Genomic DNA, 144179 nt, shown 5'->3' on the forward strand with positions numbered 1-144179 from the left:
ATCCACACACAGAATGGTAGCTAGCAGGCCAAAGCAAGTCAGAGCACCACTCTCTTCCACTTGGCCATTGCATCATGTCTAAGGGCAATTAATCAGCAGGAAAATTCTGCTCTGGGTGCCTTTATTTCTGCTTTTTACATGTTGATGTCCTAATTCACAAGGGATCAAAAATGACTGTTGAAACTGGAGTAAAAGAGGAGCTCCTATCTTTCTCTGAAACTAGTGTTTCTCCATTTTCCCTGCTTTTCCAGATGCGGGAGAACTGAGGTTTTCTACTATTTTGATGGATCCACTGCTGGTCCCAGATACCAGTCTGGGAATCCTGTGATTCAGTGGTGAGCACCTGACCTCTTCAAAGTGCCATGAGTCATTAAATTATTAACAGCTTCATTTCCTCAAGGCACAGAGAAGTCCCATATCACTACAGGAGGCAAGTTTGGGGACAGAGTGGGTGCACTGCCTTTGGCCCTGATGGGTTTGGAAAAGCGTTGGGAAAACATCAGTGCTGTTCCCTGCTGAGCTCACCTGCTTTGGCAGGCTGGGAAAGCCTCGCTTCTCCCCTGAGGAACCAACACTGCCCTCCAGGAGTTTCTCCAGGCTTTATTGGGAGAACCGGCAGGTTTTTATCACGGGGGAAAAATGTGGAGCAAGGAGTGACTTACTCCTGCCTTCCTGCTGGTCTTTTGCAAAGGGAAGAAGGGAAGACCAATCATCAACTTTTCCCCAACAACATTTCCTAACCACATACATTGGAAGCTTTCGTACCACAGCCACAGGACCCACCTCCCTGTGGGCACTGGGAGACCCTGCTCGGATCTTGCGTGTTGACCTGAAGGCAGTAGGTGTGGAAATGGCCCCATCTATTGGCCATAAAACTGACCTAGAGCATAGGGACCTTCAAACCATGCTGAAAACACCCAAAACTGCTGCCTGCCAGTGGGTAATGGCCATCAGTCTCCTGCTTTTCCCATGATGTCTGTGGGCTTCTCTAAGCATCGGCCGGAATGAGCAGATGTACATCTCCAGTGGCTGCCACTTAGCTGCAAGTGGAGAGATAAATAGCAATTAATTTAAAATAGTCCTTGCCCTTGCCAAGCTGAATACACTTATTTCAGGTGCTTTTTCTCCTTAAGGAAGCAAGTCTTAGAGATGAGGGAGTGAAATAGTACAGGAAGAAAAAAGAGATGGCTTTTTAATATGTTCACAAGCAAGGAATCACCCTCTAAGTTCTGCATTCGTTACGTAGGAAGAGATGTGAATCTCCAGGACCTGGGCTTTGGCCAAGTGGGGATAAAGCTGCTCTTGTATTCCCGCAAATCCAGCAACACGTGAGATCCCTGGGAGACGGTGTCTTGGGGAAGAGCTTTAACCCAAGCTGAGGAGCAGGAGCTGCTGGGACAGGTGGGGATGCACCTGCTCCCACATGCAGCTCCATGGAGAACCAGTGCCATCTTCTGGCAAATGGGACCTTTCCCAACCCGGCACCAGCAGGCAGGCAGCACACGGCCTGGGAATCACTGGCTGGTCAATGCTTAACACCAGATTTTAGGGTCACTTTGGCCAGGGAGGTCTCCAGAAGACACAATGACATTGTTTGTATTACTGTCGCCTCGTATTACAGCTGCATTTTGCTAGGCTGTGTGCAGATGTAGAATAAAAGGATGTCCCTTCCTGGAAGAGCTGGAAATCCACCTCTTGTCCTTGTGATGTGATTATACAATGATGCCCAGTTTTGGACTTCTCAGAGACAGTGTGATGGAGAGCAATAACACAGACTCACTTTGACTTTCACCGTGAATGAGCCAGGGACTAATTGGAATTTCAGTTCCATTTTGCTAATCCACTGAGAGTGAGGCTGAAATTTGGGGTCTGAGATGTGGCTTGGGACTATGCTGAAGTAACTCATCTTATGGGAAGCTGAGGATGAATAGCTGGGAAACAGACCCCTTAAATCACAGTCCTTCCTAGAAGGGGGTGCCTCTTACACTATCAATTAATTTAATGACTTTAACACTCTGCTGAGTGAAACTGTTGGATGCATTTTTGTGGCTCAGCTCTAGCTTGAGCAGAAGGGATGACTATAGCAGCTGAAAAAAGTAACAGGTACATTAAACCCCCACCCCCAAATCACCCTCTCCATGGATAGGACAGCTTTGCTGAGGATATGAGCAGCTAGTTGAAGTCCCCAGAGATGGCAGCTATTAAGGGTATTTCAGTGAAGCGTATTTTCCCTTCCCCCTGCTCAAGAAATATCAAACCAATAGGCAATGAAACACTATCTCCAGGTGTAACCCTAAATTAGCCTCACGTACCTACACAGAGGCTTACAGGTCTTTGACTGAGGCTGACTGGTCATCTCCTTTCCCATGTCCCCTTGCAATTGCCCCTCAGGAAGCCAGAAAAGTTGTTTTCCAGGCGCTGTGAGCTCTTCCATGGGCACTAGATGGCAGTGACTGTTTACATTTGGCAGTTCTTGCTAGGTGAGGGCTAAGGGTGAGAAGAAATCAGTGTCACTTGGAGCAAAGGTTCTCAGCGAGGACATTTGGGTGGGCTATGGGGACAGATGCTGACTGGTAGCCCACCGGGATAAGCTACCTAATGAAACAGAGAAACTCCTTCTTCAGGGTTTAGGAGCAATTTTGGATCAATGCGTCACAGCACATCAGATCTGGGGGCTCTGCGCTCCTTCCCCACCTCTGGTCCTGGGTACCACTAGCAGCAGCGACAGCTACAGACTGCTGCCCACTTAGTGCTGTAGTGGGGATGGACTTAGCTTTGCATCAGCACAAGACACAGGAATCCTGCCAGATGTTTGCATCTGTAGCTCCAGGGGCTCTGACAGCAGACGAAATGGAGCGGTCTGAGCTCGTTCAGCCTCTCTGCAGTACAGGAGACACAAGGCTCAGCCACATCCCTGAAAAATCTTGTTTCCTTGGGACACGTGGGTTCACATCCCCTTCACACAGGTCAGACCTCTTGGCTGGCATCTCCCCGGTGCAGGAATTGCATGCAAAGCCGTGGAGTTCAGCGTGGCTGGTGCTGCCCAAAACCTGTGGGAATCCCCCTATCATTGTCTAACACTAACAGCAAGGGAGGTAGCAGAGTATCTTGCTGGTGACCCCTTTTTCCCTGTGGAAATCCCACATTTGTAGTCACATTCAGGACATGTTTGTGGCTAACGGTTTGGGAACCATTGACTGAAAGGTTGCAGTGCTGTTCCGGACACTACCTGTGAGATGCTCCTATGCTTCTGAAACCTTCTGAAGTAAGGGTAAGTTTTGCCATACATCATTCACCAGTGGAACTCACTGCTGCGAGATATAGAGGTGAGACTACTGCCAGTAATTTATTTCAATAGCAAAAGGGATTACACATTTATCCTCATTACAAAAGCATAGCAGATATAACAGCAAATGGGGAAAAAAAAACCCAGAACACAAAACATTGTGAGAAGGTGAGAAACATTCTCATTCCAGGGCAGAAAGCAACCCATTACTGCTGTGTGTGAGCAGTGTCCTGCAAGATCATTCCCCAGAAGAGCCCTTAACTGGGCACAGTTTGTAGACAGCTATTAAGTGAGGTAGACAACTAATCTGATCAATTATGGTTGGCCCAATGGTTGTATATTTATGTATATTTATCTCCTGAGGTAGAAAAGCCTCAGGTGATGTAAGGGGAACCTTTGAGGATCTGGGCCTCAGGACTTGGAGGAACCTCTCTCTCCTTGGTTAACCACCATCTGACATCTTTGCAGAGCTGGGTCCGAGATGCTGAAGGCACATCCGAACACGATGCTCTGTCTTTCTGTTTGAACACAGAACGTCAGTGGAGCGTGGGCTTGTCCTCTCCTGAGTTTGTCCTTGGCTTGGTGGGCACAGGTCTTTCCAGCTCTGCAAGTGGTGGGGTTCTTCTGTGACCTCGAGTGGGCATCCCAGTGTCTCTGACAGTGCAAGAGACTGGGAGAAGAGAAGTCTGAAGCCAGCTGAAGTCTCCATCTCCTGGGGGATGGAGAGGAGGTGGGGGAAGGAAGGGGTCTGCTCCCCATCTGAGAGCACTGCCCTTTCTTCTGCAAGGGCAGCACAGGAGCACTGCAAGCCCGTGGTGGTGGCCAAAGCCATACAGACAACCCTGGGCAAGGAGAAAAATGTCATAAAAATAGGCTTTTTTTGACAGTTATAGAACATACATCCCATTCTCCAATTTCTCTTGAAAAACCTGAGACTGAGTTTTAAAAAAACATCAGAATCCAAACAGCTATTGTAAAAAAACATCCCTAGTCTGTCCCACAGAGTAAGGCTGTCATGGTGGTCAGGACTGTAAGGGCCTACCCTAATAGCAATGAGAAAATTTGTTTTTTTCACAAGATATGTCTCAAGGTGACTTTTAAGACGGTGGTGGATTTTCCTGTCCAAATCTCACCAAGTAACACAATTCTTAAAAACCAAACAAAAAGGGAATTGGCTGATTTGGTCTTGTTAATTTTCTAACTGAATAAAGGATTGAGATGGCTCGAGGAATTGTTTTAGTGTAATTTTTTTGGGGGGGTGGTGAGTTCCACAAGCTTTTAATAGGAGTTGAGACGGGACCTCACCGGGGGTACATGCTGGATGGGCATAGGACAGTGGGTGCTCATCTGGGATGGAGATTTTTAATTTTGAATGTAATACCCATTAATATTCTACAATTATCCCTTGTAGTCAACGAATGCTCATGTACTGGTATTGTGAGTGTGGGAGGAAGAAAGAGAAATTTATTTGAAAGCTCACCTCCATTTAATCTGTATGTGTGATCAAGTGCCATCACTTTGGGAACCACAAAGCAGCCTCACAGATGCTAGAAGCCAGATCCAGTGCAAGCCAAGGTTGAACATCCTCAAGGGACCTCTAGAGAGGCCCAAAACACAGACTCCAAGCCATGCTGGAGGTGTTATTGCAACACTTCTCCAAAACGTAATCTGGAATTATTTGATTTACCAGAGCATAAAAGTGCTTTTCATTTCATCTGGGATTTTTTTTTTTTTTCATTTTAATCCTGCTAAATGCCTGTGCTGTCTTGTGGCAGTGAGTTCCAGTTTAATCATTAGCTATGTATATAAAAGCGTCTGCTTTTACTGGTTTTAATTTTGTTGCTTTTAATTCCATTGGGCTGGTATCATGAGTCAGAACAAATTATAGCTTCTTGACTGATTTCTATCCTGTTCATTATGTTGTACATCTCTTACTCACCGCCCCTCAGCAATGAAACCCTGATATTTTTAATCTGCTCCTCTTCTCTCCCTGTCTTTCTCTTTTTTTTCTATTTTGACAGAAGGTGACTGGAGCTGAATACAGTTTTCATATTTAGGCAATCTCATGAGGTACTCCTTGCATTATTCCCACTTTCTTCCTAGATAGATTCTGACTCCCTTTCTCTTTTTTTTTTTTTTTGAGCTCATTCCTGGACAGGGAGCTGTCCATCGAGGACAACAGCTTTTTTCGGAGTGGTGGCAATCCATGGAGAAGCCCTGCATGGTAACCACCAATCTAGGTTCTTCAAATGCAGCATCACCTGCTACCTGCACTGGATGCTATCAGCCAGTCTCACTTGCCCAATGCTAATCAAACCCCAATTAGCTTAAACCATCACTAGAATTTTTACCACTTTTTTTAAGCTATTTTTTAAACCAATATGTTTGACTTGGATGGTTCCTTCTTCCTCCACCTTCTTTAACAGAAACTGACATTTTGCCTCCTGTCCACATGCTTTTACCTTTTCTTTTCCCTATTCTTCCCATGTCTTCATCTTTCCATCTTGCTCAGGAGACTTCAGTGTTTTCTTTCTGGTTTTGCTCTTTTTTTCTTCTGGACAGCTGCTGGTTTCTCCGTGAGCTGTGCTCCCTCTGGACCCTGAGAAATCTATCCCATATTTCATAGTCCGTGGTTTTGCCGTAGTCCTCAGTCTGAAGGAAGTGACAGGCCACCGTTTTACATCCAAGATGATGCAGAAAGCTTGAAAATGCTCGAGAAGCCTTTTTTTACCCTTTGTTGGATGTTGCCCATGGTGCCAGGGAGATGTTGTGTTGTATCTGTTTAGGGATGCCATCGGTGATTAACTGCAGGGACTGAGCAATGATCGCCCTGGTTCATCATCTTGTCTGTGATGGTCAACAGCATTGAGAAGGGTTATCAGGTAAACCCTAAAAGGCTGAGTTTAAAGTAGGTTCACATGATGTGCTGTGGTGTTTGATGGTGCAAATCTCATAAGAGTGTATTTCCTTCAATTATCCAAGGTAACGCTACATTTCTCAACCCACACAGGCCCAAGAGACCTCTCATTTTCTGCAAACCCTATACTGGAATAAGAGAAAGGTTTGAACCTTCTCTTGTCACCTACCTCTCCCTTGAAAAGCTGCCGATGCCCTTTCTTCATCTGTAACCTTACACTGAGAAATACCCTCGGCAGCTTTAAACAAGGTCATTGGGGCCTTTGCTTTAGGGCATTTTCCAACTGCTTAACTGAGATGACAACTTCCTTCTGTCGACTCTCCTAAAACTCACTGTCCTTTGTAACCAAGGGAGCTCCAGAGTTTGCCGTGTTCAAAACTGTGCAGCAAGTGTCAGGCAGACTTTGGGCGGGGAGGTGTGGCAAAAAGGCAATTTGGACAACGTGGCTTTTTGTCCTTTCCCACCAGCAGCCCTCCCACACCTTCCCTTAACTGGCCACAACCGAGCTGGTAGGGACTTGTTCCAGTTGCCCCTCACTCCCAGCTCTTCAAAAGAGCTTCAAGGAGATGTTAGAATTGCAAAGAAATTATTGGAGCTGCATGCAAATAGAATTTTCTTCAACAATAAAAATGTTTCCAAAAATTTGTGTTCTTTATGACCAGTCTTGCCTACCCCATCTGAATATACCTGTCACTTTCTCCATTTCATGTACTACTTCCCCAAATGTCTGTATCTCCTAATCAAGTTACCAAATATCTCAATGTTTGATGGGATTTTTTGGTTTTCTTCTCAACACACCAGCTTCTGGAGTCCTGCTATTTTGTGCAAACACACGTCAAGTTTCATAGTGGCAAAATATTTCAGAAAGCATCTTCCCCACCTATTTTAAAAGTTCAGAAACTAGAAAGTAACTCATGGCTCCAAATATACTTGATTCCTCAAAACCTGATGAGTTCTGAGAGAAGAAAACAGAGGCAGAAAGAGCTGACTCCTGATGTCTGGAGTGCCAATGGTTTATTGCTCGATGTCTTCTGAATTTGCAGGTTCAGACTTGTGCAGCTTTAGCTCTGAGGGAGGGAGAAGGGGAGGAGAGGATGAGGAAGCATCTCAAGAGAGGACTCAGCAGCCATGAACTATCTCCAGGGCTTTCCTAGCAGGCGGCTGAGGATCTTACTCCTCTCCAGTACAGGCAGTATTGCCACCATGGCCCAGGGATGGGAGCAGAGCAGTTCCTTTTCTAGCAAATGCAGGGTTGGGAACTGATGGGCCAAATCCTTCCAGGAGAGCCACGACTTTTGAACTGACTCAAATATCCCCAACACTCTGTAGTCCCTAGTTGCCACAGGGCTATGGCCACCAGGTACCTCTCCCCTCCAGTCTGCCGGTCCCTGGGAAGTCCTGCCAATAAGTTGGGGCCGTGAGGAACAGATCGGAGCTCAACAACTGCCTAAAAAGAGAAATAATCTGTGTAGTGTGCCCCACTGCAGGCTCCAAGGTTTAACACTTGCCTTACTAAGTAAAGGCATTTTCCAGACCAGCTCATCCCTGGTGTGATACCAGCAGGGCAATGGCATATGTGTGACCCAGAGCCCTGTGAAGACCTAAGCACTTTTTCTACCTGACATGGTTGCAGAGAAAGCGTATAACCCTTTTTTCTTCGGAAAAGAAAAAAAAAAAAAAATTGCACAGCTGCCAATGGGGCCAAGCCCTGCAGATTTTACTCCCTTCTTACTCCACAGAGCCAACGGGATTTCTGGGTAGGATCGAAGCCAAGTAGGGCTGTTAGGAGGCAAAGTTCTTCAAGCCCTGTGATTTCCTTGCCATTCCCATGAAAAAACCAACTCCAGCAGAGCCCGGCTCTGCTCCCTTGCAGAATCCAGCCAAATACAACCCACATTAAGGGAGTTGCTCTACATTCATATTGAAAAGCGGGTGCTTGCCAACGTTACGTGCCTTAAACTTCTTGTTTTAAACTCCTGAGCACTGGCCTGGGGAAAGGATTGTGTTGAGGAATATGTTCATACAGTGCCTGGCACTGGGGGGTTCTGGCTCATGACTGGGATTTGTAAGCAGCTCCTGCAAGACTTGTAAAGCGCTGTAATGCATTTGAAGTCTGGTTTCCTTGGGAAACTTGGTTTAGCTGATTATGTTGTGTGTCTCTATCCGCTCGTTTCCTCCCCTCCAACTTCTGAACCCCTCGGCCAATCCCAGCCCAATTTGGCAGGAAGATAAAAGTTTCAAGAGAGATTAAGTTGTATGAAAATAAGTGTACAGGTAAGGAAGAAAGATCTTATTACTGCATTTCCCTCCTTTCCCCCTGGGAGAAAAGGGCTGCAATGTGAGCTCAACCTGCATTAAGCACCAGAGAGCCCACGTAGGAAGGGGGAAGGTACAGAGGACCCTGAGCATCATTGACACTGTTTCCCACTAAACTGCTTGCCGCTTAAGCCACTTTGCTTCACGCCCAGGACTTGGAAACAAGCTTTTAAAGCAGTGTGAAGAATGGGAGGATCTGGGCTTAATTTTGATGCTGCAAACCCGAGTTTGAGAGCAAACCAGAGTGATGCAGCCCCTGCTTTTGCTCCCATACATCACCATGCTCCAAATCCTCTGGCAGAAATCCCTCCCTAGGGTGGCTCTTGGGTCTGTACAGCACCCAACATACATCAATCACCCTGTCTGGGAGCACAGCCCTTCCTCAAATCATCCCGTGGACTTTGCAGACCCACGCACGGATCTTCACCATTGCTTACGCCGGAGCAAAATGGGCGCAAAGAACCTAACGCGTGGCATTTTGCCCCAATTTGACATGTAGACTTGCATGCTGGGCAAGAAACCATCTGCAGGTGTCACTCCTGCACATGAAGTAAATGCACCAGAAGAAAGTCCGGGACAGGTGGCCACCCGGCAACTACATTAAGACATCATAACTTTGACTAATTTGTAAACAGGCTGAAAGAACATCCACCCTCCCTGGAAGGGGGAGAAGTGTCTCTTTAAACCCTGGGGATATGACCTCTTGTCCTCTCTGTTTATAAGAGGGAGGGGAAGGGGGAAAAAAAGAAAGAAAAAAAGAAAGGAAAAAAAAAAAGGAGGGAGAAAGGGAGAGAAAGTCAAACTTGTTGCCGTGTTAAAACCTCCCCCCCACCATCAGCTTTTGTGATGAAAATGGTAAGGGACACTCTCCAGAGCCTGTTTTTTTCTCTTTGTCATTCAGGCTTTGCAAGGGAGAGCTCCTTTCTGTTTATTTATCAACTTGAATCCCTTGTCAACACCTCACTTGACTGAGGTTTTAGCACCTTGGTGGGGTTTGGGGGGGGCGGGCGTGTGCTTTTTTTTTAACTCTCTCAGGCAAATCTGCCTGTTCTTTTTCCTCCCCTGAGTGCAGGCAGATCTTTTCTTCCCATTACTTTTGCAAGAACGCATCTTCTCTCAGCATGAGAGTCTCCTACAGCAAAACGCCAGACAATCCCCCATCCAGTCTCATCTAGCCCTTGACAGCGAGAGTGATTTTTTGTGCATGTGAGAGATATGGTTGCTTATTTCATTATTTATTTCCCACCGTATGGCAAAGCTCTTGCCCAGCTCATCAGCCCCCCCATATTCCCCTATCACATACTGAGGAGGGCTGGTACCCAGTGCAACGCATCATGACAACTTTCCCATCGTGATAATTCATATTAAGCTGTTTTAAAATAAACCCAATGCCAAACGACCAAATAATCTAAAAAATCTTGACGTTCTGCACTTTTAAAACACATTAAAAAAGCTTTTGGAGACCCTGACCAGGGCACTATTGCAATACTAGACAGTAACAGGAGTGCCAGTCTAGCAGATGCTCCTATGCTTTCAAATTGTACCCTAAGTTCCTAGTTACTAGTTTTAAAGTATCTTAATTAGCTTGCTCTGTGGCTGAAGAGAAGACACTCCAGTCTAGGTAGTTTTTCAGTCCAGTGCTTGTCAGCAGCATAGAGTAATCCCTGTTTAAAATGCATATTGATTTGCAAGCACAAGACTGAATCCCAACATTCATCTCGAGCGATAGTATCACTTGGGTTTCAAAGAAGGGTGTTATGAGTGAATTCACAAAGGGATAAAATTCTAGTTTCAGTTTTAATTTTTTTCTTTTGTTTGCACCTGCAGCAGGAGTGTGGCTAGCCCTTTGAAAAGGGGTTATTTGAATTGTATGTTAGAATGGGATTAGAAAATTTCAATATCAGTGCATAACTGTTTCTGTTATTAAACTTTCTGTCTCACAAACATTTGGTTTTCCTCTCTTTTTTTTCTTAATCCAATGTAAATCCCCAAAAAACTCACATCTATAAAGAAAGATTGGATGGAGCAGAGTAAAAAAATTACAATTTTAAAGCCAGTCCTTATTCTGAGTGTGAATTTGGAGGGAATCTTCCCCAAAAGCCTTGTTCTGCTCCTGTGGTTCCCTTCTGAGAGCAGCAATATTTCATTTGCTGTACTGACTATTAATGCTGAGAACCACCTTGTTTGACTTTAGCTTTCTTGATTTGGGCATGTAGGTGAAGATAGCTGTCTAGGCAGTAGTTAATGAAGGGGGGGGCAGAAAACAAGGACCCCCAAAGGACATTTCATTCCATGCATCGAAGGCACTTCACTTCCAAGGAGATGGGCTCCCTTTGGATGTGGACCGTTCACAAGTTGTCATCCCCCTTTTAGATGCTGAGACTTGGCAAGATGGATGTCTCCAGAAAAGGATGCAGGGTTTGCCCCCAGGAACCAAAATACCAGCCCCTAAAATGTTTCTCTCAAAGAAAGCAGGTGATTATTATTACTCTCGTGGAAAGATTTCATTGTGCTCAGTTATTAGCATCTAAGCCTGCATCGTCCTATGAATGGTTATTTGTATACATAATAGCAGGTTTGGGCCCCTAGAGATTATCAGCTTCCACTGCTGATTAATAGGTTTTTAATCTGAATCTCGCCTAGAGAAATTCCACATAAGCAAACACACATTACACACGCAGGGCTCAGGTTATGTATACATTTATTGAATTAGAGTCCTTAGGGGAAAACTTACACTGATCAGATTCTCCAGTTCCTGTTTTGGGTTATTTCCTCTGTGTATCTGGAGTTCTCAACGTGCCAGAAAAGCAGGACTGCTCCTTACGTACTCAGGGAGTTAAGTTTGCCTTCAAATGGTCAGTCTGCCTTCAAAATAAATTGGGTTTCCCTACATTTCATCCCGTAAGGAAGATCCCAACTCATCCTTCACAGCACTCATTCCTCAGAGGACAGTCTCCACAGAGTGACTCTGCAACGACCAGGCAACGGCTGGTGGAGACCACCTGGAAAAGTCTTCCTCGGCGTCAGCAAATGGACCTACCGAGCAGAGCACCGATGCCTCTTGCCACAACCCCGAGGGGCTGGGGGAGGCTCTGTAGAAGATGGTTGAAGGTGACCAACTCAGTGGGTTTAGGAGGAAGGGACAAGGAAAGGAAATGTTTATCTGAACACAGACACGGCACTGACTTCTCGGCTGCTACTGCTGTCTGATAAAACTAGATACGCGTGCTCGGTTCCCTTCTGTCGTCGTTTATTAGGGGAGATTTGGGTGAAGCCCATGTTATTTCTAATTGCCAGCATCACTCTCAGAAGATATTTTGCCTGCCTGTGTACCTGCTCTTCAGCAGAGCAGAAGGCCGGGGGAGCTGGTGTGCCCACCTACCCTGTGCTGTTGAGTGTGCAGGGGACAAGGAAATATCTGCACGGTGGAACCATCCCAGAGCACCGATCCCTTCTCAGCACACATGGAGGAGGCAAGGGAAGAGGTAGCACCCACAGTTCATGCCTCCACCTTCCAAGGCAAGACCTTACCACCCTTCTCTGATGTCCCTATGTCCCCACCAGGGACAGAGAGACAAACCCTTTCCCCATCTTGGGTTCTGCCAACTCTTCTGCCGTGGGGAAAGGAAACCGGAGCCCTGGTGCTACAGATCCTTGTGCACTGGTCTCATTTTTGGTTGGTGGTTTTTTCTCTCCAGGTTTGTTCTCCTGCTGTACCACTAGGTGGGCCAAAGCTACACCGGTGAGAGTCCTACCTCTCCTGCAGAAGACAGGCGGCTGCCTGATCCCTGCTGGCCAGGGGACAGCCAGCTGAGGGACAGGAGATGGAGGGAAGGAACAAGGAGAGGTGTCAGAGAGCCCCAAGTATCACCTTGAGTCTTGCTGTCATTCAAGCCCTAGCAGGAGAGGTGTCCTGTCCTAAAGACGTGACCATCGCAGGGAGAGCAACCCAGCTGGGACACGGCATATGCCGGTGAAGTCACTTGCCAAAAGTCACATCACGGACTGGTGGTAAAGGCAAGAGCAGGGCCCCCATCGCCAGTTCAAGGCCTGGCCTTACCACCTACCGCCTTTCTAAAGCAGCTCACTGATGGCCAGGACACGCTCTTTGGAGCCTGGTATGGAAGAAACAGAGTCAGCACCAGTGTCTGCAGGTAATAACTGGAGGCACACGCAATGTGAGAGAGGAACCCTCCTCAAAATAACATTTTTTTCACCCAAGGTGAGGTCCCAGAAGATCCTGTGTATACAAGTGCAAAAGAAAGGATCATCACCCGTGGCAGATCTGCTCTACTCTGTAAAAGCTCTGGCACATTGCAGTGCAGCTCTTTGGGTGCTCTGCCTCTATTAAACCGAAAGCCATGCCACGTACCTGATCCCTCCTGCCCTCCTGGGGACATATCAGTACTGGATCTTATGCTTTCAGCCATCCTCCATTTCTCTTACGAGCACTGTGATCAGAGGATAACAATTTATATAGAAATATTTTGATGGGAATCCAGGAGCAGCCAAAATCCCAGTCTGCCATCGGTATAGAATGACCGGGGCAGATTGCAGCCATAGCCAAAGGTGGTTTAGGCAGTATCAAATACACGCTGTTCCCTTGCAGTTGAGGACATCTCCTTCCAGCCTAAAGAGCTGAGAACCCGCCCTGAATGTGCTCCTGGTTTGTTCATTGCTGTCAGTGCCTCTTCACAGCCCAGCGAAGAGGCAATGGCCTGTAGGCATCTCACCTAACTTCAACCATCTGAAGATTAGGCACCAAGTCTAAACTAGATCCCAAACAGAGAGAAATGCAACTCCAGAAGCAATTCACCCCACCTACCATAGAGTAGTATCTACAGTGGGCTGAGCTGCTCAAGTCTCCACTGTACCATAGACCACGGATGCGGCCAACATTATGTTAGTAGAATTTGCACAGCTGTAGTCAGGCAAGGCGAAACCCATGTTACTAGTATACTTGGCACATTTCTAAAAGCCCTCTCCCCCTCCAACATTGGACCAACCTCCAGTTCTGGACAGCAGTGTCCTTTCTATGGTAAAACCAGCTGATCACAGAGAGACCTGTCTTGAAGAGGGGACACGAATTCAGCGGCAAGATCCGTCTTTTCACCAGTTCTGCCACTGAATCACATCACGAGCCAGCCATTACTCATCTTCTTCCTTCTTCTCCACATCTGACCAGATCAATATTAACCTACCTTGTTGCTATTTGTACTGCTATGACTCCTGGTGAAGATGTACAGATGACATGGATGACACAGATCTAATTCTTCATCAACCTTAAAAGGCACAGAAGTAAAATGAAAGAGGGAAGCAGAATGACATGCCACTGGCCGACAGGCCCATGGCAAAGCCAGGACTCACTCCAGCAACCCAGCGCCAAGGCATCTAGGACCCCAGCAATTATATGATATTTTCCAAACATTAGTGGAGGTTTAGCACTCACAGCATGTTTTGATATCTGGGTCTCCAGATACCTGTAGCAACTCCTACATGCTATTGGGGTTCCTCACCAGGGCTGGCTTTAGGGAAGGTGGGTTACAAAGCTGCTTGGTAGGGATTTACTGGTGCTCCCAGTATCACAATGTGCCACAGTATGGGCTTCTTGGCATAGAAGGCAAAACAGGCTGTGGTTTTCTCACGCTGCCATGGTGGCTGTACCCAACCATGGAGACCCCTGTTCAGGGAGTGATGTGTGGGGCGGACAGTGAGAAAATTGCAAATGGGGAAGATTAACCATCTTCCAGCAAGAACTAGTTCAAGTTTCAATCTGCAAAAGCAGATAATGAATCAGATTTTACTGGTGGGAATTCCAGTATTAAAGAGGGAAGGGGCAGAATGCACTTCTGTCCTCCACCAAAAATAAGCAAACCCTTCTGCCCCGCGAGGACCCTTCCCTGGCTCCGTGTTTGCTCTCACTGAGGACGATCTTCCCATCCTGCAGCAATAATGAATCTTCTCCGTGTAGGGCAGAGGGGGTAGGAGAGCAAGAGAAGTGACCCACAAAGTATTTGAGAAGTGTGACGGGCTGCACTGCCCCAGTCTGCCCGCCTTCCTGTCCGTCTGGATCCCTCCAAACCTCCTCCCCTTGCCCCTGATCTCTTTACATCGACTTCTCTGGGGTGGAAGCACCCTGGCCGTGCCTTTTTTTGAACATGGGCGAGAGCAGCTGTTCCCTCTTGTGACTAACTGCACCGTGAGGCAGTCGCGTTTCTAAATCCAGCTCTATTTACACACTCAAGTGGGCCCTGAAGATGCCAGCTGGGCCATCCCCATGAGTAAGCAGGATAGGACCAGCCTGCAATGCCTTCATCGGGCATTCCAAACCCATGATGATGTGGCCTGCTCCACGTCCTCCCCATCCCCTTTTCCCTATGCCAGCTTGATAACTGAAGTTGCCCCCCTCCTGTCGCAGCAGCCTTATGGGGACCAAGGAATCGGCCCCATAGCTGCCAGCACCGTCAAGACTTTATTCTCCCTTCTGACAGTCAGGGTGATGGACCTTCACCTCCTGGGGTGGATGGACCTTCACCCAAAACTGGTCTCTACTTTGCTGGTGTAAGGATGGGCATGGTGGAAAATCTGTGCAAGGGAGGTTGCAGCTCCGCCAGGACCGAGACTTGGTGTCTACCCCTGAGGATTCACAACCCTGCAACGTGGACTTCCCTCACAACTTCTCCCTGGGCACTGATGAGCGATGCCAAGAGTAAAGAAGCCAAAGCCGTGCTGCTGTCACCCCACCGAGGGCCAGATCCTGCCCATTGCAAAGCGGGTATCTGAATCCACCTCCGAATATTTGGAAGAGGGCTGGAAACCGTCGGAGCAGCACGGATGAGCTTAGCCAGGTTTTGACATCAGGCCCAAAAACCAGCTGTTGGGAGAAACCACTGCAGATTTGGGCAGGCAAATGCCAGCAGTCCCGCATCCGTAAAGCCCATGGCAGCCTTTTTACTGACTCTAATGGACTGCAAAATCTGGCCCTTAAAAGGCTCCGGTTCAAAGGTAATGTTGATAATAGATAACTAATCTACAGTAGTGTTCCTAGGGATGGGAACAGCTATTATACACCCGACTACCTTTTTATCAGTGTAATTAAAAGCAGTCGGCGTCAGAGTAAGTAGCGATGCTGCCTGCTGAAGAAATCAATACGATCCTGCTTGTGTGTGCGTGTGTGTGTGTGTGTGTGTGCGCCTATGACAAAGTGGATTATCTCCATCCTCCCCAAATAGCAGCTGCAAAGCAAAGAGGAAAAGGGAGAGTGGCTGAATTTGTACCTTCAGGTAAAGTTGCCTGGTGTTTCCTGGTAGGAGGGGCAGAGGCTTTGGGGGATGTTTAAATCTCTCCCCAGGAACAAAAGGAGGGGAGATTAGCTCGACCCCTGGAAGGGATGTGTGTCCTGCCCTTTCCTCCCCCTCCATCCCCAGTTTGCCGGGACCCCCACGCCCGGGCGGGCGCTGGTGTCTGAGGGTCTGTGTGTGTGTGTGTGTGTGTGTGTTCCAGTCTGCAGTGTGAGCAATTTCACTTGAAAAGACAGAGAAATCCCCTCCTTTGAAAGTCTCAGTGTTTGGTTCTTTCCAGTAATGCTATAATTGGATGGGATTTTCTCTAATACAGAGGGAAAGTCCTTAAGATGATTTTTCACACACCACCACCCTCCTCCTTTTCCTCATCCTACCTTATGCAATAAAACTCCCTTCTCCCTCTCCAGCCTCTTTGGCTCCTCTGGGGTGGGGGAACTGCTGAAGGGGGGTGGTTGGATTTAATACACTCGATATAATTGCAGCATCAACACCGTGGGGATTTGCTGGGAGAGCCGGAGAGAGCATCCGTTCCTCCTCTGGAAGCGAGCGAGAAGCCGCTCAGCTCAACCCGAGCTTGGCTACACGGGGCGATTAGATCTCGGAGCACTTGCCAGAGCTCACATTTGCAATCACTTGTCATCCAACCCTAAAGAAAATAATCAGGGCCCGACCCCTGCCAAATTCCCAATGATTTAAATATCCCCGAATGAACTGCATTTCTAGTATAATTTCACTAGAATGAATATATCTCTCCATCTAGCTAAACACAAACATATCTTTATATATATGCATATAAAGCTCTGTGTGTGTAAATAGAAATATTCCCTACTAAGGGAAAATATATATGCAGTTCTTAATGAGAAAGAAAAAGCATTTTGATTTGAGCTAATGCAAAGTTGCAAGCCTTCCTCCAACAAAGTCATTAAAAATTGTCCCTCTCTTTGTTCCGTGTGAGCCACAGAGATTTTCTGATTCACAGATAAAATTTAAAAAAGGCAAATAAATAAATAAAATCTCATCCAGTGTTCTCTCTTTCCTAAAAAAAAAAAGGGGGGGGGGGCAAAAAACAGCAAAAAACCCAACAGGCAGCAGCCACAACAACCAAAAAAAAAAAAAAAACACCACATAAAAGAGAATCATCGTTGTTATTCCAGGGAGAAAACATCTCCTAGCTCATCCAGTGCCTCCATCCCCTCGTTTTCGCCTCTCCAGCCCCCTTTCAAATGACCCAGGGTAAGGGGAAAGCCTGTCAGCTGGGTGACACTTGCTCACAGATACAGCAAGCTTTAAACAATATGTTCCAGAGGAGCAGCAAATCTAACCGCGTACCCAGTCCCGAGGAGCTACATCTTTATAATAATACTCATCATGATTTTTTTTTTTTTTTCTTCCTCATTTCCACCCCACCGAAAACCTGCAGATTTTTGGAACCACACGATCCACCCCAACTCACCCCCCACCACCGCCACTGAAAGGAGAGAAATTGTTACAATATGTAGAGAGAGAAATTAAAAAAGAGATCAATTACTAGTGCCCTGTGGGGTGGATCTGGTGGATGAAGTCGTTTGCAGCAGCGCCTTCGCAAAGTCCGGGGCTGGGACTCCTGCGAATTGTGAGATGATCTGGATGAGCCTTATTGAGATTTGCATGGAAGAAGTTGATTTCTTAGCAGATGTCTTCAGTGGAGCTCTTGGGTAGCTGGCTGGTTGGACTGGTGGGGAAGGGGTGTGCGTGGCTGTGGGGGTGTGTGTGGCTGTGTGTGTGCGTGCATGTCTGGGTGTAAATCCTCTTTTTTTTTTAATGAAAAAAGGAGGAAAAAAAAAAAAAAAAAAAAAAAGAACCAACTGAAAGTTTCTAGAAAGTTAGTTCAAATGTGTCCCGACCGTCACTGTGAGGAAACGGGGATTTGAGAAGAAGACAGAATGGCAAGAAGGAGCAAATGAAGAAAATAATAATTTAAAAAAAAAAAAAACTTCACACTTTTTTTCCTTTTTTTTTTTTTTTTTTTTTTTTTTTGCATTTTAGTAGCTTCGACCCAGGGAGTGAAATCCGGGCAGGTTGTTATAGCTACCCAAATCCACAGGGGTCCCCCCTGTCTATTTAAACCCCCTAAATCTTCCTTCCCCTTTTTAAAACTACATTTTATCCCTTGGCTTGTGGGCCAACGTGCCCCCTAATGAGTATTAAAACACTATCTCCTTGCAATTAGCTCATTCCTGACTTCGCGCTCCTGATTGACAGAACAAGCCAAAGCATCAGAATTCTCCCTTTGGCAATAAGTGCTGATTGGGTCCTTTTTAAGAGAGCTACTTCAAACTTCTTTTTTTTTTTTTTTTTTTTAATATTTGCCTTCAGTGTCTTGGCTGAGAGAAGAGTTTTTTACCTCTCTGAGATTTTTTTTTTCCTTGAGAGTAGTAGAGGAAGCAAGAGAGGATTTACCTGGTCGGGTTGAGTTCACTTCATTTGACTTTTTTTTTTTAAATTATTGTTATTATTATTATTAAAATAATCATCCTGCCTCAGAAGAAAGGAAGGTTTTTGGCAACTCTGGTTAAAAAAAAAAAAAAAAAGAAAGACAACTTTTCATCAATGGCCTCTTTTGGATATTTCCTGTTTCTTTGTGGGTTGAGTCAGGCTCTGTCAAGTTACCCAATCTGGTGGTAAGTTTTATTCTTCTTCTTTTTTTTTTTCTCTCATTTTCATTTATTTTTCCCCTCCTCTGTTTTCTCTGCAACCCCTACGCTTAAGATGACTTGAAATTCTCCTTTCGTTGCCACTCAGCTAAAGAGGTGGGATTGTTCCAGCGCCAGCAAGTTCTTAGAACCTGCATTTCACCTCTTTTATTTATGCATTCACTTTGTTTATTTTGACTGGGTTATACCTGATCTCTCCTTCTCCTACTGTAAAAGAGAGAGAGCGAGCGAGAGCGATCGGAAAGTTATTTTTTTTTTTTTAAGTGCTTTGATCCTCTCCTGTGAAGAACAAAAGGCGCTGCCTGAATTAAAGAGATAATGATACAAGTTGACATGAGCATTTCAAGGTGATTTCGAGCTAGTCAGGTGGAAGGAAGGGGGGGAAAGGATGAAAACTTTTTTTTTTTTTTCCCCCCGCTTCGCTTTAAGGAATATTTAGGGGGAAAGGAAAAAAAAAAAAGGAGGTGAGAGGAGGCAGAACAACCTGGGCTGGTTCTGGAAAGGCAGAGCAGGGAGCAGAGACGGGGCAGGGGGAGATGTGCCCGGCGCTGCCGCGGAGCTGCCCCGCGCAAGATCGGCGGGGACCTGCGCACCCCCCTTTCCCCGGGATAACGCACTTTTTTCCTTTTTTTTTTTTTTTTTTTTTGGTCCGCGCTGCAGCTCCTACGGTTGGTTGGTTTGTTTGTTTGTTTTTTCTTTTTTTATTTTTTTTTTCCGCGCTTTGCACCCTACGCCTTTAAGAGGCTTTTCTCTCTCTCCCCCACAAAAAAAAAAAAAAAAAAAAAAAAAGCAAATGGTGCTGGGTAAGGCATGTAACTGCAAGATCTGCTCTAATTACCCCCGCGGAGGTAATTGGGCTCAGGGAAGCCCTAACGCAAGGAAGGCTCCTGCTCTGCAGGCGGGCGAGCGCGTAAGAAGCGCGGAGCAGAACCCGCGGAGGCGCAGAGCAAACCCGGCGGAGCTCCGCGCTTTGCCTCCGGTTGCGCGGGTGCGGACCCCGACACCCCCCTCCCCAACCCCCCCCAAAACCCTCGGGTAAAAAGCTGCCAGCTCCGCACCCGCGGAGGTAAAAGCCGGGTTGCGCGGACCGTAAATAACTCGGAATCGTCAAAAAAAAAAAAAAAAAAAAAAAAAAGGCAAGCGAATGGGCGAATGGTAATTAATTACTTTTTTTTTTTTAAGTGCGTTTAATCTCTGCTCCCCCCCCCCCCCCAACCTGCGGAGGGTGTTAGCAGGGTTCCGCGGGTGCGGTACCTCCCGCCCGCGGCCGCGGTGCAGAGGTGAGGGTGTTGAAGGCAGCTTCTCCAACTATTTCAGGTATGTCTGAAAGCAGGGAATTCGTTGGGATGGGAGAAAAAAAAAGCAATAAAATGCAAATGGGTTCTTGGGAAGACAGGCAGAAAGAGCACCTGGACGGGAGTCATTAAAAAGCAATCTTTTATTCCCAGCCACCATCTAACTTATAATTAGAAACTCGGCTTGCATTCCTGATTGGAGAAGGAAACGCATTCCTCTAATACCAACAGAAATATTCCCTTGTCACCCACCGAGGGGAGAGGAGGGCAGGCCGGGTGTCCCCCCCCGGTCCCCGCAGCCCCGGAGAAGCGGCTGTCGGGGTGGGGGGGGGGCTGGTAAAAAAAATCCAGGGAAAGAGGAACTGGAGGTCTTTTTCCAAACTGGGGCTTCAGGTGTGTGCAGGGGGAGCGTAGGGGTGACTTTTGGGGGGTTGGGGTTTTTTTTCTTGCCCCCCCCCTCCATCCTTTCCCTTAGCCGCCCAGCGGTTTGAGACGTTTCTTTCGGGAAAAAAAAAAAAAAAAAAAAGAGCAAATCCCCCTCAGGGCATGGAAATGCAAAGGAGGGTTTGATTGGGGTGGGGGGCTCGGAGGAGAGGCCGAGTGCTGTGACATTGGCTGCCGAAATTCCCCCTCACCTCCTCTCCACCCTTTCCCTCTTTATTTATCTCCAAGCGAATTACAAACCCCACGGCCGGAGTTGGGGGACAGCCCTGGAGAAGGTGACTGGGGGGCTGGAGGGGTCCCTCGGTGCACATCCCAGTATGGGCAGGGCAGTTTCTTTTCTCCCAGTCTGCTTCCAAACCAGCTGATTTAGCAAATGGATCATGCTGCTTTATTCTAATTTCATTTTCTTCTTTTCTTTCTTTTTGGGCGGTTTTGGTCGGTTTTGATTTTTGAAGGGACTACAGAGAGGGCCAGGAATTTTTTAGTCTGGTAGTTCAAGTAACAAACATCTTATCTCAACCATCTCTCTTTAAAGCCTCCCCTATATTACCTCATAGCGACTTGATGGCTTGCAGCAGAAAATCTGTAATTTACCATCCCCAAATTGTGCCCCCTACAAATAATAGTTTCTAATTAAAGCGTAAGCTCATCCTAAAGCACACAGAGCTATGGATACTTACCCTGCGTTCAGCTTCAAGGCAATTTGAGCAAAAGCAGGGGCTGAGAAACGATATTCTCCTGTAGGTTTCGGTTAATTATCCTCCCAAAGGAAAGAAATTAGGGGAAACATCAAGTGTGTATTTGTCAGGGGGAGCAAGTGGCATGTGTCTCTTACTGTAATTTCGGTCTAATTCTAAAGAAACCTCCTTACTTGGCTGAGCTGTTTAAATTGCTGTTCCCACCATGGTATAGGGGCACCTGTTTAAAATCAGGCCACGCAGTGCTGGGTGGGCTCTGCGCAGACCCAGATGTGCGGTACCTTCGGAAAAAGTTCAGTGGAGCAAAAGGGAAAAGATCCCCCGGAGCAGCGATGCTCCCGCGCTCCGTCCATGTCCTTTCAGCAACGATGGGGGGGGAAAAGCTATGGGGGCTTCTTAAAAACAGACAACTCCCAAATAACATATTTACAGGGAGGGGTGAAATAGGCTTTAAAAATAATGGTTTAAAAATAATAGAAGAAGAGGGCACCGGTTCCCATTGGGACTGATGCGGCAAGTTTTTAAGGATGCGCTTGGCGTGATTTATTGTGGTACAGTAACCCCGTGGGACCTTCTCCAACGCAGCGCAGCATTGCGCCGCTCAACCTAAAGAAGCTACTGGTAGCAGCAACAGGCTCTTCCACACCCAGGGGGCCAGATTAAAAGCAAAAATGTGGGCTTTTTTTTTTTTCAAATGTTGGTGCTGTTCATTTTTTGGATTGTTTTTAAAAAAATAAAGAAGAGACAGGAGTGAGTGAAGGAAGAGTTAGGAAATTCAGAAGCAGAATTCATGGGTGGGGGAGGTTTAAATGTAACCTGTGCCCTGTCCTGTGGGGTCTGGGGTCCATGTGGAGCCACAGTAGCAGCACGACCAAAATTAAAACTTTTTCCAGCTAACTTGCACTACCTTGGCTGACTGCAGGTGGAACGGGAAAAGCATTTTATTTTATTTTTTGATTAGTGGCATGAGGCCTGACTTGGTCTGAGGACAGCCAGAGTGCAGAAATGATTCAGAAGAGAGAAGGGTTTGGTTCAGCAAGAAAAAAAACAGCAATAAAAATTAGCACAGAGCTTCAGTGCTGGGGATCTTAACCTCCTGTAGCCCAGGAAGGTGGTATAGGGAGACGGTCACGGGAGGGGATGGCTGGGCTGCATTAGAAGTACAGGCAGACCTCTTCACCGTGGGAGAAACCTGCCGGCTGGCATCTCAAACGTTGTTCTTCCCGAGGTGCGAGGCAGCTTGGTGCATGTTGAGGGACGCATAGAGTTGAAGCACGTGCCTGGAGAGGGGCTGGAGGAGGAGGAGGACATCTCTTGGGAGGAGATAGGCACCGGCTGGGACCTCACGTGGTGGCATCCCTTTGGGCAGCGGTGTGTGTCCCTTCCTCTGTCCCGTGGGTCGTGGGGGAGCTCCTGTCTCCTCTGCTGCTCCCTGTCACACCTGTAGCACATCCTAAGTGGGATGGGATGAGATCAGCCCCATAACGAACCGGGCAAGGAGATGAGCCATAACCAGGAGTGGCAGAGTGAATGCAGTGTTACTGGAGATGCCAGGCTGGTGTTTGGAAAGTGGACGTGAAGGATGTGTGTTAGGAATATTTTCCCGGCTGTGACCTGTGGTTGCTCTTGGCTTCTTATTGCTTATTCCCCAAGACTGGTCACAGAAGCTCTATCGGTTGAAGCATCCACGTAGGATGAAGGTGGCCAAAGCCCATGATATCCTACAGTAGCCACTTCACAGCCCATGAGGGCTGGAGAAAGCGATCTAAAAGATCTTTCCATCTCTATTTTTTGCGATTCAGGTAATGTAAGTGCGTGGGAGCAGGGCGGGAGGCAGCCTTGCCAACAGAAAGACAAGCAACCCGGTGGCATTACTCCTGCAGCACGCAGGTGCAACACTTGAACGTGTCCCTGTCAGAGTTTGATGGCATCACCGCAATAAGAGCAGCACACGGATAAATTCCCGGCTTATGCTCTGGTTCAGGTCTCTCCTGGGATCTGTCCCCCTCGGGGCTGGTGGAACAGCCCCTGATTTACACCGGGGTGGGTGAAAGCCAGGCCAGGTTCTGGATCCCATGAGAAACCCGCTTCTCCTTTTGTTACAAATCCTGGAGAACCAAGCTGAGTCTTGGCAGGCGCCGCAGTTGAGAAAGCAAACCTTAGGTTTGGCAGAGAGCAACCGTGTTAAGTGAGAGATGATCATCCCTCGTTAGCCAGGAGGGAGGCAGAGCCGTGGAAGGTCACCCAAGGGACAGCGTGAGCCATGCGCCTTGGCACCAGAGCTCCTAAAACAATCTCTAGAGCTCGGAAATATGAATTGCATCTACCCACTTCTCCTCTGCTCGAGTAGCTGGAGTGGAGGATTTTGACATTTCCGAGGCGATGGCATTCATCCTCATTGCCTCCGCTGCTGCGGCGGGTTGCGGTGCGATATTCAAGAGCTGTTGTGCTCCTCTGCAGAGGTGGCTGCATTTCAGCCGTACCCGGTGCAATCCCTGTACATGCAGCCCTCTCCCACCCTTGCCCCAAGGCTTGGGAATTGTCTTTATATACATGTATCTATGTTACAACAGCATCTTTCGTGGCCCTGTTTTGCCAGGCAGCGTGTAATCAAGGAATGATGTTTTAGCCTATTCTCAGATAACAACTCGCCCACCAGGTTGGATTTTCTGGAGCACAGAGTGGGTGATTTGCACCCAAGCAGCAATGGGGATAGAGGACAACTGGGTCGAGGGGATCTTGCTGGGTAGGTGTAAGTGGTAAGAAACAGCCCTTGCCTGGTCCATGCATAAGGTACAGTGTGCAAAAGGTAAGGGAAGTATTCTCCCAGCTCCTTTTTTTTGTGGTAGGACTGGAGAAACAGATTCTAATGGTATTTATGTTGCTTCTGGCATAGTCCAGGCATGGAGGAGCTGTGTTGGTGGGATTAAATGACTGGACCGAGATTACACAAGAAGCCTTTCTCATGGCAGGAACTGAAAATTTTGCAAAGTCTTAGCAAGAAGCCCCTGTTTCAAGCACGGGGAGGGGGGGACTCTCCCAGAGAGCACAGTGTGTGCTAAAGAACAGCCCTCATCTGCTCGGATTTTAGACTCATTTTATTAAATTGTGTGGTTCTGCTACATATTTATTGCTTTTTTCCTTTCAATTTTAAGAGGACTTTATTATTTAAGTTAACCTGAAAACCAGCAACTTGATATTCAAAGCATTGAATGAAGGCATTGCTTCAAAGAAGCAAGCCTTTCCTAACTAAGATAAGGAAAAGTGAATCATTTTGCTCCCCAGCCCTTTCAGGCAGCCCCAGAGGCAAAATAAGTCCTTTACAGACATCTGAACACCTCTAAGACTTCTCACCTGAAAACCCTTGAGCACCTACTAACATGGCTTAAGCTCTGATTATGTGCCCAGGAAGGGAGAGGATGTTTTTTATTCCTATTTTGCAGTTGGGTAAGCAGAGGTAGAAGAATTTAAAGGCCCTGCCCTGGACCTTGCAATAAACCTGCAGCAGGGCTGGGTGTAGCATCGAGACACTCGGTTGTCCGGTTCACCGAGGGAAGTCAAGTCTTTCCTTCTTTCTAAAGACCTTTCTGCACAGGCCCCATGTCCTCGGGTGCTATTGCAGTGCACAGCACCAGGGCAGGGTAAAGAAGTGTTTCAGGGGCAGCAGACATTAATGAAATTAATGAAAAAAGTGAGTCCTGTTCTCCTTTCTGAGCTCTTGTGCCACCTAGATGAGCCATTTCACTTGTGCACATGGCATTTCTTTTTCCAGACTCAGCTTTACAGCTAGGCCTGCTGTAGGTAGAGTAGTTGGAACAGGGGGATGGCCATAGCCCTGCTTTCTGTTGGCCAAAAAAGACTTTTTTTGATTGTTCCCTCTAAAGGGTCATGCTGGAGGAGCCTTGACTTTTGCTGTGAGTCTGTGGTCTCTCCTAGGAAAGAAAACTCAGGGATTACTGATTGTGCCAGGGGAAACGAGGCTGATTCACTGGAATGTCCATCCCAAATCTATGGGATCCCTTTCCTGCTTGCATCCCGCTTCCTGCAACTGGGATGAGCCAACTCAACTCCAGCCCTGCAGCAATGCTGCTGCTTTTCCAGACAGGGACTGCCAGTCTCTGCACCTCTTCCCTCATCGCTAGTGCTTAGCACGGGTGCAAAGCAGGAGGGAAAGGAGGCTGTTCTGTGCCAGGGCTCCCGAGGAACGCATGTTTTTGCTTTGCGTGTATGGGAGCGCAAGAAAAGCCCAACGGGACAACCGTGACTCGATGCGCCCCGCTTCCCCCTTGCTCAGCATTCGCGCTTGCGTTCCTCCCGCGCATAATTCAAATAGCCCGGCCGCATTTCAAAGGGTTTTATTGGGCGTAATGACAGCACTTCACAAGCATTGCACAAGCGTGTCGCAGGGGAAATCCTCCGGGCTCTGAGTCACAGATGCTCCGTTTGGGCAGCTGAGCTGTACGCGGTGCGATGAACGCAGTTGGCTGTGTGATGAGCCGGCAGCCTCATCCCCAGGGCCTCCTGCGAGCAGGGGTGGACCCGTCCTACTCCCACCAACATCCGTGTTGAAATTTCCTTCCCGGAGCAGGACTGGACTCATGATCTTACTCTGGATACCAAAGGAAACCCTGTGGGGCCAAAGAATGCAGCTGGGAAGAGGGGAGGTGGAGTGTGCAGGGGGTCTGGAGACCATTGGTGCAAAGAAGGGGTTTCTGGGCTCAAAATAGGCACCCGCCGTCTTCTGGTGATGTGGAGCTCGGTGCTTTCTGCCCAGTCAGGTGGTGGCTTATGCTGGGGTGATGGTGCCAGTTAAAACCATTGAAATATAGTGGAAAGGAAGGGGAAGTAGTGTGTGTGGGGGGAAGTATTGGCCAGAGCACGTATGTCTTGTCCACATGTTCAGCTAAGGCTGGATGGGGCACAGCCCCAAGGCTGCAGTAAGAGCTGTTCCCATCCTGTCTCACTAAACCCGACTCTGCTTTGCTGACACCACTGAGAGCCAAATGAAGGCCCAGGGTCCGTAAGAGCCAAGATAGGTCAGTGGGGCTTAATACTGAAAGGAGAGGAATACTCAGGAAAGTCTCTAAGGGCAGGAGCCCTCCTATGATATAACCACCAGGACTTTGCTGGATCAGGCCCAGGGTTGGTGTTGCAGAAGAGCCACTCCTGAAACTGTCTATGCCAACTGTTTCCATCTAGCCTGGGCCATTCATAATGCTTGTCTCCCCTTCTGTCCCTTTAAAAGTGGCAAGGTTTGCTTTGAGTCCTGTTATCATCTTAGCACAACATGTAAAAATTCATCAGTTCATCAGTTCACTCCAAATTCTACCGGTACTCGCGAAAAACAAGGGGAGGGAAGAAGAACTGATACATTAACTCCCTTGTTCTGAACTCCTAACATAGGGCACTGCTTTTAAAAACAGCCTGCAAACCAGGGGAGAGCGTTATGCATCACAAAGATGTTGTTTGCCTCTTTTCCTTGTTTGTCACCTGCATATTCACAGTCCCCTTCCCACTTGGATGTTGCTGATACCCAGAGATGTTTTGCATTTGTAGAGCCTGGGCCATCAAAGGAGTTCAAGGTGTCCTTGGTCTTCTCATCACAGTTTCTGTTCTGGTATAAATAATAGTCAGTTATGCTTTGTAGAGACTCACTGGTGGAGTGACAATTCTTAGCAGGGATGCTGTTACTCTTTTCCAACATGGATATTCCTCCACATTCTATTGGTGTGAAATGCTTTTCTCTTTTCCTTTCTCACATCACAGGCCTCTCAAGGCATCCCAGGTGTCCTGGATGGTCATTTCTCCTCTTCCACAGGAGCTCTGTAGGCTCAAAGTGTATTGGAGTAGGTTTGTCTAGAAGCCTTGGAGGGTGCCTCAGGGGTTCCTAGAGCTTAGATCATGGCAGACCCTCACATTTCTGGCCTGGCCTCATGTCTATCACAGGTTTGGAAACTCTCCTGGTTGCCATGCATCAGCCCTAGTGTTCAGTTAAGCCTGTCTTCCAGGAAAGACCGCTAGTCCAAAAAGGAAGCTGCCCAGGCTCCCATCAGTAGCCCGTGCATAGGTTCTACTTCCAGTTAAGATGCTTGATGGCATCCTGGTTGTCCTCAGAGGCCGGGCAGGGATTGTATACAGTCCACTGATGACATTTCTCAGCAGCAGATGGAGGCCGGTCAAGAAAACCCTAGAGCATCTCAGTGGCACTTGATGCCTATCTGCAGGCAACTGAGCAAAGCCTTGGGGTGGAATTCATTTTACCCATTACGTGTCTGCAGTTTAGAAGTCTCCATCCAAGCCAGGTGGTCTTGGATCCTCTCATTGTTGGCGAGAAATAGGCACTTTCTTATGGTGCAATTCATGTCTCGGTCCTTCGACTGAGCTTGACTGGTTAAATCCTCTGAGACTACGGAGGAGTTAAGGCAACCAGCTCAGAGACATCTCCAGCGCTGTCATCCAGGTTTAGTCAGATCATACCCAAGACAGGGAATCCCCTTTGAGAATCTGCTCATTTACCTATTTCCTAGCTGTTAAAATATGAGCCCTAATTCCTATTACCTGCTGTAATTTCACATGGCTAAAATCAAGTCATGGACTTTTTCTCCATCACCTTCCTGTATTTTAACAAGCTCCGTAGTGCGCAGTGCTCATTGGTGTATTGGGTTGGGTGCAGCCATGGTATGCTATTGCAGGAATGTGCACTCCATCCAGGCAAGTCCTGAAAACCTCTAGGCCACCCCACTCCTCAGCAAATTCACACCAACTTATAGTTTGTCATGTCTCAGCGTAGCTGCTGAAAGCCTACGCAGTTTGACTGTTTTGCAGCTTTCTCTGTAACATATCTAATCCTGCCTCTAATCCAGCACGCTCCAGAGCACAAATACATCCTCCCAGTGCTCCTTATCCTCAAACACATCCAGAGTCTCCCACCATCCTCCAACCACGTCCACAAGTCACTGAGTCAAGCTTGTAATAGAACTTCACCTCAAAACTTTTTAAAAAGAGATATAAAATGGCTTTCTTGCTTCCCTTTCATGACAATTATCTGAGCAGAGGACACAGTCACTCTTTTTGATGCAAGAGTTGTATTTGCATTTCGGAGAATTCCTCTGCCTTTGTTTTACTTTCAGTTCTCTGAAATCAAACCCTTTTCTCTTTTCCCAGCCTATAGCTCTTGATATCACTTTCCAGGTTTTTATTTCCTCTACATTTCTGTTGGAATATGCAGGTTCATGGCAGAGGTTATGCTCATTCAGGTTTCCAAGGAAGTCGCTGTTATTCAACAGAGCGTACGTTGTGGGACGGAGCAGCGAGAAAAGGCAGAGCCCATCTCTGCTACAGCCAAGCCTGTGAAATGAAGCCAAACAGCACTGAGCGGAGCAGGAGTTTCTTCTGATTCCAAAAGGGTGCACCTTGTCTAATAGAGATATTTACTAAGGGGTGGGAAGGCAGGAATGAAACTCCTTGAACAGTTGCCAAGCCTACCATTCAGTTTGTCCCTCTGCCCCCAGAAGAACAACAATAGAGCCTGTTGCTAGACAGTGTTATGTGGCATGACAGAAAGCAACTCTAAATCCTTTGCAGGCTGAGGGACACACTTAAGGGAGCCTTTCCATTTTTTTACGAGCCTACAGTAGCCAGGAAGAAATGGGACAGTCTAAGCTCTTGCTGGACAGATTTGTAGATTTTACTGGGAGACCCACAGGTCCTTTAGAGGCATAAAAATCTGCGTAATGCTGGTTTTGGGGAGACCCAGGTTTGATTCCTATCCCATCTGGAGGGAGAATCATCTTGCAACTTTAGCAGTCTCTAGCCAAGTTTCCTTCAGAGTTATTGGCGAGAAATAAGATGCAACTCATCTGACGTATGTTAGACATTTACTTTCGGATGAGATGAATCACTTCCCAGCTGTGCCAGTTTTCTCACCATTGCCTGCAAGAGGATCCTGGATGACTAGGTCAGACTAAGATATCTCCTTTTAGACAGATGAATCCAGCTTCTTTTTTTTTCTTCTTTTTTCTTTGAATACACTCCTAAAGACTAGGAGCATCTAGGCATTTTATGATCTACCTAGACATGTAGAATACTGAAAGAGGATACTCCCATTGGAAGACCCTTTTGAAAATCCTGGTGGGTGTTGCTTTACATCTTTAGTGACTGAATTACCTTTAAAAAAACATCACTTGAAGTCCTGGTGTTGCATTCCACATATGGATAGAATAGCTGAGCAAAAATCCCATATCTCAGAAGGGTGTTTTAAGGGAATTCTTTTGAAGTATCAATTTCTTGCACATTCTTCCATATGAAGAGCAGCCTGGATGCATTTGTCATGAAATAATTCGCCTTACCGATCCAGACCAGGAGAGCTGGGTACCTCATTTGATCCTGCACACCACAGAAGTGCTGCCTTTCCTTGTGGATTAGCTTTGTAAAGGTGGTAGAGAGCTGTCCTAAAGGCTCTGAGAACAGTACCCTTCTGAAGATGTGAAGATGGTCTAAAGGTGTTTTGAGGTGTGTGTTGATATTGTCTATTATTTTCTGGCAGTGAGGGATCCAGGGACTGGGAAGCTCAGTCTAGCCTAGCTCATTCACCAGCTGGCTTGAACAAAGCCTGCTGATTTTTTTCAAGGCCTGGATATGCTCCCATTTACAAATAGTGTAAATCTACAGAGAAAGAAAGTGGCAGCCTGATCTCCAGGGCTTGAAAGCTGTTTTGCTGCAGCATTAGCAGAGGTGTGGTTTGGTCACCATCTGGAAAGATTTGCTGGTGGAAGTGCTCAGACAAAACAACAAGAGGCTAAGTGGAAAAGGACAGAAGTGAACCATAGAACCATAGAATGGTTTGTGTTGGAAGGGACCTTAAAGATCGTGTAGTTCCAACCCCCCTGCCGTGGGCAGGGACACCTTCCACTAGACCAGGTTGCTCCAAGCCCCATCCAACCTGGCCTTGAACACTGCCAGGGATGGGGCATCCACAGCCTCTCTGGGCAACCTGTGCCAGTGCCTCACCACCCTCACAGTGAAGACCTTCTTCCTTACATCTGATCTAAATCTACCCTCTTTCAGTTTAAAGCCATTATCCTTTGTCCCATCACTACATGTCCTTGTGAAGAGTCCCTCTCCATCTTTCCTGTAGTCCCTTTTTAGGTACTGGAAGGCTGCTCTAAGGTCTCCCCGGAGCCTTCTCTTCTCCAGGCTGAACAACCCCAACCCTCTCAGCCTGTCTTCTTGAGAGCCCTCTCTTATGGGCTCATAGGATCAGCCCTCTGATCATCTTTGTGGCCCTCCTCTGGACTCACTCCAACAGGTCCATGTCCTTCTAATGTTGGGGACCCCCGAGCTGGATGCAGTACTGCAGGTGGGGTCTCATGAGAGCGGAGTAGAGGGGGAGAATCCCCTCCCTCGATCTACTGCTCACACTTCTTTTGATGTGACCCAGGATACAGTTGGCTGTCTGGGCTGCAAGCGTACATTGCCAGGTCATGTTGAGCTTCTCGTCAACCAACACCCCCAAGTCCTTCTTCAGAAGTGCAAGACTATTTAGACACATAATTCTTGCTTTATACCTTAGACTTATTGACTGCAATTGCTACAACCTGATCAATTAACTAATTTTATTGAGCTGTCCCTTGTCAGCGGATTGCAGTGACTGGTCCAGGAATACCCTTAGCTCATGCTGAATGTGAGGAAAAGTGGATTAGCTCTGTTGCTTTTATTGAAGTGCTTATTTCTCCTCACATGCTGTAGAGAGAAGAGAAGTTAAGCAGCACAGATTTAGCTGTCTAACTATTAGACACCTTAGGTTAGTTGAGATGCATCCCACTGTAGGTTTGCAATAATAGGTATAACGGCTTCTACCATCCATCATTAAATCATTCCATCCAGAAACCATCTTATGCATCCTCATGTGCCCCAGGCTGGTTTAAATACACCTAAATCAGAATTGTGAAGAAGTAATGGATATAAGAGGTAGTTAGCACTGAGTCATTACTAACAAGAATATCATCTGGATAAGGAAGGAACTTACTGGATCGCAGCCTTTTTCTAACAGGATGGGTCATGGATATTAGTGGATTGATTACAAAACCTAAAAGTCACTTACAACAGAAGACTAAGGGCACTGGTGGGAACAAGTTTTTGCCTGAAAGAGTATACCATCCAGACAGATGGGGCAAACAACTGAGTTGAAAGAGAATAGATAAGACACATTAGCAGAAGATTGGGAATCAGACAGGGAAATGCTAATTCAGCGGCCACTGAAATCCTTGATGCAACTTGCCCACAGGCATAAGGGAAGTCTGTGATAGAAACGAGCATTGAGTCCATCTGTCCTGCTGACGCAATGTGTCGTCTCAGTCTCCTGGTGAATGAAAGGTTCAAGCTCAGTTGTAATAGAGTGTCTTGTCAGTACAGCCTTCTAACAGCTCCACTAAAATTACAATTAAACTGTCGTGTTTACCAAAACTGTCTCTAAACTGTAGTGCAGAAACTAATTCAAGGGTTATACAGTCTAGCACATATTTACAGCCACAGATATAGTGGTGGTGTCTTGCCACCAACAGTGATTCTAGGGTTGGCTCCTGTTGCCTCTGACACTGGTACTCAGAATAAATTGAGAAATTCTGTCCCGCATATAAAGTCCAGAAATAGGGCAATGCAGGCTCTTGTTTGGATTCTTGCATACAAGAGCCTGGTTTTGTCCATCTCTAGTACAAGAAGGGTAGGGCAATATGCAAGACCTTGGCTGTCTAATGATTGCAGCCTCTGTGATAAACCAGGGGAAAAAGGTAACTCAGGGGCTAAAGCCCATGCTTAGGACATGGGACCTCTCGTCATATCCCTTCTCTGCCCTCCACAAGCCTAAACAAATAGCTTGGTGACCTGGATGGATGAGAACCAGAAAACTGGAAAACAAGACAGTTTCCCACAGTCTCTGGCAGAGGCAGGCCACACACATCCCATTTCAATGAACAGTTTGGGGTCATTGAGCAGAGCCTGAGGTACAGGAGGAAAAGCTGTGCTGGAGTTACCTTTGACTCACTGTTTCAAAAAAAACCCAACACTGGGGTGAAGATAACAGCCAGGGCAGCTGGACATACATGAGTCAGTACGACAGAGACCACGAGTGAAGAGTTTAGGTTTGTTCACGTTATCGTAGAGATGTACATAATGCTTACGCATTGCAGTCATGCTGAGCAGGATTCGTCATACTCCATCTCAGAGCTGGACATCTCATCTGAGGTAATCATCTAAGCTCCCTTTCTGGTCAATGAATGAAGGCTGACACTTCCTCACTATGATTCATCAGACCTATCTTTGATGTCAATCTTTGGATGCAATGACTCTCTCTGTAGCAGCCGGTCTCTCTATGTTGGTGATCAAGAGAACCAAGATGACTAGTTGGGTGCCTGACTTCTGGATGAACAGGGTTAGGTCAAATGCTCTAACTCCAGCATGCCCAAATCCTTATGTTCATCCTGCCCACAGCTGTGGGACCCCATAGACAAGGAATCTGTATTTCCGCAAAAGTCTATCCTATTTGGTTTTCTGTGGTGCTAGCCTACAAAGTAAAGGCTGGTTCAAGAAAAGTGCCCTTGCAGAAACATAATTTGTGAAAGAAATACTCATTTGGACTGATCTTTGTAACCAGCAATGAGCTGCCAAGCAGAGGTACCGTGACAGAGACCACCCTCATGGCCAATCACGATTCTGAAATCGCTGCAGCGAAAGTCACCAACTCATATTGTCTTCTCCTGAGCTTGAGATTTTTATGGTTCTGCTGACCTTGCTGATAAGATCTGTGCAAATTTATTCACACACTTGTGCTGTCTAGTCCTCAAATTCCCAGACTGTTTCTGTTACTGTGAATGAGGAAGAGTTTAGCTTATCTCAAATTTCATTGATCTTAAAGATGTCAGGAAAGATGCCTGGGATTTTCTTTGATGCCAGAAGGGTATGGTGGCATCAGTATAATGGAAGAGTGAGAGAAGTGGTGTGAACATCCCCCTAAGCTGCCTAAACTTCAGGTCTCTACATAGGTTTTGCTATTAAAACTGTCTGGGTGCTAAGTTAGGCATGAACTTAGCCTTAGGCACTACTATGCTAAGTTAGACTTCATTATTAATATTAGGAGAGAATAGATGGAGGCACCTCAGCTGTAATTTATGTGATTTTCAGCCAGTGTTGGCCCCCTTCTCTGTGAAATTCAGGCCCTTCCAAAGTGTGTTTAAAATGCAGACCTGTAGTTGTAAAGGGAGAACTTGTGCAAAGGGACTGATGTCCCTCAGGGCATGTGCTTCTTGGCAGGCTGGGGGCAGCGAGGGGCTCATGGAAGGGCTCTCGGGTACATTGCTCCTCTACTCCATCTCTTACAGCTCGTTTCTGCATGAACCAAGGCTTGAGCAATCCTGCTGCCTGTCTGTTTGTCCCCCTATTGACATTTGAACCTACCATCAGCTCGATAAGCATCATTTGGCAGAGGTTCTCTAAGGTATTTGACACTCACAAGTCTCACAAAAATGGGCAGTTAAGTAGAGGAGAGCCTGCAGTGTATGTGCATACGTGTGTGCGCACGTGTGCATGTGAGTAAGCCTGCACATGTGTGTGCATGCATACTTGTGTGTGTACAATGTTCCCTGGACATCAGAAATCCAGACAGGAGGACGGAGAAATCAGTGCTCATGAGTTTTAGTGCCCACAGAATAATTCCTTGCTCTCTTTTTTTTTTTTTTATCCATCCATTCATCTTGTGTTTCTTCCCCCTTCCTTCCCATTTTGACTATGAGATTCGTGGGAGGAAGGAGAACACGGAGGGTGTGGGCCACGCCATGAATCTCTTGACAGACGTATTGCGTTGTATGACTGAGGAAGAGATGAAGTGAGGGAACCTTCTCGTTAGGGTCAAGGAGGGTGGAGGGCTGCAGTTCTTGGAAGGTCCAAGCCACAGCTTGTCTCCCATACGAGGACAACACATACCACGTGTCGCTCAGCTGGGAGGCACCTGACAGCATCGCTGTGCATTGCAGGCATTTTGGTAGAGAGTCACAAGATAAAGTGAATGAGAGTGATGACGTGTTTGTGAGAATGGCCAGTTTGTGTTTTGTGAGCACAGGAGCAAGACAGCTGCAGAAATACACCCACTTCCCTGGTGGAATGGTGTTAGCAGCTCCCAGTGATATCTCCCAGAAAAGTCCAGTTAATGACTACTTTGAGGATTCTTTGGAGAAAAGAAGTACCTATTATGAAAGAAGGTAGTTATATACATATATAACACATATGCCTATGTATATGTACGAATATGAATAGACAGGTGCATGCATATATCCCTCTCCTTAGCTTTAGCTTCTACTCCAAAGACAGGTCGAACTCAAGGGAAATCTTCCCTTGACTTCAGCAGACTTCATCCAATCTCTTTGTCTCGTGTCTTAGACTCTGAGCTCCTGTAGGTCTTGATGCTGCAAGTTGCTTCATACTTTGATTCTGGGCCAGGAAAGTGCTGCTTAGCCTTGTGTTTATCCTTAAATATCTGGGCAGTTCTGTTCATTTTCTATGCACAGGCACCAAGCTGGGTCACACAGGTTGAGATCAAGCCCGAGAGCAGGGAGAGTCTTTCCTGTGTTGGGCTGATACATAGCACATTATTATACATGCTATCAGGGACATACAGTAATAATGTATGTAAATTACAGGCATATCTCTCAGTCCCATCTCCTATCCCATTGCAGGAGAGAGAAGGAACCCAGTTAAGGCTTGTATATATCTGACAACATGCAGCAAAACTTGGCTAGGTGCTGGATGGGGTTTTGGGGCATGCAAAGGCAGAATTGCAGAACTTTTGTGTGTATCCTAATGGGCTTCAGCATTTGCAAAATCCATTCATATACTACCTATCCTGATCTGCACCCAGGTCTCAGATACTATGGGTGTTGAGAGCTTCTGCTCTGAGCTCCAGAGGTTTCTGGCTGAATCCCCTGTGTTGGCCAAGACTCAATCAATGTGAATAATTGATTTGGTAGTTCTGTGGAACAGTATAATCTGTTGGCTAGGGTGTGCTACTGAGATTTGAGAAACTTGGGTTCAAAACCCTGTTTCAAATCAAGCAGAGGAAACTTATGAAGCTCATTTTCCCATACCATGGGTAAGTGCCCTAACCACTAAATTGCTGACTATGAGTATAAAGGGGACATTGCGTCCTCTAACTTCATTTTGAGAATGGCACCTTAGGGGATGGGCACATGAACAAATTACCACGAGGTAAGTTAGGGTGTGAACTAATAAGATGCCAGTTTTTCTGTGGTAACTGCCCGTGTGAATGCTCTTAAATGCTCTGCAATAAATAGAAGATGGTTCATATATACCAGAGGGTAAGAACATTCACATGGATGTTCATATGGCTCACACCCTGGTTTGACTCCCAGTAACTTGGGTCTATGCCTCGAATCTCAGTAGCCTTGAGAATCCATCCTGAAAAAAAAAAAAAAAATCAAACTCTTCTGTTTTACAAAACGCCCAAATCTGCCTTTTCTACATTTCCAATTATAATTATTTTAGTGCATTTTTGGTTTGCCAGAAATTATTTGCTGAGCTTGACTCCTCTGCACTGGTTTGGCAAAGAACAGTTCCACCTGAGAACCTTGCGGCCAGCTTTAGCCAACATGGGCAGATAGTCTACTGATGCCTCACAAGCTTTACCTGCCTCCTAGTCAGAGGCCTTCTGGGCACTGACATAATATTAATATCCCCGTTTCTCACAGCCAGCCCCTGAGCCCTGAAGAGGTTTAAACATGTGGAGTTATGAAGTTAGGCACATAAAACGCTATTGAGCCATGTGGAGAAAAGGTGGTGTGGTTGTGAGATGAGCACAGGGCTTGCAGGTTGCCTTGAGGTCACTGCGTGCTCGACGCTTTTACACGCACATCCCACAGGCCTGGGAAATGGCCACAGAGGAAGGCAGCAGCTCTGAAGAGAAGACCTTGATTTCATTTCTTAGCATACTGGTCTGGGAGCCTTCCAGGGTTGCAGAGATAGACAACTTTGCCTAGGAGCAGGTTGAGCGTAACTGTGCATGAGCCTAAGTAACTGAACAAGGGAAAATGCCTTTAAAATGTTCCAGGAACTGGACCCAATGTTTCAGTCAAAAAAAAAAAACCCACTTGCTTATGGGGTGGGACCCTGTCTCGTGATGATCCCATAGGCTGGCTGACTCAAGCTATCCTGAGGCATCTCCTTTCAAGTCAGATTGGGAAGATTCAATTCATCTTTGAGAAAGTGTTCCCCCAACTGGGGACAAGTCTTGTTTCGAAAACAGGGCTTTCTCCGAAAGTTTGAGGGCACCTTCTGTTTCCAGCATACAAGGAGTTGTATCTGTACTCTGTTTGGTGACAGCACTCTCCCCTAACAGACCTCTGAATGGGATTCACTCACTTAATTTTAGCCATGTAATGCTTAAGTATCCAAGCTAATCATCTTACCTCCCTCTAGAAAGATGGGCATCTTCTGAAGGAGATTCATCCTTCCTGAGATAGGTATCTTTTTAGTGGATGTGATGAATCACTGTCTGGAGTTGCCTATCTCTCCATCCACTCTAGAAACAGCCTAAACACCTACCTTTTAGACAGCTAAAGTTGGGAGGTATGACTGAGTGCCTGAAAACCCAACAAATGTCATTGATGTGATGCCAGTTGGTGTCTGGAAGGTTTTTATCCCTATTTTAAGAGTGGCTGATGAGAAGCCTGAAGTGTTTGTCAGGTCCTTGACCTTCCTTGGTGATTTTGCCTGCAGATAAGAGGTAAAAGGCCCAAATCCTCTCTGGTGCAAACAGCACAACTCTTCCAATTTAAGTGCATAAAACCCCTGAAGTTGATACTGCTTTGCAGAGTTACTTCAGGAGAAAGAAAAAGCTTGCCGTTAAAAAGTGAAAACTGAATGGGAAGGCAGGTCTACTCCAAATACCAAAAAGGCCTCAGAAAGAAATGTGAATGACCTCCCTTCCCCTGGAAAGTGAGTTTTATATTCTGTCCTGAGATAGAAGCAGAACCTGCCAGTTTTTAGCTTTGGGGTGAAAAACGGGATGTTAATCAGGCCGCAAACTTAACAAGGTTCAAGAGGATTTTTCAATAGGATTTTTTAAGGCAATATTTACAGAGATATTCCAAATATTCAGGATTGTCATAGTTAATGACAACAAGTATTTGGGGGCTTTTATTTCTGAGCTTAAGGTGACATTTGGCTATTGAAGACCAGAATAAGATTCATGTAAGGAAACCGTGTTCCACAAATGTCCTGTGCAGGGTACCTACATTTCTTTCTGGAGCCACTGGTTCTGGCCACTCTAGGAAAGGGTTACTGGCCTCAGGGCTGCTACTTCACATTATTCTATAGGACTGGAGCATTGTTACCAGCCTGGTGTGCAAAGTGCTAATCCATTTATGGCTGCAATGGGGACACCAAGATCTCTGCAGAGAAAATAGAAGCAATTTTTCATCACTGCACCCTTCAGAGGGTAGCTGATGGTTTATGACTGGCCAATGGTTCAGTATAACTTTGACAATGTTTTGGAGAAATACTAAGCTGAGTTGCCAGCACTGTGTGCTAACCATGCTGAAAGGTGATTTAAATCACCTCTCCCTCTGAACTCACTGTTGAATTTTTTGTCTCTGTGTGTGTGGCTCACGAGAAGGGTAGGACTCATCTTAGTAAGCTTCTGGCATCCAAAAATTAAACATCTAGTTTATGGCTTTCAGGTAGGCTCCTTTTGTAGGGACTAACTCCCCCAGAGGCAATTCAGCCCACCTATCCTAGACACATACGTTAGGACAGAGCACTTGCTCTTCTGAGGCCTTGATCCCTCTGTTAGGAGGACAGAGGGGACCTAGGTGATATCATTAACTGGATTCCTAACTTTTAGGTGTCTACAGAGAGATGAGAGGAACTCTGTTCCAGGTTACCAGCTTTGGCGTGAGCATTGGTTTCCACCATGAGCATGTGTGAGATTTCAGTCCCGGTGAATCGAGAGGGGTTTTGCAAATCTGTTGAAGTCCTGCAGCCTGGAGAACCTGTTTAAAGCTGAAGTGGTGTGAACTGGCACGGCTCTATAGCCTAGAGGATGGGGACCGCAGCTGACAAATATCACACCAACGGTATTACAGTGCAGGGATGAAATATGAGGTCATTGTGGCTAGGAAGCTACGGAAGCTGCCTGCACAGTGTTATGGCTTGAGAAGTTTACTAGTACCTACACGTCTTTTCAGAGTCTAATTGTGCTAACACTATAGCAACCCTGACTCCAGGGAAGTTTTTAACCAAGCTATGAATCTCTGGAAGCTTCCTTCTTGCTTTGCTTCAAACCTCTATAGTGAGAAAATCTCTGTCTCCAGACTGATTTCATAAGCATAAACCTCGGCATTTCATTAGGCTTTTGTGGATGTGTATTCAGATGAGGCAACCTGGAAACGGGGAGATTTCCTCATAACATCCTGAGCAAATGAGAGATGTCATTGCAAATAATGTGGCTTTGCAGAATACAGGTCTGGTCTCTGCTGACCTTCAAAGTCCCATGGCTTTTTTTTTTTCTTAATGCTGATTATCCCATTCTTACCGTTATGGCAAAAGTGGTAACAATTGAATTACTATGTAAATGCAAAGTTTCAGCTTTGCAAAATTTAAACAAAATTGACCTAATTTTTCACTAGTTGAAATATTCACCTACTTTCCTGCAACTCCACGATCTCTGAACACCCTTCCCTTCACTTTCCTGCTCTTTGCATCGTGTTTCACCTAGGTTTTGAGAAACTCTTTCATTTGTTGGTACAGTGCGAGCATGCATATGCATTATTTAGGAAGTCCAAGGGAATGGTGGGAGTAGCAAGCTCAGCTCTTTAGCATAACACTGGTCTGTGTTTCCAGGGCGTTCTTATAAATACTGAGAGCTTGGTCCCAGTGGTGTCAGGGGACCTCTGCAGTCCTGGATAAATAGGGTTTAATTGCAAAATACTCTGTGTGCAGTGGATTCAGTAAAGCCAGAATTAGCCCTATTGGACATTTTTGTGTGCAGATGTCTATGTGTATATGTCTCAGTCTGTGAACTGAGTCCCAACCTGAGAACCTCCAGCATGAGGTGGTTGATAGTTTGACCCATTTGAAAGTTGGTCTGGGATGTAAGGCTCTATGGGCTCATTTCTTAAGATGACAATGAGGATTTCACCACATTTTCCCCTACTCATCCAAACAACTTGTATTGGACTGAAATGCATTTTGGGGAAGATCTTTCAGTTGTGATCTTGAAGCTGTCAAGAGGAAGTATCCATCCTTTCTCTTAATGGAGACTCATTAACTTCACTGTACTTCAGGTCTACATCTGAGATGAATTTGGCTGGCTTCAGTGAACCATCACTGGTTCCCATTTCACTGCTAGACTGAAAAAAAAACTTTATGTAACCCAAGTATCTGGTTGGGAGTTTTTCCCCTGCTAAGTCATTTCAAGAGTGCCGTAGGTACCACTGGAGGTCCTGGAAACAAGGTTTTCTGTGTTCTGCCCTGGGCTTGGTGAGGTGAGCAGATCTTCTCTTACGTTGAGATTGCTGCTGAACATGTCTAGCTTCTACCTGGGCAGCAGACAATGTAGCTGGGATGGGAAGGGGGGAATGGTCAGTGTCTCTCTTGAAAGATGTCTCTTCCAGCAGCAAAGAAGTTGTGTTTCTGACTTAGAGCTAGCTGGACTGTCATGGTACGTCTGACTAAGGACCTTCGGTGACATTTGTTGTTTCCTGGCTCAGGAGCAAGAGTTATTTATAACTTAATTTATTTTTAAGAAATAAATGCATTTTATTGTTTTTTAGTAGGCACAGCTCAGTTACAAGGGATGCTGGCTGCCTCTAGTGAAATAGATTTGTTGCTATTTGATATGAGTAGCTCTTAATGTTTTAACTTGTAAAAGATTCAGAAATTTAGAGGGTTTTTTATTGTTATCACTGTTCGATACTTCTTTTGTGCAAAAATGGAAGGTTTTGGAGGAATACAGACTGACCCCCACCATGTCATAGCACCTCCCAGCAGAGAAGGGTATTGGTGTGACTGCTCCCTCTTCTTAATACAAGTTTTAGTCAATTTTGTACTGCCTGAGGCTTTAGCAGAAATTAGAATCCAGGTCTAAGGGTTTGCCTGTGTGTGGAAGTTATAGCAAATTAAACTCATGATCGAGTTTCTGCGGTGCAACAAGTTACCACACATCAGCTGACCCTTGGTAACTGTCTGCGCGCTCACTGCTAGCCTGCAGCAAGTGAGGTAATTAGACTTTGCTTACCCACAATAAAAAAGCGTTAATTTAAATCACATTCGCTAGCATTTGCTGTAGGCTAGGAATCCACATATGTAGGATTGCTGTGGGTCAACTAGCACATAGTAATTTGAGCTTCACTTGCTTGACCATGAGATTGAGCCCTAAGCGGAGATCTGAATTTATCGTGCAATGGTGTCTGTGTACTGGTTCCTTCAGGAGGCACTCTAGGACATCCACATTCAGATCCACATCTTTTTCTGTCTCCTCTATAGTCAATAAAGAGGAGAAATGGATGATTATAGTAAGACATTTTTCTCACCCTAAAGATGTTAAAAAAAAATAATTGAAAGAAAACACATTGAACTGGACCCTAAAATGATGTATTTCTCCTAACTGCTGAAAAGAAAATCTGGATGACTTGCTCAGATGTAGACCTCTACATTGCAGATGTCATCAGCTGGACAAATGTATCCCACCTCCCGGTGCACACCGAGGGATCAATTCTGTTTCAGGCCATACGGGTCTAGTGCCATCCAAGGGGCCTCCACCTCCAAAAAGGCTCAGGTCTCCCAAAGGTCCTGCTGTGTCATATCTGCCAATCCCACAAGCACATATTGCAGAAACTACGTGCTAAAAGTGAAGTGACATGCCCCCTTTCAGCAAAGGAGTTACTTTTGAGACATTCCAATGTAGATTATTCAAATGCATGTACTGTTGACTGTTTGTATATCATGGTTCGTGAGAAATAGGTAGCACTTAATGTATTTACAATCTAGGTTGCTATGCGATGGTGTCTTATGTAGGTAAATCATTAGTGATTTCTAGACATGTTCTATAGGTGTATATGATGACTCAGAGAACTGGAGATTCTCTGCAGCAAACAACTCCTGTCTTAATTCAAGCCAAAATAATAGGAGAATTGGTCAAATTCCAAGGTAGCTGGGTACCTGAGCCCACAAGAGATGAACAGAGAGGCTAGGAGTTGAAAAAATAGTGAACCAACCAAGCAATTTTATTTTTTTTTTAAATCAGTATCTTTCAATAACCTTTACAATGCTGCAAGTTTCCTTCCCCAAACACAGATAGCCCTTTCTGTAATCTCACTTTTGTGATTCCTGATTTCTGGTACAATCTGAGCAAAGAAAAAAAGGAGGACTTTAGTCATATAGTGCACATAGTGATTTTTTCAAACTGAACAGTAATAGTCCTCACTGAGAGCTTGATACATTTGGCTAAACACAAACGTCAAAAGCCATTTGAGATGTCCCTGGAGTCGGTGTGCTGCTCCGGAAGGGTATAGGTCTCCCATAGGTCCCATGTCATATCTGCAAGCCTCGTGTAGGTACCTCGTATAGGGTCATTCATGTGGAAATATTTAGGTAATTGAATTGATTCCTGAGCTTCAGATTCAGATATTTTCATTTGGGTTCCTACAATATAGACATCAATGCCTAGCTAGTTATCTGAGTCCCATACAGTCAGTGGAGTTGTAAGGTTCCATGTAGTTGCATATGCAGAAGTGTGTAGTGGTATTCGGGATGCTTTCTGTCATCTGAGGTATCCACATGCTTTAGAAAGGCAGGCTGGAGCCAGGTGGATACTGTAAAGCACCTCAACTGGTACTCAACACACCTATCTTTGAGCAATTGAATTCCACCCTGAGAATTCAACAGGTGATAAACTAAGGAAAAAAAAAATCAAGATAATTTCAAGCAGGCATATACAATTTCTCCCAAAAGGCAGTTGTTAGCAAGCTTGCTTCAGAATGTCTGTTTCCCAGCTAAAAGTGGTATTATGTAAATTATGAACTTTTAGCCTGCTAATAGGAATGATAGTTGAGAGGCCTGCTAGCCTGGCCATGGAGCTCTTGACTATAACAGGACATGCTGGGAATCATTGATCATGGAGTCAGTGGGATGTAACGTGAACAAAAAAAAGTAACTGTCCTGTGGTTTTGTTCAGTTAATTTGGATCAAGTTTAGCCTATGTTCGGGGAAGTGGAAGTTCACTTTACCAGTGGATGTATGAAGATGAAGGAAGACCATGGTTTCCAGAAACTAGTAGTCTAGCACCAGTCACCAATTTTAAAATAACTTTACATACTTTTCACTTTCAAAAGTAATCCAGTATTACTGATTTAGATCTGTGTCTGATTACTGTTGAAGAAAATTAAGATGTTAGTCTCACTAAAAGGATAAGTTGTGGTGTTGCATAGGATAATCTTGACTTTACTACCACAGCAGCTGCACTAAAGTTCAAGACAGGTGGGTTATCAAAGCATTTAACTTCCTTTGGGATAAAAAAAAATGCATCATCTTCAGATGACTGATTGCAATATAATTGCTGTGGCTCAACAAGTTACCAGCCATCAACAGCACCACAACACCTATACGTGACCTCAACTTAATCTAATGTCAAGGCGAAAGGAAGAGACTTAAGCCTGTATGTCTCCCCGTTGGCGTAGGCTAAGAGCACTCACATGGACAGTTGCAGCAGCTCTGCTGGCAGGCAAGAACTTGTCAATTATTTGATCTCATTCACTGTGTGCCAATACCTTGCTTCTCGTCACCTTGGTGAGTAAACAGAGGGAGGTAGAGCCCCTACCTCCACATTTATGAAAAGCGTTGCCATGTCAACGTGCACAACTTCACACAGATAGACGTGAGCGGATCAGCTATGCACAGGCATGCATCCTTCAGCCTAAGTGTGAAATGCAAGGTGACGGGAAAGAAGAACCCACATGATCCGCTGCACTGAGCCCTTGAATTGAGTTGATATGATGATATGGCTCCAGAGTGAGTGCACCTGGACTACTGTATTTCATCCCATGCTCATGCCAGGAAGGTGTTGACAAACTGGAGGGTATTCAAAGAGCCAGAGGGCTGAAAGGACTGATGCTGATGAGCAAAGATTAGCAAGTACTAATCTGGGCCAAATAATGATATGATAATAGCCCTCAAACGTTAGTCAGGTGTATATAGTAAAGGAAAGCAAGGAGGAATCGTTCCATGGGGTACTAGCGGGCATAACTAGAAGGAAAGAAAAAGGGATACCAGTTAGATATCAGGGAAAGCAACCTGTCTGATATTCTAGAATGTCAGAGTGTAGAAGAGTGTTTTTTAAATGGTGGAAGTATCACCATTTGACTTACTCAACAGAATCCCAGGCAAGTCCATGGAGAATTTGTGATGGAGGTTTCTATTTTACAAAAAGGCTGGGTGGAACCAAGGTAAACCAGTACTTTTTTTATGGAATTCAGTGAAGGCTTATCTTCAGCTGGTGTGAATCACTATAGAGCCCATGACTTTGGTGGAGCTGTTGCAGATATCCAAAGACACAGAAGAGGCTACTGAAGAGCCGGAATACAGGATATGACTGTATGGACTCCCTAGGCAGTAATCTGTGTACTCAGCCTGAGGACTTGGACAATCACTTATTTAGATGTAAAACGATAAAATTGCCAATTTGTGGCTTTGTGTACCAGGTATAACGAAGTGTGTAAACTCATCATTTCCTATTGACTCCAACAATTTGCTGTGGCCAAGTTTGTGTGCCTTCCAAGTGTTAATCATGAAACATATCTTCTAGCCCAACAAGTAACTCTATTCCACAAATAGGATTCTTCTCACTTACATTATGATAACTCAGGTGTGGTAGGTGGAATTGCCTCCTGAAAGTGCCTTTTTTCCCATCAGATTTAGTTGGAACTGGATGAGTAGGTGAGACTAGACATCTACATTTTACATGGTTAATGTTAGGTGAGATGGGTCCTACCTGAGCTGCAAATGAGCATTTGAGAAGCTCCAGAGTGTATGAGAACAGATAATAATTTGTCAGAGTCTCTAAGCTAAGGTCAATGCTTTACTTTAGATTTTCATAAGTGAAGATGAAGTGAAGGAGTGATCTCCTGCTGCGTGCTAGCGTAGGACCTAGATATTCCCCTCCTTTGGACACACTCTCAGTGTGAGACGGTCATTTTCTCATCTTCCCAGTCTTACAGAGTGTGTAAGGGCTGCACCTATAGCAGATGTAAAAAGACTCACAGGATCAAAACTATTTAAGCACTGTGCTACTTCTCTGTTTAGCACCCTGCTGAAAAGTTGGGCAACCAGCATGCTCATGCAGTCAAAGAGTTGGTGTTAAAGAAGAGGCTCCTCACAGGACATGTAAAATGGCCAAAGGAATGCATCTATATGGGGCAAAGAGAGTTTAATGACTGACTTGACAAGATACAGCTAGAAGAAGGGAATATGTAACTTGCAAACTCATCTGTGCTGAAGTTCCTGTATCCTATTAGTTGCCATCGATGCTTAGATCACTGTGTAAATGTCCAGGTATGCAGCTGGTAGGAAGGAGGAAGGGTTTTGTCATCACAGTCAAAGCGGGGTGAGTATCTTTAGAGACAGACTGGCTGCTAAATGCCTTTAAGGACCTGCGTCCTAGTTTTCTGAGGGTCCAGGAGTGCTGCTGTTCGACACCACCCGAGGATCTGTCTTCCCTCAGAGGTGATAGCGATCACTGGATTTCGGCAGAGTTGTCATGTTACATTATGTGCTGCTCCAAAATGCCTTGGGATGAGATTTATACAGAAAGCTGCAGAGGACAGAGTCTGGATGAATTATGTCTGCAGTGAGTTCCTTCCAGCTGAGACAAGCTCGGGAGCAGAATCTCGCACTTCCCATCCAGCTGGCGGCCAAATACACGAACGGATCCTCCCCACCCCTTCTCCCAGCATTGGCTGGACTTCATGGCTCATGTGCACATTGCACAGAGACCCTCATGGTCCTTAGGCAGTAACTCTATTAGGTGAGTCAAAAAGGGAGCCTCCACCCCGTTGGCCGAGCTGTGCTGAACTTGTCTCAGCTGGAAGTCACTGTTTGCATATTTTACCATAGCTACTGAAATATGATTGATTCCAGGCTGAGGCATGACATGCAGCTTCCTAGCTCATATAAGCAAATTTGCCTAGTGAATTTGGATTGCCTCCCAGTTGCTGAATTATCCAAGAGAGAGATATTTTTTTCTTCACCTTCGTGATGTTGTATTCCAGGATCTGGGGTGCACCAGGAGCCAAGATCTCAGACACCCCACATTTAGGTCTGAAGTAATCCTTTTGCTCAGTATTGGCCTATCAATCCAATCTAACTGACCTAATGCCTCCTCTCACAGCCCGAGGTAGAGATTGTGTTAGGCACATGGCAGGAATTCTGCCATGCAACAGCATTCCCCAGATTCCTGGGTCATTAAACTGCTCCTAGAAGCTCCAAGGTTATTATCAATTATGCTAGTATCTAGATTAGTGCCTGCTCTGTCACCTTATCAGTAACAGAGTCGTAAAATTGGCCTTTGTGACTCTTATCTCCTTACTTTGATCAAATCCCTGAATCTTGATTGTGTGCTAAGTTGATCTTGTCTGCACCATGTGGGTACCCAAGAGCAGTTAGCTGGCAGAAGCTATGCATGGGACTTAGGGTGTAAAAAGATGACCAAGATCCTGCTCTATTTTATCCAAAGCCCTGGTAAAGCTTTGAAGCCAACTCTTGCCAGGAAATACTGCTTTCACTCAAACCAGATTAAAGTGATGTGCATACAATGAAGGGAACGTCCAAAATGCCTTTCATTTACCATTTGTCAGGAGCTGAGCGCCTGGGTCGGGTGAGGACAGTCTGTTCTGGACTTGTTTCTCCTGGGACAGTGTATGTGCCAGTTCTGGCTGCTTGAATCCAGGCTTTTTCCCAAGGGGCAGCTTGACCACATGATTCCTTACCTGTCTCTGTGAAAAAAGAGAAGAAATAGCAGAAAAAGCAACCTGAAGGTTGACATTCTCAAAAATTAGGGTGCTTGACTTGACTGCCCCAATGCTCTCTCCTCATGTAACCTTTAAAATAAATAGAAACAGAAGCTCCCAACTGGTTTTGAAGGGGACCTGATACAAGAAGACACTAGAAGTATGCAGGCCACACATAAGAGTGATGGAAGAGAGTTGAAGTATGAGAGCTCAGGACTCTTATCTGCATTGTATTTGTGTGATTGTCCTGAAGGTCAATGTCTGGTCAGGACTTTTGCCTTCAGCTCTGTGAGTACCAGATCTTAGACAACCGTGGGCTGCTTCTTCTGTGGGTTCATCTGAGCTTCCTCTCGACTTGTGCTTTGCAGGCTGAAGTTGGCCTCTTGGCCATCATTCAAGCAGAATCTGTAATAGAAAGAAAACGGTCCACCTTGGTACTCTCATTTCCTAACTCAGGCTACTGTATCATGCTTCTGTTTGGGCTCCCCTTTAAGCCAGCTTCAACCAGCTGCAGAGGCAGAGGTTTCCTAAAGGTCTCTATTGGAGATGTCTACTCAGCAGTAGTCTTTGGACTACGTGGATCGGGCTATGGATCAAATCTTCCATCTAATGTAAGTGTGTGATGTGCCCACTTTTGTCTATGACTTCTAAAGTATCCCCATAGATCTTTGCTGACTTAGTAACTGATATGAAGAAATAGTACCCTCACTAAACAAATTTTGAATTAAATCCATAAATGGATGATTATGGTCGGCAAAGTAGAGCTGAACATAGATTTATTGGAAGTTTTACCTGAAAGGGTTTTTTTGCAATTTGTTGGTTTTGGGGTGGGTTTTTTAAAACGTTTGAAGATTTTCATGCTTTTAAATTCTGAAAGTATTAATTTAAAACACAACATTAATTTCTTCAGGGTAGGGTCCGATGTAACAGCATCTGACACAGGAAAACCTGGGTCATGCATGGGATTACTCACTTTCATTGCATTAAATCTAATCCTTATGAAAACTTTGGTTCAGCCAAACACTTAACCACATGTTTAAGCACCTGGGACATCCTGTCCTTACATACTTGCTTATGTCTCATTGATCCATAGCTCGGCTGGGGCATTGGGTAAATTCAAAACAAATGTAATTGACCTAGGAGTGAGAGGAGGAAATGTCTGGCTTCCCACCATCTGCCCTATCTAATAAAGTGGGTTGAAAAGTTGAAAACAATAATCCACCAGTGATCAGACAAGGCTTTACTGGAACCGCAGAAAACAACTGCGTTCGTTTGGCGTTGGTCCAAAGACTGGAGAAAACATTACAGTTGAGGTGGGGCCATTCCTACATAGAAGTGAAGCCTCCCCCACCCAAAGTCGTGTTCATAGGTGCTACAGTGACTTGGAAGTCAGGTTTGCATACTCTGTCATACTTACTGTTAAACAGTTGGTTATAGGCAGAGACATGATGTCCATCTTTGCAGCCCTTCTAGAAAAAAATACATTCAGTGATCCATCAGTGACCTTCTGTTCCTGTGGCTGGCATGAGACTCAGTTTACCACTGCAATATGGCTCATTTATTAATAATCCATCATCTAAATGTTAATGTCCTTTGTCTTTAATTCCTTAAATACATGGCTGTTTTCATGAATGTGTATGGTAATATTATTCCCACTTCACAGATGGGAAATTGAGGCAAACCAAAATGCCTGATTTGCCTCAAGTCCACAGGGGATCTTTTGTGCAATGAGGTATTGAATCCACAGTCCTCTACCCATGCCTTAATAACTACGCCATCTTCTCTCCTAATTAAAGTTAGTCACTGATATAATTGATCCATGTGCATGCTGAAAGGTTTATTATCTCAAATCTAATGTCAGCTCCATTAAGGACAGGTTCATAAATCACCTAATCTTTTGTTGTTGAAGGTTCTCCATCTCAAACAAGGGGGCTGTGAGGTTTCATTAGTCAGTTCTTGTGAAGTTGCTATCTGTGCTTAATCCAGAGTTGTGAGTCTGAAATTATCATTCTTAAGGTAAAACAAAAAAAACTGGGGAAAATCTGCTGCAGTTCTGATTGGCAGTGTTTGATGATTAAAAACATGATTCATCCAAAAACAACCCACGCCTTTCAGTCTGTTCCCAGAGCTCTGGCGCCAACCAAATTCTGGGTACCGAAGACACATTTCTGTCCTGTCACAGCAAGCAGCATAGAAATTGCAGCAAGGCAATTCCTTTTCTTCTGCTAGCACAGGGTGTCTTTCACAATGATGATCCAAACCGAGCAGAGTATCACTTACAGGGAGAGTCTGGGGTGCAAAAGCCTTTCTTGAGCAGGATGCTGCAGGACAATGGAACGCAAGGGCCACAGCTGAGATGTTTCCAAACAGCGTTTTTAGTTTAAGACCTTTGCTGATAAGTGATTAGATGCTCTAAACAAAAAGGTGGTGCTAAAAGGATCAACAAGGAAAGTCAGTGCTGAGTGGGAGCAATTTGCTGGTAAGAATCAACATCCTTATTCCTGTAAGGCTGAAGAAAGCTGGTAATTTCAAGGCATAAATCCCTTTGAGGCTTGCCACATCCTGGTTTCAGCCAACGCTGGGATGGGTTAAAAGCAGGAGGGGCAGCATTGTAAAGCCATGATCTTATCCAACTCTCATCCAACTAGCTATTTATATGGTCGTAGATATATTACATCCCATTGTCTAAGGCAGATCTTGGTACTCAGCCCTTTGAGGGCTTGTGGTGAATGCTCCTCTGATCAGAGAATTTTATAGCACTTGGTGATAGGGGACTTTATGGCCTGAAGCCATGGACCATCTTGGGCCTGATCATGTCAGATTCCTTACCTAAAACAATAAGGAGGTTGAGTCACTACTTGGGTGGGAAGCCTTCAAGGAAATCTTAGTATGATTCTGTCTCTTCAGGACCATTATGACCATGACGTCTGAGAGCTACACCTGGTCACTCCTTTGTCAGGTCTCATAACTTGTGTTGGAGCTAGAGCATTTAGAAAGCTCTTCAAGGTGGCATTTCCTCAAATTCCTGTAGTTCTCATTCCGACCACTACTCTTAGACCTTAGAGAAACTTATTGGTACACACTACGGCATCGGAGATCCAGAAAGTAATGAATAACTCAGGTCAAAACTCTAGCTCTCTCTGAGTCACCAGAAAGAAGCTTCGGAAATACTCAAAGCATCTCCTGTATGCGGCTGGCTTCAATCCTGTGTCTGCTTTCTTCCTTGTCTGTAAAGGGAGGAATGATGTAGCAGCTAAGGACTGCAGATGGTATGAATCAGTCGTTCCTCTCAAACATAGTTGTCTTTCTGTTTCTCCGGGCCTTCTCCAGCTTTTCAGTAGATCTGGATGTGGTATTTTGGTAGTGTCCTCACCAGTGCTGTGTACAGAAGTTATACCCTCCTCCTCAGTCCTCAATCTCCTAACCAGCCCTGTTGTGCTCAGCGTTCACATCATGGGGGTCGGTCCCCAAATCCCTGCATCCTCTCGGAGCCTCGACACGGCTTGTGTCACTCCTGCAAGCCTGCCTTGGCGTCTGGGGCATGAAGATAGCTTTAGGCGGACGCATCCTGATCCCTCGCTTTGTGCTGCTGCCCTGTCCGTACCCTTCCCTTTCACTCCCCTGGTGATTCACTATCCTACAGACTTTTTCAGTAATGATGTGATGGAGGTTTTTTTAGACCGTTGGTAAGAAAGTTAAATAGCACTGAGATGATCTCAGAGAGTTTCAGTTAGAAACAGCCCCATCTGATGACGATTGCCTAGCAGAATGATACTGGAGAATTGTCAGCTGTGCATCTATTTATCATGTACTATATTGATCCTATATATTACCACTTTGAATTCTTTATTCACTTTTTTTTCTTTATATTCTGACAAGAATGCTATACCAACAGAATTACTTTTATCACCTATGTTTAACAATCTCATTTAAAAATTGCATGAAATTAATTTTCCGTATAACTGTGGTTACTACCACTAATTATATTACAACTCTTTCATTCTTTATGGGTTCAGTCTTGTATCATCCATTTCCCTTTTGGGCCAGATAACAGATTTACAGTTATCCATTTGCTCTTTAACAACACAGTAGATTCCTAACCTATTTGGCATTCTCTTGTTTTCTATCATCACTTCAAGATTTATTACAAATGTTAACAGCAGTTATCCAGAAATATCCTAGATTCCCTTCATTCTTTATCTCCTTGTTTATCTACATATGGTTAATATATTATTAGGCACTATAAATGTATGTTTGTGCGTGTGAATATCTCTGTATATTCTCTAACAACACATTAAACAATTATTTATTGGTCATTCTCATGTTCTTAGCACTACTAGTCATGGATTATTCACTGATGGCTTGAGCTTCCCTTATCACTTATCTGCCTTACTTAGTCCTAATTTATGTTTGCTATGTTCACAATTTCTCACCCTTCTCACGTTGTTTTTGGGTACACGTAGAAACGGAGTGAGTCTGAGATCCATGGGCAGTGCTATGAGCCGATGGATGATTTTTAACCTTTCCCATGGGATTTCACCTACATTGTCATTTTTTTTGGTAAGAGCAAAGGTGTTCACTTAGGGATTTACATTCACTTTACCTAAACTTCTCATGCCACTCCACCTGGACAGACTTTTCTTTTACCCTCCCTGGCCTGGACTGTAGTTCATTGCTTATGTGTCACAGCCCAGGTAGAGGCATTAATTTCTCTTTCCTGCGTACAGCCAGGAAATGTGTGCATTCTTTTGCCATTTACCAAACCAAAAAGCTTTCAAAAAAAATTTCAGAACTCTCCCAGCCCCTCTCAGTCTGTTGTCATTTCACATCTCACCTTTCAAGATCTTTCCAATTATTTATTAATTGCAATACATTAGCAGTTGCCAGTTCCAAGGAAGTCGAAAGGCTCCTTGTCCTAAGCACCGTATGCGCATATAGCAAGAGACAGTCCCTGCCCTGAAGCGCTTCAAATCTAATCTAAAGAGACAGAAAAAAAGGTGGGTGAAATGAAGAATTATTAGTATGGCACGATGTTAGCAACTCCTTACCCCAGATCCCTGGCAGTTTTCCAGCCCCCAAAAGGGACATGACTGCAGATACCTCTTCTCAAGGTAAGAGTAATGTAGGGGCTTTGGTGGAAAGCTCTCCACCCCGATTTTGCCACAGAGGAAGCTTTTTTCTGCACATTTGACATACTCGGAGCAGAGCTCTATCAGCGAAGAGGCAATGGCAGCGATCAGACCTGTGTGCAGCTGCTAAAGGCTCTCCCACCGCTATGTCAAAAAAAGCCACATTTCTGCAGCTGGGAAATTCAAGGGAGCATTCCCCTTCTCCCTGCTGAGATTTGACATGTGTGGACACAGACAAGGAGCGGGGTTTGCTTAGGCAAGGCACCAGTGCTGACTCCTGCTATTCTGCTAACTGCTCTTCATTTTCTACTTACTGCTGCCTCTCATCCTACCTCATTCCTGGCCCCTTGTCTCTGTTTTGTTCACCCCTTCATGTCCTGCCTGAATGCAGACAATGAGCTTTCTACAGCAGGAATCGTCTTCTTGACATTTCTCCATCAAGCTCTTAACACAATGGGAGACCTAATCTTAGACTCAAGTTCAAGGCATAATAGTAATAATTATTGTTATTATCATTATAATAACAATGATGGAAAGATTTAGAGAAAGCAGGAAAAAAAATGTTGCTAACAGCAAGGGAAGATTATCCTGATCCTGGAAAGAGGTGTGTATCAGCAACTTTTATTCACCAGATAGTCTTCCTCTTCCAGTGTGGGGTGATACTAGAGTCTGGGAGCTCTGGTTGTGCTCCGTGACGGAGCATGTGCTGGAAGCGGGATGAATAGGTCGATGAAGTTACAAAGAGGTACAAGAAGCCAATTTCCTAAATGCAGGTGCACAGAAAGATGGGGAAGGGACTGCAGGCATCCACCCAGGTTCATCAGCAGACAGCGGCCCAGACCTCATGCAGAGAGAGGTCAACGTTTGGCCACTTATGGGGTATGTAGTACGGGGTTAACAGCCAACATGGGCATGTAGGGCTTTCTCCCTCTCTCTTATTTCTTCTGAGCACACCAGATAAATAGCTCGAGGTGAAGGCCTGCACATTCTTTATGAAGCAAAACGTGCTGTCGGTGTAAGAAGGCGAATCTGTGGCCCGGGGCACCATGTGCAATGTAATGTGTCTCGAGTCCCTTGCACGGGCTTGTTTGAAATATGTGTCAATAACACCAGCAGCAGCAGCAGCTTGCTGCTCGGAAAGTAAAAGGAGGTTAGCGTGGTGGGGAGCTGAGGGGAAAGCAGCATGGGGTGGAGGGGAGGTAGGACCCCGTCCTCCTCCATGAGCCTCCTTAAACAGTGCAAACCTTCCCCTCCTCCCCACCACCAACTCCCTCTTCAGTTGGTGAGATCACCCTCATTAAAGCGAATACCCAGCAGAAGCACTTCCAGGAGAGATCCAACATATATGCTTACAAACTCATTTTTCAGCAGAAGGAATAATTGATCTCTTGGAGGGAGCGGGTGAAGCCTCTAATTATTATCTTTAAGGAAGTAAACCAAAACCAGATTAAAAATTATGGGGGACTGGCTGTCTTCCCCTTCTTGCTTCCTATTCTAGACAGGATTCAGGTCTCACTGATTTCAGCGGAGTCAAAATTAGCACCTGCAAGGCCCACATCTGGAAAGCCATATTCCTTTTGCACAAGTCTCTGCACCGTGGTCTGTGATTGCCACCGCTGCCACAAGTGATGGGCTTCAGCAGCACTAGCAGCTCTTACCAGCCAAGGTGGTTAGCACATCCCCAGGGGAACTGGTAGATTCCCCATTTCTGGATATCTTTGGATTGAGACTGGGCACCTTTCTGAAAGAGGTGATTCAGCAATGGCCAGTGGTATAGAAAAGACGAGCTAATGGGTAGCCTATCTTGGAAAGTATATACACTGATGAATCAATGAGATTACGATGCTGTTGAAGAGAAACTAGACAGAATTCCTAGACTTTTGTGATTGCCCCTCACCAGTTCCCCTGCCCCAGTTGAGGAAAGCTATCTCACAGGGAGGCAAGTGGAGGGAATGGTGCTGAATCTTCTGTTCAGAATTTTGTGTCCCAGTGAGACTCCCCCTATCCTGGCTTGGGCTACAGTGGAAATCACTGGATTTGGGTCTCTGTTGTGGAAATCGCTGGATTTGGGTCTCTGTTGCTGTATTTGTTATATTTCCCATGGAGGGGGTTCCTACCCCACTGCAACCCCCCTTCTCCTTCCAGCAAGTCTCTCTGGAGCTCCTCCAGAACCAGGTTTTTGTTTGGCCAGAGGGTTTGGTACATGTGAATACAAACCTCCTGCTTATCACCTGACCACATGATCCTGAGTTCAAGGTGGAATTCATCTCACTAAACACCTACAGCGTCAGTAATTCACACCTGAGGTATAACTCTTTTATAGGCAGTGGAGTCCAGTACATGACTTAACTTCATATTGAAACAGGTATCTAAACTAGGCCAGATTACTTGTGTCCTTTTCTTTCCTTTCCTTAATTGTGCCCCTTTCTTTCCATTGGACACATGGGATACGCAGGATGGCTAGCTCAGGTCTGTGCTGTAGCCTTCTACAGGGTATTGGGCTGAATCCCACCCAGCTGAGTGGGCCACATCAAGGCACCCAGAATCTTCTGCCGTAGATTCCCGGTGGTACCCAAGACACTCAAATAAGGCTGGCAGCTACCACATAGGTCCTACAGAAGAAGACCTGTGTGGCAGCTGAGAGCCAGGTAAGATCCCTAAGCATAGCTGGAAGGCTGTGAGATGCCAGTGTGCAGTCAACCAAACTGACCCTCCCATGTCTTGAAATACCTCCCCAGTTTTTGGAAATTTGACCCACCTAGTTCTGAGCTTCTGATTTCCAAATATTATTAGTCATTATTAGTAAAAAAAAAAAAAAAAAGATGTAAGAAAAAGTTCCTTGAGGGCACTCGAAGTCTCTGGTCGATGGTTTGGTGCACTAGAGCAAAGAAATTTTAAATTGTGCCTCCACAGACAGAGATGTGTCAATAGGTGTGTCTCTGTGTGGGTACACACAGGAAGGGAAGGGAACAGAAGGCAGAAAACATCTGATGGTGGCATCAAGGGGAAACATTTTCTTGTGTTCATGGTTTTGCTTCTGTTGCGATTTTCAGCCTTGCAGTTAAGGAATAGACTGTGTCTTCCAACGAAAGCTTCCTCTTTGCCCTCCTAGTTGGTTATAAATGGGCTAATGTCCTGTAGACAAAGTGCTTAGAAACATTTAAAACCCTGGTATCTTTATGCTGTCAAATCTCCAGGTGTTCCTGCTTTGTGTAAAACAGATGATCCCTTCTTATTTCTAAGCTCTGAACCTCAATGATAATTTGTGAAATTGAGTTCCATTAATTAATTAGTTGAGCATTGTAGTAAAACCCAGAGTTGTGCAGGACCTTCTAAGACAGAGGTTGTAACACCTGTGTACCACTTAATATGTTGTTCTTGCAAAAATCCTTGAAAACTGAACTGTCTCTTTTCCAGGCAATATGGACAGTGGGAAATTTCTTTATTTCTTAATCAAAAAAAGTTACCAAAATTCTGAATTATTTGTTCAGTTAAATATTTCTGGCCAGTCAAAATATCTCCATCAGATTTCTACTTTTCAATAATCTAACGCATGCAGGACTATAGTAAAAAATTGTAATGCTAAAAGTTGTTTCAATGTGGAAAAGAAGCTACTTGTGCTGCAACAAAACATGTAATTTTTTTACAGTAAAAAATAAAACCTTAGCAGGTTAAACCCAACAATGGCGCAGCTTTAGTGTTCTGTATACTACCTGTGCATCAGGGAAGAAAATTGCAAAAACAGACAAAAAGCTTTTGGGGGGCTTAGGCTGTTGAGGATTTCAGCACTATAGCATCCAGAGCTTAAGGTTTTGATTAAGGGAATAATCCTGCAGACCTTCTGTCTCTGACCCTGCTACAAAAGGCATCGTTAGATATTTAGGATCTACGAGCATGGGAAAGCTGAAAACGGAGAGTGAGCAGTCTGGCTGATTGGTCCTGCAGCTCTTTGGTGAGACAGAGCCGATTCTCTTGCATGAATGAGAGCAGCTTTCTGGCAAGCAGCGAGCTCCTGCTGCTGCAGAGAGCTGCCCCGTCCCCGTGGCTACTCGGGCTCCTCAGACCCCAGCAAAGTCCACAGGTTCCCCGTGAGATCTACGGGTTCACTGGATTTTCTCTGGTGGAGCTTCCTTCCCACAGCCTCCCATTGTCACCCATCAGATCTCCTGTGAAACCTAATTATTAACATTGCATAATCCCCCAGATACATCAGTGCATCAGTTCTGCAGGTAAACGAGGAGAAATCCAAGCTGGAAGGAATCCATCTGCTAAGCCGAGTGACCCTGCAGCTTTATTATTATTATGAAGAGGAGGGCTCGTCTCTGGTTTCTAAAGTAAACACAGGCGGTATCTTGGCAGAGGAACATGCAGCAGAAAGCTGGGATTGCTTTCCCAAATTCTTGGCCGCTTCCCTCGCTGCATGTTAAAGCTGGTATCTTTGCCTAATAGTGATCACCCCTCTGCGAGCTGATCACTATCTGGCAGCCTGTCTGCATTTCCCCAGCCACTTTCAGAAAGAAATCATTAAGGCTCTGGTGCTGCTCAGAGAGGTCTGCAGGTGCGGCTCCCGGCTGCTGCCACCCCGTCAGAGTCCTTCTGCGGGAGACTCCTCGCCCCAAACACCGACGGGTCATTTACCCTCACCAACCAGGGCAAACGAGCCCATCGCTGCGGTGGTTTGCTCTTCACCCAGCATCTGATTTCATCCTCCAAGTCAGAGATTTGGGTTAGTTTCTCCTGCTCCAAGGACAACTCCCTGCCCACTTTCTTCCCTCCAAATCCTACTCCTCCTACACGCTTCCTCTCTCTCACCCCAATTTCTTCCCCGTCCATCAGCCTGACCACCGCCAGCCTTTTTTCAGCCAGGCACTGAGTCACCAATCGCACCGAGAAGTTACTGGGCTGGAGAACAGTTACGTTTTTCTGAGGAACATCAAGGCCCTGCATCTGCTGAGTCACTTGGAGAAGAAGCCCTTCGAGCCACGGCTCCCGGTGTGTGAACACCCAACTCCGGCAAGTTTAGGGAGAGGAGCCTGCAGGAGAAAGCTTGGTCCTTCTCTGCGTTGTTTGGTGACGCGCACACCGTGCCGTAATTCTCCAGTCGTGTTGCAGGAAATCAGCGCACATCTGTTGCTTGATCGCTCAAAAGACTGGCAGAGCTTTTCACCCAAATCACCTTTTTTTGACCAAGAGATCTGAGACCCTTGGAGGGGGTGGCCTGTTACTTAAGAGTCCACAGAAGATGGCTAAGAAAAGCAAGCTGGTTGTGATTATTCACATTACATATATATAGGGCTTCCTAGCTCAAAACCAGATTATTAAACCTGGGCTTAACGTTAGGTCATTGCCATAGATGTAGGAAGCGAGGGGTTTTGCTTAGCAGCCCAAGAAAATTAAGCTGCCTTATGGCTGAAACATCCCTGCCTGTTCCATTCACACCAGAATAAATTTTGGGCTGAAGTAGACCCAATGCATCCATTTCAGTAGACAGGAGGTATCCGCAAACAATGGTAAAAGTCAGTGCTGTAAATCAAATTAAATCTTTCTCTTCTTTCTCTGCATCAGGTTTTATTGCTGTTGTTATTCTTTCTGTTGTGAGAGATGATCTTTGAGAGAGAATTTTTCTCTCTCTCAGAGTGTATACAAATGCCAGGACGTACACTGGCATTTTTCCTGTACCTTTGAGCGACTCATCAGTCTGTACCTCCTTAATTTTACTGAGATCTAGCTGAAACATGTCAAGGAGCCATGAGGATTTTTTCCCATGCAAAGTAGTTTCTTTGCAAAAAAAAAAAAAAAAAAGAAAAAAAATCCAGTTGTTCCGTTGCAGCAGAAATTGCCGTTTCATTTTTAAAAATAGTTTTATAAGCAGCAAAAAAAGTCTGAGCTTTTGTCTCATGGCAGCCTTGCAAGACTTCAGCTCTAAATAAGAGATGACTTCCCTTTTAGTTGGGCTGTTCCCCATGGCCTTCCTCCCTGTGGATTCTCTGTTGTCTAATAACAGGTCATCTTTTGCTGCAGCCCTTCCAAAACAGAGGGAAAGAGAAGTTAAGGAGGTCTCTGCCCTCTGCTGCTTTCCATTTTTTTTCTAAAAAGAAAAATATAGACCTGAAAAGCTTTAGTGTATTTTTGGAGTAAAGTTCTTCTTCCCTGACCACCTCTCATTTTCCTTTCCCATAGAAATATTCTCCTTAGTCCTAAGTCCATCCTGTGTACAGAAATGGTCCTCAACGACAGTATAAAATGTATTCATATCTATGTATGACTTCGGAACAGTTGATCCAGTATTGATCAGTCCTTGGGCCTTTCAGAGGGACTGAATGAGATGAGTCTTGTGACATTTCAGACCAAAGGAGGAGCAGATTCTGTGATGAGTGGTTGATATGAAAGGAAGCACAACCGTAATTTACTGCAAAGTACTTAAATGGTATTTTGATGGATAGTGCAACTAGATGAAAAGCTCTTTCGGGTTTGGGATCTTTTTCTTTTTTTTCAGTTCAGTAGTTCAAAATGCAAGCATCTTTTTCATGGTTGGAAAAACAAGCATTTGATCAGAAATTCTTTTTCTACAGAAATCAAAATACTTCACATGAGTTTTGAGGTTCTGAGTATTTTAAGATAAACATAAAACATTTTTACACAAAGTAAAATTGTATGCAAAACCACCTTCTATAAAACTGCATTTTTACAACGGTCAGAAAAACTAAACTTATTCTGAGTGCTTGGCAAATGTGGCAAACTACATAGATATGTGAAAAATACTCAGAAGATTTCAGGGTGATTATATATATAAAAAAATAAATATATATATATATATGCATTTTTATGGGAAATAGATTCATGGAAAAAAAAAATGTGCCCAGTCCTAATTGGCAGTTTCAGCAGAGTAGATAAACTAGTGTAGGAGTTTGCTCTTCCTCAAATGATCAGGGTTTGGACACAGTGACAATGAGAAACAGCAAAATTCCTGATGCAACTGGAACTGTGCTCTGGGTCTAAAAAGGAAATAGTCCCTGAGATTGCTCAATCAAAACCTCTAATTTAGTATCGATAATTTAAAAAAAGCACACAGAAGTGTAACAGAAAGTTCCTTACTGACTGTCTTGGTGCAATAAAAGCCCTTAAACACATGCTCAGTTTTAAGTATTGATTACAGTGTTAACTTGAAGCACAGACTGAAGTGCTTTTCTAAATCAAGGCTTCCTGCATTTTCCTTAACAGTATTTTATGACCAGAACAAAAAGCAGTTGTAGGATTCATTAGAGGCAGAAGGGAAAAGAAAAAAAAGAGAGAGAGTGCAAAAGGAAGGAAAAACAAAGAGGAGGAAACTTTATGGCTCCGTAAACAGCTGTAAGCAATGTCTCTGGTCGGGTCAGACCGGTCTGAGTTGACAAGGCAGTGTCTCCAATTATATAGCATGCTGTAGCCTGTAAAAATGAAATCAATTTGTTATTTTTCTGGGAGAACATTATAGCGTGAGTTCACACATTTGGTGAGCCTGATGACTCAGTGAAAGCCAAAGAAGGAACTCGCAGACGTGTATGTGTGTGTGTGTGTGTGTGTGCACAACTGAGTGAGGGTATGTGTGTGTGTTTAGCATGACCAAATGCATATTCAAAATACATTCTTGGAGGAAAGGGCAAGAAATATAAGTAACTCGCTGCATTAGAACAGCGGACAGTGAAAATAGTGTTGTTCTTATAGGGTTACCTAAACACCACAATGACAGAGCTTTCCATCCATGGTTCTCATTTCAAAATTGGCTTCATCACTAAGGAGTTTCAGGATAAAATTCCCCCAAGCACTTAAGCACTTAAGCAATTTAGAAGTCCAAATCCAATCTTCACAAGGATCTGAGGTCTTTGAGCCCAGTCCTCCAAGGTATTTAGCACTGACATAGCCCAGACCAGACCTCAATTCAGGGGGATAAGCATTAATGAGAGGTTTGAAACCACAATACGTAATTTATATTGCTGATCATTTAAAAAAGATTCAAGTTGGGATGCTTTGGGGATGGGGGGAACTAGGAGGGTGAAGACTAGCCACACTCCTAATTATTATTGAAATTCATAGTAGGAGACTAAATGTCTTTAAATACTGTGGGCATTTTTCATTGCCTAATATGTTGCCTTCTCTCTTCCCTCCATTCCCCTGACTTAGCACACCAAACCCAGAAAATTTGATCTATTTTCATCTAAAACTTGATTTCAATGCCCAAGATATAGAAGCATTACACTGGGTAGAAAGAGGCAGGTTCTCTCACAGGCCAGCCAGCCATTGCATCGCAAACACACATACATACATACTTTCCATTTGTCATGAAACCCTGATGGGATTAGGCTGGGAGAAGTCAGAAGTAAGGCAGCAAAGGTGTTTACACGAAACTTGAAATTACTCTTCTTTCATTTGCAAGTAACTGTTGTTCCTCGTCCCAGGTAAATTTATCCATCAGCAATATCATTAGATGAGTTCATTATAACCACGAGATTTACAGCTCTCATAAACTGCAGTGTAGGTGGCAGATTAAAATGTTAAGGCTTATACATCTCTAATACCCTGTGCTGCGATCCTGGCAAACCTTATAAGATAAATGGAGCTGGATGGAGGCAGATCTCAGCACGAGACCTCCAGGGAGAAGCCCCAGATGGAGGATGTGGTATGGAAACAACATCAGGGTCAGCGTGTCCTGGAGCCAGGCTTGAAAACATGGTTTGAGGGGCCATTATTCTGCTGGATGGGTTGTTTTTCAGATGACATGTATAACAGAGGTGTTAATTGCCCAGGGTAATTAAAGAGTTCCTGAGACTTTTTGCAAGGCACCGGGTTGTTAATACTCATATTCTCTCCTCTTCTATTCTGTTCCATAGATCCTAAGGGAAGACAAAGTCAAAGAAACATCTCTTGCACTTAGAGTGGAAGGTGCTGAGTGTTGTGGTGTGCCTTAGTTCCTGTGGGAATTCACTGTCCTGGCCAAACCTCAACTCAGATAATTACACTCTGCTTTCTTAGCATCCACTCAAAGTTGCCATTGAGTATGTTATTTTCCAAATCCAGACCCAAGCTACCATTGGGTATTATAAATAAGCTGCCATGGTCCACGTTAGAGATAGCTGCCGTCTATCTCTCAGCAAAAACTTTCCTTGGTGCCGTCTTTTACCAGCCCTCCGGGAATTTCTGAGATTCAGCAAAAAAAGGGTGAGGTTCCTGGTCCCTACCTTTAGCTTGCTAAAAACAAGGTGTCTAGTTTATGCTCATCACTTTTCCACAGCCAGTGCCGCCTCCTAGGCAACTCCAGTGATTCAGCCCACCTATCTGAGGCACCTATCTTAGGATGGGCCAAATTGCCCTCTGGAGATGCTGATCTTGCTCCACGGACTCTAGTAGACAGCTAACTTGGCCGAGATGCCTAACTTTTAAATGGTCAAAGTCGGGTGAGATGAGTCCCACGCTTAGAGATCCTCTGATGAAAGGTGCTAGAGAAATACAATGCTGCATCATCATCACCATCATTATTATTAATGCAGGGCAAGGGTGAGGGAATTATTCATGGGAGAAAAGTTACCTCCATGCCTGCGTGTTTGCAGGATCAGACCTAGCCGCAAAATTATGTACATACTTTCTGGGCTAGAAGAGAAAAAGAATTTAAATATAGCTCTTGTGCTCTACTTTAGGATGAAATAAGAGATATCTAACAGGAGAAGTGGAAAGAACAGTTAATCCAGTGGGTTTCAGTCTTTTTTTTTTCCAGATTGGAAGAAAAAAATTCTGGAAGGACAGACACGTGCGCTGTGAATTTGATCTGTCTAACGACAGGCTTAGATTTCTTAGTTCTTTTTGTGAACCTCTTGGAATAGTCTGTCAATAGCCAGATGCTCAGAGACCAAAAGTTGAAGGCTCCACAGCAATCAGTGTTACAGACACTCATAATTTCTGAATTAAAATATGTCACTTCTGTAATTAGCGTTAGACTGCTTAGGCCTAGGTTTGATTAGTACTGGGCAACACACAACCAAAAAACCCACCCTCAAGCTGAAAAAATATTTTCATGATAATCAGTTACTTGATTCATGTCTTCTAGAGCTAAACCTATTGTGTTGCTGATCTATATTAAGGTGGTTTTCAAATTTTCAGCTATAACATTGATTAAAAATTTCATTATTGTCCACATTTTGTAATTGCTTGGGTTTGGGACAGTCTTAATGCCATAGAAGAAAAATCACTTCCATCCAGCAGGGACATTAATTAGCAGAATAGTTTCCTTTTCCATTTAAAATGATGGGGTCTGGCAAGTTCCATTTCCTTTGTTTCCATTCTAAAACTTCTCCAGGTTTTATTTTCATTTTCTTAGGAAAACAGAAAAATAATCACAACGTATGCTAGAATATTGGTGATTTTCTGTGAAAAAAGAACGCCATTAAATGAACGTAGATTTATTGATTTTTCTGCCTGTCCACCCACCTGGCCTCTGGTGGTTCAACTCTACTGAAGAGTTTCATGGAGATTGGGAACTGATGTATGCTATAGGAGTATGAAAGAAGACACAGTAGGCTCAGCTGCATCTCCTACGCCTGGTCCCTAGCTCTGGTTGAGATGTTCTGGAGTATCCTTCCCAGCTTCCAGTTGTCCATGTCAAGTGGGCACCATAGCTCTTCAGTCATGTGTGCCAGCCCTGTGTGGTGAGGGTTTGTAGGTACTGAACCAAGGCTGACTCTACCGATCCTATCCCATGAGTCTCTTGAACATTCGGGTACCATTGGGCATTCACAGCAGTCTCCAAGTTTTGGAAACTTCACAGCCTCCTAGTAGCTCAGTTCTGCCCGAATGTGTTTTCAGGCATCTTCAGATGCATGAAGCTCATGCTGCTCAACCATAGCAGCCCATGGGGGATTATGGGTAGGGCACCCAAGAGGGCCTAAGTCTGATGCTGTAGGATGGAATAAGGGCTGCCCGCTCATCACTTGCACACAGCTTCCCTGTAAGATCTTCTGGCCTAGTACGAGGAGATGTGAGACAACCCTTGCTGGGTTTTCCTTATAGCCTGACAGGGCCTGTGAAGACTTCTCCAGCTGCCTTCTTCATTTCCATATCTTAGTGTCATAAGACCAAGGCTGTGTTCTAAGCGTGCATCTTTTTTAGGCAGGCAGCTCTGCACAACTTGTCCCCTTCTTCATAGTGTGACTGAGATTCATCTTCAAAGAGTTAAAAGTGGCACCATCAAGAGGCAAAGAAAATGAGTGAGAAAGGAAAAGAGAGTGAGGTGAGCCTCTGGAGATCTGAACAGATTATGAGAAAGGATTTAGAGGAGGTGTGACATCCTCCTGTTAGGGGATCCCATGCAAAGGGAGCAGCATGGAAGAAAACCTAGGGCATCTGCAAGTGAACATAAATCCCCTTTATTATAAATAAATCCCCTCTATTATAAGCAGGTGGACAACCTTTGACTTAATTTCTGCAGCAGGACTGGCTGCCACCTTGCATCTGTGTAAGACAAAGGGAGCAAAGTCACTACTATTGCGCAGTTCTCAATATTCAGTGGCAACTTAAGCGCTGTCTGGGTCTTATCCTGGGTCATTAGATAAGTTACACTCTTGCTGTACAACACTAATAAATGCAGTTATTTTACCCGTGTTGGGGACCCCAGAAGGACATCCGCTGAGGAAGTTCTCAGCCACACTTGGAGCCAGCAAAAGGCCTCTCCAAGATGAATAGCAAAATAGAGCTCCTACAGGGTTCAAGAATAACAGAATTCAGGAAGAAGCAAGTAGGTGTACGTGCCTCTACATGCTGCTACTGATGTGTCAAGGACTTTTGACAGCCATACTGAGAAGGTAGGGACCTTGAAAAGTCAGTAGAGTGGTGCTGTACAGCGAAGTCATCCAAAACTGAAGCCTTCTCTTCCTCTGAAAAAGCTATGAGCATATATTTCCTGCATATTTCTTCCTCATAAGCTGGCTGGGGTGTCCATTCCAAGAGGGAAGGTACATGTAATTTTTTAAGAGGGTGGCCAGGTACTTATTTACAACGGCTCTGCTGAAGGAGCAGATAGATTGAGATAAGGGAAATGAAGAGCTCTCTAGGTGTGTTGGCAAAGAAAAAATTCTCACTGAAGGTTGAATTAAACACTTCAGGGCATGCAAGGCTTAAAGATAAGCCAAGAACTTTGGCTGTGGACATACAGAACAGTGTTTTCATGGCTCCTCCTGAGCTAATGGGAAGAAAAAGCTAATTGGTTTGAAAAGAACAGCTCTTTGACCCTTTCCCTTGGTTCAAACTTGAGTTGTACCTGTTCTGGGGACGAGTGGTTTTGTAAACTTGAGTGCTTCATGAATTCTCCAGTGAAAAAGAAGAGGTTGGGGTCAATGCATTCAGGAAGTATTGGTGCTTAAGAAGGTTGAAGATGATGCCTGGTTAGACCACAAAGATGACACTTGGCCCATTTCTTGACGCCGCATTTCTGAAATAACCCACATGCAGAAGACAGTTTAGAAGCAGATCACAGAAGAGTGGAAAATGCAAAATACAGGTTTAATCATTGGAAACAGGGAGGAAAATGAATTATAGGAGCTACTAGTGAATTGAGTAACACTGAAATGAGATTCTGATCTTTATAGACTTTCCCAATGTTTTCTACAGGTTTTGGCTGTTGGGTTGTTGTTGTTTTTTGGGGGGGGAGGGAAGCGTTGGAAGGTTCATATCTCATGATCAATAAAATTGACAGGAAGCTGAAATAACTTGGTTCTCCTAAAGATAAATTGACTTTAGAGAGAAGGAGAAAGAAGGAGAAGACCAAAATAGGGTGCTCTGATAGATGTTACCACACTCCAGAGTCTGCGAGTGAACTAGGAGAAGGACTGTGCTTAGCTGTGTTTAACAGCAGAGGCACTGTTCGTGGTAAGATGTTTTGAGATTCCACCCTGTATCTTCAGCTGAAAGTCAAGTGACTACACACTCCTCCATAAAATGTCAAATTTGCATTACACTGTCTCAGTGCCTGATGACGCCTTGAGAACAAGACTCTTGCTGGAGATTGTCTTTTGCAGATTAAACTTTCCAGACTGTAACATAGATCAAAGCAAGGTGTGACTGTTTCCCTACTGTATTGAGAAGGGAGCAGTGTGAAAAGCAATTAAAAGTATTTCTACATGTTTTTGGTTGGGGTTTTTTTTGTTTGTTTTGGTTTTTGGTTTTTTTTTAATCTTAGATTATCTTCCCAGCAACGGAAACGAATAGTTGAGGGCACCAACCTATAAACTCCTTTTCCTATTTTCACTCTACCACTGTAGTAACCACCAAAAAACAGAGACAGGCATGAGTTTGGCTGTTCACATAAATCAAAAGTTTATGAGACTGGAATCCTAAAGCTTCATCCAAGTCCTATTTAAATAGCTCAAGAAAGTCCTCCTGGCTTCACATGATGGATGGAGGCTACAGCAGGTTGATTGTATCTCAGTGGACACTTTGTCTTCAGTGGGAACTAGATGGGACACTTTTGAAAGCTTTGGGAAGGATGCTAGTGTCTCTAGTTGATGTGGGAACAAGCTCTACAGATGTTTCCACCAAAGTTAACTTTAGACCCTGCAAGTAGCCATCCTGGACTCCTTGTATAGTGAGTGACTGAACTATTAGTCTCTGAAAGATGAGTCAGATCAACTAAGTGAGTGTTTTTCTCTGGAGGCTTCAATGAAGACATCTGCTTCTACTCATTGTTTATAGAGAAAAAGACCTCTTAGCTCCTGAGCCTAAAGTTAGCATCTGTGAATACCTCCTAGCTCCCAGTCCTCAGGAGGTTGAATGGGTTGAGATTTGGAGATGTAGCACCCTAAGACTCCGCATTCCCAACAAGGCCACAGGGGCAACACACTCAACAAGCCCTCTGAAGGCTGAAACGATGTTTTAGGTGTCTTTAGTCTAGAAACTGTGATCCAGTGTTTCGTATATAACTTAACAATGAAACAAAAACGTACATAGTGCAGTCAAAATCAAAACACCCTTTGGCTTGGCATGGGCTCTATTTCACAGGTGCTTTTCTGCCACTAGTTGTTCCCTGAATTAGTCTAAAGCTTACTAAAACCCACATCAAGCCACTCACATCGGGAAAACAAGTTAACTGGGTCCTTTCCTTGGTCTTCTTCTGTGGGTTCCTGCAGGCTCCTGCAGGAACTTGCCTCCTTCCTACAGCTGAGCTCTTTGCATGGGCTTCAACACAGCATTTAGCTTTCCTGGGTGGGAGTTCTTCAGGGAACTTAGCCATCCCAACTGTTAGGTATCATGGCATGATTCATGTGGAGACTTTTACAGCACAGACATATCCCACTCAACCAGTCACTCAGGCTGTCTTGATAGCCTAGCCAATACAGTCAATGGAGGCAAGGCCATGATTCACCTCATCCCAAAGCAGACGTCTAAAATGGGGCAGGTAAATTGTGCCCTAGAGGTACCTGTTTCTCTCCACTGACTGATTACAAAAGCAGGCTGGGGTGAGTAGATCAGCTGGAGATGTCCATGTTGCAGACGTCAGAAGGAAGGTGAGATGGACACAGTTCCTGGTCAATGTAAGCTCCCTTCCTCCCTCTTTTAATGCAATGGAAGAGAGACGCCCTTCCGGAGGGCAGTTCATCTCCCTCCCTAGGGTAGGATGAGTTGACTTCTAATGTTAAGTGAGATTTATCTTCTCCCCAAATTGCAGCTGAGGTAGAAAGAGGCATCTAAGACTAGGAAATTAGCTGAAAATCCTTTTCTTTCCCAGGCAACTCCTACATTGTCCACCTAAAGTTCATTTACTGGAGGGCACATTCTCAAGTGAGCTGATTAGTTTCTAGACTCCTACCTAGAGTCATTTGGGATCCAGAAATGGATGTCCCTATGTCTCACTTGCCTGGAAAGGACTGATTTGTAAAACCTAGTCTATGCACAGTTAGCAAAGCCCCTGAGATGTGGTACCTGACCATCTGAATGTCCATCTCCTTTTCACTTCTGTCCCCTCTTGACCAGGTACCCCCAGGAAGGGAGCTAACTGGCTGTGAGGACCCTTCTCCCATAAAAAAGACAGACACTTTAAAACATTTTTTATCTAGCCTAGAGAAGTGCTAAAGTCCAGCTAATTTTCTTGTTAACTCCAGCAATGATAGAATTCTTGTACTTTTTTTTAGTCAGAGCAAAAGAGTGAAGGCATATTCCCTGACTGCCCTGTTGATAATTCAAACACACCAGGCTGTTCCCAAATGAAAACCACATAGTAAAAATGAATGTAAACAGAAATACACACTGCCCAGGCAGGTTTCTGTTTGTCATTAATTCTGAGCAGAAAAGTCAATCAAGAGATTTAATTAGAAGAAAAGGAAATTATACTCTAAAAATCCCTTCAGTTTTAGTAATCAAGGTTATTATTAGAAGCACCAGTAAAAACACTAAAAATCTATTTAATTAGCTACATATCTGCTGATCTCTCTGCATAGCTGACTTGTTTGTCTCTAAGGCTTCAACCAACATATTGGTTCATGGACGCTTCTTGCAACAGACTTCCATTTGGCTGTGCGCAGAATTTGCACTCAAGTTTTGTTGGGGTTTTTTTGGTTTGTGTTTTTTTGGTTTTATTTCACTCTCCTCATGTTAACCAAAACAATTCACAGATTGATTGTCAAAGCAGACTTTCCACATCCTTATGACAATACAGCAAAGCTGGCATTATTTTGTGAAAATACAGCCCTACTTTTGAAAATTCCCAGATGGAAACTGGTGTGAAAGTAAAGTGAAAATGTGCTAAACTAATATCCGGAAGGACACTGACAACCATTTTAACAATTCTTTTTTAAAACGCTTCAACCTGATTAGAAAGCCCCAGTATTAAGCTTTGCAAAGCACATGCTTGGATTGAGCAGGTGTGGAAATGCTTTGTAAACAGTAGAAAATCTTTTCTAGACCATACTTCCAGGGTTGTTACCACCATGCCTGGCATGGCTCCCAACTTGCAGGCACCTTTGCATGAATGTTTCTAGTAACACGAGTACAGTTGTTCACACAGGAGAACAGCGTTGGTATTAAACCCATATTAAGCCATAGGAGAGTTTTTCCCCAAGTCGTTTGTATTCTAGCAGGGCTACATTTCCATCCCCTTTCCTCTATAGCACAGGAAATTTAACTGTTTATGGTAGTTAGTTTATATAGCACTCCTGCAGCATTTAGCTCAGAGTTGGGTTTTTTAAGTTCTCAAGGTCCAAACTGCTTGAGTTGTTAGGGTAAGTTCCAGTTGGTAAAGTTCAAATATATAGAGCGCACTGTTGAATTGTATGATGGTTGTCAATTTTTGGTGTTCCCCATCCAAAGACTTGGCGCGTGGTGTCTTCTACTGTTGGTGTTATTACTTTGTGTAACTCTGAAAGTGCTTTTGACTGTCTAATCCCTGGGATCCCTCAGCTGCCAAGATTTCCTAGAAAACCTACCTGCCCTTGTATAGGTGTGCTTGGCTTTCAAAGAAAGAAATATGGGTTTGACCCTCTAGTTGCAAAGGAAACTAGCTGTATGAGCTGAGCATCTTTGGGAAGAAGCAGCACAATGATGGATTAAGGCTTTGAGAGGATGAAGAAAAGGGAAGGAAGATATTAAAGCTAGAGTTGCTTGCCTTGTTGGGCCTGTAGGGAACTTCAGGAGAGAGACGATGTTGTTTTGGGAAGGGATGACAGCAGAAAGGATGTTTTCTGGCAAGGGGAATGCAGAAGAACTGAAGATGTTGATTTTCTGTCCCCTTTCTGTTGAACCAAGTACAAAGGTGAAATCCAGCCTGACAGAATCTCTTTTTCCATGTTTTTCTTCCAGGTCCTTGGCAATTGGTCACCAGTATTCCTCCCTGGGGACTCAGCCCATCCTATGTGGGAGCATCCCAGGACTGGTACCCAAGCAGCTACGCTTCTGTCGGAACTATGTGGAGATCATGCCCAGCGTAGCAGAAGGGGTAAAGATTGGGATCCAGGAATGCCAACACCAATTTCGAGGGAGGAGGTGGAACTGCACGACTGTCAATGACAGCTTAGCCATCTTTGGACCCGTGCTAGATAAAGGTGAGTGCAGTGCTGCGGGTTTGGCAACAGCAACATCCATGGTGGAGTGGCAGCAGAGATCTTGAGAAACCTACTGTGAACTCCTTCGCTTCTGATAAAATGTCATGTAAAATGGGCTGCTGGAGACTTGAGCTTGATAAAGGAGACATGTGACACAGGCAGGGAAAATTTTGTTGGCCCAGGACCCCATCCAAGCAGTTCAAACCTGACCCAGAAGGTCTTTTGTAGAGACAAGAAGATAATTAAGCTTTCTCATAGGAATAGCAAGTACATGTGTGCCTCCCCAATGTAAGTTGAGTGGTTGCCCACCACCTCCATTTTACAGCCAACATCCAGTCACAGGTAACCATAATTTCTACCTCAAACCTCTACTGGGATTGTATAGGTGACCCAGGGAACTGGGAAGTGCCCCATTTGGCAATGCGCAGAGAGTAAGGTCATCTCTGACCCTGCTTGGAGCAGGAGGTTGGAGTAGAGACCTCCCAGGGTCCCTTTCAACATGAATTATCCTATGATCCTATGCCCCTTGGAAGGAACACAAAGGATTATTGTGTTTTCGGTGGTCAGGCTGGACGTCTGGCTCCTTTTCTGACCCCATGGCATTTCATGCCACATTTTCAGCTCCCTCGACGATTGCAGAGGGGAATTGATGGGCTGTTGGGGATGGTTCCTAGGGGCTGGACTTAGATAACATCAGTTTTGATACCTTAATGGGATACAATGAAGATCAAAGGCCTGAGGAAATCACCATCAATTAATGGTTCTGCTTTCATTGGTTATGAAAGTGGCAAATTAAGACACGGTGCTAATTCAGGCAACTAATTCTGACATAGCACCCATTGATATAAGTGAGAGCTTCTAGAAATGCTTTGCCCTAAGTCGTTGAATGTAGTGGGATTTAAGCATCTGGCTAAGTCTGAGTATCTGGTCTTTTCCCCTATAAGTTGGCAGGAGTTTATTTTTAGCCCATAAAAACTGTTTTATCCTTCTTTGCCCTTGTAGTATGCCTTTTAAAGTCCAGCCTTCTCCTGCTGGTCTCAGTGAGTCTGGGTCAAGCTCTGCCTTTTCCTTTAGCACAAAGGGGTTCACCCAAGACGCAGACTCACTTTGCATTTGATTCCTGCCCAAATTGTAAGTCCAGGTGCCCTGTGCAGAGCTGTGCAGGAGTATGGCTGCTTTCTCTTAGGAGAGCACCAGCAGAAGAGGCTTGGGAATCCTCCTTTCTTTCTTTCTCTCTTTCTTTTTCTAGTTTTGCAAAAGAGTAACAGTTACAGGTTCCTGATAGTCTGAGACTTGGAATTACTTTGTCTGGAACAGTGGAGTAGCACCGTTTGACCTCGTATGAGAGAGGAGGGAGCATCTGGGATAGTTTCAGGGAATCTCCTGAGTTGGTGTATGTAGCTGATCTACACCCACCATGGGGCAGGTTCTTCCAGTGCTTGCCATCTGGAGATCTGGGGTTTGTTTGTTTTTCCCCTGCTGCATTACTCAGAAGATACTTGGGCATTTCCTTTTGTGTGAATTTTGAAAAATAGGGCAGCCAAGAGAAAGCAAAGCCTTGATTTGCATCATGGCAGGGCCTCCACCGGTGAGAACAGGCTTTTTACATGCACCCAGCAGGAGAATGGGTGGTTTCAGCTGGTGGGGTTATCCTGTTCGAGCTGGGGAGCTGAGGCACCGTATTAATGCTAGTGTCACTATTTGGGTTTAGCAGTGAGAGATTATCCCCAAACAATTACACCTGTAAGATCTGCAGTGTGGGGCACTTAAGCTTCTATCAAAGTGTCATACCACAATGCTTTGCATGCAATTAAAGCACCTTTTCTGGGTACATCACTCCTGGGAGACTGTAAGCAGTTGAATTAGGCCAGCACAGCCAAACCGAGTATTTTTCCCGTAGACACAAGCCCAACGTGACCTGCCCAAGACCATTCACTGGGCACAGACAGTAAGGGAACCAGATAACACAATTCCTTTGCCTTGTCATGAGGCTGGGTGTCCTCCAGGACACATGGAGTACCTCGTGCTCCCAGATGGTCTTGGATTAGATGCTCCACATCTCCTGTAGCAATTATACCCCGTACATGAGGAAAGCCTTCCTCACCTCCTTGCTGACCGAAGGAACCCCGATCCCACGAGCTGCCAAACACTCTTATCTCCCAGCGATGTCGACACGAAGGGTCTGTCCCTGCTTGAGACTGCAGGCTTTTGGTAGCCGGGCTCAGGGAGGGAAAGAAGGCTGGGACGATTTCATAACTGAAGAATGTTGTTCCTTGAGGGAGAATCAAACCACCCTTCAGTTTTGCTTCACCTACAGCAGGAGGGGGGAGAAAAAAAACAGCTCAGTCGCATTCTTGTGCGGCAGATCCCCCAGGGTAGGAACATATTTGAGCTCCTACCCAGAAAGACAGAAGGAGAAAAGGAGAGAAAGAAAGCAAGCAAGCAAAACTCTGTTTTGTAGCTTGGATTTTAAGTCACCCAAGATCTAACTGCAGCTTCTCATTTGAGTCAGTAGAGACCCTAGTCTCCCTCAGCACAAACCAGCACAGTCACTTAAGCAACTCCCTTTTACCTTACACTACTACCTGCAATTCTTTCATTGAAAAGGACCGATTTTAATGCCTTCAGGAAATACATTCTAAGCCCAAATCTCACTGAGGCTGTCTCACTGTCTGGGCTGCCCTTGCTGCTTCGGTATCTCATTGCTAATTCAGGGCTAGGCTTGAGCTGTGATTCAGCAGTGCCAAAGTGTCACCAGACTTTGGTCCTGTTAAGAGCCATATTTTGATATCTTGTCTAAAACCGGACTCTTTTTCCCCATCAGCCTGTTTATGGAAAGAAATCCCACATGTTTTAGCTACAACTATATTTATGTATATTTTCTTTTAACATTTCCATAGCCAGGCCTAATGAATCACGTATTAATCAGCAATGGTACTCATGAATTCAGCTACAAGGGAATGGTGATGTTCTGGGGATCCAGACCTGCTGTTACTTGGAGGCAATACTTGACAGGCTTGGCCCTATGTCCTTCTAGCTCTTCATATGTCACTCAGGACGTATGAACAGCAGAAATCCCCCATCCTATCCAGCTATTTGATTACTGTTTTTCAGGCTGTGGAATAAATGTTCCCCATTCAAATGGAACAGTCACGTTCCTCGCTATGCTGTGCTACCTGATTGGGGAACGATTCAGGCATTAGCAGGAGGTGGAATTGCTACTTGGCTGTGGGAAGAGGGGTTTTCTCCTCCTTTGTGGTCTTGGGAGCATACGAGCAGCTGGGCAGCTCCATGGAGAAATGTTCAGCCAGGTGCCACTGTTGGATCTTTCTTGCAAAGCACTAGGAAATAGGTGTCTCAGGTACCCTAGACTACTGGGAATGCAAAGAACAGGATACCTCTATAGGAAAAGAAGTGGGCCTGATCTCTTTCCCTCTACTTAAACCTAGCTTTCTGTTTATCAGTCATATATAAGAGGCTAACATTCATTTTCTAGTCTCATTTCTAGTGTCCCAGAAGTTCAAATCTCAACTACTGGACAGTGGAAAGAACCCCTCACTTTAACATTTTAACAGAGTAATTTCTAGAGGAAATAATTTGCTCTCGTTTGTTTCTTCACCTGTATTGTGTGAAGCTGTGGAGCAGAACATGGCCATAGCCACACAACCTTAAGTGATCACCTTAGCCACAGCTCATGCCCAGCCACTTACCTGAGAGGTTTGGCAGTTTGTAAGGCAGTTGCTGCATCTCTCAGTTTCCCAAGGACAAGGGAAGATTTTTGAGTTGCCTTTAAAAATATACAGGGTATGTAGTAGAGGGACATGCCATCACTGACAACAGAAAATGAATGGTGCAACCTAACAAGCGTTTTCCATCTCAAAGTTAAGTGCTATTTATTGGGCATTGTGTCTTTCACCCTGGTTTTAGCTTTTGTGGGCTGAAGACGCTGTTCATGTTTAAGTTGTGGTGCATTTGAGAGACTCTCAACGCCGTGCGAGCTCTCTTTGAAACTCCTCTGGGCAGAAATATGAACCAATCTCAAGAAAAGTAATACAATAAAAGCTTATCATGGCCCTGTCTCTTTAAAGGACCCCAGCACATAGTTAAGTCAAAATAAAACTTTCCTCCCTCTCCTCCCCCATTCAATAAAAGTAAATTACCTCAAACTATTTAAGCCCCCAGTTCGTTTAAATTTAAAAAGGGAGCCCTTGTCTATCTATTTCTTTCACTCACTCCCACCTCCTTCTGCTAAAGACAGGCTGGGGCTTTAAACCTGCCAGCTGGACTGAGAAATGGTTAATAGTTATTGTGGAGGAGCAGCTTTTAATGAACTATTGAAGAATGATACATTGATGGAGTAATGGGAGTTTAAGTCGCTCTGTAATGAAACAGGTTCTCAGCGCGGACCCATTGTGGTGTAAATACGGCACGTCTCTCCCACTGTTTGGTCAGGACTAAATAGCAGATGCCAGAGGGGGGTCAGCTTATGGGGTCTCCGCTTTAGTTAATCAATCTGATTGGATTAGGGTCACTGCGATCCCTAATAATGTCAAAGGTTACGCCAAACTGGATTAAATGCTTTGTTGGGGAGGGCTCAGATTCTTTCAGCTTTCGCCGATGGGGCTTGTTTATTAGAGTTTAACACTCACGCAACCTTGGGAAGCCGCACCGTCCCTTTTTGTACGTCGGGGCGTTTGCCGGCGTGCGAGGGGGTTTGAACGAGCTGGGGCGGGTGCGCGCACGTCCCGTTGCTTTGTCAAGTGTCTGCGCCCGTCGGATGTGCCCTCTGAGGACATATATCAAATTCCCCACTGGACAAATGAGAGCCTAATGGGTGATGCGGAGGCTCGGGGGCATAAATTCATTCCGGAAATAATCGTTGGCTGTCGCCCCTGCTAGAAGGCAAATGACGAGAGCCACAGAAGCGGTGGAGTGACCCACTGTTCGTGCCCCCCTGAGTTAACCGCGTTCCTGTCCAGCAAAGAGATCTCCTTTTTGATACAGCTCCTGTTTGTGCAGTTACCAGAATGAACATGGGATGAAATACGGAGTATTCGAGACCACATGATTGCTTCATTATTAAACTGGGTAGATGTCTTGCCTTCCAGCACTTCCAACACAAATCAAGGGATGGGGTGGGGTGGGATGGGATGCGATGGGATGCGATGGGATGGGATCTTCCTGTCATCTTATCCAGGGAGACCATGAAGCCTAAAGAATTTCTATTACCTTCACTCATGATGTTCCTGCAGATGACACTGTCTTATAGACTTGGCAGAGAATGATACCAAATAATCTCTTTGAAGGCTACTTGGCAATGGAAAGGGGCAGCAGTAACAGTGTGTTATTGGCAGAGATATGAGATCCCTGGATCTCACATGCCTTTTTCCCTCCCACAGTAGTGCACACACTGCATGTTTATAGCCTGTCAGGGCTGTCAGATCGTCCAAGCAGACTTCTTGCATGATGCAGACTGGAGAATTTTATCTCAAGACTTCTGGAATAAAACCAAAATCTGGATTTGACTAGGACATCTGTTCCCAAAGGACATCTTGCCTTGACATACCACCAAAAGATAGACAATCTATCTACCTCCCCTTTTACAAGTCTCATTTCTAATACGACATGGCTGTGGTGTTGACGACTAGCCACTGTATTTTTCTTTGCTACATTCAGAGTAACTCTTCTAGAACAGAGCATTTTCTTTGCTAATTACATTTTATAAAAAGTTAAAATTGAGGCCTGCAGAAGAGCAGTGGGTCAGCAAAATTTGGGGTCCATTATGTCAGACGGCGAGACAGGTCGAGGGAGTTCCATTTGATGCTGGGGTCCTCTGGGGCATGATTCATCTGATGTATTCTAACAGTTAGGATTAAATTATTCACACCCTGAAGTTTCTACATCTCTCCATCAATCACTGAGGGAATCCAGGGAGACCGGCTCTTGATGAGAAGATTCCTGCTCCCAGGGACCTCATGAAGGGCAGAGCAGGCATTTGCCTAGCTCATGAGAGATGTGGGATTCAAGTCACATCCAGTTTCGTATGGGATGCTGCGCGCTGTTACTGTTGCAGCTAGGCTTATTTTGGACTAGGTTTATTTTGCAGCTAGGTTTATTTTGGACTCTAGATCTTTTGGAGATAAGCCCCATGTCTTGTCTCTCTCAAGAAAGCCAAAAGGTAGCTGTGTTCATGGGTTGACTCTTTTGTCCCTGTTACTACTGTGGATGAGAAAGCTCATCTTGTGTCTAGTGAAATGAGTTTTTCCCTGGGTTTAGCAAGAAGAGAACAAGACTTTTAAATTCAGTTATAATATCTCAGAGACACAAGTCTCCTCCGTATTTTTCTCTTGCTGTGTTGTAACAATATCGCTCCACAGGCTCTCTGATAGGCCCGATCTCATCTACCGAAGTTAGATGTCAAAATCTGAGCTAGTCACCCCAGGCTCCCTTTGTAGTCAGTGGAGAGCAATCGGCATCTCCAGAGAGCAATTCATCTGACCTATCTTAGACACCTATCTCAGGATAACATGAATCATACCAAGATGTTTATTTCTCTCCATTGACTATAGAGGGAGCCTAGGGCTACAGGCTCAGACTTCCATGTGTACTTCTTAGAGGCCCAGCTTGGGGGCAAATAGTTCCCACCCCCCCCGTCTTTCTCCTGTTAGAAAGCAGTCCCGACATCCAGCCTCTGTCGGAGAGGCCATTTTACTGATGCGAGAGCATCTCACTGAAAAGGATCTCCTGGACCACTGAATTCAGGCTGTCCCTTGCTATTTCAGGCATAATACCATCTCATAGTGTCTTGCATGACTTAAAGTTAATATGTTTAGCAGACCTCATCATATTTTCCTGATGGCATTCTGGCATCTCAGTTGTCTCTGCGCCAAATGCTTCCCCCCCTTTCCCTGCCCTAGATCAGACTTCTCCACTTCTGCAATAAAGTAAGGCATGAGCAGAAAGCCACAAGATACTGATCCATCCAGGAGGTTAGTTACATGTAGGAGGTACTCTCTGCTCTCTCATGAAACTCTTCCCAAGAGGATCTGATTTCCAACCACACCCCGTCTACCTCTCCGCTAATGGCAATTTGGGCAGCTGCCCTGGTATCAACAACGGAGATCTACAAACTCTACCCTGTAACTATGGGGAAGGAAACTGGAAGGATCAGGATTGAAAATGTGACTATGCAAGCTCCACTCAGCCGTCAAGATGCATAAATACTGTAGGCCAGAGATTTGCCAATGCTGCTGAGAAAAAGACTGGCAGATCCTGGCTCAGGACAGAAGCATCAGTTGTGTTTAGTGTCAGTAGAAACGGAGCTTGGAGCTGGGGATTGCTGCAGGGGATGAGACAGTCATAAGTACCAGTATATTCCTCCACTGCCTGAGTCCACGTTCCAACCCACAGGTACAGAACAGCCCATATTCACGGTTGCAGCATTTCTGAACTGGCTTTTACGTAGCAGCAGCTACGCATGCTTTTATGCAGCAGCATCAGAGAGGAAACGCAGTTTGGGGATGTCTAGAGGAGCTGTAGCCACATCTCTGGTTTGTAGCCCACATCAGTGCTGGGAGATTAGCAGCTTCCACTGAGCTTTGGCAAGAGCTGCAAGTTGCAACGGCAGCAAACAGAGATGCTGAGGAAACCTGCCAACGTGTTAGTCCCTCAGCCTTTGGGAGCAGGATACCAACGAGGTGGTAGAGGAGCTCCTTCTGCTCCTGCTGGAGCTGCTGGTGGGGCCAGGTCCCCATCAGAAGGGGTCACTTCAGCCTCTTGTGTCTTCAGAGATGTTCAAGGGCAAGCACTGGGCAGCCCTCTGGCACACTGGGATAGCACCCAGAAGACTATAGTCAGCATCGCATCTTGCTGCATTTGCCCCTCCAGCCCCAAGACCACCGGAGGCTGCGCGTGGCCTGGGTTTGGTGGGCTCCAGCGTTTTCTGGGTTTCTTAGCGAGAGGCTCCGACCTCATCGCCTCTCCACCTGTCAAGCGATCGCGGGATAAAGATTCTGGCTCTTGCGCATCTGTGCAGTTCGCCGGAGATGAGGCGGCCCGTGTAAAACAGCTGTACGCAGCCAACACCCAGATGCGGTGATGGTGAAATGGAAACGGCAGCAATGCCAGGAGCCGATCCTGTTTGCTTTCTGGGCTCCCTCTCCCTCCCGCTGCACCAACCCTCATCTGTCAACCCCGACATGGAGATTTTGCTGGCGACTAAAACATTAGACGGGGGATCAGGGAGGGGAGAAGGAACAAGACAGCCCGTGGCTACAAAACCGGTGGCGTCTCTCCCTGCGGCGGGAGGCGCTGGAAACTTCTGCCTCGGGCGGCGCGCACAATGCGACGGGCTGGCAGGGAGCGGGCTGCGTGGAGTTATAGATTTATTTCCTTCCCTCCCCTCTCCCCTCCCCTTCTTCCCCTTTCCCTGCTGGGTACGTTGCATTCCCCAACTGGGCTCAGGCTGGTTGCAACAAGGGAGCTCCCTCTGCCGCATCCCAGAGTTGCCAAGTCCAAGCGTGGGAGCTAGCCCTAGACAAAAGGGAACAGTAGAGGGAGCTGATTAGCATCCCTTTGTCCCGGGAGAATCCCAGCCCCAAATGGGCCCTTGGCACACAACAGGCTGCACAAACACACAAACACACACACACACACACACACACACGCATGGACGGGAGCCAGGGACGGCGGAGGCTTGGTCGCCTTCAATCGAGGCACTGGGGGGGGAAGGGGGACACGGTGGGTTTCGCCCCTAAGCACCGTTATGGGATGGGTCCTGAACCGGGGTGCCCCGTCTTCAGGTCCGCAAGGGTGGGTTTTGCCAGTTGAGGAGCTAGACATATGTCTGCCCGCGCTCCTATGTACCGAACAGCCAAAACAAGCAAAGTCTTCTGACAAAGAGGGATCCAAGCCCGTGAATGTGGCTTTTCTTCCCTGTGAGATGTGTTATGAGCTGGCAGTGCTGAATAGACGTGGGGGTTTTAAGGCCAGAAGGGGCTGTGGGATCATCTGGTTGGATTCCTTTATAACAAGCAGAGAATTTCCTCCTATCCCTCCCCGAGCAGATATGACATGGCAGCAAGAGGAAAAACAGGGCATATAAAGGCGCCCTGCATGCTTCTTTCTGGGCTATGGGCTTGCACGGCAGGGGAACAGGGCTGTCTCCTGCAGAGCAGACAGGGCAGACAGCCAAGGCACTTTTCGGCAGGAGATACGTTAACATGCTCCCTGCGAAGGTCTGCTGCAGGAGGAAGCGTGTGCCTTGATGGATCAGCTTCTCTCATTCCTTGCTCTCTCAGCCCCATCTTTCAGGGAGCACCTCCTTCAAAGGAAGGAATCTCTGGTCATCCAAGAAGATCCAGAGGCTTAACAAAGAGGCAGGGGTCAGCCACCAGGAGGGGGAATCGTTCCGAAAGACTGTTATGACTGTATTTGGATTTCTGTTGTGCGTGTGACCGATGTGCTCATAGGAATGATTAGGGCACAGCTGACTTAAGACTGAGCAATGAGGACAAAGCAGGAGTAAGAGGAAAGCAGGCTTTTGGGGGCTTCAAAGTCTTGGGAAATGAAAAGTCACAGAATCAGAGAGCTTCATGGGAGGCAGCTACCAGTAGGGAGGGACTTCCACCGCTCCAGCGCAGGCAGAGGTGCTGCACAGAAGTGGCATTTTTTGGAAAAACAGCATGAGATGGGTGAAGCCAAGGTAGCCGAGGACTCTGTGAAGTAGACCCCAAGACATTAAGCAGAGAATTGCACGGTGCGCTGTCTCCTGCTCACCTTCAATGAGTTCCCATGGGTCACTGAGATGCTTCTGGAGAGTGTTACCTACAGCAGAACTCTGTAAGATGGGCCCATAAAAGAGGGCTATAGATATGTTGTAGTATGGATATGCTTTAGGGAAGGACTTGAAGGAAACTGTCGTGGGTTTGTTTGGTTTTGGACAGGCTTTTTTAGGAAGTAGAAGGCAACATGGTGAACCTCAGGGAGGCTCTGGCACTTTGGCTGCAGGTGACCCTAAAAACTGAAGGTAAAGCACAGACAGAAAGCCCGAGAGCCCACCAGATCCTGGAAAACAGAGCCATCCACATGGCCTGAGGTGGAACTCAAGAGTGGGTACAGGTCATGGGGGGAGGAATGGAGAGTGTCTTTCACTTTGTTTCCTCTTGAATCATCTCACCCTTCCTAGAGAAGAAAAACAGTTTACAAAGCATACATGTTATCTGGCTGGCTTCTCCAGACCCAGCCTGGACCAGTGATGGGGAGCAAGGCAGAAAAGAGACGTTCTGGTTCTGACTCTGCTTTTGACTGTGATGGAGACAGAGGAGCAGGTCCTCCTTCCTCTGCATCTCCATTTCCCACAGAGTACACCACAGAAACGACTGGATACTTCAGAGTGATACCAAAGTAGGTCAGATGTAGGGCCCTGCAGCTCTTGCAACATATTTTAGGTACTTTTATTGGCCTACTTATGAGTGTTGCTCTCAAGTTTGATCGACAGGGCAGTAATGCTTCATGGAACACTTCCTGGTAGGCTGCAGTTTGTTGACTAAGCATCTGGCACAATTTCCTCTCCATTATTTCCAGGTGCTAAATCACATTAAATGATAGCTAATAATTATGGTTTACCCTTTCCTAATCATGCTACTTTCCCAGGGAAGCTGTTGCCACAGGGATGTTGTGGGAGTGTGAATGGGTGGGGAGGGCACAAGGAGATACTTCTGTTCACCCGGAGCCATAAAAAAGTTGGAGACCCCTTAGGCTAGGCACACAGGATCCAGCCTAGGAGATACTATATCTTGTCAAAAATGTATTTATTTATTTTCTGGGCCAGTTTTCTATCAGAAAAGGCAGCTGTATCAAAATGGAGATGTTTTGCAGGACCCCCTCAATTTCAAGGCAAAAATGCACAGCTTTGGCTTTCTTGTTTTGTTTTGCACATTTCAGATAGTTTCATCTGAGTGCTTGAAAAGAAGCCATTTTACTTCTTTTTATTTTGAGCATGAACTTATGTCAGAATAGAAAGTCATTAAACTATCAAAGCACACTTCTGTACCTTTAATATTTTATAGAATATTGGAGTGTTTTGATATTACTGAAGCTGAATGACTTTATCTTGTCAAACAAAAAATTCTGCTGTTTCTCCATCTGATTTTCAGCTCTTAAAAATAAAACAAAACAGAATTTCCCATAATATTGTAATTTGATTTTTTGGTCCTCCTTACTAGCCTTAGGCATGACATACTCTCCAAATTCCTTCATTCTGACAGGCTGCCTAAATCCAGATTAACTGGGAGTGAAGTATTAGCAGTGCTCTGCTAAGGACCCCTCTAAATTCATAAAGCAGCCTTACAGCTCTATAAAATGAGAGCTGCAAGAGATAAGCCCCAAATCCATGACTCATCCTCCCCCGTTATAAACACTGAGCACTGTCATGAAGATGCTCCAAAAGGAAATTGCACAGATTCCTCTCAGAGAAGAAACAAAAGGTGGAAAAGTATTTTAGTGCTGTTGATTTTGGTGGAGAAAGATGTTTCTGTTCATACAAATTTTTCAGTCTGCTTTCCTAACTGAATTTCGGATACAGATGCCTCGGCAGATGAATTTGAAGACAGAGATGTATCCTGAGAGAGATAGATGGGAGCTCTGTGGAGCTCAGCCAGTCTATGTTAGATGTTCAGTCTGTGCCCAGCACAGCAGCACTCTGGTGAGGTTTGTAATTGAAGTATCAGCTGTGCCTAGCATCTGAAATGAGGAATATTCGCTGTATTTAGCTCACCTGAGCACAGTGTCCTCTCAATCAGAAATTAATGTGTGCTTCACTTGCACCTGAACACATCAGGGATGCCTTAGTGAGCTTCTGAAGGCAAGACCCTGGCAAATAATAGGTTTTGTAAAGTCCTGTTTATTGCTTTATTAATTATGATCCTGGTCCAAACACATTCCCATACCATGTCATTGATCCGAAGAGGATACAAATGTCTTATCATAAAATACTTTATACTTCCATTGAGCAAGACAATGGAGTCTTGCCTTCTTCTGTTGGTTCTCAAGAGCTCAGGTGGACACTGAAGCTTTTGAACTTCTCAGCCAGCAGAAAAGCTCCATCTTGGTTTTCAGTTCCATGTTTCCAATGTTTGTCCCAAGGCTTCAGTAAATATATCAAATAATCAATAATCGATATGTAAGAATAATCAAATGCAAGAGTTATAAACTCTCCCTAAAACCTCCTCTCTTCACCAAAGCCACCAATGACCTTCAGAATATTCCTGTCCCATCAGTCATTAATACTTTTGTTCATTATTCATGTTAAGGCTACTGTGATGTCCCTGAAATCTTTAAATCAACCTGAGTTACATCAGTGGTTTTTCAAAAAGAACAGAGAAGGAAAAGTGAAAAAGGTGTTTGTTTTGTGGGTTTGGTTGTTGGGGTTTTTTAAGGAATCCAAACGTATCTCCATGTTTAACCTGACTTTTCATGTAGGTACTTTATAAATGGATGACACTCTGCTTGAACAGCCATACTCACCATTACAACTCTGGCACAAGCCTCATACACTGGTGCTGGCTACAAGGTAATAGTTATTCAAAATCTGCAGAATTGGAAAGATGCAATTTAAAAATATATGTATCAGCATTATAGCTCCACTGGAAAAGAGGCTGTAATCACCGGTGTTGCAACTCAGTGAGGTCACTGCGTCAAGCACTCTGAACTATTAACTACACCTATTTGCCTATTTTATGGGGTTGACCACTAACGTGGTTGACCAAAAGCTGAAAGTATATTAGGCTTTCCTAGCTAGGGCTGGGTATTCTGATATTCCAGAGGCTTGGAGCTGACTGCTAGTTTGTTAATCCAGGGCTGCACCTTCTTTTGTGAGGTTTGTGCCTCCTGATGTTTTAGACTTTTCTTTGGTTCCACCAACCCTGCCAGAAGAAGGGTGTTCTTTAATTAGAGTGGGCAACTGAGCCAGTTAGCCTAGCTTAAAATGACAGAAGAGCAAAGCTTAGTACTGATTGGGATCAGACAGCTTGGGATGAACCTCAGTGTGGATCTTCTTCTCTCTGTGACCCATACGTGACGTACACCAGAAAGTCTGGTGTAGTGGTGTACCAGGACTACCTCAGAGGATGACGGTGGCTCCTCTGGAGCTGGCCTGGGCAAGCAAGCGACGTCCCAGAGTAATACAGCCCAGTGATACTAGGCTTCTAGCCCCCACGCAGCATGGCCCTACTGCTAACCAACCACATGCCATAGCCAGGGCAAAGAACCGTATGCAAAACTTTGGAGAGCCACATGTGATTCAGGAGCTGCTGGGGAGCCACTCCTGCCCTAACAGCTTGAACTTGGGCTACTCACCCACGCCAATACCCAAACCTGCCTTGAACTTAAGCTACTCACCTGAACTGATACACAAACTGCCTTGCCTTAAGGACTGTTTTAATCCAACTTAGCTAACTGAGATTAACCAGTCTGGGTGAAGTATGTGTCTTTTTTGTGTAGGGCTTACCAGCTAGGAGCTCTTCATTTCTATGCTTGATCTCTAAGCAGCTCTGCGAGACTGTGTGAAACTGCAGATCATGGGCATTTTGCTTCTTAAGTTAAATGTATTTACTCAACAGGACTTTGGGCTCCAGAGACTGGCATGTTGCACTTAACATTAAAATAAGGGCAAACACAGGCCCTGAAATTTGAAGAATCCCTGCAGTTCCTCAGCAAAATCTCTCCTCTCTAAATGAGATGACGTCTCCAGGGTGAAGTGGAAACTCGTTTTCAGCTCTGCTTTGCTCAGCTCTGCTCTGCTCAGCTCTGCTCTCAGTTCCTGAACTCTCTGCAGGCTTCCACCAATCCCCAAATTAGCACCAAAGTTCATGGTGATGCCCATATCACCTATGCTTACCCAGAATAAAAGACCAAACATGCAGATTAGAAGAAAAGCACGCCAAAATCTTCACCATAGCCAAGAAACATAGCAGAAAAATTGTACGTATTCAAGAAAGCCAAGAGGATGGTGGGACCTGGGAGTGACTTAGGTGCAGGAGATAACATTTCTTACCAGCATTGGCATTGCTCCACTGCAGGATAGGATTGGGCAGTGTATGGGTGACCCAACTTGAACAGCTCCCACTGGCTGACTGCCTTCCATACCAGGAGGTCCAGCAGTGTCCACAACACCTGAGCCCTATCGCTGGTCACTGGTGACATACCCAGCGTGGGAGCCATGGCTGAATTTCTGAAGAATAACACTCTGCTCAAGAGCAACAGCGTGGTCTTCAGGAATAAGCCAGGAAGCAAACCTGATTTCCTATAGCCCACTGATAGCTTTCAATCCTCCCCAGCTTATATCCATTGCCAGCACATGCAAAGGCTCCATATCCCATTGCCAGCTGCTTAATCCATTCCTTCCCGCCCCACTGTCAACACAATAATACCCCACTGAGGAGACCCACCCACCAGGAAATCCCCCTTTAACACCCTGCAAAGGAGCAGCCAGATTTATCTCTGCCACTGTTCTGGAAAACTAAATGAGGACTCATCTGCTCTAATCCCCTCTTAAGATTTCAAGATGAGGGCTGTGCTCGCATATTAGCATATCTAACAGCTCTTGTGTGTGCACTGCAAGGCTACTGCTCCATGGAGGTAAATCACGTACCGACACATACATCAGGTACCCTACTATCTCCCTCTGAAGACATAAATGACTGAGTCTTTGCAATGACCTCATAAAAATGCCTGAAATGAAGACTTGGGTTAGATGGGCTTCGAGATCTTCCTCAAGAATGAATCTCATTACTCATCCAGAGCCTTTTGCTAGAGAGTTTGGGGACCGCTCCTTACATGTCATGCGCAGCATTTCCATTGGCCTCATGGCAGCTGTGACTTCCTTGGTGTAGGTAGGAAATAGGCACTCCAGTTTGAGGGAAATTCTGAGGTTTCTGCAGCTCCTTTGCACTGGAATGACAGTGAGGTCTTTCAAGACCTTAACAGGTCTTGAAAAGCCTTGGAAACATCTCAAAAACCTGTAGGCAGATGTTAGCCATGGAGAGGCTGAAGTTTTGGGGTGAAGGTGTCTACTCGGGATGGGGGTGACTGAACATTTTGGTCATTGCTGCTCTTGAGGCTTTGCTGTTTCATGCTGAAAGGCTGAAGTTTGTTAGGGAGCACTGGGAGTGTTAGGGGGCACAAGTTTTTGTGGCTTGTGGTGGGTGACAGGAGGCTGGGAAGGAATAGGGAGGCCAAGGGCCACCATCAGCACGGACTGGCGTGGCACCGCGTCCTGAGTCACGCAAGGCTTCTGTTTCCTCGGTATTATACCACCCACTGTGCGTAACACACCCAGCCTTGTTGTGGGGAGTTGGCCTGGGCAGACTTTTGAACTGAACCACTATTACACAGTTACCTGAAATTGCTGGAGACCGAACTTTCTGACCGAGGTTGTGAATCAGGTCTGGATGATGCTAAACTGAAGACTGGGTGATTTGATCTCAGCCTTTTCCCAAGACCCAAACCAAGTTGGTCCTTTTAGGATAAACAAATTCAGACGTTTGCCGTGGGTTTGGGGGCCTTGTTTTCCGTCTAACGCCTTCATTTTTGTAGTCCCTGCCTATCTAGAAGCAGGAAATACTAATATATCTGCTAAGCTCCTGAATGACGTTGTCCACTAAAGAGACTTGTTGGGCCATGTAACAGGCAAGCCCAAGAGTTTTTACTCCTCCCAGCTAACTTGGGAGAAGCATCTATTTGGAGGGATTCATTTTCAGGCCCATAACCGTCAGAAACTTTGTTTTGCCAGCACAAATCCCAATTCTCCTTGCCATACTCAGTCCTGCAAGCCTTTTTGCTGGCAAGTCTGGAGCTGCACTGAAGACGTGAACCATTTGCATGATTAAAGGTTGCAGGACCAAGCTGATTAGAAAGATTCAGCAAATTCTCCAATCAGAACATTAGCACAGATCCACTGGGTAAGGAGCTGGCTCTGGGTACGTAGTTGGCTTCTCCTCAGACTAACTTCCACTGGTTTCCACCGAAAGCTGGAAGTTCTCAGCTTCTCTCAGGACTGATCTCTGCACCTGCAGAGTGAATTCCTGTAAATATTGTTGCGGTTTTGGTGGCTTTTTCTTTATAATATCAAAACCTGCTGCTTTGATTAGAGATGGGGGGGGCCTGAAATCTGACAGTGTTTTCTGGCATTTAGTCCCTAATTGAAATATTCCCTTGGGGTATTTAAAAAAAAAATTAAATTGGCCCAGATATTTTTTTATGAATAACACTTTAATTAAATTTTTACATATTAAATGTACATCAATCGAAATAGTTAGACAAATAGCATGAGTGTTAGTCATGTATAAGCAAAGGGATGAATCAGTCGAAGACTGCGTATGTTACAACAGCCTCTCCCTCTGAGGGCACATGTGAGATGCTGAAAGGCAAGGGAAATTAACATGAGAGATGGAAGCGAGTGAGAAGAGGGAGCATAGAAAAAAAAGCCAGGAGAAAGGCGAGGTACCCAGTGGAATTAATAAGGTAAGGACTCCCTCGCTTACGCAGGCATAAGTCATGGAGTCAAGGGACCTGAGCTCTATTCCCAGCTCTGCCACTGATCTGCTACCCAACTTCACAGCATTACTTCATTTTCCTCTCTCCCTTGCACTTCCACCTCCTCCTTTGGTTTGCCCAGGTTAATTTGACAAGTTCTCCTCCATGTCCACTTCAATCCCAGCTGGGGTACCGGGGCTAGACTTTAGGAAGAGCGGTCTAACGGTAAGGGTAGTGAAGCATGATAGATTGCCTGGGGAAGGGGTGGGAGCTCCGACCTGGGAGGTTTTCGAGAACAGGTTAGACAAACATCTGTCAGGGATAGTTTAGGCAGAATGAATCCTGCCTTTGGGCAGAAGGGTAAGAGGTCCAAGTCTGATATCTGTGATTTTTAAGGTTTTCTGGAGCAGGAGCTCAGCCTGCCAGTCCATCTAGATATCAGTTTCATGAAAAATAACAAGAAGTGAGGTGTCTCAGTAGAGAAAGTAAGATTTTCATAGGAGAAAAATACTCCTATACCAAGATGCACCCCTAATTATGCTGGCTTAACTTTTTGCCACTCCCACTGAATTATATAAAGGTTATTCTGATTTACACCAGGCCAAGACAAGAATCAGGCCCCATGTTGTTCTGCTGATGGCCAAAATATATTTTTTACTTTACCCGATTTATTCAGTAACTGATTTTCAAAGACATTTCCTAAGGGTTCTTGGTTGTTCTTATTTTTTTTTTTCCCTGCGCTTCACATATCATCTATCCCCGCTCATTACATAGGGCAGCAGCAGTGTTGCCACCGAGGGAGTTTACATTTAACAGCAAGAGAGGAATCTTTAGCAGTTCCCATCCCAAGAGACTGCAGGATGTGTAGCTTTGATTTAGTTGCTGTAAGATAGGCAGGGATGAAAGCGATGTGCACTGTCAGTAAACCCTTAAGGTACTGGGTTCCTCCAGCAGTTTGGCAGATGCCTTCCACTCCCACTAAAGTCACTGAAGACAGTGTAGGCAGAACAGGTCATCACCCTTCCTCACCCCCCCCAAGTTAATATGCTGGATAAGGATCCATAAGTTGTTCCCACCAACTCTGGAGTGCACACACCCATAGCCATGGGGCATGGATGCTCTTTAAGAACCTGTAGCAGAACAGCAGATGCAAAATCAGGAATAACATCATGTCCAGTCGTCAAATATGAAGGCAGGGCTGACAAAAGAGCAAACAGGCATTTGGTGAATTAAAAGCACCAAGAATGCGAAGTATAAGCTGGAATTGCAAGTTTTCTTGCAATCAGGTTGGCAAAGCTCTGGAAAAGCCTCACAATATGAAAGAGAAGAAGCAAAAATACTGTAATGACATATAGCCTGAGGAAGGGAATGCTTCATCAAAGGAAATGTTATCATTTGGCTTAAAATGGGTGAACCCAAAGACAGAGATCGAAGCGGGATCAAAACCCACAGCACCTGCCTCTTCTTCCTACTCGCTCACAGCCCCCGTCTCTCTTCAGAGAGACTCCAACCCCTACCTGGAGGTTATTCACATTCTGGGTGTCCATCCTTTTCCTTGTCTGGGAGGGCAAAACCCCTGTGCAGTTCAGACTGGAAGAGATCATCTCCATAGGAGAGAGCATCTCTGCACAATTCCAGCTCCGCTCACCACGAGGGCTGACAAGCGTACGGCACGGGGCTGGGCGAGAAAACTGCATCTCTGTAATTAGGTAGGTGGGCGTTATTTGAGTTTAAGAAACCTGGGCAAAATAAGGTAAGCACCAGATTAATGAAATTGGCTTGTCTTATGAATACAAATGATGGCTGGTTGAGAAAGTTGTCTGGAGGTGTTTGGTATCCTTTGCTTCTACAGCAGGTTTGGGGGTTTTTTTTGAGGTCAAGTAGCTATCTCATGCCACAACAACTGTGCTGCAGTTCTGATTATGGGAAGGATCATGCAGCAGCAGGAGAACTGAGTCTTGACAACATCTATACACAATTTTGAAATTGTTTTGGGGTCACTGGTGCAAAAATCTGCATGGCTGAGTGAGGAACAGAAATCGTCATGTCTGAGAGCTTCTTGGTGGGCATCAGAGAACCCAGACCATTCTCCTAACTCAGGTTGGATGTTTCAGCTGAAGACAGCTCACTCCTTGAGCTAGCTACTCGTCCCTGCAGTAAGAGCATGTGGCACTTGCACACGCCACTGGATGAGAACTGCATGTCACCGGCTTCACCAGTGTGGGCATGGGCACGTGGGTGGATGCTTGTCCATGACAAGTAGCCCATTCACATTGGTGGTGGCAAGGTAGACACTGTGTGTGAGAGTTTCACTGTTTTAAATCACCAGTAGATACAAGTTATGGCTATTTTATTATTGATATTATTATTATTTAACCCCTGTCTATCATTTGAGTGAAGCTCATAGAAAAATCTCCATTTATCTCATTTCTGTGGTCTTATATTCACCAAGAACTCAAGCTCTGTGTCATATTCTGGGTGTGACAGATTGCCAGGTAGTCTCCTAGCCAAGTATTCTCCTTGCATGTTTTTGCTCGCCTTCCCAAATCAAACTGATGACATTTTCAGTCCAGCAGGATGACAGGCTAACTCTTCATAGTAGTTAAATGAACTGTTATTAGGACATATGTGCAGTAGAGGGTGAGGTCTACTTTGAAAGCATTGTGGTGCAGATCCTTTTCTTCAATTTTTAAGTACTAGGACTCATTTTTCCATGTCTGGGACAGACACCAGGCTGATCACCAGTTCACAGACTTGTCTTAGTCAGAGTGTCAATGCACAATGGTGTATGGAGGGATATCTTTATTTTTTTCACTTTTTCTGTTATGATTATTCTGATTGTGTCTTCCTAGGACTGAAAGATTTAAGAGAATGCCTCTTAGAACATCACTGTTGGTCATAAGAGTTCCTGCAAAGGCTTGGCCATAAAAAATCTACGCATGACAAAGTTCAGGGTCTGCACCCACTTGACCAGCAGACGTGTTTGTGGAGGGTAGAGCTATTTCCTTCAGAAAAGGGTAAAGTAGTTCAGTTCTTGATGTGACCTTTTTGGTTGGGTGAGCCAGTAGGTTTGTTAGTTTACCCACCCTTAGAAGATGCGCTCCTTGCTGTAATGTCCTCACATGCACTCCCTCCGTGATGGACAAGTACAGAACTGAACACAGTTTTAAACAAGTGTTCAATATATTTAGCTCCCTTTTCCGCTTGCAAATTATACAAGAGCTTCAACTATAATCAGAATATCTGTCATCCAAAGCTTATCTGCTGACTTATAATTGCTTGTAAATCATCCAGTCTGTGTCCAGGGCTTTGCAATTTTCTTATTTCTCTCTGTCTAAATAGATCTGCAATCCCCATTGCTTTAGCAGCTAGCTGCGACCTCAAGTGCTTGGGATTAGAAAGCTGGAAGATAATGACTGCTCTCCATTTCACAGGTGGGCAACTGGGGCAGAGGCAGGGCAGATGAGCTGTTTGAAAGTCATGCTGTTCAGGACTGAGCGCCTTCTCCCTCAGGAAGCACAGATCCAGCCTCCAAACCATGCTTCCTCACACGAGCTATTTATAAAAAGTGGCTTTTGTGCTTTGGGAGCTGCATAAAACTTTTCTGCCTCCCCAACCGGGTGAAACTGAAACCCAAAAAGATTGCCAAAGCCTGCTGCAGGGAGGTGAGCAGTTCCCTGCAGTTCCCCCAGCACCCAAAACCCCCTCCCTTCTCCAAATTGAGCCTGTAAAGCAAAAACTTCTGCAAGCTGAAAAATTGCTTAATTGCCTCAAATTGATTCCACGGTTTTATTAAGATATTTTCCCAGCTCTATTAAGGTTAATTATTTGTATTACAGTAGACTCTGAGGCCCCAAGCAGAGATCAGGGCCCCATTGTGCTAAATACTGTACAAGCACATAATAATAAAATCACTCCTTGCCCCAGATAGCTTACAATTACATGGAGAGCTGCAGTGGAAACATACCACAACTCATACGAACACCTTTTAGGAGAAGCTAGCATGGATTTCGAAAGCCAAAAGGGTCCCTAGTGAGAGCCGGGGCTGCTTTCATTGTGCATGCTCCCGGCAGTCCCGTTCTTCTTGCTGGGCTCTGGTGGGAAAAAATCAAGGGAGAATATTGATGTACAACTGACAGAGGAACCCCTCACCTGGCCCAAGGCTTCATGATGGGAAGCAGGGGAAATAGAGAAGAGGAAAGAAAAGTGGGGAAAACAAAACAGGTTCCAGTGCTGCTTTCCCTTTCACCTTTTGTTTGCGCTTGGAAGCTCGGCTGCGGGAGGTTCATGAGGGAGCTTGTTTCCCCGGGGATTTCCAGCCTCATTTTTTGCAGACACAAAGCGTTCCTCAGTTTAGGTAAACATGAAGATGAGCACCCGGCTTTCAGCTAGCCTTGCACCCGCTGCCGCTACCTTCCTCCGCTTCCCAGCCGGGGCGAGGAAGAGGAGCAAAAATTGCAAAAGGGGAACCCTACCCTTCTCCTTCCCCCCTCCTCCCACCTCACTCCACAGCCAAATCTCTGCGGCTGCATCTCACCCACGCGTGGGAGATACCGTTTATGGAGGGGGTCAGCGCTGCGGGAGCTTTTCCGCACCTGCAAGCGAGTGGGGAGAGTTTGGAGACCTTGAAGCCTTGCTGGAGGTGATGCTCGGGGCTAGGAGCGTGGCAGGTTTGGGATGAAGGGCCAGCTGCTGATTCAACCAAGGGTATTGCTTGTAGCCTGGGAGCTTCTGAGCTTTGGGAGACCCTCTGGGGATGCTCAGGAGGTGCCTTGCAGAAAGACCACGCACCTCTGCATTGCCCACCTCTGTCTTGTGCTTTTCCCAGGGTTGGGAGGACGTGAAAGGCAGCAAACCGTAGCCCAAAACCAGGGGAAAATCCAATTGTTTCCAAACACTAAACTCAGGACTCAAGCAGAGCAGGAACCTCTGGAGATAACGCCGGTGTCTGTGTGTGTGTGTGTGTGTGTGTGTGTGTGTAAAATGGCCTTGCAGAATCCCCCAGCTTTAGCAGGGCTTTGAAAAAGATCTGGGTGGTGATTCAAAATCCAGGTTATGACCTGTGACCTTTGGATGAGAAATTGTTGCCATTTAGGATGTGTTAGGAGGTCCATCCTTTTCATCAAATGCGTGTTTCTTCTTGCTGCGGGAGGCAATCACACCGGTATATCATTAACTCGCAGAAAAGGAGGCTGTAAAAGAAGTTGATGGGGGACCTTAGCCCACACCCTGCTGGGGTCTGCTCAGAGCACAATATCCCAGCGACCATGAGATTAAGCTAAAGAGAAAAGTGAAAATGCTTTTCACGATTCACACGCCCTTTAGATTGTTTTATTAAACCATTTGAATAGGGATTTCCCTTTCGGCCGACAACGGGGCCCGGCCAATGCATAGTTCTAGGTTGCTATGACTTAGTTGGTGCTGGCTAATCACAAGTGAGGGCAAATTTCATATAAAATATCTCGGGCCATTGTCAACCTAATGCAGCGTGACAGTGCCAGCACAAAGGGGGATTCATTCACCCCAGCAGGTAATAAGGACGATTTGCCATACCAACCAGGCAGTCTCGAGGGGGGCTGTCAAATACGATCAGAGCAGCGAAATGGAGCCTCACATTCCATTCTCAGGTGGGCGAAGGCGATCCTTTTGTTCGACCATGTTGCTTCTGATAACAGAATACAATTTTTTTTTTTTTCTTCCCTGTATCCTATAGACCAGCGGGGCTGTTTTGCATAGCAGTCTTTGGGGCTTGCCTTTTTTTTTCTTTCTTGCCTTTTTTTTCCGAAGCCAGAAGGGACCCCAATGATCCTTTAACCTGGAACGCACCCCAGAGAATTTCACCCCAGTCCTTCCCCGCTCCTTTTCCGCCTTCCCCTTTCATGAAGGACTCGGTCCTGCCACAATGAGCACGCTGTATCTCTGCTAATAACCCCCAATTGGCACACAGCTTCCTTTTGTCTACAGCCTCCCAGGGACATCGGGCCTTTGGGCAGACGAGGGGTCGGGGTAATTTGAGGCGGTTCGAAGGACCGAGAGGACCGTGCTGTTTCAGGACTCGAGACGACGATGAAATATTCAGAAGAAGGCATTTATGGGACAGCGGGAGGGGAGGGGGGGGTCAGACGCCGAGTGTTTCACACATGACCAAGCCAACAGAAAGACAGATAAAACGTGCTTGCATTAAGCAGGGTAGGTAGGGAGACATACATGGTAATGATTAGATCGACAGAGAGATAGGGCGATAGAGAGAGAGATAGAGGGATGTTTGCTTTGCAGGTATCAGACTTGGGTTACTGATACCAGACCGTCCTGCTGATTTGCCTATCTTGGGGGTCTGGTTACCTGCGATCACCTGGGGTTATTTTGACAGTAGCTAATTAGCAAAAGCATTCCAGCCCTCGACCCACCCTCTGCTCACACGAGGGTTTGGAGGGAGGCAGGGAGCACCGGTCCCGCTCCCAGTGCCGCGCACGAAGCTCCCGGGCTGCTCCGGCATCTGCCGATCTGGCTTTACCTGAAACAGGTAGAGCCTGAAAAGTTTGGAAGGGTGAGCACCGCGCTGGAGGTCGCAGCTCTGTTGTGCTGGGTGCAATGATAACCATAAGAAACCAGCAGAAAAAAAAAGTAAAAAAAAAAAAAAAAAAAAAGAAAGAAAATACCCCGTTGTTCAGATGGTTTAGGGGAACTTGGCCTTCAGGATTTTACAAGCTGTGTTAATCCAACCTCCTTCAATCCAACATTCACTCTTATCTGTATCGCCTTCATGTTCCCTGGCAGGAATTGCCCATTTAATAATTTCCCTCCAATGATCTGAATCACAGCTAATCTGATCAAATGTCTTTTTACGGCCTTTCATCTTCCCAGGGATGTGTTGACACTAGCACGCTGGTTCAGAGGAAACAAGAACTCAATCAGAACTTCGTTCAAAACACAGATGGGACCCAAACCTAACCTTTCCTTTAAGATATGCAAAAGTGTGGTTAGCTTCTTGTTATTATGCTTCACATTTGCATAAGTCTTTGCATTTAGGGGCCTGATTTTTAAAAGGATAAAAAAGTCAAACAAACCCCGGAGCTGGATTTTGATGAGAAACAGTGCAGAATCAGCTGGGCATGGAGTTGGCATGGCTCTCTGTGAAGAAGGGCATAGGCTGGGGCACCACGCAGAGCCCAGCACGGATCTGCGGGGCAGCTCCTGGCTGGCATCACTCACTGCAGCGTGGGTTGCTCTGAAGTTACATTTCTCCCACCGCTGCATCTGCTCTTGGAGCCACCCCATTTCAGGGTTAGACCTGAAAGCCTCAATTACCTGCAGCCCCCGAGGACTGCTGGTTTTGCAAAGCAGGCTTCCCCAGGCTTGGAGATAAACCCACTTGGGAAACGCTGCTGAAGACAAGGGGAATTGAGACAAACCTACACACTAGCAAAAGGCAGCCGGTGTTTGGGTTTCGTTGGTGTATGGCTCCAAATCATCCAGGTCAGTCTGTAAATCTACACTGAGACTGTAGTCTTACAAACAGATCTTGGAGGAATGGACTCAGTGATCCTTCTGCATCCAAGGGATCCCAGGCAATGATTTTGGCTTTGCTCTCGTCTGAAGGATCCAATGCAATCATGCCCTTCTGGACAAGATTGATGCGGGTTTATATAGCTCTGGACATGTCTTCTCTGTGCAAATCAGAGCCTCTCTGGAGAGTCCTGGAACTACTGCCGAGACCTATAATGGCTCTAAGCCCAGATGAGGTGCTGATAAGAAAGTACCCGTGTCCACACAGCTCAGCTCGAGGTACTGATGTTGTCATGGAGGCATAAGCATCACTCCTAAGGGAATAAGGCATCATGCAGTACTGGGTGAGGAGAAAAGTCCTCCCTTTTGCCCTTCTCCTCTGTAACGTTGTAGGCTGAAAGGATGCCCAAAGCTTAGGCTATAGAGTGTAAGCTGAGCTTTCTGTCTCTGTCCTCTATGGACAGTATGCCAGACGTGGTCTGTGGTGTCAGTCAATAGTGATCATCAATTGCATGAATTTACAAGTGGGGTTTTTGTGCCACGATACATGAATTTTGTCCATTTTTGCAAATGGGGAAACTGAGGCAGAATTTCGGAGTTGCTCATATCCACAATCCACCTTGTGCAGCATTTGTAGCCCACTGGGTGAGGCAGCCACCCGGCTCTGATCTTCTTAAAGCCTCCAGAGTCTTCTCAGAGTAACAACAAGGACTTCCCGACTGATGCAGCTGTGATTGAGCCGAAAATCAGAGCCAGGGCACTTGGCTGCTTGGTGTTTAGACTTGGGAGTGACACCAAGTAAAGAAATGAAAGCTTTAAAGACGCTCAGGATCTCTTCCTAAAGCTTTGACTTCCTAAAGCATTTTCCAATATACCTAGTATGAACACAGCGTGTGCTGTCCAATTTGGGAATGTGCTCTGTGGAATCATTCACCCTCCCACCAGGAAGCCTGGCTTGTCCCCTCCTTGTATAGTCCTTGTGTTGAGCACATCCACGGCCACGACTTGCTCCTCTCCACCTTTCCTAATGGGTAGAAGGTGCATCTTCGAAAGCAAACAGCAAGCGTGGCACAAGGATCCCCTTTTAAGGGGTAAGGGGGTAATTGAGGAGCCTTCGGTGCCAGGCCAGGAGATGCTGTTGCAGGAGACCAACGTGTTGAGGTTGGTGAGGATGGGTCAGGGGAAATATGAACGCTGGAAACAGGGACCTCTCTGGAGAGGAGCTGAAGGAAGCTTGAGGCTGAGCCAGACAGCTTATGTAAAACCCTTTCAGTTGGTTTATCTGATATGGGATCCTCTATTGCTACAATCAAGAGGAATGTGGTGAAACTGAAGCTCGCCTGCCTCCAAGGCCGTGAGAGCCAATATTTTGTTTCCAACGTTCCCAGTATTTTCCCCACAAGCAATGTCAGGCTCACAGCAGCCGTGACACCTCTGTGATCCTCCTCCTCCTCCTCCTCTACTATGGGAACAACGCTTGTTCCCCTCCAGCACTTGGGCACTGTCTCTACAGCACGGATGGATCTGTCAGCTGGCATGTGCCAAGGGGTTCCCTGTTCTCCATCTTCACCTGGTGCCATGCCAATATTTAATAGTTCTGATTGGCAAACGATTTGCTTCTTTGTGATCATAAAAAAAAAAAAAAATAAAAGCCTTTTAACATTTTTTTTCCCACCTTCCCTCCTCCTTTCCCTGGGGAGAAATATGTCCTGCTCTCTGAGATGTGACCCTTCATTTCTAAGAACCATAGAACCATAGAATGTTTTGGGGTGGAAAGGACCTTTAAAGGTCATCTAGTCCAACCCCCCTGCGATGAGCAGGGACATTTTCAATTAGACCAGGTTGCTTAGAGCCCCGTCCAACCTGACCTTGAATGTTTCCAGGGATGGGGTATCTACCACCTCTCTGGGTGACCTGCTTCAGCATTTCAGCACCCTCATCATAAAAAATGTCTTCCTTATATCTAGTCTGAATCTACCCTCTTTTAGTTTAAAAAAACATTACCCCTTGGCATATCATTATAGGCCTCACTAAAATGTCTGTCCCCATCTTTCTTATAAGCCCCCTTTGGTACAAAGAGCATCGTAAGGTGGGGGACAACATCCCTGTGTCCTGAACACTCAGGTTTTGGCTCTGAGGGATCGTCTGGTTGGCAAGTTTAGCACAGAGGCCAGGTGGGCTGAGGGACTGCGGTATCTTCTGCTGGTATCTGGGACAAGCAAGGCTGCATTGCTGCCGGTGGTCCTTTCTTATCCTGCACACAAATTTCAGGGCCAGCAGGCAATGCCATTCATGTTAGTATAAGCCAATAGTGACGTCTGCATATGTTTTTGCAGCTCCTGTGAGCTCTGACTCACCAGTCCCGTTGGATTTCACTTCTGCTATTCAGAAAGTAGCTGTGCCTGCAAGGCTGTCAGTGTGAGCCTAAAGAAATCCGCTTCTCCTGGGGATCGCCATCTGCTTAACAACTGATGAGGCTTTGGCTCGAGGCAGCTCTGAGCAGTACCCTTCAGAGATGAAGCCTTCCTCCAGCTTTGGCTTCAAATGAGGAGCAGGCGCTGACTTTTACACCATTGGTGCTTTAGCTCCTGCATCCACGGTGAGGAGCATTTGGTATTAATCTTTTCTGGCATCCTTTTACATCCAAAGTGGTGCAACATGGCCTTTCATTCAAGCCCTTCTGGTTTAGCTTTCACCATGGAGGTGTTTATGGGTGTCCCTTCCCACAACAGAACGGCACAGCTCTCCTCCCACATCTAGGTAAGGGGGGTCTCTTGAGGGATTCGAGGAGGAAACCACGGTGTGCTGATAGCAGCTGGGTAGTCCTCTCTGTACTACAGTCAAAAATTCACCTCACTGGAGTCAAAGACTGGGCTTCCAAAACTCTCAAAGCTCACTTCACAAATTCCTCACCACCTTCCTCCATTGGACAACACCTTCCTCCTCTGCGATCCCCATGATGTCTAACCTGCAAGAAGGACCCCAACCGCAGTAATCAGGGGGAAATTGAGCTGTTAGGACAGTCCCCCGGTGTAAGAGGCAGGGCTCTGCTGACTCCAAATACCAAAAGCACTAGTCTGCCCCCAGTTTTATTTCCAGTTTCTTGGTTCTTGGGGTTTATTTAGATTTTTTTTTTTTTTTTTTTTTAAATCCAGAGTCAATGTAGTGTCAACTGTTGTGCAAATCCTAACGTGACAGCTGTGGGTTTGTATCCCCTCCAGCCAAGGCGGGAACTGAAACCCTTTCTCACACTGCCTGGGTACATGCCCTACCAGACAAAGGTTGGAAAGACTTTGTATCTTCTGAGATGGGTGTCTAAGTGTCTCAAGTAGCTGACACAACCGGTAGCTTTCTCTTGTCTTTTAGCTTTGAAAAACGAAGCTCAGAGAAATCAGCATGTCTCCTCTCCACAGTCCTGCTAAGCAGATAAGATATTTTCTCCATTTTACCCCAGTTGCTAAGTGAGTCTCCCAAGAGCACTCACGAAGTCTGCGGTGTCAGAAATTCAAGGCTTGCAGCCACACCATTGCAGTGTCTTTCCTGGTGTGGAACAAGGATTAGGATCCTCTATTCAGGAGTAGACATGGTGGCTGGGAGGGGGGCTAAGATGTAAGAACTCTTTCTTTCACTTTCATACATCTCCAGGAGCAATCTGGGACAATTCTATTTTTTCCCTATTTTGTTTATAGATTATCCAGCCCCAAAAGGCATTAAGTCAGTGTTTCACTCCAAGGGCCATGTTTCAAAAAGGGTGGTGACAAGGTCCTGGGCAGTAAAGGGTTGTTGGCATGGAAAGTTCGTCTCCACAGAGCAGAGTCAGTAGCTGTCCTGGAGACATCAAGGTTCCCTTTGGAAAGGAGCTTCCACACCTTCAGGAGGACCATCTAGAAAAGTGGCACGCTGAGTGGAAAACGCTTAAAGCAGGGTCCATGTCTACTGCTTGGCTATCTGCTCTCCAGCTGCAGAGGTCTGCTTCCTTCCTTGCGAGATGTACAGCCCAGAACAACCTCAAGCAAGACATCTTCCTTCCTTCCTGCCTCCCTTCCTTTATTTCTTTTTTCTTTTTTAGTTTCTTTCTCTTTCTTTCTTTCCTTTCTTCCTTCTTTCTTTCCTTTCTTCCTTCTTTCTTTCCTTCTTTCCTTCTTTCCTTCTTCCCTTCTTCTTTTCTGTCTTTCTCTCTTTCTTTTCTTTCTAAGGCTGCACAGATCTCCCTGCTTTCTTTTAAAGAGCAGTCAGTGGCAACAGCAGTGCTCCCTTTCTAAAATAGCACCCAGTTCTTCAAACTGTGGTCCAGGACACAGGACTTGCAGCTTCAGCTCCCATCACATCTGAAGGTGGGTTGCATTGCCCCATCCCAGGAACCTGCTGTTACCAGCCGGCCACTGTGCAGGGAGGAAGGAAAGATTTAGGCTGTCAACAACAGGGCTCAGCACTATGGCACAAAGGTGGTAAAAAGGGACTGTAGCTTTTTAAGACCAAAATAGACCATTATGTTCATCCTTCTACATAGTCCTTCCTCCCACGTATCTGGGATATCTACCTGACCTGGGGTTAATCATTTAGTCATTCAGAGAAAGATTCAGGGAAAATAAGTCACTGTCTGGGCAGAAGAACACATGAGAGCGGGTTTCATACATTAGACAGTTCAGATATTTATGTGGTTATTCAGTTGCCTTCCTCCTCCCACAACTTGGTGACCCTCTGTTTGGCTCCAACACCTTCTGGCCACAATTCTGAAGACATCACTGAATTGAACATTGCAGGGTCCTGAGGAGATAAGCGGGATTGTCCTCAGATGTATGGAGGAGGAAGCAGAAGCACGGATTGACTAAAGGATTTGCCCAAAATCACATAAAAAAGCCCTGCGAAAGCAGGAAATAAAATCTTAGGTCACCTCATCCTCAGGCCTCTGAATTCCCATATTGATGCTGCTTGGCCGTGTCTTTTTGCATCCCGAGATGCTTCTGCTGCTGAGATAGGGTGGTCAGAGGTGTTTTGCACAGGACATTCAGGCTCTCACCTTCACAGGCAGAGCTCCTTAGGAAACAACGTCCAGCAGCGACCGGTGACTTGGAGACCTCTGCATTAGTGGGCAGCTACAAAGCATCCCTAAAGGCCCTCTGTAAGTCTCAGCACCTTTTTCACTGATAGCCAACCCCCCAAAAAAGGGTCCAGAGCAGGGTACCTTGAAGCACCGGCCATCCATGTCTCCAAGCCCTGCAGGGAAACTCGGGAGCAGGCAGGAATTAAACAAGCTGAAGCCAGAGCTTTGGTGACCTTGTGCTGCACTGAAAACAAAGTGGTTGAAATGCTCTTAAGTCACCATCCCCATGAGGTATTAGTCCCTATTAACCTTCTCTTGCCAGATGACTTTCCAGAAGGTCTCTTCAAGTCATAATGAGCTGCTTGTCTCCTGCTACCAGAACCACCCAGAGAGGAATGAGGCGACCTGACAAATATACTGCACTTTCCTGTTATCTTTGCTAAGTCTCTTGCATTTTTATATGGCACCTTAATAACCCCTCATTTCCATTACAAGTGCATGCTTTCCTTCTGCTTATCTGTATCTCTATACACTCCTTCTCCATTCCTGCAGCCACACCGCCTCTGGCTACAACCTGGGGAGCTCTTCAGAGCTCGGCCGGGTCAGGTCTGCTTAGTAATCCGAGGACAGTCCTATAACTTAGGAGGTGGCAGGACGTGAATCACGGGATGGCACTCTTCCATCTGCGTCAATATTGAACTCGGTGCCTTAAGTTAGGGGTAGGAGATGTAAACCCAGTGCCCTAATTTCATGGAGTCATTAAGAGATCGGCTGCAACTTTCTCAAGAGACAAACTCCTAACCTCAGTGCCCGGGGCCAGATCTCAGGTTCTTTGCTCTGCCTGCCTACATTCCCCAGGTAGTTACGATCAGATACAATGCTATTTGCTTCCTGTTGTGTGCAGTTAAGTGGTGGCTGCACTCCACCCCTGGGGTGGCTGCATTTCAAAAGCAGGGGAGTGATTGCGGAGTATACAGGCTGTAAAAGGCATCGGGCTCCTTCTGGGAAGAGGAGAGCTGAGTATAATCGGTGCTTCTTAAGGCAAATCCTATCAATACCCTCCTGGAGCTGTAGGCTTTCAGTGAGGACAGTGGGAGTTTAGGTAACGGACCTGGGATTTAGGACTGGGGATCTGCAACTAAAGCTGTCCTCCTGTAACTCCTTCCTCAGCTGCAACCAAGTCCTGGCAAATGCAGAAAATCTGCAGACCCTCTGGCTGCATTGCCTGAAGCTCCCTGGGTTTTGGTAAGCTCTGCACCTGTATGCACAGAGAAGCACCTCTGTTCTGAGCTAGTGGCTCCTGCTGAAGCCCAGGGGGGTGAAACCCATGACCTGTGGACTCCTAAGCCAAGGCCACCCCTCTCATACCCACACAGGAGAAGGTTCTCTGCACAGACGCCAGGGATGTAGATGCTTTCTTTTCAGTCCCAGCACGGCAAGGCACAGGGGTTCTCCGTGGCGTTTGCAAACATCAGTTCAGCACCTACAGCACCTTCCCAAACAGCCAAAGGCCTGGATCAGGTCTCTCCTCCTGAGCAGAGGAAGGGGTGATTCCCAGGAGGTGAGAGCTAACCTACCCAAGCAAGATGCTTTAGCCCCTACAGCTGTCAGATAGAAGGGGGAAGAAGAAGAAGAATTATCATCTTCCTCTCCAGTCCGCGGCACAGCAGCATGTCAGAGGGTTTCAAGATTAGTTAGGCCACAATGGGAGGAGGTGGAAGGTGTGTCAGGTATTCCCCGGTCAGGCTCTATACCCTCCACCTCCCTAACAGAGGGTAATGGCATTCAACCCACCAGCTTATCTGACCGGCTTCTACGAGAAGCCCTTGCATTTCACAGACCCTGGGGCTGGTCATCAATGTCCTTGGAGACATCATACAAAGCTCCCCACCCCCAGGATTTGGTTTCTGGATCCTATCTGGGCTTGGGCAAGTGCAAGATGCCAAGTCCCCAGTCCTGTTAGAACTCGACTTATCTGTTCATTCTCAAAAGCTGAGCTTTCACACAGCTCAGGAACTGCATGGTCACCATTTGCAGGACGCTGGGATCCTCCAGGCTGGACAGATGCTGAACAAGGGGTTTTCAAAATCACATTGTGGAACTGAGGGTTCCTGCATTTTCCTTTTTCGGTTCTAGCCCTCAGTGACTTACTAACCTCACGATGCGCATTGACAACACGTTCCAGGACATTGCTCATACCTTCGGCTTGTAAGTTCATGCACATTATTTGATTTGCATATTGTTGTATTTGGTAGTCTTCCCAAAGCAAAGCGGTGCTGCACAAGTTCTTGCTTAAGCCTTCAATCCAGCCGGGACTGCTCTGCAAGCATGCAGTTTTGATTTCTCCCCAAGAACATGTTGGCTTTTTCGCTTGGCATATTAAACTCTCTCTGCGTTAGTAAAGCCTGGAAGCATCTAGAAAGTGAAGATTAAGCCAAAATGCCTGGGGAAAGCTCAGATCAGCAAAATATGGTGCAGAGAAGGTTTGGGTGGTTTTGAGTAGGCACCTCGTCAGCTGATGCAAAGCTCAGTAGAAGCTGGTGAAGCTACATCAACTAAAAACCTGACCTTCTACCTTTCTGGATCCATTCATATTTCAACACTGTCCTTGCCTAATTATCTGAAAGGTTATCAGAGACAACATGCTTTCTTGGCTAACTGGTCTATAGGCACGAGGTGAGCTCGTGCAGGGAATGCTATAGGAGGTTTAGGGGGCCAGTTATCAAAATCATTTTGTCTTCTTAGAATTGCCTCAAGGGTTTGAGAATAGCCCTGTTTATGATAAAAATGCCATTTTGCTGAAGCCAAAAAGCATTGCAAGTTTTCTGAGGCATGGTGTTGAATTCCAGGGTCATTTCTAGCTAGTGAAGAAACATAATGAGACTAAAACTGGGCAGGGGGAGGAGGGGGGGAGATAAACCCTGATATTTTTGTATATTCCTCATTTGCAAAGCAGTTTTAAATGCTCGGGTTTCATTTTGACACAGTGTAGAAAAAGCACTGGCATCCAGGAAAGCCAGGCTAATGCCGAGCTGCCCTTCCCCACCCAGCTCCAGCTAGGATGAAAGTCTATGAAGGAAAGTCTCCACCGAGACTAAGGCTCCTCAGTCCCTACCCATGACATCTTTTGGCTGATCCCACCTACCATCCTGAGGCAATGGGTAGAAAAGGAAAGTTCATTTCCAGTCCCCTTGGCAGGGGCCTTAATTAGGTAAGTGAGCAAAACTTTGGATAGATGCGAGATACCATATATTGGACACTGTCTCTAAGTGAGCTAGACAGCCTAGGAAAAAGAAAATGGCCTCAGGATGGAGGGTGGGGATAATGTTTAGTTTACATAGCGAAGACTGGGGAGTATCTGGCCATGCTGGCATTTTCCTACCTTCCAGCCATGAGCAGCTCTCCCAGTCGAGGGAGGAGGAGGTACTTTACCTGGTGCTGGTCCCACCACTAAGAGTGGAGGCTATCATTAAGTGCAAACCTGCATTTTCCATGTTATGGGAACATAGCCCAAATTCAATGCCTCTGAAGCCAAGACTGCAGTTCAAGGTATGGCTATGTGGTGCATTACCTACAAAGTAGCATATAGTATATTCTATATGCCACCAGAAACCCAGGTTTTTGTTTTGTCATGACCCTATCCTAAGACCTTAGGATGACCTTAATCAAAACTTCTTGGCTGACCTCAGTGGCCTTAAATCAAGCCTAGTCCTGTCTACACAGGAGCTTATTTCCTAGTGTAAGAAAATGTCCTTGCAGTAGGTCCAAGCAGGACCACAGGGAAAAGGAAAGTTTCTTGACCTTCTGCCATGCCCTTGAGAGAAGGTGTTCACAGGGCTGGTCAAAGCCACGCGTGGTCCCTTCGCCGGCCACTATTCATTGATTTCTCTCTTTCGCAGCTACCAGGGAATCAGCCTTTGTCCATGCCATTGCCTCTGCTGGAGTGGCTTTCGCGGTGACCAGATCCTGCGCCGAGGGCTCGGCCACCATCTGCGGCTGTGACACCCGCCACAAGGGCTCTCCTGGGGAAGGCTGGAAATGGGGGGGCTGCAGCGAGGACGTGGAGTTTGGAAGCATGGTGTCTCGGGAGTTTGCGGATGCCCGAGAGAACAGACCAGACGCTCGGTCAGCCATGAACAGGCACAACAACGAAGCTGGAAGGACTGTAAGGACATTTAGTTTCACCTTTCTCGATCTCCCTTTAATCTTTTCTTACCTGCCATAATGAACAGTGGGAGGGAACTGAGGGGAATAATCAAACATAAATCTGGGCAGTTTTACAGCATGAAACGATGATACCTGCCCTGTGATAGTTCTCATCAGGGCGGTGATCAATGTACCTGATCTATGAAAGCTGTAAGTAAATTCACCCACCTGGATGTAAATGTCTACCTTGGAGTCAGTTGTCCAGACCTCTTTTACAGAGAATGGATCAAGACAGACAAGTCTAGGATGGGATTTCATCCCAGCTTGAAGAAGACATTTGAAATAAATAGCTCAGTTAATGATGCCCTAACTGTGCCTCTTCCCCTCCATTGGCTGTAGGAAGAAGGTGAGCTGTACAGCCAGAGATGTCTGTACTGTAGACATCTGAAGTTTAAGAGAGATGGACCAGGGTTTATGGGGAGGATTCAGCTGCTTAAGCAAATGCGTTTTAGTATAAACTGAGATACCCTGAAGTATCCAGCCTGTCCTTGGGCTGCTACTGGGAAAGACTGTGTCTCCTGTAGTCCTCTGCCATCTTGGGACTGATGACTTAGAGACCCCTGGAGCTCACAAATGGCATTAGATGTATGTGTTTGGGCACGTGAATCCTAGCTTGAGTGCAACTGTCCATTCCCCAGGGATCACCACTCTGCTCTGTAGGGTTGAGGGTGGGGAAGAGCAGGAGAGCACTTCCCACCACGTCTCTTCTCGGCACTGTTCTATTTCCCAGGGAATTTTTAAAGAAAATGAGAGGCAATGCGGCTCTGGTACCTCCTGATTAAACTCGGACCATACCCCAAAGCCAGCTAATGTGTTTTCCCTTCAGTCATGGAACAAAATATATAAGGGAACAGAAAGCACAAAATCTTGCACTCATCTCAGTGACTGCCTCGTACATAGTGAATCTTTTCCGTAAGGTGGAACAATCCCAACAAGAGAACATTCTCTTTTTCATCTCAAGAATAGCCTGTAAATGCCAGAAGAACATAATCTATGGGAAATAATTTGTGAACCACAAACCTCTTGCTAATGGAGACCATGCTGCAGCTTCTCTGAGATAACAGCTTTTTTTCTCATGTAGTAAACTTGAGATAGCTTATCCCTCAGTGGAAAAAAGATACCCTCACTGTAATCAGAAGAGATTAATATGGTCTTGTTCCCTCAGCAGAAGGCCTTACACATATCTAGGAGGACATATGACTGTGCAGTGAGCTATAGCAAAGCCACCACATGTGCTAGGAAACATGAGGCAAAAAGGACTGTGGAGAAGCTGGATAGAGTGGAAAGGAGGGATTTGCCTTAAAGTGAGAATCCTTGGAAAAATTGAGCTTTGAGCAAATGTCCCTGTGATCACAGGCCTGTAGAGGTCTTTTTACTGTAAGTCTTGTTACTTGACACTGAGTTATTTTGGGGCATTTTACAGATGTCAAAGATTAGAGAGCAGATGTCACACCATTATCTGAAATCCTACTGTTTTATAAAGCACTAGTGTTTTCCACCCTCACCGTGCCAGCACTCATGGGGTAGTTCTTCCAGGCCTCCATACTCAAGTGTTTCCAGCTAAACCTGAGCCATAGGCAATGTTTCATATTAGTTCCCATATGAACTCAAACCCTACCACTACGCCAGAAGCTTTGATTAAGTTCAGCATGATTATATGAACCAAACATTTTGTGGTTCTCTCTCATCGCTAATTACAACCTCCTTTGCGGCGGGTGATACTCCGTAAATAACACAGGAAAGCACCTGGTGAACACCAAGGTGCTGATTCATGGCAAATCTTTTGGACTCAGGCTGGCACTAGTCTGTTCACGTACCCGGAAATTTGCTGATCAGTCTGAAAATGCAGATTATCAAGTAAGTTGCATAAGGCTGTCTCCCACCTCAGAATACTGGAGGGCAACACCTCTAGAAACCTTTAGACTAATTTCATAAGAGTTAAAAGTGAATATCAAACTTTTGGGATCAATAATCAACTTTCCATTTATTCCAGGACAGTGTTTTATGTTGAAGTCTAAGCCTTTCAAAATCAAAAGTTGGGTTGCTATTTTTTTTTTTCTTTTCAATGGTTTTAGAAAAATCATAAGCCTGGCTTAAAAATAAAAATACAGTACTTTTCAGGTTTCTGAACATAGCTGCAGCAAGGCTAGAACCTTGTTTGCTTAAGTAAACACGAAACATATGTAAAAGATAGAATTCTGTGCTAGATAATGAGTATGTATCATATTTGTTTAATTTCCAGTGGAATAGCTGTATATTTCATTTACAAAGACATTGTTTTAGTAAGTTTGTGTGTTCTTCACTTCTCTGCCTAGATATGTCTGAATTGTGTTCTTGGGCAATAGTACTGCAATATTCACACATGAACATGGATAAGGTAGAAGTCAGTATGCACAGAAATCTCTTCATCCCTTGGTGAAAGCACTTGGTAGATGCTTAAAGTTGGAGTGGGAATTAGAGATAGTCACTGAAAACAATCAAGTTGCAGGGGTTTTATCTGCCTTAGACCCAGCATCTGTGCAGGGCATTGACTGGAGGATAAGCTGATTTTTGTTCACAAGCGTGTAAATATATCTATGAAAGCACTGCAATTCTTTAGGAAATCCTGGCTAAATAGCAGAATGCAATATGTGTTTTGATTACAGGCTAATGTCTTCTTCTTTGCCTTTCCTCTGCTCTTTTGCAGTCTATTATTGAACTCATGCATCTTAAGTGCAAATGTCACGGTCTCTCAGGCAGCTGCGAGGTGAAGACCTGCTGGTGGTCTCAGCCAGACTTCAGGGTCATCGGTGACTACCTCAAGGACAAGTACGATAGCGCTTCTGAAATGGTGGTGGAAAAGCATCGAGAATCCCGTGGCTGGGTCGAGACCCTCAGGCCCAAATACAACTTCTTCAAGGCTCCAACTGAGAAGGACCTGGTTTACTATGAGAACTCACCAAACTTTTGTGAGCCCAACCCTGAGACAGGTTCCTTTGGGACCCGTGACAGGATCTGTAATGTCACTTCCCATGGGATTGATGGTTGCGACCTTTTGTGCTGCGGCCGCGGGCACAATACAAGGACTGAGAAACGGAAAGAGAAGTGCCACTGTATCTTCCACTGGTGCTGCTACGTCCGCTGTCAGGAGTGCATACGAGTCTACGATGTCCACACGTGCAAATAAAGCAGGCAAAACCCTTTGCTGGGCTCCAAGTGGAGAAACGGATTTGAGCCTACTTCCTCTGAGGTTGCAGACATGAGAGAAGTCTACTTTTTTGATAATAAAAGAATAAAAACTTAAAAAAAGGCTAAAACTGGTTGGATAGAATAGGTCTAATGACTTCTGGGCTATCCCAAGGTACATCTGGCAGTCACACAAGTTACGCCCAACGATGCCTCCTGTAGGAGACAGCAGTTTTTCAACCAGCCGACAACACAGAGCTGGAAAGAAGAGCATTAGCAAAAGCATGGATTTGCTCTGCTCTCACCCACCTGAAGTGACTCGTGTGATTAAGTGTCCTTTGAAAGACTTGCATCTTCCTAAGTATCTCCTTTTCCCTCAGCCAGGCAGAGGCTGTGTTGGACAGCAGCGCTAAGCTTTCCAAGATCTATCTACATACCCAAATGGCCAGACTCTGTGTATAATATGAGCAACAACAACAGCAGCAAAAGAAATAAAAGCAGATAAATTAATGATTTAAAAATAATGCAGATACTTTTTTGCTTTTGCCCTGGAACCAGACTAGTCTACAAATATATAATAGAGCTGTAGAGTGGGCAGGCTCTTCGCATGAACTATGTAGCATAGTAACTTCTGCCAAATTTGACACAGGATTCAGTGACACCTGTAGAGAGGGAGAGAAAGAGAAGGAGAGGGAGAGAAAGAACCGCTGATGGTTTCCTACAAATGCCCTGTTGGCACACAGGTGATGTGCACGGTACGGAAAAGTTCAGTGCCTGATATGTGAAGTGAAGAGGACTCAGTGCGTGCATTGAGGAGATAGTCCCACGAATGGAGATGTTGCTCCAGCTGTGGCCCAGTACATGGCTCAACCAACGAGTCTTCCTTGGAAACATGCGGTGCAGAGCAAGTTTCCTGGGGTTGGACACTCGCTGCCAGATGTAGGACATCCAGCTCCTCGGCATCCCAGCTTGTTCCCGTAGAGGAAAAAAGGGAAAGTGTTTACCCCACCCACCTCATTAGAGAATGCCGTCACCAAGAGTGGAAAGTGCACTTAGTCCATCCACTCTCTGCACCTCACGCAGGCTTCCCCCTGGGCACTTAGCAAAAGCCTTAGACCACAAGTCTGTCGGGAACATGACTCTGAAGGACTGCTTGTCACCCGTTAATTTACATGACGGTGAACCAACCCACCACCACCACTCCCCACAAGCTGGAACAGTTTCAGATTGAAGCCAGATTTTGTTCCACACCTAATTTCTACAGCCACCTCCTTGGGCAAGTTTGGACACAGAGCCAAATCCCAACTTCGCAGTCCTGGCCCATCTCTGCTGTTCACCTCTGACTCCCGGTCTTTGCATGCTGCTCTACTTCTGATTTCAGATCAGGATTGCCAGTTTACAGAAACGGCTCTCACCTCCTCTGTGGGCATCAGGGCTTCCTTCAGCCACATGGGTATCAGGCGTGAATCTCAGCCCATCACCTTGGTATTTACAGCACTGTAACTCTGCCTGAGTTATTCCTGGTTGACACTGGCATAAACGAGTGGTGGATCAAGCATGGAGTCGTAGCCTGTTTAGCCTCAGATGCACTTGTCCTGTGTCCTCTTTGCCTGACTTATACCTTTGGGTTCCTAACTTGGGAAAAGGACAATGGATTGGCATTTTTTTTAATTCCTCTTCAGTACAAGAAGGGAAATGGGGCACGATCTAACTTCCAGTGACCCATACGAGTCTTTTCATGACAATGTAATCATGGCTAGCTCACACCTGGACATCTGTTTAAAGAAATCAGAGTGCTCTTCTTTCCCTGCATGTCAGCTTATTCCCGGGGAACCAAAGGAGGGAGTATGCAGAAGAGGCAGGGAACAAACTTAATCCCATCAGAAAGAAACAGGAGGAAATGATGCCTCCGAGGGTTGACTCTGAGTCATGGCGTCTCCTGGGACGACTCTTAGGCTGGTGCAGTTTATGCATCACCCATTTGTCTCAGGGCTGTGCCAAAGGGCACAAGCAAGCTTTGCTTATTGATGGAGGCACTTCTATCAATGTTCTGCAAAAAAAAAAAGCTGCAATGAAATGAGAGCAGAGATACAGAAGGGAAGGAAGGAGAGAGGAAGAGATCAAGAGAGACAAAGAAAAAATGGGGAGAAAACCAATCAATCCTATCTGTACATGTAAACTTTGCACCCAATAGATGGCCACACACCAACTTGTAGAAAGCAATAGATCACTAAAAACTGAGAGAAAGATGGACCAGTTAATGGACGCATGACTGGTTTTTGTAGTACAGTCTGGGAGAAAAGGAAAATCTGATCATTATGGCAAATAGAGAAGGAAGCCACTGCAGGAGGAAACTGCCACAATAACCAATATTCAAACACAAGCTGTCAAGAAAGTAAATGCTGAAGAAAACCACATATGCAGTAGAAGAAAGACATTGATGAATAGGAAAAGATGGGACAAGGGAAGATACGTCTGATTTACTTATTATGATGCAGTGCTAGCAGGCACAGCGAGAGATGTTAGACACGTCCCACCAGGTACTTCTGTTGGTGTCCCGACAGCAAAGATGCAAATCATTCCAGGTCACGGTCCCTGTCAATCCATTGACTTCGGCAGGGTCACACCCACAACTAATTTTACCCTAATATTTTTAGGCAAGGTGGTTTCAAACTCCTTCTTTTATACCATACCAGTGAAGAAATGGGTTGGACGATTTGGCTTCTGTGCATGGGAGCTGGACTCTGACCCCAGCCCATCCACAGGACGTTAACATCCACCCTTTCTGCTTTTGCACCAGAACCCAACTTTTGCACCCAACATCACTAGCAGGTGAAGCTCTTTGGGAAGCACGGGGGAACAAAAAAACCAAACTAGGCATTTGCTGAGCAATTGCCTCTTAAGGTAAACAAACAGATTTTGACTGCAGCAGTGGAATTTATTTCATCTGGCCGTGTCATCTAGTCTAAGCTATTTATCTAGTTTTCTGCTAGGATCAATGGCAAGAAACAAGTGAGTCCAGAAGGTGATTCACTATAGCCTAGGATGGTATCTAAGCTATGTTTGGTAAATTGCCCTCTGAGAGTACCTCTTTCTTTCCTCTGACTTTAGCTGATGAGCTCATAGTGATGATGAGGACTTAGATGGGTACAGTCTGCTGATGTGAAGTCCACCATGAGTCAAGGAGGTGAAGCTACAATCTGATCATCAGCTGAGATGGGCTGGAAGTTGTACTCCTTCGTTCAAAGCTGGGGTCAGGCTTGAAACATCTCAGTGGCTGGGGACTTCCAACCCATTCAAGGGATTTTTAACGAAGCCTATGCATACTTGTTCAGTTTTATTATGTAATTAGTCATCTGCCATGATGACATAACGTAAGGGGTTGAGCAGCTGCTACTAAAGTCAATGAAAAATGCCTGTGTGAATTCTGTTAATCACCCCAAGTGCATCTGAGGGTCCTAGTCCTGGGTCTGACTCTGCCCACCCATGAGGAGGGAAGAGAGGAAGCCTGCTAGGGGTCTGGGAACATGCTGAGTGCACATGGTAGGGCTGCGTCTGACCCCATGGCTTTGGAGAAAGGACTTGGGCCATCGCTTCCTAATACACATGAATCCAGGAAGTGTCTTTGGAAAACTAAGATCCTGCTCCACTGCCTACACTAGATGTCTCAAGTCAGGGTTGGCACTGTACTGGTATGAAAGATTGAGTCAAAGACGAGTGAGGTGCCATCCCTCCCTATACATCAACATGCCTATACTGGGCCTCACTTAGGAGATGGTCCAAATACAACCCAGAGCTGTCTTCTGCCTCAGGTTCTCCCATGCTATGAAAACGGTAGGGGAGACTTAGAGTTTCACTCAATAATATAAGCCTCTGTTGACCTTTTAGGTGCCCTATAACATCCTATTGGGATCCAGCTGTTGCTTCAGGGACATAGGACTCCCACAAGTCTTAAACCTGGGCAGATGTGTCAGAGACTGTAGGGCGTCCAAATGACATGAGACGCCTATGTGTAGACAGTTGAATTGTGCACTTGTCTGGAAGTGGTTTTCTGTCAAAACTTCCCCTCCACCTCAGTTGAGCTGGGTAATGCACCAGTTCCTAGTCAAAAGGAAAAGATCATTCATTCCCACAAATGGGAGCTGGCCAACTCAACCTCCATGATCCATGGTGCTCTTCCCTTCAGTCTTCACTTCTGATGAGGTTTGTCCACAGGCAGATGGTTTGTATCAGGGATGTGTCTGGCAGTACCAGGGAAAAGAGAGAAGATATCATCCAGCCAAGTAACACAGATGTAAAAAATAAAAATAAAAAAGGAACATAACTCCATCTTCTTACATGCTGCTATCCAACCTTTCCTTTAGCTGAACAGATGGGTTTGATGGGCCCCATCAGTTCCATATCCAACCTCATTAAAGACAGTGGAGTTACCTGCAAAGGGTGAATTTGGCCTCATCTCTTTTCTTTCTGTGAAAGAAATGGAAAGTTTAGGAGTTTTTTTTCTTGTCTTGGTTAGTTTTAGAATTTGGGGGCTTCTCTTTCTCAGAGAAAAGAAAAACACGGGGAGGGAAATGCATGACATTTTCTATTACTTGAGCCTTGATGTATCTCTTTCGGCTAAATGTCATGCTCAGCACTGACAGTCTTCTCCAAAGCATTTTGAAGTCTCCAGAATTGTTTCCACTCCTTACAAGGGACTTCATGTGCAGAACTAAAGCAGTCAGGATTTAATCCTGGGAGGGGACTGCAGAGACAACCACACCACAAAATGCAATATAGTACAGAAATCTCAGAGTCAGCACCAACCACATCAGCCCTGCAGACAGAAGTGCTGTAGTCTTAGCTGAGCATTGCAGGATTTCTGTATTAGCAAACCTCAGAGAGCAATTTCTCCTGCCACTCAATCTGAAACATTATTGGTGTTTTCAGTGCATTCAGATACATTGCCACAGAGATGTTCATGGATTATAATACATTTGTCATGTGTGTTCATATCTTTGTCATGCCCCTATTCTTAAATTCAAATACAAGAGAAACGCTATGATCTTTGGGTCACTTTTTTAGCTTCAGAGAGACATTTCAGTGCTGAAAAACTGGGGTTTGATGTTCCTGGGGATATTTAGGGTTACAGCATGAGCACTCTGCAGGAGCTAGGAGTTGTGAATCCAGTCCTAGGTTCTGCATTATGGAAATTACTCCACGCTTCCCTTGATGCCTTAATGATATTGCTTTGGGAAGATAAAACAGGGCCATGAAAAGGCACCAAATCAAACTGCCCTGCAGACACCAGCCATTGCACCTGGTTAAATAGGCTGCCCATAGGAAAATGACTCCCAGCTCTTCCAGAGACTTGCTCCAGAGCTGAGGCTGCTGAGAAGCCAATGCTCTGCCACCAGTGGCATAGCGAGTGAGTGGGGTGTTCGCTCAGATCTATCAGCTGTGTGCCCAAGCAGCTGTTTGGATGAGAAGCTGTAGAGAGAGCGTTAAACGATGGGAGACAAGGCGGGCTGGGCAGGACGAGACCCACCTCTTCTTCATAGCTTTATGTCTCCTGTTTTGTACCTCTCTCCAAGCTAAATCTTGGCTGTTATAGTAGGGACTTCTTAGTATGGGAGGATCTCTTTTCTAGATTTCCCCTCTCTCACTGGGCAGGAGCAGTGGGATCTGGCTCGCTTTTTGCTGAATTGTTTCCTTCATGGTTTAACCCCCAATCCTTATGTTTCCTGCCCTTTTGTGTGTGCTCCAACAAAAACTGCTGATCTGCAGTTTATCAGTACTCAGCAAGGGGACAGGACCCTCCTGCCTCAGGCCTCCATTGACTGCTGCGGGGTGCAGATACTCCTGTGCCCCCCATTTTGAGAAAGGGGTGTTTCGTCCTCATTCCCGACCCTTCCAGTATCTTCATGGACTTGGGCAAGTCATTCTGCTCCCACTTTGCTGCACTTTCCAGAGGTGTCTTTGGTGCTTTTCCACCTTGGAAGGGGAGATTTTTTTCAAGCACGAACGAGAGGCCAGTAGTTAACTCCCAGGCAGTGGTACGTAGGGTGGTATTCAGAATACAAAGTGAGATGCTTAAATGCAGGTATCTACATGTGAGCTAGGTGTTTAAGCTCCCATACAAGCCCAATGATGGATTCCATTTGCCTAAACACAGCATCTAGGGCTGAACTGAATTATTGAAGATAGGTATCTAGAGCCATTTGGGATGCTCCAGGGTACCCCACTGGCTTCTAGAAGCTACTCAGGAAGAGTGTGGGCTTTCCTTAAGTCCCATGACGTATCTGCCAGCTCCATGCAGATGCTTCAGGAACTCCAGGGCATCTCAGACGGCAATAGATGCCTGTGCACGAGCAACTCGGTTTTGCTCCTAGTCAACAAGCAGTGGAGGCTAGAGAACAATTCAGCTGGCCAAATGTAAGTGTCCACTGTAGGGCAAGCTGAACCACTCTCTGAACTCCACTGACTGTGCTGACTAGATCTCCATCAGATATGGGTGTTTAAACGTCTAACTCACACGGAGACACATGTTTGTGGACATCTACAAGTGTGTGTCTTAATCTATGAGCTGGATCCCACTCCAGATACCTAACTTTCATGTTTTTAGAGACTTTAAGAGGGAAAACTGTGCATGGGCTCAATTCTGCTCTCACTGAAACTGACACAAATCAGGAGGCATCATTTCCATAATGCCAGACTTACAAGTGTATCAAAGGGAGCAGAGGGTGGACCTATTCTGTAAGAATAATTATTTGAATCCACTTTACTGACTGGTATGTAATATATTTGACCCCAAGGGAGCATCTCTGCTCTTCTTGTTGGTGAGCACATAATGAAAATGGACAAGTCCCACCAAGTCATCTACAGGCAAAATCCTGCTGTTACGTGAATACCATCCAGATAGAGAAAGCTCCTGAAGCACAGCAGTCACAAGGGTCTTTTCCACATGACTTGGTCTCCTCCTCTGCCTCTGTAGACCTTGCTTTTCTTACACATGTTCTGTGGACCAAGGGAGGTCTTGGACAGCCCTGTGTGGAAGTGGAAAGTGGGGACGGTGTGAGGAGATGCTTTCCTCATTTTCCTTTCTTTTCCAAGTTTCTTCTTCTTATTTATTAGTATTTATTTATTTCTCACTGTTCATTCCACTCCACCAAAAATCCTGAAGGCATGTCTGCTACAGACATAGGCTAGCAAGCAGCCGAGTATCACCCATGGTTTTGAGGGAAGGCACCATCTTGTCAGAGCTCCTTCCCAACATGCACTTGCCACCCGCTGCTACCACTTGGAAAGCACAAGAGGCCTGAGTCTTTCCAAGGCAGGTTCCCAAAACCTCCAAAATCCTCCTGTGTGTGATGAAATCCTCCCCACTGAAACCCTGGTTCCCCCTAGTGTGCTTTCCTCCAGACCTGGTTGCCCCACTGCCCTCCTGTCCCCAACTGACTGCAGCTCAGCCTTACGCCTCTTAATCTTGGTGGAGACCCACTCGATCTATCTCTTACGGCATCACTTTCTGTCACTCCCAGGACAAAACCTGCCCGAACAAGACCTGTCGTAGCTTTGGACTATCTGACGAGCCCACAAGCAGTGTGGAAGACATAAAACACAGACCTGTAGCACCCCAGGGGATTCCCCCATGGTACAAAACATGCTTGTCCGGCAGTCAAGGACAAGTATCTTCTTGTGGGTGGGTTTTTTCACTATTGCTTTCCCTTCCCACAGACTGTCTGCCTGATTACATCGCCTTCTTCAAAGCTACATCACTGTCTGTAACCCTTCCCCAGCCTGCCCCTGCCCTCACCCCACCTGAGCACCCCTTTGTACAGATTGCATGTACGATACAACCTGAAATTCCAAAGCTATTGTACAAAGTAGGATTGTCACCTTTTTTTCCTCAGTATTTTTGTTAAGTCTGATGATTTTTTTATGATTATTTATTTTATGAATAAATGTATATATTAGTAAGAGTATATATTTGCGGAAATAACTCATCGGGACAGTGTTGTTGCTCTGCTGTTGTGCTTGTGACCTCATTGGCTTTTACCCTATTTTCTACTGACAGCACACTAGCGATGTCTTGTAACTGTTTTCTGTTACCAGTTAAGTTTGATAGATGTGTTAACTTTATAATGAAAATTAAAAAAAAAAAAAAAAGCATTAATTTTAACCTGTGTTTGGGTATTTTTCTCACAGTTCCACAGTTCTGATGGGATGGTATTTCATATCACGGGATGAAATATAGCCGGGGAGAAGTAGGGAACAAATATGTCTTCCTCTTTTAGGACTGAAGTTGTGTGCTTTGGAAGAAGAGATGCCACCTGAGCTGGCACCATTTAACCCATGCCCAGCTGCTGTGGTAGGTGACAACTCAATTATGAGTGAAACGTGTACACTTAAACTGCCACAAACCCATTTCTCAGCTGAGCATCACTGGGACAGTGACCCAGTTTCCCTCCAAGACTCCAGCTGTGATGTGAAGAAAGGTGGCCCAAAGACACGCACCTTGCTTCAAACGTGGGGAGGACAAAGCCCAACCACACAGCTACTGACGGCTGAGAGCTGGTACGTGGTGAGCCACTACCACTTCAGCCTGGGACTGCTATAAATATTCTTTCTCTGGAGCAAGAAAAGCCCTACAGGGTCAAAACGTCACTTTGCACAATGCCCCTGGAAAGCTCTAAGAAATTTTGTGTTGCTTGTGATGTTTCCTTTCATTTTTTTCCTCTATTAGTACATTATGTTGGGAGCTTGCTGGGCATAGTCATGCAACCACCGAGGCTGTAATCATGCTGGAAAAGTGAACAGATTGCAGGGGCCGAGCATCAGGATACAATTAGGGGGAGACACTGCTGACAGGTAAAATGGGGGAACCCATGTTGTCCCTTTCATTGGAACCCACCATGGCTGGCTTTCCACTGCACCTACCATGGCTAGCATGGGCTGTGTGCAGAGAAATCTGCTCTCAAAAGAAACCCTGTAACAGCCTTTCCCATTTCTCTGTCCTTAGTGAGGAAAGGTATCGTCATGAAATGGGTTCATTTGATTCAGAAAGCAGCACAGCTTCTCTTCAACACTTTCAGTTTGGCCAGATTGGCTGCAGAGGTGATGGGTTGGTTGCAGAGGTGATGGGTTTGCTGGAGAGGAGACAGCTGCAGAAAGACAGGGCAGCATTTCCACAGGCTCTGTGTCTGTTCACCTCCCACCCACTCACACAAACAGAACTCACAGGTCTTCTTGTCGCCTTTGCCATTCACTTAGGAGCCATTCAAGCCACTCAGCTTTATCCCTCATAAACCAGGTGTCTCCTCTAAGCTCACCCTTGATGACTCTTTTATAGTCAATGGAGAGATTGGAGCCCATCCAAAGATTTATCACACTTATTTAAAACATAGACCTTAGTTGGTATAAATCACCTTCCAGAGACATCTGTTTTTCTACAGAGACTCTAAATGAGCACACCTATAAACAAAAAAGTCACCTTTCCTATGAGAAGGGATTGGGAGGCAAGTAGCATACTGTGATGCCCCAGTCAAAATATCCCCCCCCGCAAACACACATCCACACCTTGCTTTGAATGACACAGGTCAAACACCACCGAGAGCTTTCAGCATACCGGACTCAGCATAGTTTCCAGAAATAAATGATAAACATTCTTATTAAAGAGCACTTGAGATAAGCTTATTTGTTAAGCTGTGTTGCCTGCTTCACCAGGTTTGAGCAAGAGCCCTTTTTTTTTTTTTTTTTTTGGCTTGAAGAAGAAAAACTAAGAAATGAGTGGACATCTCAGTCGCTCTTACCTTATACATGCTATTAACCCTTCCAGACCCTTTTATGAACTAAAGAAGAAAATCTGGTGTTGATAACTCATTGCTGCCCCGTGACCTGGACTTTTCATCATTAGAGAAACTGTAGAAGTCCTCTCATTTGCAGAACAGTCCTTTTCCCCTCTATAGGTAGGCAGCACAGCCTAACTATGGTCGCATTTAGACATGGCAATGGGCTTTGTTCATGACAACACAGGTCACAGTAGTCACCAAAAACTGTTCCATTACCAAGTGGCAGCTATTTGATACGCAAAACCAAGGGTCTAACCTCATTCCCATGCATAATTTAAGGACTGATGTGCACACAGGTCTTGATGCAAAGAGGTAATTAGGCACCTAACTTCCTTGTAGTCAGCAGAGTTGAAAGCTCCACGTTTCTTTGAGAAACAGTGCACTAAATTTGGCCGAAGGTTTGGTTCCCAGCAAAAAATGGGTACTGACTACCCTATTTCCAAGCAAAACCATGGCCAAGTTCACATGCCACATTGCTTGTAGGACTACATCATGTCTCCTGACTGCTTTCCATGCACAAGCTTCCCAGTCACATACAAACAGTAACTCAAACCAGTCTGGGATGTGCCAGATCCATAGCACACGTGCAAATTGGCCCGTACATGCAGAGTGAGCCCAAGGCTTCTGAGAGCCCCCAGAGTCCTTGTGCACCAGTCTGGTGGAACCAAACCACCCACAGTCAGACACATCTGCATGTGAACAAGGCATCCAAAGCCTCCACAAACTTGCAGACTTGCCACACAGGCTTCACTGATCAGAAGGAGTGGGATTCAACTCGCAGATTCAAACACACAAATGTAGGTGCCCACAGAACCACAAACAGGCATATCGATGCCCTCTAGGCATTTCCATCTGGAGTATTCTGCCTGTCCTCCAGGTGCTGTTCCAGAACCACCACGGGTCTCCTGCAAGTTTGTGTCATGTCCGGCAGCGCCAGGAAGACGTCTTGGATACCCCAAGACATGTCAAAAGGCACTAGATTCTTTAGCCAAGTGAATTGAGCCCAATTTGCCTGAATTTGAGGTCTGACTTTCAAGTTCCCCATATTGTTAGTAAAGCCTAACGAGGGATTCATTACACCATAAGGTCTGAGTGCTGCCTTAGATCACTTAGGGCACCTGCAATACCATATGGGCTTGGCATATATAATGCTACAGGCCCTTTAGGAGACAATGTCCTTCTGGATTGGCAGGGGGATACCCAGAAGATTTACACTAAGATACTGTAGATGGTACCAGACACCTGTGTTTAGGCAAGCACATTGAAAATTCAATCTCTACTGGTTGCAATGGGAGCTTAGACTCTCCGAGCACATGTAGGCAGCACACTACATATTGCTGCCTAAATTTAGATGTCTTAATATGCAAGTTGAATCCAGCTTGAGCAATCAGTCCAATACAGCATCCTTTGAAGCTGCAAAAACCAGCTGAAAGCAATTCCTGACCAGCAGCTAACCAGGCCATAAAGAAATAAGCTGTGATCCAATATAATTTGAAAGCTTTGCCATCTCATTGCTACCCAGCCTGGCTTTGGAATTTGCTTACTGATCTCTTTTATTTGCAGGTGTGGATTTTTTTTCCCCATCGTACAGTCATTTGGAGGCACATAGCCAGATTTGCATTCCACAGGGCTACAATCCGGTCTGGGATTTGCCTGCGAGTGTCAACAGGTGAAGTGTTAACTAATGAACTTGGTGGTAGTGTTAAGGTGAGGTCAGCTCAGTTTCTCTGTGAGTTGGTTTCGTACAAGGACAGCAGGGTTAAACAGACTTTAACAGTGATCTAAAATGGATCTGTGCTCTGGACCTGGCCCTCTGAAACCTTGTTCCATTCTCCCTCATTTGTGCACATCGCAACACCCTAAATTTCATCTGCTTTCTTGTCAAAAAGGAGGTACAGCAAGGCTGTGTTGAGTAGGTCTCACCAAGCACCTGAGCTCTGAGAAATAAAGGGGCTCTATTATATTTTTTCTTGCCATATGTGAAGCCATGGTCATTCTCAATTCCGCAGCACTGGTGTGTGTGGGAAACAGTGGTGGTAGTGGTGTGGTGCCAACTTGTTATAGTGAGAATTTCTTTCATGCAGGCATCCAAGGAGAGCCTTGAACCTGTTTTTTCTGTCCTAATCAATGCTGTTGGGTTATGCAGGCAGTGTCTTTCATCCTGGGAATATCAAGGTCTTTATGCAAAATGGGATAGCTTCAGTGAGAAAAGTATCCCACAACAGCCACACAGCAAGGACAACTGGCAGCATATGGAAATCCAAGTGCAAGCCTCCCCTCCCTATCAGACAGAGACTTGAACCTACAGCCAGTATCCTGGCTGAGTCACCAGCCATTTCTGAGTGACTGATAGCTCCAGTCTAGTCTTGAGCAACCTCACCGGATTCTGTTTTCAACAAACTGCTGCTTTCCAGAGGAAAAATGCTTCCTCTGAAATTGCTGTTCCCTCTCTGTTCCTCACACCACTCCCTCACAAACGATACACCTGAACTCCAGGTGCTCTCAAAATTAAAGAAGTAACTTGGGTCCCACACAGTCTTTAGACCCAAGTTCATGTAGAGACTGCACAGCAGCCGTTGGCTACTCAATGTGAATGAAGATGGGTGAGATTTTGATAAAGACTTATCCCTTTGCATGCAGACTATGATGAGACACAATCCCTTCAAACATCGAGCGGGTGGTTTTATCTTCCACATTGCTAACCCAGGCCAGAAGAGCAGACTGGACTTTGCAGGAGATTTCTCTCAAGCACGCTTTCTGCAGTGTCAGTTGGGACAGTAGAGTGTCTTAATGCAGTGGAGATGGCAGGACAAGTAAAGATCCCTGAAGTGGGTAAGTGAAGGACTTTGGCTGATATTAACAGCTACATCAATAATCACACTTGTTACTGGTTCAGACGTGGAGTGGGAACACCATCCCCCAAGCACGGCAGTCACCAAGAAGGAGTTTGGCACATGGAGGGCTGGCAAGGAGCTAACCTTTAGACTCGTTAATGAATGACAATTGAGTGGTCCTCAAGAGTTTTGAATAAGTTCCCTGCCTGCCCAGCTGCTCTTACAGCCTGGCAGGGACTGCTCGACACACCTCACCTTAGCAGCAGTTGTTGTTCCTGCAGGGAAGAGGAAGGTTACACATTAAAAAGCAGCAGACACTCCAAATTCACATGGAATAAAACACAACCAAAAGGCTGGCTGCACGAGTTCAATGAATTATTTTTTCCTCCCCTTTAATTAGAATGTTTCGATATCTGAGGAACACCATGAGATCCAGGTGTTATTGTTGTTATGATAGTTTCAGTCATAATCATACTCCTTGTCTTGTGATGGCGCCTCTGGTACTCATCACGGCTGAAGACCACTCGAAGCACTAGGTGATGTACAAGTACAGAACAAGACGGTGGACCCTGTCCTAAAGAACTTCCAATCCGAGTGATCTGTTTCTACCTAACCCTCTTTACATCCATCAGTGATGCCGATAAATAAAAACAGCTCCTAGCCATTTCTGTAGGCTGCCTGAGCCAGTTTGCCTGTAGACACAACAACCATACCCAAGGAGGCCACAAAGTTGTACATATCAAACAGATGTCTTGCAAGTCATCTGAATGCAAAAATAACATCAAGTTATTAACAGTAACAATGTCTGCCTTAACTAGAGAAAAGTGAGGTCCACCTTTTAGCATCATTTATCAAACGTGTCATGTCAAGGAAATTACTTTTTTCACTTGCGGCTTGGAATTAGTACAAGCCAATAAAAAAGTTACAGTTCTGCTAGCTCACCAAGCATGTGGTTACACCTTGCTGGCATAAAGAAGGTGGGAACTGCCCTGTAAGCAGAGGCCATAGAGTGCAAGCTGGCATGATCTGCAAAATAAATCCTTGGAGAAGCCAGGCCTGGGGAGAAAACAGGGATGAGAGGTGAATATAGAACAAATATCCACCATTTCTTATAATATTAAAACTAGGAGACATCCACTGTAAGTAGCAGGTTGAAAACAACAGAAAAGAGTGTTTCTTCCCATGGGATAAGACAGTAGAAATCTCTTCTCATGGGATGTTTGACAGTAGAAATCTCTGCCACAGGGAGCTGTAGGTATTTAAATTTACCTGACTTTAAAAAGCAACTAGGCAAAATTCACTGAAGAAAAATGCATGAGGAGTTTTTATACTCAAAGATACAATTCCTCAATCAGAAATCCCAGCCGGAGGTTGCTGGGAGTTGGGCATACACCGGTGGAAGTATCACCCTGTGTTTGTCCTGTTCTTCTACTCTTCCCCAGGCACCTACTTTTGGCCTCTGTCAGACACAAGAGACAGGGCCAACACAACCTGCTGTCTGATCCAGCACAGCTGATCGTATATTTATCGACATGTAAATGTCCATGAAACAAATTTGGGACAGACTGATATTCTTTCTACACTTCAGGGGAGAACAACTTTCAGGAAAAGGGTGATTTATTCCTTCAGTCTGGCTAAAAAAACCTGAAGGCAGTGGTCATTTCACCTAACTTTAAAAAGATTAAAACTCTGACAAATCTTTACAGCCAAGAGAGAGAACGGGACATGTCCAGCAAGTGATTTGCATGACCAACCTTGGGTGTCTGTTTTAAGAGATGAATCTCCCCCTAGGGGTGACTCTCCTCTCCCTTGACTACAAAGCAAGCCTAGGCTGACTAACTTGGACCTGGGCATCTAACTTTAAGAGGTGTAAATTAAGGCTGATGAAACCCTCCCAAAACTGCAAGCCTCACCTCAAATTTGCAGGAATCTCAACTGTGAGGTAGAACGTAGAAAAAGTACAAAAAAAGGCATTAAACACTAAAGAAAATGCATATATATTTCAAAATTGTTTTTTATGGGCTAACTACATTTTGGCACCAAAATTTCCTTTGAACCTCCCAGGTTTACATGCCAACTCCTGGCCCAAAAACAGTTCTCCCGGAAAAGTCTACGATGCTTTTCGTAAGAAGGAAAAGCTCTTGATAATCACAGGAGATGAAGAGTGAAGGCCACTTCTAACCAGGGAGAAACCCGTAGCTGAAGACACCAAAACAAACTTCATTTGTGACCAAAAAATGGCCTTAATGTCTGTCCAGACCATGAAAAAATATATCCTTAATGGGAGTAATCTGAACAGGCTCTACTCAGCTGCTGAAGAAGCACAAAAATTTTGAGTTGAGTCAGCTGGATTTTGACTCTGTGGTTACAAGGAATCTAGGTAGTTCAAGCCTAGCACTCATCTTGTTGAACCCTCCTTAGCAAGGAGTCTTTCAGAGTATGCCAGCAATGGTGAGTGGACTCCTCTTTCAGATCCAAAGTTGTAAGAGCTGTCGTCTTTTCAATTCCACAAGAGAAGGGCTTCCTGTCAGATTCAGGAGATGGTTGTAAACCTGAATTGGGGGTGACTTTGAAGAGTAAATTTAAGGGGCTGTAACTCTGCAAGGGCCACAAACTCAACTCATACTGCAGTTTTGAAAGAAAAACATGAATGCATTGTGGAAAAAGAGAAAATGCTTTAGGGAGTTTCATTCTTAACCTGCTGCAGACTGACTACTAAGCAGAATAAAATGATCTATCCCATTGGGAACCGAAGTCAGTCACAATTTGTGAGGGCAGAGGAGGTTGCACTTACTTATTCCAGGTCCATGATCTCTTAGTGTCAGAAATGTGCAATTTCCCCTTTTGTTTGGAGTACTCTAAAATGTCAGGCTGATATGATGGTCTCTAACTGTAAACTTCACAAAATAAAGAGGAGGTAAAAGTTGCTTCAGACTCCAGATCATTTCAGTATAGGGTATCTGCAGAATGAAAAGCTTGAGAATCAGCAGTTTGGAGAAGCAATGCATGTTGGAAATGGGTCCTTTATAGGCTTGTTCTTCATGCTCTGAATTCACAGATGGATGTTCTTCTTTGACTACTCCACCCTATCTTAGACACTTTCCATTTTGAAACCCCTTCACTAAAGGCCTTCTCTTCCATAAAGCTCCTCTGACCTCCTAAGTGACCTTCTTGGTACTAATCTTTCAACAGTGCTGCCATGTATAGCCATGGGCAGACAAAAACCTTTGATTTACAAAGCTCCAGAGAATATTTATTCTAGCCTCCTCAACCCAAGGAGATGCATCAAAATCCACCCCCGAAGCAGAGTATCTCTTGAGATGGTGTAAAGACAACTCCAGGCAGAAGATGTTTAACAAAGACAAGAGTTAGAAACTGTGAATGAGCATTTTTCCATATGACTCGAGTTCCAGTTTTGTCTTCCTTGTTCACCAGGGCAGCATGGAGGGACATCTGGTGGCTGAATAATTTTCTGCAAGCAAACACATCCTCTCGGGACGTGTCTTTGCTAGGGGGATGTCTCAAGAAGAATGTGTACCTTCAGAGACACCGTGCCATTCAGTTCACTTGAAGCACTGTCAGGCACTGCCACATCTCCCACTTCAATACCAAATCTGCCATCTGTTCATTGGGGTAAAAAACGTGCTAAAAATGTGTCTGACAAGACAACAGATCTCTTCTTGATGCCTCAAACACTGGATTTCACTGGAAGCTGCTGACAGAACAGAAATGAACTGGACATAGCTCCCACCTCTTACTCCACTGCGACCATGGCAGAATGACTGTAGAGTTGAACAGGGGCAAGTCTAGGTCTGTAGCGTTTGTATAAGCAGCCTCTTTTAACCAGCATATGCCATTCCTTTTGCTCTAAAAATTCTATTGCCTACCATTTGATCTCAACAGTCAATACCCTGGGGAATGCACATGAGCAGTTGCATGAGCATTGTCCTGGTAGAGGACAATGGCCAGCAGGTGCATATTGTCCCCTACACTGCAGTGCCACAGTCACAGTGTTCAGCTATTATGTTCAAATAGAGCCTGAATGCCACAATTATATTGTCTCCATTGTGCTACAGGCTATACAAACACAAAAAGGCTCAAATCTCAGAGAGAAGTTGCACAGCCTTAGTGCAGCAAAAGTGTTCAGTGTAGTTGGTGCTAAGGAGTCTTCCTGCAAGAATGGTCTCAAGAAAATGCTTTTTTTTTTTTTTTCTATTATGGCACAACGGAAGGTTGGCTACTGTGCATGTACATAATGATAGGCATTCTGTGCCCCACAGATGTTAACAATAGGAAGGATAAATAATGTGAAACCTATTTACAGAAGGATAAATGTATCTCAGAGGGGGGGTGCAGAGAAATGGAATGCAAACAAAATCTTATGAATTCCTGTCCTGGCTTCAAGCCCATATCTCTCATCCCAGCCCTCTCTCTGCTCTCTCTCATTTCACCTCAGAGGACATCCAAAGGGTAGTGATCAATCAGGTCTTGATTTCTCCTTTTCTGAACAAAACATTGGCAAGATGTTTTTCTCCCACCAGGCTTCATAAAAAGCTCTTCTTCTGCACTTAGCAGCAGAGGTTCAGGTGGGGCAGAGGGTTGGTTAATCCTTGCAGACCTCCAAAGCAAAAGCTGACTATAGAGAAGAGTTACAGCATTTAAACCAGCAGCTGGAAAGTAATCCTACAGAGGCACTGTCAATAATTCCTCTTAATCCTCCACTGCCTGACTAGTGTAGAAACCTTCTCAAGATCTTTAGGTGTTAGACCTGAGGCACTGATGGAGAGGTCACCTTCACTCGTTGTTAATCCCTCCAGACTCTGAAGAGTCACCAGCATAGGAATTTGTTCTGGAATTGTCTACTCATGAGACCAAAATGAGCTTCATTCTTCACTGTTGCCCCACATCACACTGTTTTCCCATGGTTCTTGGCACCCCAGGAACTGAAGTCCACCACAGAGCTGGTTGACTATCACTATCCCTATTTTGCTATGGGATTTGCTAAGGCACACGGATCTGTAATAGCTGCTGTGGGCTGTAAAGTACCCATCACCAAAAGTGCTCCCATAGTGACATGCACTCCTTGCTCATCCATGTTGGACAAGGTTTTTAGATCAGCACTTCAGTCAGGTTCAGAAGGTCCAAAAGTGACAGCACAACGATGGACCGACCTATTCATGAGGTCACACTAGGCATCAACAGTAAAACCGTGACAACAGTTCTCCATGGATCTCCACCACTATTTCTTTTGATGGTGAATCAACACCTACAAAAATCCCCCGAGTCAATTTTGCTTCAGGTGAGTCTGAGCACTTCCTCATGCCAGGACCAGGTTGGTTTCTTCACCAACTGTAGTTCAAACTCATGGGTGCAACTGCAATTCTATCCTACCCGTGATGCCTCTCAGTGGTGACATTTGATTTTGGTTACTGAGCATACAGAAATAGGGATGAGGTTTACTGTATAGGTTGCCTTCTCTGAACTGCATGCCTTCACCCACTATCTGTCAAAGCAGAAGACAGCAGATGTCAGGATAATTAACCTACACTGCCCTTCCAGCTTTGTGACCACAGCATACAAACAGCTTATGCTCTTTAACGTATTTCTGTCCACATCTTCTCTATAATGGAGTAGAGTGTACTTATCTTTATTTTACAAATGAGGAGCAGAGGCACAAAGAAACCAAAAGACGAGTCATTTCACCTGATTTCGGTCCTCTCAAATGCATGTCTCAAGTCTCTTGCTGCCCTCGGGAGAGACAGACGGGCATGCCTCGCTCTGCAAAGCCTGATGAAATAAGACTTTGATTTGCCACACCTTGAGCTTCCAGCCTCACTCTGTCCCTGACATGGATGGGATAAATCACTTTCTAGACAACCAGATCTCTCTAACTGTAAAGGTGAAAGACTGGCTTGGATTAGACATTAATTTTTGATTGATAATGTGAGATGAGTCCCACATCAAATAACTTCCCCGATGTTGCACAAGGAATTGCATCACAGGGATTGAGTCCCCTCATCCAAGGGCCAGTCTTTCAGCCTAACCCTTGCAAGATGCCTTTTGGCAACAAGGAAAAACATTTGATCCACATATTGAGTAGGGAATCAGCCTTGCAACACCCTGACCTTGCAGTCCAGGCTCTCCAGAGCTGTCTTGGGGCAGCAACCTTAGGAACTGTCTTTCACAGAAGGCCAACCTGTACAAGTGATTGTAGCTGGAAAAGGCCCCCAAGGTTCACTCTGAGCACAGCTTCATGAGATAAGGCTCAGCGTACGTCACAGCTAGGAGGCTGAAAACCATTTGCCACCACAGGGCACGATCTAATCTACCTACTTCATTTGTCTGATCTCTCCTGATTTTGACTAATCTAGATCAGAAGAAGATCTTGTGTACCCAGCAGCATATCTCTGTACTCCAGTTGTATCAGATGGCCTAATAAAAGATATTCCCCCTCCCCACAAACTCTGAGTGGCCTATATCCATTGTACCATTGACTTTCCCCTGCATTTACAGAGCATCTTTCACCACAAGACCAAGGGCCTGACACATTTCCTTAGCAATACTTGACTAGAGGAGAACATCCTCACTCTCCTCTCCCCCCAAAAGCTGCTAAGATTCCTCATTTTTCATCAAAAAGTGGTAGAAACTATGCAGGCATCTCGCCACTGGGGTAACTGGCATGGAGGCCCTGTGGCTCAGAGATGCATTCTGATGCTGCCTGAACATGATGTGTTATTTTGTTTTATCATTCCCCATGGGTCACACATGGTTATCGAAACAGAAGCATCACCTCCACTAGGGATAGGATGGATGTTTCTGCAGGCAGGTCAATTCCAAGCAGCAGAGGCCCCTTTCCCAGCTGGAGCCAAGGACAAATTGATCCACTTGAACACATATTAAATCCAGCATAAAATATGCAGGTGGTGGGACCTGAGCCACACAAAAGACACTGCTTGGCAACAGGTAACAGCGTGGGGAAATTCATGAAGGTGGTAATTTCTAAGAAGCCCAGATATACAACCGAACTCAGGTGCAAAGATTTTGTCTACAGGTGACCTGCTGGCATCTTAAACCTTTATCACAGGGACTGCAACAACTGTTATCTTAGGTGTGTTCCCCCAAAAAAAAGCAATGTGTACCCTGATCTGCACTGGTAGGATGAGTCCCACCCCTGTCTAAGAACAGAAGTCACCTGAAGAAGGATTTGTTTCATCACCACTCTTGTAAATCTAGATTAAGCTCTTACTTTCGGCTTTCCTTCTAATCAGCAGAGGTGCAAATGTTTACACAAAGCAGTTTGCCCACCCTGAGATACCTAAGACAGCTGAGACCAACAGCCTCTGAAGGATCCTCTCACCACATTAACTGTAGAGAGAGACAAGGTGGCCAGCTCACACTGGCCAACATATTTTAGGCAACTACATTTTAATGAGGAATACCCTATTTTTGCTGGGTGCATGTAACTATGTGATGCTGCAGATAAGAGCATGATCTGAGCATGGCATTAATGTGGCCGTATTGCTGCTGACTCTCCTTATATCAGGTATATCTGTGCATTATCATGTGCTGTTCTACACATGTGCATTTATTTGCAAAACAGCAAGTGATTTCCTAAACAGGGTAATTCATCTGGAATAAAATCTCTTTACTCTGGAATAGTGACACCATAGAAAGCTAATTCTGAAATAGCTATTCTGGTCACATTTGCCCTGAAGACAAGTCCTAAGGAGATGTAAAACTGGCACCACAGACCTTAGCTTCGTGTCCCCTGTAGTGAATTTCTCAAAGAATGTCTATTGTCTTGCTTGCCTCTGGCTGAGAGATGATAAAACCAAGGAGCTGAGGGGAGCACAGAAAGGAAAAGCTCTGCTGTGTAGAAAGTATTGCATGTTGCATGGGAAATCTGGGCTCTTTTCTGGCAAATGTATTTTAATTACCTCCTTTTGTTTACAGGACCATTTCATGTAGCACACCACAGCACTGCCCTTGCCAAACAGCCCATCCTCTCCAGTCATTTCCTCGCTAAAATTATGAGATCTGTTTAAAAAATCATGGCATCTTAGAAATAGTTCATGCTGGATTCATGTAATTTATCTTCTGATTTCTGAGTCCTTGTGGGGATTTTTCTCAAACCTGGTTCTGAATGCTAAAAATCCAGGGAAGAGGTTTTGTTACTTTTCAACACTAAGAAAAGTCCAGATATCAAAGGTCTGCAGTGTAATCATAAATTACCATAAGCAAGAAAAAAATCAGCCAAAAGGTAGTAATAATTCAACATTGCACACAAAGATATATACAAAGTGGCACAAGTGACTCATTCATAATCATATTTGTTCATCCTGATGTTGATGTAGGTAGAGGAGGCACCTTTTATAATTCATGTCCAGTGAACACTGCAAACAAACATATGCAAGAGTCTTTGAATTAAACCATTAAACTTTTCCTAAGGTTATACAGAGCCTTTTTTTACATTGCAAAGAGCAATTGGCAAGCGAAATATGCATCACAACAGTGTCAGTGGAAGCTCTACAAACTCTCACTTTAATGATTACCAAGTAACGATGACATTATGATTTGCATCAAAAAAAAATAATCTGTCAAATTCTCTTCTGCAAATTGTCATCCTTAACCAGTATGTACTTCAGGGAAAGCAGTCAGAGGCTCTGTGCAAGGGGCACACGTTGAAGTATAATTTATTCCAGCAAAATTCAGAAGCCATCCAAAATGAAAAACACATTTGCATGAACGAACAGCTGAATAAATTCTGGCTGGGAATTATTTGCTTGCAAACTACTCACAAGTGAAAAAGAAAGAGCTAGATTTGTAGGATTATTTTCTGCTGTGCTGGGTCTGCCAAGCATGTCTTACTGTCTTCCCAATTTTCCCATCATCTTTGCTGTTACATTCTGTTTATCCAGGATGGTCCTTATGCATGCGAGTAGCTCTGTCGATTTTAGCAGGAACCTTGCATGAGTAAGGATTACTTCTGGCAAGGCAGCCAGAAAAAGGTCTGATCCTCCAGTTATCTCCAGGCAGGGACCTTTCATTTTTAAATTGTTAATAAAGGGACGTGCGCACCACCGGCAACCACCACCCACCTCTTTAACAAACTTAACTGTGAAATTGGATCCTTCCCATTTAGCCTGGATTTGCCTTTGATGCAGTTCCAGAGCTTAGGTTGCCTTATTTGCCTTTAATTTTCTAATCCAGGCATATAGCCAAGTTTAGGACACATTGTCTCCTGTATTACAGTATCTTCAGCACCGTCTGAGGCCGTTATATGAGCATCCTACAGCTCGAGAATAGCTCTAATGGATCAGACCAAAAGTCTCTTGAGCCCCAAAACTTGTCTCTGAGAGCAGACAAAAGAGGACGTTTCGAGATGACCACAAGAAACAGGACACTTTGAGAAGGATCCCTTCTCCTGCTGACCCTCCTCATCTGATCTCCAAGCTTGTGAAGAAGAAGGCCGAGTGTTACCAGGATGAGACATGTCCTTGAGAAGGTTTTGCTCCACCCAACCCCGTTGGGTCAGTCATCCCTGCTTAGCCCCATCCAGGTGTTCCCCCTTCATCCTGATCCAGGTGTCCCAAATGGGGGTGCTGAGGAGTGGCTGTGGGGTCAGGAGTAGGGATCACAGTGGGAAAAGTCACGGGGCACCTGACGGACTGTGCAGGGTGCTCTCTCCTGCGTATCCACGGGAGGTGGCTGTTCAGCGAGATATAGGTGACATTTCTGTATGATGCCTGAAAATGGGCAGAGGAGGATCCAGGACACCAGCCACTCATTCGTAGTCACGGAGATGAGGTTTGGCTAACTAGGAAAATGGGTGTAAGGCCATGAGCTAACGTCTATGGGATCTCTAGGATAGGGTAATGCTATTCTTTAGAAGGGAATTTTCTTATCATCTATCCTGAAAGGTCTGAGGATGTCTTTACATTTGAAAAGGGCCAGGAGCAACATTAGACAAAGGTGGTGCAAGTGTTTTTTCTGGGACATTGCACCATGATCTCAGATGGAAAGCATGATGATGCTCTGTCCTTCCCCGAAGCAGACAGCTGAAGATGAAAAATCCTAGGGTGGGATGGGGAATAAACATCTTCTCCAAAGGAAGATAATCAACAGCTTCTCTGTGTCTGGCTCATCACAAGACATTTTAGTGTCTTGGGCTGAAGTGTAATATCCACCTACACTGGCGGTGACTCACCTGTGAGATCCCTCACCACTAGTAACCTCAACGAACATCCTCCATTCTTCTCCCACCGTTGTAGGTGATTCAAGCAAGCAGGGGTGGACTTGTCCTCTTGAGGAGTGCCAGGAGAACAAAAAAACCCAACCTCGCGCGCCTCCATCCCAAGCCAGCGTTATGCCAGGGATAGGGAGAGACAACTCTATCCCCGGGATTGCACAAAAAAAAGACCCAACTCAAGAAAATACCAAAAGAATGCAGCGCCCTCCTCCTCCTAGCTGGCAAGGGAGCCCTGGATACCCCCGCCTTTCCCCCAGTTTAAAACATCTCAGGCTTCCTGACTGAACTTGGCTGAGGTCTAAAAACATGAATAAGCTTCCCCTGTCTGAAAGCCAACTGGCAAGGACGGCTTGGATGGGACCCTCCATTTGTTACGGGAAAAATGGCTGGTCCAGTTCTCCTTGTTAAGCGGCGCGCTGCTGGTCGGGAAATAAAGACAGAAGGTCTGTTTGTAACACTGAACACACAATCCCTTCCAGCCTCAAAGACACTGAGGCGGCAGAAAATCTACCCCATTCACCAAGATGACCTAGTTCTGTTGTCAATAGGTTAGAGTGGAGCAAAGTTGAGGGAGAATATCCTGATTAGAGGGATCTCCCACAATGGGACAGTGAGTACCCTTTTGTCCCTTAATTTTCACCCCCATACCCTAATACCGGGCTTGCTATCAACATTATAACTCGGCGGGTTACAGGCTTGTCCGGTTTACATCCGCCTAACTCTGCTGGCGTCAAGTTTACACCAGGAGCAGATCCGGCATCACGCTTTGTCACCCCGTCCCTGATGCCAGCTGGTTGGTATGGAGGGCATTTGTTTTGATGAATTTCATCTTTTTTTTTTTTATCCCTTCTCCTTCTGCTGCTCCATTCCCGAGAAAGCCTTGAAAAGGTGGCAGTGGCTTTGCCTTCCCCGCACAAAGGATCTGTGGCCGTGGGCTTTCGTCCCCCCTGCAAAGACAGGGTGCAGCCAAGCTCCCCGCACCCAGTTGCTCTGCAACCTGGAGAGACCTGCAGCCCAGTGGGGTCCGACGTCCACGCCACAGCCGGGGGCCTTTTCCTCCCATCACCGAGACAATGCTGCTCCTCGACACATTTAGGATCGGCGCACGCAGCGGAGAAAGAGCCAAGAAAAGATATAGCTCACGAATGGAAAGCTACTTAGTCCCTAAATAAAAGAGGAGGGGAGTGATTAAACTGCTTGTCTATATCTACCCTGATGGATTGAGGATGGGCAGACAGACAGGCAGACGTTTCCTTTTTGTTCTTTAATGACACGACAATGCCCCAATTAAATACTTTTCTAAATTTAAAATGCATAGACATTTAAAAACATGACACATTATATAGCCAGCCCTTTGAACAACATACTAATGATTTATTAACCGCTAATAAATGTTAAAAATAGAAGCTTGAAAGAAAATGTTTCCCTTTCCTCTTCCCCTTTCTGGTGGTGACTGTTAATAAAGGATTTAACCACCCATTTTACATCCTGTTTAAAAAAGAAGGGGCTTTCCTGATAACAGATGCCCCTCTGGCCAACTGGCAAGGAAAAGGGGAATGTATGAGGTATATAAATGTATTTCAGAGGACAGCACACAAAAAGAGGGAGAGGGGGAGAGAGAAAAAGAGAGGGAGGGAGGAAGAGGAGGAGGAGAAGGGGGAAGGCAAAAAAAAAAAAAGAACCTGAAAGGATTAGAAATTAAAAAGAAGGTATTTTGTGCTGAGCTAAATATTATTTTGTTTCCATTGAAAGGGTTAAGAAAACAAAGACAGAGTTGACAATTTCTCCCGACTGGAAGCTGGGAATGGCCCACGGTGGCACAATGCTATTATTCTTGCATGGGCCCATTCTCACTGGATTTTCCACAAAATCTTTAATAATTTGATTCTTTTCAGCCTCAGCAGCCAGCTGAGCTCTTTAAGAAACAGTAACAAAAACCCAGAGAAAAACCCACTACTGAGAGGGGAGCTTTGGCGGAGAGCTGAGCTGAAGCCGATTAGTTTGGCCTGAATAGAGCCAGCCGGGTCCTCGAGCTCTTGCTCAGCCTGGAGTCCTCTGTTTCATTCATTGCAGTACAATATCACCACCAGAGCCCGGGCCTAGACACTAAATTACACTATTATAAAACTAGATTGATACACAAACTTTCCCTCCCAGGCTGAGTAGGGGACTTTTTCAACAATGTTTTTTTTTTTTTGGGGGGTGGGGGGGAAGCTCAGGGTCTATTCAGGCGTTTTGAAGTATCGCCATTCATATCGAGCATATCAATTCTTAATGGTGCCACACACACAAATTGCAAACACGGGGGGATACAATCCTCCGGGTTCCCCCCGGGGTGGGGGGGGGGCTGTAGGCGCTCGGCGGAGGCTTGCAGGGGTTTTGTCGGGGTTATCTCCCCGAAGACCCAGCAGGACGGGAGCCTTTCATCGGCCGGGGCCAGCTCACATTGTCCCCAGGAATTCACGTCCGAGCGGTGACGGGTCTCCGGCATGAAGTGGGAAACGCAGATGTTTGACCCTCATCTGGGCATCCCCGAGCATCACCTCTCCCCGGTCCCTGCATCCCCCAGATGCATCCCTCGGGCGGGAGACAGAAGCACTTTCTAAATGTGTGTTTTGGGTGGGAGGGAAGAGAAAAATAAACATCCTCGAGGTCCCTTTTAGGGACCCTCCTCTTTCATTTTGCAAGGCGAGTCTGGATTTGGCCACACGTTCCCAAAGACCCTTGCAAAGGCTCCCGAGAGAGCGTTGGCAAGGTTGATTCTGGGTGCAAGTGCACAGCGTGTCTTTTAACCACATCAAACCTCAGCAGCTCAGGATGGCAAAATCTCATTAGATCTCACAGCCCTTTCAGGCCCAGGGACGAGCTTTCACACAGCTGCTTTTTTTTTTTTCCCTTGAAAAATACTAGATCCTTCTTTAGGAGAGACAAGGGTCCTCGGCAAGGAGTCCTCAGCATTACCACCTTCTTCAGCCTGGAGGAAACCTCCTCCTCATAACACATAGCTCATTTCAGGCTCTAAAACATGAAATTAGAAATGTCACTTTGAAAAGAAGCAAGTTTGAGGAGGGGAGGGGAGAGGGAAGAAGTGATCTGGAATTTTACATATCAGAAAACATGCTACGTCAATGCATCCCCATCCCACGCACCCTCATCCTCATAGACAGCCCTCAGGTTGCAAAACACCGTCCGAATATACAAGACCCAATGTTGTGCATGGAGAGCTCTGCATGAGCCTCCCTGTATTAATTTTCCAGTATATTTTCGGATGGGAGCTACATGTCTCCATCCATTCTTCTGATTAATCTTTCCTTAGCACCTACCTTAATCCCTGCCTATGTTTTTTTTCTTGCCATCACTGCAATCATTTTTATTAAAGCAGATGTCATTAAAAAAACAAAAAGAGGAAGGACAGGCTTTTTGCTGATTTTGCCTAGGAAAAATGCAAGGAAAAAAAATCCTCCTTTTCCTCGCCCATGCTAGTACTCATTGAATTTATTTTCCCCAACTTTTTCGTTTCTTTTCTGAAAGCTACATTCATCAATGGAAGCAATCTCATTCTCCTCTGCCTCCAAACCTCAGGCTCCCCGAATGCTCTGAATATATTAAATGCAAGACAAAAAGAGCACCAACCCAACATGCAAATTAAATTAAAACTTACTCTCCGCAAGAGGGAAATAAACAAACAAACAAAACCCCCACAGCTTATATATACACAAAGAGGATAAATTAAAAGAGATTTAACAGTTCTGAGGAATTTGGACTGTTTTCAATAGCTTTTCTGAATGGGAGCTGTTACATGACATCAGCACCAATTCTAATATTGGTCATTTCTGGAAGAGAGAGCTTTTCACAAATCATTCATTAACCGGAAAGTCTTTTGATTAGTTTCCACTTAACATATTTTGGATGCTGCAGATAGGCCATAATAAACATCCAAAAAGTGAGTCTTGGCAATTATTATCAATGCTATCTTCATAATCTCAAAGCAATAGTGGGGCAAATTTGGTACATGGCCGCACCAGATTTCTAGCTTCGGAAACCCTCTAATTAAGATGGCACGATGACGAAGCAACGGCAGCACGACAGAAACCGTGGTCTGCTCGCCGGCGTCGGGCTCCTACGGCTTTGTGCCGTCCTGCGTGTGTCTGTGGGGAGGTTTTACCATGTGAATGCAGAGAGCGTGCTTGTGTGCGTTACGTGGCCTGTGTGGCTGGGAGTGATATGTAAAACTGAATTAGGGCAGAAGAAATAATTAACATTGCAGCACATGGAGGAATGACCCTAAAACATCTGAAAGCTGTGGCTGCTTGCAGAGAGAAACAAAGGAGCCCGAGAAGAGAAGAAAGCAGCAATTAGAAAGGAGAGAATGAGCTGGGGTGTTGAACCACAGGTCTGTAAATGGACACAAATTGTCCTGATTTTTTTTTTTTTTCCTGCTTTCCTCACAGGGATCGTAGTTTCAGGAAAAGTCATATAGGAAGGATTATATCAGCCCTGCAAATCTGAGGGCCAGGGTTCTATCTCTGCATTTTAAGGCTGATGCAGGTTCCTGTATGTTAGTTAAATTAATTCTGATATTCGCCAAGATCAATGAAATAGGTGTCTGGGTAGTAACCAGATATTTTCTTTCTATTCCATGTTTTTTGGTCACAGTACAATTGCAGGTTTCTTCTCAAAATCAGACATCCCCCGTGCTCCAAAGGCTCTCTGGTATCGAGACAAAAATCACGCCTAGCGGAAGGCAGAGAAAGAGATGGCTGCGAAGCGGCTCATCAGCTGTTTGGCAGCAGCACGAGCTTCCAGCCCGGCGAGAAAGCAGCATCGCTCCATCAATGGGCTGGCTCCAAATCAAACGCGTGAGCGAGGCAGCTTCCTCCTCCGAGCGGGTGACAGACAAGGAAGTTGGGAGCAGCGCCTTGGCTATCGAAAAATATACCTCGACACCAAAACCGACTGCGTCAGTTCTCTGATAGGGAAGCTGATATCCAGCCTGGGCCATTTCCAACCCACCGAAGGCAGAGCTTGCACTTCAGCGGGGAAGAGGATGGGAGACAAAGCAGAAGGCAGGCAGCAGATTGCTTTGAGGTTGCTGGCTTGCCTAATAATTAGGGTAGGTACCCCAAAAGAGTCCAGAAAGGGAGGAAAAAATAACCCCCCACCCTCGTGGTTTCTGGATGTCCCCGCTTTGGTGCCCATCGGGACAAGTCTCTTGCCTTTTGCTGACAAAATATGCGTTCGCGAGCAGGTCCCAAGCTAATACCAGCCCCACCGTAGGGAAACCAGCGGTGGGAACCAACAGGCACGAGGAGGACAATGTGGGACTGATGTAAACCCAAGGGTTTCACTCTACAAAGAAAAGCAACGGGGGACTACGGACAGCCCCCGTGGGGGCTGGGATGCCAAGCAGGAATGTCTCACGTTGCCCAATCCCCACCACCCTCCGACACCCAACTTCCCTGGCAGGGCATCATCGCGGCAAGCTGGACGAGTGCCCGGAGAAGGAATAAGGGGGCTATTGTGGAGATGTGGTTCAGGCCTTGGGCGGATGCGGACTATCTGCGTGTGTCGTGCCAAATTGCTCAGCCACCTCCCTGCCTCTTGGCTCCCCTCTCCATGCAATGGGGTTCACAGCACAGCTGTCCCTCCAAGGGCATCCTATGGTGGTAGGGACATTAAACCTTCAGAGATGCTCCCGTACCAAGGTGGCTGTCTACATGTATGCCTTGATGTGCAAAATTAGGGTTAGTTGTTAAACACTCCTACTTCACCTCCCTATACCCTGAAACATGAGCATTTTTAAGCCCTCAGAGGTCCAAGCAGACCTTCAGATGCTTTTACCACTCCTCTAAATCACTTTATTTCTCTTTTTGTTTTCTTCTTTTTTTTTTTTCCTTTTTTTTTTCCCCCCCTTTCTTCTTTATGACAGCACAGTAGTGTCCTACAGCAAGGAGTTCCCTGGGTGGGCACATTACACAACGGCTGCGCACGGCTTGCGTTGGGTTTGCATCCCTTGCTTTCACTCTGATGGGAACCCAGGTGATCCATCCTCAGCACGAATGCTCGTCATACCACAGTTGCACCTCTCCTTCCCAGCACGAACGGATGCTTTCCCCAGCCTCCTTTTATGAGCTGCAGCACCGCAGCAAGCCAGGTCGTGCCCTGCACAAAAGCCTCCACATCCCTTTAGTCTCCAGGAGGCTGGTGGAGTTGAGCAAAGGGCAGAGTGAGGCCCTAGGGGTGCTGGGTGGCCCCGTCCAGCAGGCAATCAAGACTTCTTACGTGACTCCTGGACCGAGCCTAACCGAGGTCCCAGACTGCTTCTTCACACCACCACCCCCACACACCCATAATTTCTTTTTTCGCTGCATTTTTCTGGCATTTCCTAACGTGTTTTTTCTTGCGTTACATTTCTCAAGGAAGGCTGCCTGATGAGCAGCAAATCATTATTAATTCCTCAGGTATTTGCTCTAATACAATTAACCCCCTGCACACCACACCCCTGAAGAACATTGCACTTCCCAGAGAACCCCCCAGTCCCCATCCGTCCCCACCACCTCCACAGTGGTGACCAAAACCCAGTCCACGGACCAAAAAATGCATGAGAGAGGGATCTGCTGCTCTCCAGGCAGCAGTCGAGAAAGACCGCTCTCATGTCTGCTGGATGTGGAAATTTAGAGACACTGCTAAGAGTTCATCTTCATTTTTCCAAGGTTTTTAAGTGACAGTGTCCCCGGCTTCATGACCACAAAGGTATTATCAGGCATCGCCTTCAAAAGGAGGCAGCTAAACTATTTGGAAGGTCTTCCAGTCTAAACGGTTCAGGGAAGCCAAGGGCGAGAATAAAGTGCCTGTTTCTCTTCTGGGGAAGCTAATGCAGTTAGAGGAGTGACATTGCCAAGCTTTTCTCTAAGCCCGGACTATCCCTTGTTATCTTGAGCCCTGCCTTATCCAGGTGCAAAAGGCACTCCTTTAGGGTTCCCTGCTAATAGGAATTTTTTATAGTTCTTCACCACTGTTGGACTGCCTCTTTTCTACAAGGTCTAAGGCTTTCTGTAGGAAATGTCTCCAGGTGTCCCTCAGGAGGACATTTTGATGGGAGTTTTCTGAGCACCACAGAGGGAATTTTTTTTCCCTGCCTACCCCTGCAAGGGGCTTCGGTGTTTCAGCCTGTCACTGCACCAGGGCAAAGAGGGTGAATGGTGCTGTTACGAGGGGTAGAGGTAAGAAGTAGGAAGAGTCCTGGAGATGGTGGTTGGAAGATACATCCGGAGGCCATCCTGCCATTCCCCTTCCCAGTGTTAGAAACAGCATATGGAAGAGTTAAAAGTCAAGTTTGCAATGAGAAAAACCCACACTGAAATAGAAAATGTCTGGAAGTTTGATTCCTCTCCTGCAGTGGGGTAAAAAAAAAAACAGCGTAATGCAGGAGGGGAGAGAACTTAAAGCCCTTTCAAACAAACCTGCATTGCAGCTCCCAAAATTCAGCTCAGAGCTGTGCCTCACCACCCTGTTTTGCCAGAGGAGAAACTGAGGTAGGAAGACTTGCTAGAAGAAGACACCAGCTGAACTGCATGGCACACAGACCTGGTTGCTCACATATACTCTTCTGAAATCACCCTCCACCCAGGAACCTGAGGAGTTGCTGATAAATATCTTTTTTACTGTGGTGGTGAGAGCAACCAAGGCATTTACCTGGTGCATGGACCATCAAATCCTTCTTTCCCACGGCCAGGGGTGAGGACTCAGTAGGACATCAGAGCTACATGTCTCCATTGTCTGGAAAAGAGTAAAGAAGCAGAGCAGCCCTAATGCTTTCCAGCAGCCACAGCACTGAAATCAGGTCTTTAGAGAGCAGAGCCCAAATTACCTCCTCTGAAGGAGAAGGTCTTTGCAAAGCTGGTTAGAAAATACCAACTTTTTCTCAACAGCATCCACCAATTCCTATAGGGAAAACATAACAGGAATATTCACTCCAATGTTAACACTCCACTAGAGGAGAAAATCATATTCTAGATCTGGCCATTTGAATTTAAAAAAAAAAAAGGTTGGTGGGGGGAGCCACGCCCAAGATCTGAGCCAAAAACACTGAATCAGCCTCAAATTTGGGCCTGATCCCTCCTTGCTCCTGCTGCACTGGGAAAATAGCTCACAGCCACTTTGCTCCAGTGGGAATAAGCAGACAAAGAGCAGAATCAGCCCCGTGCCAGGCTGTCGACCGGGTTCCTAATGCACCAGTTTTGCTGCTCTGGGTGCTTGGCTGGTGAATCAGGAGCTACAAGGCAAACTGGGATCCCTCCAGTTCAACCTCCAGTAGTTCAAGAGTAACCCAGCGTAGGAGGGGGAAACCCAGTTGCCGGCCCCTGACTCCACTTACAGCCAGGTTGTCCTCAGCTCTGCAGCTCGTCATGCAGCATTTCCTGAGCTGCACCACTGCAAACCGAAGGAAAACGGGGATTGTCAGCCCTGCCTGGCTGCAATTTGCCTAATGGGGACCCTGCCCCAAACCTGGGTACCATGTGCCGCAGCAAAAGGTGAGGAAAGTCCCTGTGAGGACCTGGAAAGACCGAAAGGATGTAGGACTGCCACCTCCTCAGCAATGTGGATTTGCTCCAGCATCCCAGAGGGAAAAAGGCCAGCCCTGAGATAAAGGGGCTTGTTGACTTTTAACACCACCTGGGGGTCGGGTGGAGGGGGAAGGAAGCAGAGAAACAAACCCAGAGAAGGAGGAGGAAAACAAGAGGTTTATAGCCTGCCTTGAAAAGACCTAAAAAAAAAAAAAAAAAAAGAGTGAAATTCTTGACTCCCCTCACACCTATTAGCCTAGGAAATGGTGCCCGGTCTCCGCTGAGACCTGACTGAGACCAAAGGCAAGTCGACCTGTTAGCAGGTACTTGAGAGAGGGGCTGCTGGCTGGATTGGGCTGGAGGCGTGAGAAGCCCCCCCAGCCTCCCCCATTCAGGTCTTCTAATGACCATATAAAAGGGTTGGGGGCGGCTTTCAGAGCAATCAGCTCCCTCCGACGCATCCCCGCACACAAAACCCCACGGCCATAACACCGCTCTCCCCCTGCCAAGGCGAACAACCCAGAAGGACGGCGTTCCTGCATATCTATACGTCCCTACCGCTGCGGTGGGGGCTATTTGAACTGTTTTCCCAAGCTGGGGACATGTCACACTCCAGGTCGAATAATTTGGCCTTTGATGTTGGTGAGCATCGCGACATCGCGCAGGGGCTGTTTGGGCAGCAGCTGGCTGGCGCATCCCAGACGTATGTCCCCAGATAAAGCAAACCCAAACCCACAAGTTTTGTAGCAAAATTCCTCTTGCTTTCCCGCAGACAGGCTCAGGTTGGGCACTGGTAATTCTTGCAGTGAAAACAAGAGCCTGGCAAAGTTACTTTTCTTCATCTTTTATTTTTTTTTGCCCCATATCCCTGGTCCTGAAATGCATTGCAAGACTGTGACAGTTTAACTGGTAGTTTTTGGTTTTCTTTCATTTTGCTTTGTAGGGGAAAAAAATCTGTTTACAGTCAGAGGAAAATAGAAATGTTTCATTTCAGCATTTCCAAAGGAGGAAGTATGTTTTCTGATCTTCAACATGACTCAATGCCATTTTTGTTATTAAAAATATTTTTAACTGTTTTAAACAAATTTTTTTTAAATGGAGGTTTAAAAGGCATGAAAAAATGGAAATGACTTTGTTTCCATCAGTTCAGAGCCATTTACTTTCCACTCATTTAGCTGATTAAGAATGTCACTTTTGGTTTTCACAGTCCCACAGCCCTTTTTATTGTTTTTTTTTACTTGTTTTAGGGGTGGACTTTTGCTGAATGAAGAAAACCCTCTCTTTCACCATAAAGCATCAAGTTTGCAACTGGATTGCTCCCATTTGCACAGAGTCTAGGAGGTCAGATCCAGCATCCACCATCTAAGATCCAACCTCCTGGATCCACCTAGGCCCTCCCTATGCTCGGTGAGAAGACCCAGGCATCCCAAGTAACTTAGACACCCTTCTTCCATCCCTTTCTCCATCCTCTGTCCCCCAAATTTAGGCTGAACCTTGAACTTTGCTTCAAAACTGAATGCTTTTTAGCATAAGATATGCTTGCAGGTCCTAAGTACACAAATGCACCCCTGGTTTTCTCTTCCAGGGAGAGGTCAAGGTTGTCCTCGATGATCCGTAGAGCCTTCCCACGTCCCAGAGGTCACTCAGGCTTTGGAAAAGCCTGGCAAGTGGCTGGATCACCAGCCTGTCTCTCATCCTTTCCTCTCTGTTCCTGTCCTCAAACCCTTCTCAGGTCAGAGTATTTAAGGCAGGTGGGGTGGGGGGGGTTTTCTTCTCTTTTTTTTTTTTTTGTCTTTGAGCCTTTTCCAATTTTCACACAATGGTTGTTGCTCTTCCCCCTCATTTTCAATTGTTTTCTCTCCTATTTCCTATGAAAAGGGGCAAAATAATTCAACACTCCTCAATCTTTCCTCAAGACCCTGGTTCCAGGCTGTGCATTCTCCCAGCTCCACTGAGCACTCCCCTCCCTGAAACTGGACACAAGAGCACAGGAAAGTGAGGCAGGAGACACTAAAGTGGTTCTGAAATGACTATTCAGGTGGATGTTCTCAACCCAATGTTAGCAACCCTCCCCAGACCCACTCCAGATCCCTGAACACCTTCCCTCTCCCAATAAGCCCCACATGTTTGCCCCTCCTTTCCCCCTCCCCAATCACTTCAGCTCTGAAACTGGAAAGCAATTCACCTGTACAATCAGATCCTTTAACTTCCAAATCCCCTGGTTTTGTTTCTATTGATTGTCTGCAGGCGACACTTTCTTCTCAGGAAACTAAGAGGAAAAAAAAGGAGAAAACAAAAACAGCCAAAAATGAAAAAAAGGCAGTTCACCTCTGCAGTCACAACATGCAGGAAGCATTTACTGAAGCTCTGATTTCAAAAGAAAGAGAAGCTGCTTTCTAAGTCATTCCCACCTTATGCCACGACAGCCTTAGCAGTTATTTAAGTAACAGCAGGAGAAGTTGTGGATTTTCCCCGTGATAAATCACGCACTTCTGCCTTCCTGGCTGCCTAAATGATTTCGCTTTCCCACATAAATACACACGCACTGAAGACTCTGGAGCTGCGGCGAGCTCCCTGCAGGGGGAACACTGTCTTCACACACGGACCCACCAGGTGAGGTGGCTCCTTGCTGGCTCCAAGCCCTTCCACCCTTCCTCTCTGAGCCTTACAGCCTCACCTGGTCATCTTCATCCAACCTTTCCGAGCTGAAGAAGCAATACCAGCTCCAAGTTTTAAAACCAAGACCCCAATTAAGGGTAAGTGACCCACCCAAGGTCATCCAAGAAATCTGTGGCACGAGAGTCTCTTCCCCTCTCTCTCTCACCCACAGGTAGCGTCCCAACCTTAGTGCCATCCTTTGCTTGTCTTTCTCAGCAATTAAATGGTTGCTGTTTCCTATTTTGAAACATTAATTGTTGTAAGACGGTTCAAGAACTTGTGGAAGGACCTAGCAAAGGACCTGGCACAGTGCAATGTCTCTCTGCGCATGGCTGGGCGGCAGCCAGTACTGAGGTGTTGCAGGGCCTTGAAGAACAGTGATAGATGGAAAAGTGTCTTCAGTGAAGTTTAATGAAAAGGCCAGTCTATCACAGAAAACAGGACATTCTCCTGAATTCCCAAGAGAAGCCACACCAGCCCTGTTCCACCCTGCAGCTGGATTCCTACCAGGTTGCCATCTCCTGGGTTTTCCGAGCATTTCCTAATACTTGCAGCTGTTTGCAAAGCCCCAAGCTCCTTGTGTCACCTTACCAGGTGTCATCTTATTTTTTTCTTCTTCTGTCTTGCCTTCTTGCTTTCTTCCTCTCCCTCTCTCTTTCTCCCTCCCTTTCTCTTCCAACAGCTAAAGGCCAACCTTGATGACCACAAGGAAGACACAACTTAGGAGCCCAAACCAATATTCATAAAAAGACAATTTCCTTTAGAATTATGGATTTAAAACCAGCATTCATCTTTTCCAGAGGGAGCCAATCTCATGACTATGGAAAGCTTGTGCTGGGCAGCAACAACCAATGCCACCGTCAACCTGGGGACCTCCCTGGAGGTGACCTGGCCAAAGTGGAGGTGAGCTGGACTGGGAGGACAAGCAGACCTCCCTGCAGAACAAGCCTTGCCTACTGCACCATCCACAGAAACGCGCAGTGCCTCCACTTTCTCCTGCTGCTGTCACCAAGGCTTCTCCTGGTAGTTCCCATCTTTCCTGTGTGCTCTTCCTTCACCAAGGCCACGACTCTTGCATGCAGAGAAGTCTGTGTCTGCACCATGTTGCGGCTCTTTTGCTGCCAGTTTGTGGTTACAGACTCAAAGGACTGGGAAACTGTGTCCTGTTGAGTGCACCCTGCACCAAGGAGGTGTTTCAGGGTGCAACACCCTTCTACTTGGAGATACTCAAAATTTGCCCTAAGCAAGTGGATCTAATAGTAAAGTTGGTTCTAACGTTAAAGTTGGATCTAACTTGGAGACTGGTTCTGCTTTGAGTGGGAGGTTGGTCAGGGACCTCCCAACATACCCTCCAGTTTAAACTGCTCTATGAGTGTGTCCATCTAAGTCATTGTCTGCAGACATTTTTGAATATGAATGGGGCAGCTATTATTATGGCTTGAATACTTAAACAAACACCTGGACCACGCTATAATGATTTCTTTTGTTATTATTCATCCTTGTATTCCCTATTGACTTGTTTCACCATGTATTAAATCAGATTTTTCCTCACATTTCTGCAAAATCCTTAAAAAGCACTTATAAATGTATAATTCAGTCCTGTTAGGATGAATAGGAGCTAAGTTGGCCCAAACATGTTTTGCCTAGCAAGTGTCTTATATTTAAGCACTTATAAGCAAGGATATTAATTTTCTTTAGCACTTCATAAATGTACATGAATTGAAGGCCAAAAACAGACCACGAGTTTTCTAGTGTGATGCCCTGCACACTGAATTCTAACCAAACACAGGAAAGCCAAAAACCACCACTTGCCATAGGAAAAGTTCAGGAGAGATCATGTTTTTTCCTATCACCCTAAATCATTGCTTCGAACAAAAAACTGTGAAGTCCAGGATGAAACTGGCATCCCAGCTCTAAGAGGGTGAAGATCCCCTAGGTAGCTTTGTGCAATCCCAGAACTGACAGTGCTTTCTTAATATACACATTGATTTTGCATTATAGGAAGGTGCTTGGGTGCATTTGGCTTTTTTGGTAGGGTTCCCTGTGATGTTTTTTTGTCTCTCATTACTAAATTCAGACTCTCACCCTCCCCAGTCCCCCTGCGCAGTCCCATAGAGGCACCCCAGGAGAAGAACAGAGCCCTGATCTGCTCAGGTACACAAATGGCCTTTGCAGGCATGTCTTTGATGTTCCTTCTCTTCCCAAGAACATCTGGAAGTTCAAAGCATTTATCAAAAAGCCAAGGGAATTCCATCACCGTGTAGATGTATGTTTTAAAAAAACCCAACTTTTTTGATAGGAGTTGCTGGGAAGGCTTATTCTAACTTCTCGTTCTCGCTTGAAACCCGAAGTATGAACTGTAACCTGCTGGTAAAAGGGCAAAAGGCACTTTTATGTGCCTAAAAAAAAGCACTAAATTAGGAAAAGTCTTCCTTCTGTGCTGGAGTAGTGATCAGATGGCTGTTTTGCAAGAGTTTGCTTGTCCTCTGGAAAACTGGTACAGGAAAAAACCCTCTCAGATATTTCCACAAGACTGTTGGCAAAGCCATTCCAGCTGTTGGCCACCTTCTCAGTCTGATGGGGTTTAAGCTCTTGAACTGAAGTTCACGTACCTGACTTCCAAGTTTTGAGTTCCCACCACCCAGGAAGAAAAAAAAACACATTTCAGCCAGCCTCCTAGAAGCAATAATCCCACCGTGTAACACCGTCCAACTGTCGGGACAGATCAAAATTTTGCTGAGATGGAAACCTGCATCTCCCATTGGAAAGGGGCAGAAGTCAATGCTAAGACTGAAATACCCAGCTCTGTATTTATTCCTATTTCAGTAGGCCTGATCCCCCTATACAAGATCAGACCATACTGGGCACATAGCAATTCTTGCTTTGCATCAATTTATTTTGCTGGTGATGGGTACAGAGGAAGGCTTAGCATGCAGTGACAGGTAAGAGAAAGGGAACTGCAGTTCAGAGAGGGACTGAGGGGCTGTAACAAGCATCTAGTCAGCTCTCCAGCACCACACAGACCTAAAGATTCTCCCTCCATCAGGCTGTGACCCTGGGCTTTGCTTCAGCATCTTCTCCCTCCCTATTTAAGAGCATCCCAAACACCACCTGTTCAAAAGTTGGACATTTATCCTAGCCGACAATGCTTTCCCAAGCCTTGAAACCAGCACCCTCGTGGACGATGGCCATAATGCTGGTACCGCTGCTCAGCTTTGCAAGACACAGGGTGCAAGACTCTGATGGAGGGTCCCAGCTGAGTGTCCTCCTCCTTGCTGAGCCCAGCCAAATGAAACTGCGCAAGCTGCTACCTACAGCTATCGTTCCTGGGCACGGTTTGTCATTTCTGACCCCAAGAAACCACCTAGTAATGGGGTTCACTGTTTTCTTCCTGTTTTGCAGCTGCTGTTTGCTGCTCGTCAAACAGTTCTGCAATCTGCTAGCGCAAAAGCCAGTTGGTGGATCTTGCGCAAGGAGAGGAAAAAAAAATCCCCATCCCATAAATAAATAACGAAGGAAGTATAAAAGGCAAGACTTTCTCAAAGCGATGGCTTGCAGCTAAGTATTTTCAGTCCTCTACTGACCAGACAGGTTATTCAGAGTACTTCCAGCCCTAGAGATGACATTTGACATGACATGTACATGAGATGTATCATTTAGGTCACTGTGCTAAAGCACAAGACACCCCCCCCCCCCTTCCTCCTCCTCCCCTCCACTGCACCCCTCAGGGAATCTAAAAGTTCAGGGTCTTTAAAGCTGAATTCCCCACACAAGAGTTCAACACCTTTCAACCTTTTCAGACCTATTACAGGAAGAAAACCGAGTGGAAGGAGTGTGGAGGGTAGGAGGGGGGGGTCAGGGGGGTTATTTCAAGGCAGGTTATTTACAGGCAGGTTTGGAAGCTGAAGAGAAAAGAGGCTTTTTGCATTGGTTGGAAGGGAGATAAAAGTCACTAGATCGGTTCATCTCCAGGGCCAGTAGCAGAGCATAGGCTCCTTCTAAAAGCCTTATAAATGCACCTTTAATTCTGCAATAATCCCCGCATAATTAAGAGATAAAGTCAACAGAGTGGGCAACATCACAGGGTACCAGCATACTGGTTTAAAATTAAAAACAAAGAGCTCAAGAAAAAAAAACAGAGTAATCTATCCAGTCACAATCAACTGATTCACTCCTCCAGATGTGCTCAGGGTTGGTTTGTGTAATTTGGCTGGTCTGGCACTGAACGGCAGTTTGGGATGGGGAGGTACTAGTCGAGTCTCAAACCAACCCATGGGAGAGATTGGGTCAGCTACTCTGACCAGAGCCTACAATAGAAGGACCATCCATCCATGAGGTTCAGTTCCCCAGCCAAAATCCTTTGGTATTCATATTTCTTCTACCCTGTTATTTTCTTTCCCTGCACACTTTTACGTAGCTCTCTCAGTTCAGAGGAATGTAATAAAACAATCAATATATGAAGGATATGGTCCTGAGCGGGACACAGGGTCAATTAAGAACAGAGGCTGCGAGCAGGCAGATGGGACATTACGATGGACAAACATTCCCTTATACCACTAGGAAAAGCTTTCTAGGCCCATCCGTGGTGATACTTAAAATAAGCACAGGCAAAACGACAGGCAAATGGAGCTGGAAGATGAAGACGTTGTTCAGTCTAATTGCCCACGTGGTGTTTATGTCATCTCCAGAGCATAGTATGTCTGGCTGGGACTGGTTGGGAGCCACAGAGGTGATAGTGATGGACTGGCCAGGAGCAGGGACCGGGATATACCTCGTAGGTAGCGTGCCCACCTGTCCTGTGGGTGACAAAGAAGCCAAGGGCTTCAAAAAGCAGTCTCAGACAGTTCAAGTATGGCTTCATCCAAGCTTATTGGAGATGGAGCCAGGAGGGGTTGTTGAGGCTGGCATTGCTGCATCGTGTCCTTGCTGCTCCCCACTGCAACCTGCCAACCATGGAGCAACAGTGCTCCTGGGATGGATCTTCTGGCTGTGAATTACTTCTGAAGTTCCCTCTTCCCTGCCTGAGATCAGAAGAAAATAGTCTGTGGCCTGCAGACACGCAATGAATTTCTGGGAAGTTGGACACTCTTGATACAACTAGTCCAAGGTGATATTTCTAAGAGGTCCCTTCACCCTGTCAAAGACCAGTAAGTTCTGGGTAGGCAGCGGTGGCAGAGATGGTCCATACACACGTACATCGCACCTCAGAGAGGCTCCCACACAAGTGACAAGTGTCTCCATCACTGTCTTCACCAGGTTCCGCCAACTCCATGGGAAGTTTCTGTTTAAACCAGAAAGCATTACCTTGTTATCATAGGCCTTGTGGTTAGCTCATCCTGCCAGGTTCACTCCTCCCACAGACCCCACTGTAGGATATAGCCCTCCAA

General features: G+C 45.7%; 1 protein-coding gene across 1 annotated transcript; it reads left to right on the forward strand.

Moving 5' to 3' along the window:
- Positions 1-17729: 17729 nt before the first annotated feature.
- On the forward strand, positions 17730-104735 carry WNT3A (Wnt family member 3A). The gene is made up of 4 exons (XM_075043817.1): positions 17730-18483; positions 67959-68200; positions 101183-101448; positions 104176-104735. Exons 1-4 carry the CDS (start codon positions 18413-18415, stop codon positions 104653-104655), a joined length of 1059 nt encoding a protein of 352 aa, XP_074899918.1. The 5' UTR covers positions 17730-18412; the 3' UTR covers positions 104656-104735.
- Positions 104736-144179: the final 39444 nt, after the last annotated feature.

Source organism: Buteo buteo, chromosome 2 (assembly GCF_964188355.1).
Source record: "Buteo buteo chromosome 2, bButBut1.hap1.1, whole genome shotgun sequence".
In the NCBI taxonomy this organism is placed as follows: Eukaryota; Metazoa; Chordata; class Aves; order Accipitriformes; family Accipitridae; genus Buteo; species Buteo buteo.

What these genes read in the sequence shown, in the direction of transcription:
- WNT3A (XM_075043817.1), top strand. Translation starts at nt 18,413, where the DNA reads ATGGCCTCTTTTGGATATTTCCTGTTTCTTTGTGGGTTGAGTCAGGCT. An exon ending in TGGACCCGTGCTAGATAAAG is followed by an intron (nt 68,201 to 101,182) that starts GTGAGTGCAGTG and finishes TCTCTTTCGCAG; the next exon opens with CTACCAGGGAATCAGCCTTT. An exon ending in ACAACGAAGCTGGAAGGACT is followed by an intron (nt 101,449 to 104,175) that starts GTAAGGACATTT and finishes GCTCTTTTGCAG; the next exon opens with TCTATTATTGAACTCATGCA.